Raw genomic sequence first — 118,782 nt, forward strand, 5'->3', positions numbered from 1 at the left:
GTCAAATTAAAGCAATAGATAGCGTTTCCTGTGGGCTTCAGGCTTTTCAGATCAGTCATGTTTTTTAATTTCCATGTGGATTACATATCCCAAAGATGACCATAAATACTCCATTTAATCCACTTTCCATCCAGGTTAGTGTACATGCTGGGTCAGGGTGTAAAAATGTAATCTATCTGGGACAAAGTTTGATAAGACTTGATTAGACCCTTCCTCATTGTCACAGGAAGACCCTAAAGCCCAGCAGTGGCAGTGGAGCTGCTCAGTAGTCTACGAAGGACTGTGGTGACACAGGGCAGCTGTCAGGTGTGAATGCATGACCATGTGAGTGTGAGCAAGAACCAGCATTGCTGGAAAGCTTGCATAGGGGATAGATAAAGAAACTGGAAATAAAAATAGATCTCCATGCCAACCACTTCAACAAATAAATGAGAATGACCAATAAGTTCAGGTTTGTTGCATATGTGCTGGTCTTTCTCATTGTGGCTTCTAGTTTGAAAACACTAATTTAATTGTCTAATTTGCAGCTGTTGCTGTTTTGGTTTCCCCTTTTTTAACCTAATCTCAATTAATTCCCTCCTGCTTTGTTGAACCTCAGCCCATCTGTAGCCCTAATCTCAACTGTTATCCTCAAAGGCTGATCATAACAAAACCCTCAAGACCCACAAAGGACATCACCATGAGGAACACACTGCAACACAAGACCTGCTCTTATGACTGCAAGTCAAGGATTAAACCAATGTGTTAACTGTAGCTACAATATTCGTAATGTCTTATGGAAATTACTATATAATCTTTAAAGATTCCAATTTTCACTTGCTCATTACTTATCATCTGTCCTTTATCGCCACAATATTCCATCAAGGATGGTGGCTTTTATTTTGAAAGGCAAACTTTTGCCGGAAGATATTTGTATTACTTCGGTTTCACGCCCCCCAGCGTCCTCTGTTGGTGCTGCAGGTTAAAGAATCGACTGTAGGCCTACGGTGTCGATGAGGAGCAAAGAGGCTCTGGGGCCTGTGCTCTTTCATGATAAGACACAACCTAGAAGTTTTCAGTTTCGTGTTCTTTGAAACCTGTTTCTTATATTTCTAGAGCAACACACATTTGATCAAAATTAAATGTTGGGTCATCTTTTCTGCTTGAATAAGGGCATTGTGTTTCTGCTCATCCTGTGGTTATATGCATTGAATTTACTATGGATCAAAGCTAACATTGATACTTAGAGTAAAATCTAATTACAAGCTTTGATCTAAATAGAAGGTCTCAGGCTTAATTAGGGTCCATGTCTAAGACCGCCATACATACATCAGATGATAGCCAGCCACCTCAAAGGAATACAGTACAATTTAAAAAATAGACCCTCACGACTAGTTACCAGTTGTGGACATTGTTTTAACAATGTTCTAGATTTAATGGGCTCTTTTGCCTGAACTTCCCAAACATGAGACTGTTTGGACTGAGGCAGGTTGACTGTAATGGCTTCATGTATCGGAACCATCTCCCCTCCCCTTCGAAGATCGGCTCACCAGCCTTTTCTCGTGTTATCAAATTGAGACATCTTTGACGTGGGGAAACTCAGGTGGCATGCTCCCATGATGTTTATTTAATTTTCATATATCACTTTTTCGACGGGAACGATGTTTAGGAGAGACCGATTCTAACACAATTTGCACTTAAACGTTATACGTTAGATGACATAGTAGATCCAAACCGTGTATATTATTGTTGTACGAGACAAATAAATATTTGTATAGTCACTGTAAGCCGTAACGACTGAAAAAGTCATAAAGTTATGTCAAAACACTCGGGAGACGCCGGGTCAGCTACTTCCTACGGTTGTTTTTTTTTCTCTCTCTCTCTCTCTTTTTTTTTTTTTTTTTTTTTTTTGAAAGGACCGGTTAGAGCCTCTCTCTGCTCCCGACCAATCGGAAGTGAGTATTTTTCGCGCTGGTTGGCCGGAGAGTTTGAGTTTCCCGCAAGCTTTTGATTCGTCTTGAATGAAATCCTTCGCTTTACAGGATGAATGCGGGCATTATCTCCCTTTAACCACCGAGAGGAGATTGAACAGGTAACTACAAAGAAATGGTCTTTCATGTTATTGTCAACCCTGAGGATATTTGCCGGCATCAGTTTTTTGCAAGTACACTTGTTCGGGCCGACCATCCATTTTAGCAAGGGAGGACCTGCTAGCTAGTGAGCTAGCTAACTGTGCTAACGTTGAGTGTGCAGATTGACTTGGTTTCAATGGTACGCTGGTTAGCTTTAGCTAGCGCGGTTAGCTTTTTGAAAGGAGCTGTCATGGCGCCTACAAATTGAGTATATTACCGAAACAGAAGCAAAGCATTTTACACACACTGCGGCAATCGTCTAGCCGTGTCACCATACGTTAATTCACGCATTTTAGCTTTAACCCAGTAGGTTAGCTTGTACGTTAATGGCATTTAGCGTTTGGGTGGCGGCTTTGTCTATTTGCTGGAATGCGGCGTAATGGCTGACTGTAGCAATGACAGAGATGCGGTTGTACGGTATGGGAAAGTGCTTGTCCATGGCTGGTATCCATGACATTCCCACATCGTGGCTTCCGCTTCAGATTATAGTCGGTGCCCAGTTTCGTGCATGACATTATAGTGTAACTGCTGGCTAAAGTTTGTACTTTATGTCGGACACTCAGACGTTTTAACGCGAGGTTTGATAGCTTAAGAATGACAGAGCGGTTGTTAAATACGCTTGCGTTAACGTTACTTTAACGTTAACTAGTCGCCTTGCCGTTACATTACAACAAAGCTAACCAACGTTAACGACTGCCTTTTACTTAAACCACAATGTAACAAGTTCGCTTTCAACTGAAGCGTGATGCATTTAAATCCATCAACTATTCGCACTCCATTAACATTACTCGGACTTGTCAGCTGCTTCCATTTCCGCGGCTTTTCTCGCCGGTGATGCGGTGGTTACGCGGCACAGCTAGCCACCCACTCATTGGGCATTCGCTGCATGCGGTGGAGCCTGCCTCCTGCCTTCTTCATACCGCTTTGCCACGGACTGCAGCTAGCCGCTAGCTAAGTTAGTCATTTTCTAGGAGAAAGCCAACTTAAAATTGTCGCGGTAAGAGCTTTTCCGCCCGCCCAGTGGTTTTTTGTTCGTATGCATGGATATAATCGAGAATGGATTTGACTTGCTCTCGTCCACATCACAGTTGTGATTAACGTATGTCTGGAATCCATTGAGGCATTAGTATTCATTTACTATAGTGTGGTGTTGTTGCCTCCGAGTCTTGGTTTGTCGAGACGCTTGACTTTCTTATAAATCATCCAAAAGTACGCGGCAAGGACATTCCGTGACAGGTGCAGTTTTCTCTGTCGCCTCCAAGCTCTCTGTTAATGCTCCGCTGGAGCAAGTGAGTGCCATTTTGTAAAATGTGTAACGTTAAGCTCATAGGATTCATATCCCAGAATGCTGTTTTACAAATTGCATAATCAAGAGCATCAAACATCTACTGCATGATATAGTGAATGTTTTCTGGTGGAACCTGTGGAACAAGAAGTTTCTGTGTGTTCTCTGTCCTGTAGCTCAGTGAGCCTGGAGGGGGTTAGTTGGGATGGACAGCAAAGGTAGCTCCCTGCCTTCGATGCCTGAACCAGCCAACCCGATCAGCATGAAGCAGCCACCAGAGTCCCTGAGCGTACGGAAAGGTGGGGGGGACATGAGCAACGACCCTGCTCTACTAATGAACAAAGCTGCTACCCAGCTGGCTGCCACACTACAAGACGGTGGCCTTCAGAAGATGGCTGACCACAGTCATAACAACCACAGCCATGAGAGGCTCAAAGACCTCACCTCCCGTGTGCTGAATGGGGACCAAGATGCTCTGCCGAAGCTTTGTGTCCCGGAGCCACCTATGCCGAAGGGTGCTGAAGTCCCTGCTACAAATGGCACCCATCAGCACAACTGCACTCCTCATGCTGAACCTGAACTGAAGGTGACGATACCCCAGGTGGTCAAGCAGCCGCTGTTTGAGCCATGCGGTGCCAATGGGACCAGTTTGGCAACAACCACCGAAGAGACTATATCTGCATCAGAGAAGAGACAGGATGCGAAGAAAAGGAGGGGGAGACCTCACAAACCAAAACCTCAACCAAACCTCAGTTCCTCCCCCGTCCCTGTGGAGCCGCTTGACCACACAAATGCTGATGCAGCAGCTGATGAGGTTTTGCATTTATTCACATTTTTAAGTAAAAAGACAGATATTTTTAAAGCTAAAACTTGTGTTGCTCGTGGCAATTTATCCAGGCAGATGGTGTTAGGACAAAAGGACCATACATATGAATGTGAATGAACATTACTTGGCCTCCTGTGGGCAGTTACAGTGAATGTTAACTAACAGATGTATAAAGTTTAATTGGTTTATGACGTTCACATATTTGCTCACTTACCTTGGAAATAAATGCTAAATATAAAGTAAATAAGATTTCTACAAAGGCGTAAAAGTGTGGGAAATTTGCAAGTCTTAAAAGCCGAAATGTGTGGCTGCAGTGTGTTATGTTTGTATAATCATTAGCCAATATGTACAGGTCTAAAAGTCTATAAGTGATGCATATGTGTCTGATATAGTATGTGGGGAAAGTACTTGACTTTGGAAAAGAAAAGGTGTGAGAACCTTGAATAGTTTCTGTTTTTATCTATTGATCAGCTGATTGTTCTTTCTCTTCTCCAGCCTGGTCTCATTCCGGAGTTAACGCAGGAGGCTGTGGAGGAGTCCCCTCTGCCCATCTCTTTTTCTGCTGGTGATGTGGTTTGGACCAAGGTGTCAGGGTACCCCTGGTGGCCTTGCATGGTGACCGCAGACCCTGAATTCAACAGTCACTTCAAACAGAAACAGAAAGGTGAGACACAGTCACTTCCACCTACATCAGCGTTGCTTTGCTTATGTGTATGCCAGGGTATGGGACATGTTTTGATCTTGTTTGTTTGTTTTAGTAACCAACAGCAGGTCGGGCCTCCTTTACCATGTGCAGTATTTTGGAGATGCCCCAGAGAGAGGTTACATCTTTGAGAAGAACATGGTGTCCTTCACAGGGGAGGATCAATACCAGGAGCTCAGCCAGGGCAACAAACAGCCAGCCTCCCGCGTCATCCACAAAAAGGTAAATTAGCTTCTTCTCCAATGTGGTGCTGCTGTGTATTGACCTGTAGAGGATGTGGTGTGTTGTTAAGAAAGGCTTGACTCAGAAACCCATTCAAATATTACACCTCCTTAAAATGTTTTGTACTCTCTTCATTACATTTGGAGAAGTGCGATCTGGATAAACAGTCACACAAATTTTAAAATGTTGGTTTCAAACATAAATAACAGAATGTATTCTGCAACTTTAACTATTGATTATACGCGAAATATTGCCATGTGCCAAATGTTCTACTACAGAACGATGACAAGCTGCTAAACATATATGTAATGTCTTTTTAAGGGTTGCCCACAATTTACAAACAAGTGTTTGTTTAATGCCATGTTCTTGGTTGCGACACATGTTCCCCGGTGCATGTCAAAGATTAAACGCCACCACTGTGTTGTCTTTTGTAACGTGATGTGTAACTGTTGTATTTTTTCCTTGTGCCATGCAGACGGCTCCCTCTGTGCCCCGTAAGCTCAAGGCTCAGTGGAACATGGGTGTCATTCAAGCCAAGGAGGCCGTCAGCATGTCACTGGACGAGCGCATGACCAACTTCGCTTTTCTGTACGATGACAACGGGCCTCATTTGAACCCCCACATTATGGAGAAGTTGAGGCCAGAACAGAGCAACATGATGGACCAGGAAATGGAGTCTAGGCTTAGCCCAAATCTGCCCTCGCTGCTGGCGGACCCTGCCAACGGCCCCACAGCCACCCCTCACTCCCAAGACAGCACTTCAGCAGGGAAAAAGACACAAGCACCCAAAACAAAACTCAAAACGGGAGAATGGCAGAAAAGGGACAAAGCACATCCAAACGATTTCCTATTGAATGACACAGTTTCTTCCAAAGAAATGAGTCACCCGCAGCCGGCCGCACAGGTGAGGATACTCACTAAAACTGATCACCAGGGGAAGGCACGTGTCCTGCGTCAGTTTTAGTTCTTTATGTGCAGACGCTGCGAGGGTTTCGAAAGCAGACAAATGTATGAATGGTATGAGAACAAGTTGTAACTTCTCAAATCAGACTGAAAGTAAAGTGGGGGAAAAGCTTTTCAGCCCAGTGTAACCCAGGCACTAACAGGTGTAGTTTATCTTGTCACCGACCATCTCTGACCTGTGAAGAGAAGGCCTCAGACAGAAGGGCTCAGCATAGCAATCTGTCATATTAACCCACAACTTAATGCATATTTCAACTAAAAGGTGTAAATTCTCGAACACAATGCAGTTTGAAATGAACATTTCTATAACCCCACCCAGCTAAAATGGTAATATTTTGGCAGCCTCAAAGTTTGTTTGCTTCTCTGAATGTTTTTTCCCTCCGTAGGGTCCCACCACTTCTGCACCAGACATACAAGCTGAATCAATCATACCTCAGAAGAGAAAGAGGAGACCCAAGCAGGCTCAGTCTCCCGCGAAGACTGTGAGGAGGAGGAAGAAATCCACAGTCGACAGCACTTCTGACCCTGTGAAGAAAAGGAAATCAAAGCTGGTTTCATCGACAGAAGACATTTCGGAACAAGTCTCACTTCCAGTTTCAGTTCCAGGTCAGTTGAAGGTTGAAACACAGGCAGCATTAGCCATTTCTCTGTGGTTGAATTTACCATATGTGGCTAATAACATAGTGAAGTGGTCAGTTTATTGTGGAGTTTATTGCTTAATGTAACCAGTACATTTAAGAACCTCCCCTCCTGAGTGTAGACAGAAGGTGAGTTTTTGTTGTGAGACTTATAAAACCAAGTAAGCCATTAATCCTTGATAGCTTTGAAGCTTAGAAGCACAGAGAATTGAGCTAAAATGCTGTTTCATTGTTGCGTGTTGCTTTTTAATGTTATCACATAACATCAAAATCCAATTTGTACAGACAGTCGCTCAGAAAATCAGATTTTAATGGCAGCTGGGAGGTTATTTCTTCACTCTTTATGAAGCGTAGATAAAGCTTAAAGTCGTACTGGATAGAAGAACTGGAGATGGAAATTTCCAAAAACTCAACTAAAAGTTGTTCCTCACCTGTAGTTAATCTGCAAAATGGTGTTTTCACACACATTTAGCTTTGTTAACTGATTTAAAAAGAGCCTTTTGTTGCCGTAGATGTCAAAGTGAAGAGAAGGCGAAAGCAAAAGTCTCCTGATGAGCAGAGGGCCGATTCCTCAGGTGAGTCAGCTGGCAGACACACATTAGTTCATTCAAGTGAGCCAAAATTTACGAGAATAAGAAATGATTATTTATTTTGGCCTTTCGCGTGTAGTTCATCCCAGTTCGGTGCTCAGAGCATGATGGGAGAAAGCTTTTAAATGAACCATCAGGCTACTTGAACTCTGTGTTTTCAACATTTCCTGTTCTAACCATTAACAGCAGATTCAAATCAGAAGTCGGACCCAAACTAGAGTGTTTATCCCTCTTTTGTTTTTAGTCAAGGGGGGGTGGAAGAAGACCTCTAAAAGGCCACTAACAGACGCCGCAGCAGAAAAGGGTCAGCAGCCTAAAAAGAGACGTAAAACAAGCAAAGATGCTGAAAAACAGGTGAGTTTTCAGACCCAGGAGTGCACGTCGCTGTGGAGACTATAAATAACATCTTATAAGAAGCAATGTTTTTTAACTAATAAACTCTTTAATACTTTCCTTTTCTTTATTTCTTTATTACGTCTGTAAACTTTCCCAGGCCTCCACCTCAGAGGGAACAGACAAAAAGCAGAGAAGAAGAAAGAAAACCGACAAAGATGTGAAAGAAATCAAGAAGCGGCTAAAAAAGTCACCAGCTGTCCTCGCTGGTAAACCATCTTGTTAATCTGTGTTGAAGAAACCTCTTGCTCGGCTCCGCCGCCTCGCTCTCAGCTCCACGTCCTGCCTGTTTCGCAGTGGCTCCACAGTACCTACCTGTCATTGTTTCTTTTCACAGATGACCAAGATGCAGAGAAGCCAAAGCGTAGGAGGAAAAGAAAGCAGGATGGAGAGAACCAGGCCACCCCCTCCAAGGCAAAGAAGAGTCGGTCCTCCCCGTGTCCTGATCCCGAGGTCAGAGGGAATAACTCATCAGTCTGAGATCTACTAGTAAACCTGAGAACCTTTAACAGATTTAATTACTTTGAAGTTGATGTGGCTAAATAATTACACAAGGCAGTTTCGACTTTGCCTCCTTCATCACTCAGGTGTGTTGGAAGCAAATGGACTTTACTTCAGGTGATTGTAAATCGTGTTGCTGACGGTGTGAATGTGCAGCTGCAGAATAAAGTTCACCGCATGTTGTCTGCTGCAGGGCTCTGGGAGCGAAGGACGTCCTGATTCTCCGAGCGACAGCTTGGACGGGACAAAGAAAGGCGAACGGAAAAAAGAGTTTGTCTGCCAGGTACGTCCGTCCACCTTTACGTCAGTGTGAGACATTTCTTGTGAAAAGGCTCCTTCACACAAGTGGCTTCAGTTAACACACATGTGGAATCACTCACATCTCCATCCCTGTGTAATCACTGTGGGAACTTGTATACGTATTCTCAGTTTTAAATGTTTGTAGTCAACAGCTCCACTTCTGGTTTGCATTTCATTCTTTATTTATTTACACTCTGATGACTGAAATGTCTGCGTCTCTGCGTACGTTTTGACGTGTGTGTTTTCCCTGCAGGCGTGTGAGCAGGCCGGTGAGGACTTGGTGCCCTGTGAAGGCCAGTGTTGTGGGATGTTTCACCTCCACTGTCTCGGCCTGTCATTCAAACCTGACGAGAAGCTGCAGTGTCAGGAGTGCAGGACGGGTGAGGAAGGAAGTGACGCCTTGCTGCACTGCGCTCGCTGCACGGATCTGTTTTTCTTCATCAGTCTATGAATAATTTAGTCCTTTAAATCATGTCTCAGAATCTGAAAAATGACCCCCCTCCCCTTTTGCTCCTCTCAGGAGTTCACTCATGCTTCAACTGTAAGAAGTCGGAGGGCACAGTGCGACGCTGCCACGTCCCACACTGCGGCAAGTTTTACCACGATGCATGCATCCGCCTCAACCCCCTCACCGTGTTCGACAACAAGGGCTTCCGCTGTCCGCTCCACACCTGCCTGGGCTGCCACTACGGCTGCCGCACCAAGCACAAGTCCACCAAGGGTGAGGGTCCGCAGCACCGCACAGGCTGCACTTTCACCGTGGAGATTCCTTTAGATTTCGGTCCACTTTTAGTCAATGACTTATATTCATATTTACGTCATTGTGTAAAGGCAGTTGCACTTCAGTTGATCTCTGGCCCTCTGAACTTCACTGGAATTTTATTTAAGGCCGTGTGGGCAGAACATTTTTGAGTCAGCTCTCCAGTTTGATAACTGTAAGGGAAATTCATCATCGTTGTCAGCCACGAACAGTGACCTTTGGACAGCTTAAAGAAAGAAAGGAAAGGAACAAGTAGAGACGGATGGTGTTCAGTGTCCAGTCATGAAGTTACTGATGTTTAGTTTTCCTTATAAAATTAATTCGAGCCTCACAGTTACAAGCGATAACATTTCTAGAGCCTTGAACTCAACTCACAAATGTTCTCTTTTTCAGTTTCTTTGATTCTGTATTTTGGTTGCTTGTTCTTCGGCATCTGTCTAATCTGGTGTCTCCGTCGCTCTCCGTACTGTAGGTAGGCTGATGCGCTGCCTGCGCTGCCCCGTCGCGTACCACGCCGGTGATCTGTGCGTGGCTGCAGGCAGTGAGATGATCACCAACTCCACCATCATCTGCACCAACCACTTCAACGCCAAGAAGGCCTACAGCCACCACAGCCACGTTAACGTCAGCTGGTGCTTCGTCTGCTCCAAAGGTTTGCCTCTTGGCTTCTCTCACTAACAAGGAGGGCAGTTACCAGTAGCCACGTTTGATCGTTCTTTGTTTACTTTGCCTGCCAGCCGTGTAACCACAATCATTTTAAGATCTTTTGTGCGGGTGAATCATATTTCAGCTGTAGAACGGCACGTTTTATACTAAACCTCATTTAACAACGGTAAACATGAGCGGTTTTCCTCTATGACTGCCTGTTTACATGTTATTTAGTTCATTACTTCAGTTCAGCTGAGGCATTTATCCGAAGCGGCTCACAATAAGTGCATTCAACCATAAGGACACAACCCAAGATTGCAAGAATCATGTAAGCACATGTAAGCTGCGCTGCTTCAGGTCACAGCAGACGTGATAAACCTCCTGCATCCTGACGCACTTTGGCTTGTGATCAGTTTACTTTGTACATGGCAGCAAGAACAACAGCAGCAAATTAAAACAGTACGCTTTGTTAGATTTTCTGTTTCCCTGAATTTCAGTGTTCTGTTTCATAGTTTGTTGTTTTTATCTAAGTGGAAGAGGTGGCCCACCTCTGCCATCCAACACTGCAGGAGATCCTGCTTTCATTTGATGTAATAGCTCCTCAGGGGAAGAATTATGTGAAGTAAAAGGTTGTAGATTTTCCAAATGTTCTTGTAGAGCAGTAACATGTGCTCTCAAATTGATTAATATCTCCTTAATGCCTATAAAGGGTAATAAGGAAATCATTTTGGCATGGCCAGCTGCACTGGGGCTGCAGGGGAGAGGGTGTGTAGCTGTTCATCACACATAATGCCGCAAATCAAATCAGGAAATGCTGAACTACAGCAGTTCCCGAGCATCAGTTTTCAGTTGAAATCACAGCCAGTTTTGCAGATGTGTGGGAGTTATTTTCTGAAGTTGTGTCAGATGATACTGAAACCCAGAAAGCAAGTTAGTCAAAAGTTTGATGCTGAATAATTTTCACTTTTCAGTATCTGAAGTGATTAGCTTTGTGAATAAGAGTTTGGTCTTCAGTGTAAAGTCCTGTGGAAATGCCTCTGAGTCTCTGCACCAGTCCACCTGTATCCACTCAGCTTCACAGCTCAAACACACACAGCAGCAGTGTGTGTGGGGGTCGATGGACGGGTGGGTACGTGGCAGGTTTTCGGGCTGCGATCTGGACTCGTTTCACTGAGCTTGTTTTTCTCACGCTGCACACATGACTCAGCTGTAATTAGTGTAAATTGTTCCACGCTCGTCTAAAAAGCCTTTCAGCTTAATTTAATGTCTGATGTGTTGCAGGAGGGCAGCTGCTGTGCTGTGAATCCTGTCCAGCAGCTTTTCACCCCGACTGTCTGAACATCGCTATGCCTGATGGGAGCTGGTTCTGCAACGACTGCCGGGCCGGGAAGAAGCCTAAATACAGGGACATCATCTGGGTCAAACTGGGAACGTACAGGTGAGACAAACTGTCCTCCACCCCCCCCCCCCCACCCCCGTCTTTTCTAATTCCACCCAAACGTTTGCTTCTCGTTGTTCCACATTGAGCATTGACCCTAAATAAGAAACTCTGACCTGTTCCTGCCTCTTTATTTCCTCAGGTGGTGGCCCGCAGAGATCCACCACCCCAGAAACATCCCCACTAACATCCAGCACCTGCGGCATGAGATCGGAGAGTTTCCGGTCTTTTTCTTTGGCTCCAAGGACTATTTCTGGACTCACCAGGGACGAGTGTTTCCCTACATGGAGGGAGACAGGGGCAGCAAGCACCAGAGGACCGGCATCGGCAAAGTCTTCAAAAATGGTGAAGATTTACCTCCTAGAAACACATTTTATGCACTTTTTATCATCAGGTGAACACAATCATGACCAAAGCTGCATCAAAGCACAACTGTTACACATAATTACAGAAAAAGAGTCTTTGATTTTTACCTTCACAGTTAAAGCTGGGACAGAGGAAAGTTTGTGTCCACTTAATTTTAATATTTAACATAAGGAATCTTAGTATGACATGCAGCACACTGATCTAAACAGATCTATATTAAAACTGAAGTAACGTAATGAGTCCTGACACTGTTTTCCCTCCTCAGCTCTGCTGGAGGCTGAAGCTCGATTCAAGGAGATAAAAATTAAACGAGAGGCCAAGGAGGCGCAAGCGAACAGCCGGAAACCACCCCCATACAAATTTATCAAGGTCTGGAGTCTCATTGTTTGCTTTTGTCTCTCTCACTTATGAAAGAAAGAATAAATGATGAACTGCAGTTAACTTTTCAGACCAAATGTATACCTTTAAAAACATTATCTTTAATTAATGGCGCCATTTCAGGTCAATAAACCCTTCGGGAAGGTTCAGGTCTACACCGCAGACATCTCTGAGATCCCCAAGTGTAACTGCAAGCCGACAGACGAGAGGCCGTGCGGGTTCGAGTCCGAGTGCCTGAACCGCATGCTGCAGTACGAGTGCCACCCTCAGGTGTGTCCCAGCGGGGAGCGCTGCTGTAACCAGGACTTCACCAAACGCCTCTACCCAGAGACCAAGATCATCAAGACGCCCGGCAAGGGCTGGGGCCTGGTCTGCCTGCGGGACATCAAGAAGGTGAGGACACCAGCTCTCCCACTATAAGACAGCTTTTAATGGGACCAGTCGATGTGTCGCTGATGTACACGACACGTTTCACTTTGACCAGTGTCAAAACAGCCTCTATGAATCCCATAAGTACTGTAAAAGTGTGGAGGGAACAGTTTATTGTAGGCGCTGTAGCCAATATTTGTCCGTTTAAAAAGAAAAAGTACTGGACGGTTGGAAATCCTGCCTATCAGCTCGTCACATCTCTAGCATCCAGACGTTTCTGGTCTGATGTGACGTTTCTCACTCAGGGCGAGTTCGTGAACGAGTACATCGGAGAGCTGATAGACGAGGAGGAGTGCAGGGCGAGGATCAAGTACGCCCAGGAAAACAACATCACCGACTTCTACATGCTCACCATCGACAAGGTCAGTGCCGAGCCGCAGGCCGGCAGCACTTTCAGCTCCGCAGTGTGACCGGGCGCTCTGTCCTCAGCGGCAGCGCCTTCGCCTTTTCCGCTGGGAGCGACATAAACACAATGGTACTGCATTGGGAATGTTGCAGTACAGGCAACTGTAACATTACAGTAGTCAGTACTACAAAACACAGCCGCAGACACAGGTCAGCCTGCGGAGTCCTGCAAATGGATCTGATCGAGCTAATGATGTATATGATGATGATGATGATGATGAGAAAGTTACTCTGGAGGAAGATGCAACAAATCGCTCACTTTCTTTGTCTTTTTAAGGACCGGATCATCGACGCCGGTCCGAAGGGAAACTACTCTCGCTTCATGAACCACAGCTGTCAGCCCAACTGTGAGACGCAGAAGTGGACGGTGAACGGCGACACGCGGGTCGGCCTGTTCGCCGTCTGTGACATCCCAGTAGGTGAGGCTGATGGGAGCTTTGTCCGCAGATTCCTCTCACGTGTCTGAAGAGTGATCACATTTATAACCCACGAAGAAGAAGAGATGACAGTTGATCTTTTCATCCAGGTCCCGCCCGCTCATGGAGTTGGTTTTTCCTGTTCTTTAACTTGCAGGGACTGAGCTGACCTTTAATTACAACCTGGATTGCCTCGGGAACGAGAAGACCGTCTGTCGCTGTGGAGCTCCCAACTGCAGTGGTTTTCTGGGTGACCGTCCTAAGGTGAGCGTCACACCTGCAGGGTCGTGTCATGATGGGATAAGTGACCTGAATCACTACAAAAACATCAGTTATGTCGACGGTACTGTTTCTGGAACATTGATGTCTGGGTGCTCTTTGGTGGCTGGATGTTTTTATTTCTGTGGATCGCGTCATGTTCAGGTGCAGTTATTAGCAGGTTATTGAGGGAAAACTCTTAGTCAGTGATCTAATAGTTGAAGGATGTGTGACTCTTACAAATCCCCCCCAGCACTGATCAAACATGTCTCATCACAGAACTCAAACGGCCAGGCAGCCGAGCAAAAAGGGAAAAGGTTGAAGAGGAAGTATAAGAAGAGGAAATCCGAAGGAAAGAAGAAATCTGAGGACGAGTGTTTCCGCTGCGGGGACGGAGGACAGCTGGTGCTCTGTGACAAGAAGACCTGCACCAAAGCTTATCACCTGTCCTGCCTGAACCTCACCAAGAGGCCGTTTGGTAAGACACGCCTGAAGCACACGATCGTTAGCATGAGCATGGAGCGCGCGCACACACACACGCTGACCACTAAATCAAAACCTTTAAAACTGAGCCACGTTTATGTGTGTGTGCTCAAAAATCACCTCAGTTATTCAGTATAATTTCACTCAGTCTTATTTCCAGAATACAATAGTTTTACAATAAAAACACAAAAAAACGTAACATTTTATTTACGTTTTGTAGGATTTTCCTCTTACTCCTGGTATTGATTTATAAACTGTACATCAGCTCTCAGACGGGAGTGGACTCATTAAAATCGACTCGTTGACGAACGGCTCATCACGGCTGGGGGGTGAGGCCAGGGCAGTGTTGTAGGTTTGGGGGTGAGTGGTGCCGTAGACCTCCTCCTCCTCCTCCTCCTCCTCCTCCTCCTCCTCCTCCTCCTCCTCCTCCTCCTCCTTCTCCTTCTCCTTTGATGAGGGGTTTTGACACCGAGCCCCTCGATTCCTCCCTCCTTGGATAAGTGTGACTGGAAGGCTGAGCGTCTCCTCGCAGCTTTGTGTCTCCAGTGTCTGTCTCTGAGATCAGCTGTGTTCTAAACTTTGTGTCCCTGTGGCTCGTCCCCCTGCAGGCCGCTGGGACTGTCCCTGGCACCACTGTGACGTCTGTGGGAAGAACTCGGAGGCCTTCTGTCAGCTCTGCCCCAACTCCTTCTGCAAGGCTCACCAGGAGGGGGCGCTGCGCCCCTGGCCTCCCACGGGGCAGCTGTGCTGTCTGGAGCACGACGAGCTGGAGGGAGCGGAGCACCAGGATCAGAACGTTGACTCCGAGATGAGCGCGACAGCCGCCGCCGTCGGCCGTCCTCCCAAAGGCTCCAGGAAGGCAGACGGAACCGAGGCCAAAACTAAGGGCTCAAAGAGGAAAGCAGCGGAGGCCTAAAGTGACCTTTGACCCCTCAGAGAGCCACAAGACCAAATTAGACCCCCAGACAACGACGTGGTCAGGATCTCCAGAACCAACACACTGTACATCGTCATCATCAGGGAAAGCCGCTGATCCCTCACGCTCCGCTTCTCACCTTCCAGCATTTTCAGGTTCGTTTTCACCTGCCTGCACTGAGGCGACACACCTGTGGCAAAGCACAAAGCAGCAGAGCGAGCGCAGGTCGGGAAACGTCCCTCCACCGACCACACTGCCTTCTTTACCTTTCCTTTCCTCGCTCTCTCCGTTTCCATCGTTTGATTTGATCGAAAGACTGAAACAGCCGCAAGTCGAACTGAGCGCCGCCGTCTGCTAACTTGAATTTCAGCGACCCCCTTCGCTCAGCACGGACGACCTTGAACAGCAGAGTTTTATAGCTATATCTATATATGTGTATATCAAAGACCAAAATTATGATTACTGGAACAGTGCAAGACATGGAACAGGTTGCCAAATGGATTGTTTTTATTTTTATATATAGTGTATATATTCCAGATTTAATATCGACCACCAGGACACTATGGATAGGCCTCACATGACCTCTTTACTTCCATTTGGTAGCCATAGGTTGCATTTAACTGTAGACTGTTGTTGATATTTTCCAGCCTGTTGTTTTGTTTTAGCTCAGTTTAGATTTGATCCTTTCTTTCCGACATGCTGAACGATGGCACCACAAACCGTTTATCTACCTGCCTGTCCAGAGCGCGGCGGAGGGAGCGCACAGAGTATTAAACTGCCGTCTCAGTGAGAACACTATGGAGAGCTTCACAGGTCTTTAACGCTCGACGCCACACCTCAGATGAAGGCGCACATTTGTTTTTCCGAGTCGAGCTTTGAGTCCTGACCTTATGGTGCTGTTTATTTTCCACTGAAGTATCCGGAGTCTGAGGTACACAGGTTTTTATGTATAAATATACACACCGTGCTGATCGAATATTTGATCCTCAGGACGTTTTTAGTCTCAAAACTGCATCCTGCTCGTCGTTTCGTACTCTATACGGGGGCTAACGGCGCGCTGGCTGACACCTTGTAACTGCGATTCTGGTGAATCTTTTGTACTTGTACTCGACGTGAAGCATTACAAGGAAGCTGGAGTACGGTGGCCACTGAAGGACATGTGATGCTCGGCCCGGCGCGCTCAGGTCATGAGCTGCTTCAGCCTCAGCTCGAGTCGACAGCGTGATGCTGATGCTGTCTGAATACCAGAAGTGTCATCAAGTCAAGATCACAGCTGAGAAAACAAAGAAACAAACTGAAAAACACGACATTGATTAGAGATTGAATCAGTTAAATCAATGGTGATCAGTCAAATCACCATTCATGAAAACATGATCGAGAACTGTTTTGATTCAGCAGTTAATGATTGAAGCCAAACGTTTTTCAGTGTAATCTGACATTTAAATACCAAATGAAACACTGAAGATTAACAGCAGATTGAAGTGGTCGTAGATTATGGTGCAGACTTTCAGTATTAACCGTCAAACTCGAGTTGAAGTCCTGACGTTGAAGGAACTTCAGCTGCAGCCGATGCTGAGTTTAACGACACTGAAGGCCGTGGTTTGGATTTTAGAGGAACGTCCCTTTAAAGTCTCCACGCGGACCTTCACGATACGATCAGCCTGAAGTTCAGCTGGTCTGAAAGTGGAGCCGAGGTTTACAAACACTCTGACATGTCCTGCAGTGGCCACCGTAGTTGGAGCTTTGGTTTATACGTTCTTCGCCTCAGCGATCGTTGTCCGCCTCTCGGATGTTGGCGGCTCGTTTCAGACGTTTTATCTTAAAGCTTTTTCAAAAACTTCTCCTAAAAGCAGATTTGAGATGTTCAGACGCGACAGGAGGCCATTTTTAGAACTGCACCTTTTTTTTTTCTTTGTGTTTTCAGTTTTCCCAGGGCGCGTGAATGCGACATGTCCAGAGGTGCAGCGAGTCTCGTGCGAGTATTTTCGACTTTGTGTGTATCCTAACCTTGTGTTTGAGTGAATGTAGTCAGTCGTTTTGTAAGCACTGTAACTCCTGTAGAGCTGAAGCGTAACGTGTGCGTAGGGGTTCGTTCTGTAACTACTGTCCTAGTAAACCAGAGACTAATGTGTACATACTGTATAAGTGCTAATAGTGATGCATCTATTGTAAATATCATACAATTTCTCTGACGTTGTATGTTTTTGGTTTGTTTTTATTTTTTTCTTAATGCAGTGCTGAAACACTTTGTGCAGGATCTCACGTCTGTTGAATCATGCAATAAAAAGTGACCAAACATGCATCAGCTGTCTGCTCCCGTGTTCACCTGTCGGCATGTTCAAACCTTTAATGTCACTTTAAAGGTCCTCTGTGGAGGACAAAAAAAACTGTTTTCACACTTTAGACTGAGCCCTTTAATGTGTACAGAGGGAGGAGTCCGCCATGATTCCAGCCTTGAAGAGGAGGGGGGGTTCAGTTGGTTGCAGTTTGTAAACTTCCCACTAGGTGGCTCCAAATCCAGCACACTGCCCCTTCAAATCAACCTCAACCAAAAAAAAAAAAAACTTGAATTTTAGCCTCAAAATGAACTTTTACAGATTTTTAACAAAGTTGCTCAAAGTATTTTTTTAAAGGCTAAAACTTCTATTTTCACTTTTTGTGGAAATTTTTTAAGGTTTAATCCAACCGAAATGATAAACTGAAAAATAATCAGCAACTATTTCAATAATCGATTGAATCATGTTTTTGATCACACTTCTTATAAAAGTACAAATGCTCACATTAACTGGCTGCTTGTTAGCATACGTTAGTGACACATCGGCTCTTCATTAGTTATTATAAAGCACTTATTGATGTCTTATTCTGGTGATTCAGATTAAGATCGTAATTCATATAAAAAAATATCAATAAGCAGTGATTAGGAGGCTATTGGATGATTGAGGGAAAACCTTTAGCTACGCCTGAGTAGTTGTAGAAAATGGTCGTGCAGAATCATTAAGCATTAACAGCTGCTTCATGGCTAAAAAACTTTAAAGGTCCATTGGTGGCACGGTGGCACAGTGGCAACACTGTCGCCTCACAGCTAGAAGGTCTCAGGTTCGATTCAATCCCGGGTTCCACCGTGCCTTCGGTGCCTGCTGCCCTTATCTCCAGAGGAAAGGGGCCTTTCTGTGTGGAGTCTGCGTGTTCTCCTCCATAAAAATGAAACACCCCTCTTAAAAAATGGTGACAAAAAAGAAACGGTCCCTGGGTGCCAGTCGGATGGCAGCCCACCGCCCCTGGTCTGCTGCAGAGGAAGGACGGACCAGGATGGGTTAAAAGCAGAGAGGAAATTTCACCAAGCATGGCTCGTGTTAGCATGTCCTATGTGGCGTGACAGTAAAGGTTTCTTCTTCTGTGCTGCTAATATTCATGTTAATGAGCAGCTGCTTCAAGGACCATTTTCATTATTGTTTATTTCTTCTATAGTAAAACACGCTGGTTTTCTTACGTGATGCTTCAGTTAAGTTCACTGATTGTTAGTTTGACACAACATCAGATAATCAATGTTTTCTAAAATTTTATTTACTGAACAGCTGCTTGATTGATCGATCGATCAGTAGATAACAAAAAGAACTGTTGCACCTTCGCAGCTCAACATTCTCCACCTGTCCACATTTAAACTAGTTAAGTTTAAAATCAACACTTTTTCCAGGATCGACGCTCTGAAATGGATCTAATCCGACTGTTTGTTCTTTGATGTTCCAGATTTTCACTCGTATTTTAGGAGTTCTTCTGTTCAGACAGTTAATATTTAAGAATTTGGCTTCTGGTCTCAAATGAAAAAAGGAATTTGCAGAGAATCATGTTTATATTCTTCAGTCATTAAAATGCAAAGTTCTTTTCGTTGATTAATCTTCTCAATTCATAGATTTTGTCTATAAAACATTAGAAAATGCTCGTTAGAATTTCAAAGCAGCAAATCCTCACATTTCAGTGATTAATCGATTACGAAAACAGCTGACTGATGGTTTCAGCTCAGAATCGATCAGCCTCTCGCTGGTTTGAATCATCAGCTCGTAAACATCCGTCACACACAGACTTCAGTCCTGCAGAGTTTTTATTCTCTTCGAGACAAAAGACAGAACAAGTTTCATTTTGCATAACAGTAGTACAGCAGCGGCCGAGGGTACAAAACGCCATTTGATAATTCAGTGTAAAAATAACTCTACTCATACCTCACACCTGTGCCGTCCTCTCGTAGTGCAAACGCTTCAAATAAAAGTTAGGCACATGATGGATACGATACGATCGCAGTTCAGTTACACTTAGACGACGAGCAAAACGTCTTTCTGGATTCCTTTTCTGTTCGACGACTCCCAGAACAAAACGTTCAACAATCGCAGACTGAAGACACGATGACAGCAGGAGTTTAGGTGGCGATAAAAGGGCAGTTTGACTTCCTGTTTGCGCAGCGGCGTGAAGGCGTCTCGACCCCTGCGATCAAATCTCTGACTGAACAGTTAGCGAGCAGACGGTGGACTGACCTCCAGACGGCCTGAAGTTTAAGATGACTTTTTTATTTTCAGCAAGAGATTTGAGCTTTTCCCAAAGTCTCAGACCTCCATCAGCTTGTCACTTTGGTTTGTTCACAATCATCACTGGAAAAGGAAACTTTCAAAGTTTCTAAAGACTCTGACTCCTCAAACTGTGTCTCAGCGATCAGCAGCCATCAGCTCGTTGGCTGTGAAGACAGAAAGAAGTGTTCTCAGCTAACAGGAGGTGGAGGTGGAGGTGGAGGTGGAGGTGGAGGTGGAGGTGGAGGTGGAGGTGAAGCTGAGGTCTGAGGGTCACAGAGCTGCTCTGAAGATGTGAGAAAGACAAATCACAGAGGAGAAAGATTGAAAAAAAAGAAATTTGATTAAAGTCTGAAAGAACTGCGTCTTTAGCTTCACGTCATCTGTTCCTCGCTCGACTGTTCAGAGCCAAACTTTGACCGGAGGCCAGACGTCTCCACGCCGCCGTCGCTGTTTCCATCCCATGAAGCTTAAAAAAGGCCGCCGTTCGTTCTTCGTCGCAGATCACACTGCACGCCGGTGGTCCCGATCACGACTCCGCCCTCGCTGCTTTAGCTTGTAAATATCTGAGCGAGCGTTTAAGTGGCAACTTGACATCTTTCTACTTTAAGAGAGAAAAAAATGAGAATAAAAACTAGCTCCAAATAAAGTACAAAGTAAAATATTTCCCAGATTTACATATGTTACAAATAAAAAATAAATATCAGCTCTGTTTTTAATCTAGGCATTTCACCATTCGTCCAGAAAAATAAAGGTACAAAGAGCGACGTCGTTCTTTTCCGACTGACACAGTGCAGCTTATTTTCACCCAGAGGTGCTCGCCATCAGGAAGCCAGCACGCCTCGCCGGATGATGTCGGACCCGTAGCGGCGGCTGAGAGACGCGTCGCCCCTCAGCTGGTGGGAGTGACAGCGTTTCAGGCAGGGCTCCATCTCGCCGTCGGCCGCTTTGGAGTCGGAGGCGTAGCCGTCATTCTCCGTCCCCGTGCGCAGTCTGGTCCTGGGGTACGACGGCTCTGGCGTGTTGGTCAGCGGCCTCAGCAGCGGCTTGCGGCACTCCTCCTCCTCTTCCTCCTCCTTCATCGTGGCCGTCGGAGGCCTCTCGCTCCTCTTCGGGATCCTGAACTTGCCCCAGCCTTTGAGGTGTCCGCTCACGGGTCTGCTGGGCGCGTGCGACCCGTTGGCGTGGGTTTTCCTCAGGCACCCGTTGGCCTTGGCGGCGGCGTCTGAGGCCGCGGCGGCTCTGTTCAGCTTAGTGTTGGTCACGTCCAGAGAGGCGGGGATTCTTTTGGTCATGCGCTCGTCCGTGAAGTAGTCGTCGTTGTCAGAGTTCCTGATGTCGACCAGCCGGACGGACACGGTTCTCTCCAGGTGTTTGGAGCTGAACCTGCTCTTCACCTGGCCGGGGAAGCTTTCCGTCACGTCGCTCCCCCTCTTCCTCCTCTTCTCCTCTTGCTCCTGGTCGCTGTCTCGTTTCCGTCTGGCCAGCGCCTCGTGCTCGGGCCCCGGGGCCTCCCTCCTCGGGCCTTTCCTGCTCTCGGGTTTGTGCAGCCTGACGGTGACGGTTTCCTGAACGAGTTCTGGCCTCGGAGGCTTTGGGGCCGGAGCCTCCTGGCTGATCTCGTGGACCGCGGCGTCGCTCGCGGCCTCGGCGGCTGACGACTCTTTGCCTCGGGGGCCTTTGCCGTCCTTCGTTTCCAGTGGCTTGCTCAGACTGTCCTTCCTGTGGGTGTGCGGGGAGTCGGGGAGGCCTTTCCTCTCGCTGCTTTTCCTTTTTTCCTGCTTCAAAGAGCCTCGTTTGGTTTTCAGTCCAGACTGGCTCCAGGAGGAGCGAGATTGGGAGCCCTGAGACGACAACCAGCCCAGAGAGAAGAGCTTCTCCAAGTCCTTCGCTGAAGGGTCGCCTGCAACAGACAAGAGGACAGGACGGCGTTAGGACAGCAGTGTGACCGACGGAGGAGTCATTTCCACCATGATTTCACCTGGTTATTAAAACTATATGATGACATTTTTTAGAGGTGAGCTTCAAGCTTCTGAAACCAGTTAGAAACAGGAAACATGCTCACTGGACTCGTGTCTTTTGTCTCTTGCTTTTCTTCTTCTTGTTCTGTAAAACCTGTCTGTGGATGCAGACCTGATTCTACACGCAGGCTTCAGTCAAACACCACAATCAACGTGGATTTCTAGATCAAACACGACCTGAATGTTGTCGACTCACCTGTGAGCAGCTCGTGGTCCAGCAGTCGGACCTGCTGCTGGAAGATCTGCTCCTGGACTCTCCACAGCGAGCGCTTCATCTTCTCCCGCCGAGTCACCATGTAGGTCAGGTTACGAACCTGCGGAGGACAAGTGTCTTTGAACGTCTCGCACTTTAGATCCACGTTCTATCACACATTCTACTCTAATACACAGTGTATACTTTCACATTTATCATATATTTCATGTGCAGCTACATGCTTATGCTAGAGTCTTCTTCGTGGGTTTTAACGCGCCTGCTTCCTGTCTCGACTCGTTCGTGCTCCTGTGAGCAGACACTCACCCTCTCCAGGTCCTGCCGGAGGTGCGTGAAGAGCTGCAGGCGTCGCAGCAGCACCTCCTGCTCGCGGCGCGCCAGGCTCTCCTCCTCGTCCTTCTTGGGCGTGAGGAGCGGCTGGTTGAAGTTGGCTTTGCGTTTCAGTTTCCAGTACTGGTAGAGGAAGTCCACCACCTCCGGCGGCAGCTTCAGGCGCCCGGCCACCTCCTCCACCTCCACGAACCGGTAGAAGTCCTCCTCCATGGCCTCCAGCTTCAGCTTGCGGAAGTTGACTCTCTTCTCCTGCTGGCGGCTGCTGAGCTCCTCCAGGTCGCTGCTGAGGAGCTGAGGCGCCGAGGAGGAGCAGGGGACAGCGTCCTCCTCCCCTCTCACCCTGCCTCTCCTCTTGCCCTTCTTGTCTCTGGCGCTCTCCTTCTCCTCCTCGCCTCCCGAGTCTCGGTCCCGGCACTCGGCGCCCTCGAGCCCCGAGTGTTTGGGGCAGTAGGACTTGAACTTGACCTCGTCGTCCTCGGTGAGGATGGTGTTCATCTCCAGGCTGGCGTGGAGGCCGCACGTCACGTGGAAGGCAGTCCGGCAGTTTTTCGCTGAGCACTGCGGCAGCGAACACAACACCGTGAGACTCTGACACGCAGACTAAAGCACTGTTAAAGTTAAACTGAACAAACTTTAAACGTCTCAGTTTGTGCTGCCTGTGACATCACCGAAGTTTAATTTCTCTCGTTCGTTTGGGTGTGAAGAGCAGAAGTAATGCTCTGCAGCGTCTGAGGTGTTTGAACACACTGGGTCACGCTTTGCTTCTCGCGTCTCATTGGACGATGGAATGCGAGCGGCGGCTTACCTGTATGCACGCTCCTGTCTTCTCTTTGCACATGCAGCAGATCAGAGCCCATCTGTTGCTGGGAATCTGGGACACGTTGGTGATCGGCTCCATCTTCTCTGGATTCCCGATGCTCACCTGCACGTCCAACACGCAACAAGTCACATGTTCACAAACGTCCAGTTAGTGTCCACATTCAAATACACACACACAGCTTCCTGTTTGACCAACATGTTGTTTTTGCATGTTTACCACGTTGAGAATGTCTTAAATAAGCTCAGTGTCAGTGACATCAGTCCAGAGATTAAAAACTGTAGTGTTTAAACTGCATAAACACACACACACGTACAAAAACAACAAGAGACAGAAAGGTTTCATCGTCACCTCTGGAATCCACAAGGCACAGCTGACGTGGACCCACTTGGTTCCACTCCGGGTGGGCTTCATGGCCCCGCCCTTCTTGGGACATAACTGGCACTTTGGCAGAATGCCGAGGGCACAGATTCGGCACAGCCAGCTGCCCTTCGGGACCTTCTGGATGCCGTAACACGCCTGGAGACAGACGCAGAGGCAGCAAGCGGAAATCAATACAGCAGCAACAAATGGAGACAGCGTGTGTGTGTGTGTGTGTGCGTGTGCGTGTGTGTGCATGTGCGCGTGTGTCAGACGAAACCACAGCAACAGCTGATCTGAAATATAAGAAGCGTCTTTTTCATTTTGCTTTTCGCCGCAGTGAAACCATCTTCACACGAGGCCAAATGAAGTCTTTCTGTGCTATGAAGTCCTGACAGTTTGGTTAAAAACATCATTTCAGTCATGTGTTCACAAAGTGGTGAACTCTCTCCATCCTCACTGGTGAACGACTGAGCCTTTCCAGGACGCCTTTCATACCCAATCCTGACACTATCACCTGTTACCTGTTGCTGCCATTAAATTCGATGCGCTGATCGACATTAGCCAGCAAGGCATTACACGTTACCCACACGGGATTTGAACCTGTGGTGCTTCTGCAAGATGTGACTGATGTGTTACCATAACAACACAGCTGAGGGATACAGCAGCTTCAACACATCACTCAGTCACTCACATCAGCCTCTGAGCGCAGCTATGAGCTAATGTGTCACAGCCAGTCTGAAAGCTAAGCTAACCAGCTACCTGCAGCGGGCAGACTTTCACCTGAGCAGTCACACCTGACGTCGCTCACACCGAAGCGGTCCAACACTTAACACCACACCATAATACAGACGGATCAGAGGGAACCACGAGAGTGCACGTTGGATTTATTGATTTCACTAATTCCCACTTCATGTCTGTGTGTCTGATGAAGTCGATGGTCTTGTGTCTGAAGTTATCCTGAGCAGCAGCTGCCTGAAGGCTGGTTTTCAATCATCTCTGTCTACAGTGTTTTCACTGGAGGCAGTCAAAGTGGCCTGAACTCATGTAGTAAACCACTAAAAACAGACTTTGAATACTTCACAGTGAAGAGCTGTGAGCGAGCGCAGCCTGCGAGCGTTGACCTCTGACCTGGTGAACGCAGATGTTGCACTTGTCGCAGAACACCATCTCGTTGTTGTCCTCCCCGTCGGGCGACTGGCAGACGTCGCACACCACGTCCTCGTCGTACTCGATGCCCAGCCCCTCCTCTGTCTCCATGGCGTGCGTCATGTTCTCGTGGCAGCAGCGCTCGAACTCCTCCATCGCCCGCTCCATGGCGATCTCGTCCAGCGGCGACACGGCTGTAGAAATGGAAAGCGAACGTTTCCTGACTGAAGTTTGTCTTTGCTTTGTTTGTCACTGTTCATTCAAAGCACTTTATACAGCACTCCGCTTTTAAAAAATGAATGTAACTCAAATATCATGAGGATCAAGTTTTAAAATTTAGATTTTTCTCTGTCTAAACGGCCGACATTACAGTGACAATACGCTTAAATACTGATTCAACTTCTAAGTTTCCTCTGAGTCATCTGACCAGTCAAAGCAACGAGAGCAGCCTAAAATAAATCAGGTCAGTCTGATACACAGAGATGATGAGGAGGAGGTGGAGGAGGTGAAGGAGGAGGAGGTGGAGGAGGTGAAGGAGGAGGAGGTGAAGCTGAGAGGGTGTTTAGGAAAAGATGAGACTCTAAACTCATGAATCATGCTGTCGGCTCCTCTGAGGAAAAGACGTTAGTGTGGCTTTGTTTTCACATTCAGGGATGACACTGAAAGTGAATCTGATACTTTAACCTTTGACAGAAAGAGCTGAGAAAAACACATCAGTGTGAAAGGAAACGTTCAATCGAAGCGTCTTCAAGTGAGTTTGCATGACGCTAAAATTCAGACTTTATAAAAACAACCTGAGCGATGCCTTTAAGGCCTTCGGTTCACGCTCTGAGACAGAAACATGCTGCTCACACCGACATCAAACACCAAATCAGTCCACGTCAGCAGCTTCGCTCTGGCTGAAAGTCAATCACACACACACAATCAATCATTCACACACTTTTCGGTTAACTCTCCTCTCCCACTCACCCATCTCTGCAAATTCCTCGTTGGCGATCTGCAGCCAGGCCACGTCCTCCTCGTTCAGGTCGTAGCGGCACATCCCGTCCGCCAGCGTCCGGATGTCCACGTAGCCCAGCGCCTCGGCGCCCGACGTCCGGATCAGCTTCTTGGGCCTGACGAACATCACCTCCTTTCCTTTCTCTGCCAGCACTCTGCGCAGCACAGACCGGAGTTCAGTTAACTGTCCTGCGTTTACAGTCTGGGACCGAGCGTTGTCTGTCCCCTCCGTCCCCCCTCCCTCAGTGTAAATGGGAAACTGCTCTTAATGTCCTGCCTGGTAAAATAAAGGTTATGCTTTCCTCACAGCAGAAGCTCCTGTTCAAGTCATGAATAACTGAGCATCTTAAGGATTTTAAGGACTTGATATCTTGCAAAAGACGCCACCTGAAAGGAGCCAAACGCCAGTTAAAACCTTCCTTTGGAGGACAAATCTGAGGGCCGCCAGCAGCAGGCAACTTTTCAGACATACGCTTCAATGATTTGTGTCTCTGCAGGTTTTCTTATTCAACCTGTCTCTGACTTTGTCCTTGCTGGGACACAAACTATACTGAAGCCAAACAATGTCTCTGTGAGACGCAGGCTTTTAAATCAGCTGCCTGCCGCACTCAGCTGTCAGACATCGCTCATCACACGGGACTTTCTTGCCCACGGCGGTTCTTCTTTCGCCTACCTGGTGACGGGCTGCGGGATGGACTGCGGGCTGACGGGAACCTGGACGCCCTTCTCCCACTCCTGCCTCCACGGGTCAGCGAGGACGTAGTAGTCCTCAGGGTTGAGCTGGTACGAGTCGTGCACCTTCATGGCGGTGATCAGGTCCGTCCGGAAAACCTGCAGCGGTCGCATGAAAACAACAGTCACACTTTACTGCAAAGCTGATTTACTACAGCGCCGCCGCTCTGCCTGCAGGCAGGGCGTCTCTGGGAAAAGGCTGGTTTATGTTTGACAGTTCAGAGGGAGTTAGCAACAATCAGGTCTCTGAATCTTCTGCACAAATATTCATAATGAGGCCTCAGAAAACGCAGTGAGAAACATTAGAAATGTATGAGACAAATATTCTCTTCAGTAATCACAGTGCTGCAATATCAGTGTTAATGATTTCATCTGGAATACTGCTGATAATCCTAAACATGTAACTCATGTAAGCTCCAAAAATCTAAATATGCATAATAACCATCTTTAAAATGAAATTAATCCTAACATTTTTTGATATTTGTTTTTCCTGTACTGATATTACATATCAGTGTTTGCTCAGGTTAAAAAAAAACTGCCATTTGCGTACAGACTGCCAAACAGGAACCAGCCAATCAGGACCAGGCTCAGGCCAGAGTCATTGTTTTGTTATGATCTGATTGGTTCTCGGTCAGAGGGCGTGTACGGTGGCCTGTAGCGGCCACAGACTGCACATGAGATAACCGCAGGTTTGTTTACTGTACAGTGAGGAGCATTTCAGGACTGAATGTACAAATTATCCCAAAAATCATTAAGACTGTTTATAAAACTCTTCAGTTTTGATAAAAAATAATCACATTTCAGGGTTTTCCCCCCCCAAAGATTGAAAAATAAACAAAAGGTTGAACAGACATGACATCAGTCAACAGTTCATAAACTACGACCATCAGCTCGTAATCCTCCTAAAACCATGATGTCATCATGAGTCCAGGCGGACGTACCTCGGAGGGCTTCTGCCCGGTCCCCCTCCTGGGCTGTGATGAATGCTGGGACCAGCAGGTAGAATTACCTGCAGGGGAAACATCACAGAACGTCAAACATCGCAGCTGTTTCTGCTGTCGCCGCTCTGATGTCTAACTATCATGGATTTTCCCCACGGGGGAAACTGACGCACACTCATTTGAATAGTGAAAATGGTGAAACGGGCGTTTTCTGTTTCAATTTCATTCCTTTACGGCTCACTAACTTGACTCTGGGCTTACAGTAAGGACACAGACTGCAGCAGCAGCAGGCATCTGGTCACCTGTGTGAGGCCACAGCTGCTCACACGAGGACTTCCTTTCATTAATGCATCAAGTGCTCACCAACAAAAACCCTGAATCAGACCTCAGCTAAAAGCAATTTACAGTAAAAGTTCAGGGTTTGTTTCAACACCAGATGGCACCTCAGATAGACCGGACACTGAGTAAATCCAAACAGTGGAAGTGACCTCACATTTATTTGTTTTTCAGCAATTAACAACTTACCCCACATTTCATACGGCGTGGTAAAACACCACCCAGCTGACAAACAATGTTGTGTTCAGATAAAAGTCAGCGTTTCTCTGGACTTCTGACCTTTAAGTGCTGCGTTGCACTTTCACTTGTTAAACTGAGGAAGGTGGCAGAACCGTCCTGACCTCATTCAAGTCTATATTTGACTGTGGTGCAAATGAGTCAGAAGAGACAATAGTTTGCTTACTTCCATTGTCGGAGTCGTCACTGCTGCTCGGGTGCCTGCTTCTCTTCATCGTTGTCGTCTGCGGGGCTCCGGCGTAGAGACACTTCACATACCGGAAGAAACCAGGATCAGTTACAGAGAGGACAGACGACAAGATGTACAGCTGCGATAAAGAAAAGTGTTGAGGAATAACATGAAGTCCAACTCAAACACTGACAGACTTGATGTTAACATATTAGGACTTAAGGTTGAGTCTGATTAATCACCGGAAAACTTGATAAGCAAGTTACACAGCACCAACTTAAGACGACAAGAACATGAAGCCATGACAACGTTAAACATGCAGCCAGTTTCCACCATAAATAAAAGCACACTTATGTGCACGCAGGCATTAAGGACGTGTTGAAGCTCATTAAATAATGCACTCACACCGCTACTGAAAACAGTTAACCTGTTTTGGGATTCAGAGCTGGAAATAATGTTTTCATTCCAGCCAAATAACCAGGATAGCATCCCTGCAGCCTCCTGCCAATCTCCTGGAGGTGCATTTGAATTCAATCATTAAGCAAGCAAACGGATCGCTCCTCTGGAATATCACTTCGCGGACATAAACAGGTAGATAACAGAGCCTAACAGTGGCACACTGGGTAGGGTATTTCCACGCTGATCTGACAGCACACCAACCCTGGATGTGTACACTCCACATTCACAGCTCAGCGATGACAACAAGAAGTAAACCACATGCAACAGACAGGAAACAACGCCCTGCGGTGCTAAGAGTTCAAACTGCGGCGTGCAAAAACACCAGCAAAGGACTCTAAACTCCCTACAGGTGGAAATATCTTGATGTTGCTGCCAGCGTGCTAGAGGTGCTAAGCCTAACTTAGCCGGCTAGGCTATGCTAACAGCAGGCTAGCCACGGTTTGTGTAACGCCCCTTCTTCCACCAGAAAGTACCGGCTAACTAACTAGCGGCTAACTTTAGCTATCAGACTACAACACCCAGTATTTAGTGTTATCCCGGCAACATGGCAGCACGTGTAAGGCAATATTGTGTTTCTACGATGTGATCACATTTTGCTTTAAAGCAGCCCATATTGCGTTTTTTACTGCAAATAGGGTAACGTTAGCCAGATGGCTAATCTCCCAATACCATTACGCAACATGCGGGCCCACCCACACCCGGCGCCTCAGTGGAAATGTTTATGATAAGGATGAGTATTTTCAAAATGTTCCGCTACATCAATTTGCTTAAAACAAGGCAGTCTGCAAAAACGGCCGAGCAGAAACCGGTTCGTATCTCACTGGTTTGCGATATATATATGCATGTTTTTCTACAGACGTAGTAACGTCAGCCTGCATGTTTAAGTTAGCTTATGTTACTGGTTAGCAACATCGGCTAGCTCGTTAGCTGGAGGCTACACCTATATAACCGTTGTCGGCTTCTAGCATTAGCCAACGGTGCTAACATAACGTTGGCTCCTACGGTGTCCCCTTGTTAAACCCTGTGTTCAGCCAGCTATCTGTCAAAGGTTAGGGGTCAATAATTGATCCAAACAAACTACCTGAAACCAACGTGAGCACTAGCATGAAAACTGTTAATAAAGCTGAGACTGTTGTTGCGCTACCAGTGCGGCTAACCAGCAGGGCAGTGTGGTAGATTTACCAGCGATCCACTGGCTGAGGTTAATCTTTGGCGCCATTTTAAATGACGATGTCGCGTTTTCCTAGCGGACTGCTAGTGCGACCACACCAGAAATCTAAACTCGTTCAAATAGCCCGTTAAGAACATTCTGGCACATATGCGCATGAATTAAATACGTGTAGAGTTGAAAGTAAATTGGACAGTACATACAGAGCACGTCAGGCCGATGCAAGCCGGTGTTAGAGTTTGATGTGAAGCGCAGTTTTAGCCGAGAGTTCCGCTTGACCCGCATTCCACATACACAAACACAGAGCGGCGGCGGCGGCCGGGGAGGAGGTTACCCAGCCCGGACTGTAGCTCCGCCTGCGGGCCGCTGGAGGGCAGCAGAAAGCCGGAGCCGGTCCCGGTACCACGAGTCCAGGAAATCCGAGGAGTGATGCGGGAGGAAACTCATCAGTGTGTCTCCGGTGTTACAGATCCACGTTGACCGGCTGCCGGTTTGATTGTCAACAAACATAATGTGAATAAATAACTTCCTGAGTGAGTGACGCGGCTTTCCCATTGGCTGGCAGTCACTCCTTTTTTGGCAAGTCCAGCCGTTTTACGTGTTAAAGGGACAGAACAGCACGAACACTGAAACTGGAGACTGAAAGAGGAAATCCAGTTTAGTTAAGAAAAGATAAACGACAGAAGTGACTCACTGTTAGTCTTACAGCCCATTAAATTCTGCTCCAGCTTCAAGACACGCAGCTTTATTTATAATGTTAATGTTTTCCAAATTCACTGTCAGTGTTATTTTATGTAACAAATAAATAAAACAAAGGAATACTTATTCCATTATTGACTTCAGTGTCCTGATCACTCATTACTACGTGATGAAAAGCACCTGCAAAGGGTTAATTGATGCAGAGGAAAATCCAGATATTTTATTTTATTTTTACACCTCAACATTCACTTTTCTCCTTTTGGTAAGAAAACTCAGCCAGGACTCACCATGACACGACTGCATGGTGATACTGGCCAATCATTACATATGAAACAGTGATACGTGAAAACAAAGCATTACATTTTCTTTTATTCTGATTCATGCAGACAAATACCTCACATAGCATAATGCCATAATGGAAATGTACTTTGTACACTTAAGTTGGATATATTTACTTTTTTAAACTGTCAGCATGAAACACACCTGCACAGGTTAAGTTCAGAGTCAGTGTATGAGGAGGGTTAAGACTGTAAATCACTGTAATGTGAAGGACGCATGCCGCCAACACATAAAATGATTAGAAGAAGCTCATGTTGGTTTAAAAAGGACCGTTTTTATGTTTCTGACAAACATCTGCATATTTCACATTCACACCTCATCTATGACGCACATGCAACAGAAAATAACATACACATCAGCTTAAACAAGAAAGCCTCATCCTGTTACCGACATGTGACATTTTCAGTCCTTATGAGATGATGTGAACCGCTTTCTGTTACGGACACGAGATGTTCTGGAAATACAACAAACGTCTATAAGAAGAGTTTAACACAGTAACTTAGACCAGAAATGGGAAAATGAGAACTTTCTAACACCAGCTGAGCAGTGATGGAGGTAAACGCTAAGTTTGTCCTGCAGGGTCTGATCTACATGCAGTCTGAGAGGGAACCTGAACTCACCACGGTGAACACAGTCACACGAACACATCACAACACACACACACACACACACTCTTTGCTTCTTCGCTGCACGTCAGGCTTTTGGGTTGATTTCTTCTTCTGTGAACGAAAATAAGTGAACACGCTGACACTGAAAAAGCTTCTCTGGGTGTTAAAGACTTGAATATATCGAAGACAGATTTAGGACGGACACGTCTTCAGAACCATGAACATGGTTTGTTTCTCCTGTAAAAGTCATTTCACCCTTTTTTCTTGTGTGTTTCACCATTAATGTACAGTTACACAGATTATGCAGAGCTACATCCGTGACTTGTGTTCTAATGTGTTTGGTTTTGGATGACGCAGTTATTTTTGATATTATTGACTTAAAAAGATTTAAAAATACTCAGTTGATTAAATGGAAAGGATGCAGTTTCTATGTTTACATGACTGTTTTTGGTTTGTTTCCGTGTCTCTAAGAAAATATTAGAAATTGTTGGTAGTTTAAATATTATAAAACAGGTGAAAATAAACTGAAATCAATAACAACAAATCCAGGATAATTAATATAAAATTTCTTGTAAAAATAGTTTTTCAAAATGAGTTACAGACCATCTTCATGCACTACTGGTCCAAAATTTGGGCTGAATATTGATTAAAAAGCTGTTCCAAGTCTGTCATTTATTGGATTCTAATATTTAGAATACACCTCAACGAGGCTCCAGAAATACTGTGACCAATAACAAAACTAAAATCTGCTAAAACGGCTCTATTTAGTGATACTGATTAATAATATAAAGAAGATATGACTGTAGATTTCAGTCCTTTTGTTGTTTCTTCCTCATCTTTTAACACTGTTAAAACTATCAATATGTAAAATATCAGAGCTTTATAAACTGATGAAATATATAAATATATAACTGCTGCTCTATTGGAAACTCTTAAAGGAATAGTTCCACCTTTTGGGAAACGTTCGTTATTCATTTTCTTGTAGAGAATTAGACGACAAGATTAAGCCGACTCTCATGTCCGTCTATTAAATGTAAAGTAAAACTCTCAGCCGCTTAGCTTAGCTTAGCATAAAGACTTGAAATAGCCACATCACCGCAATTTGTTCTTTTCACACTTTTTTGTGCAGATAAAACAAATGAGACATAACGAGCTAATTCATGAGTTTTGTTATTTTTGGTCAGAGTCAGGCTAGCAGTTTCCCGCCTTTTTGCTAAGCTAAACTAAGCTAAGATACACTAAGATAGCTCGCTGCTGGCTGTAGCTTCATATTTAGTGTACAGACATGAGAGTGATGACAATCTTTTCAATTAAGTTTCAGCAAGAAAGCAAACAATCGATTTCCCAAATTGTCAAACTCTGATTTGATTGTCGGTGAGTCTAATCCAACATTTTGATCTGATTCTTCACAAAGATGCAGAAATTTGTTTTCAGCGTTACTTAAAGAGACAAGAACTGATCACACATCTCATCCAGCAGCGACTTCAGTCCACAGACGATTTGTATTTGTACGATTCTTGAAAAACAAAATCTCACTGGGGTTGACCACAACATAAACTGGAGATACGGGTGCACTGGGACGGGCGACCTTATGTGTTTACGTCCACTTCCAAACCTTTTCAAGGCCTTGAAAAGTTCAACTTCCTTCTCTTTCCCAGACTCGAGGGATTCCTTTCCCGGCCTCGGTCTCAGCTCATCTGATGGCCAGGATGGCGTCGTAGGTCTTGCCGGTCCGGCACACCTGAACGTTGCAGAAGCCGGACTTGTTGAGGATGTGGGTGTACTCTGACGGCGGGCGCTCCCGGCCCTCCGCCTGCACCAGCATGTTGAGGGAGAAGAGCTGAGCCATGACGGGTCCTCGTCTGTTCTCGAACAGCATGGTCTCCACCAGGAGGACGCCGCCGCCTGCCCGGAGGACGGACACAAACAAAGATACTGAGTGCTGTGATGAAGTGAGTCAGCATTTAGGAAGGCTGCTACAGGAGGGTGTGCTACTGAGGATTTGAAGAACATGTCTTTAAGTTGACTTTAATAACCTGCGATATGTCTCAGAATCGCCTGCATGTCTGTGTGTGAGGAAGACAGCTGCTGTTCATCGCTGCAAACGTTTTAAATATAAACCTTCAGACTGAAAGAGAGGCTCAAACTGAGGCTTCATACATTAAACACACGATCATGAACCAAACAGGATCCATCGACTTTGAACAGAAGGTGTCACTGCAGTTACTCTTCGTCTTCTTAGGGAACCTGAGTTCGAGCTGCTGCTGACTCCCTTTAACTTGACACGATGAGAACAGCCTCAAAAATAAAAAATAAAAACAGCACCTTAAACGAGCTTGAAATCCCACAAACCAGAAGCTCACCTGGTTTGCAGGCCTCATAGATCTTCTTCAGCAGCGTCAGGCACTTCTCTTCAGGCCAGTCGTGGATGATTCTGGCCAGGACGTACAGGTCAGCAGGAGGAACTTCACCGCTGAAGAAATCTCCTGCACACAGAAGCAGAAAGGATGTGACCAAGAAAGAACAAGTGCACCTTAACATGAAGTGTGATTATCTTCTGATCATCTGCTGACATCATGACTTTTCTACAGAGCTTCTAAATATTCCAACTTAAATATAAACGGGATTACACTCAATGAACAAACATTGTTGGACGAGGCGGGTGAAGCTCACCGGTTTGAAACGTAATCACGTCGTTCTCCTGACAGAAATGTTTCTGAGCCGTCTCTACGACCTGCGGGAGGTCAAACACGGCGACGGAGGAGGACGGATACGCCTTCGCCATCTCACGGGCCAGAGCACCCGTGCATCCTGGGAAATATTCAGACAGAACAACAGGAAGTCAACAAAGAGTTTGGTGTGAAATAACTGATAATAAATTTAACAGCTGACATTCTGTTTTCTTTTGATCTACTTATCCCATTTCACCTTCATTTAGACAAAATCATTCTGACCAAGATGATTTATTTTCTATGTTTTTACCATTTTATTATTTCCACGTGGTCAAATTGAGATATCTACTGAAGTTAGCATGCTAACCAGCTAGCTGCAGCCCACTTTGTCTGTAGTACCACTTCCTACCAGAGGAGGCGACAGCCTGGTAGCACAGCCCACTGCAGTTTCAGCTGGAGGCGCGTGTGAGCTGCCAGTTTGTTTCACCCCTTCTGAATTCAAGTTTTTTCATCTACCAAACTGAGAGTTCAGTCCTGATCCCTGGTGTAAACACCAACAACCCCCCAGTACTCCGAGCTCCCAGTCCAGCCAGACTCCAGTCAGCTAACAGGGCCGCTGAGCTAACTAGATGACAGCAGTTAGCGGTTACTCTGGTGATATGCTGCCCCCTATCTGTTGGAGGAGCCCTCGACAGGTGGCCATATCTGACACACTGCACCTTTAACCTCTTACCTCCGAGGTCCACTATGTTCTGAAAGCAGGAGAGGTTGAACGCTGTCACGATGTCGTGTCCGTCGAGAACCCACGAGGAGTTCATCAGACCCATGAACTTCAGCATCTCCTCCTCCGATCTGGGTGGAATACGATCAAGCACAGAATCGTAAAACACAAACAGAGCCGCGAAGTCACACGACAAGAGTCTGAGGCAGCGCCCACCTGTAAATAGCTTGGAAGATTTCCTCTGGCGGAAGGCCGAAGGTCTTCTCATTCTGGTTCTTTCCCTCCCTGCGTGGTGAAGAATCACAAAGAGCAGATGAGAAACTCGAAGAGGAACAGAAATGCAGCGTTAAGCCTGCGACTGAAAGGTTAACGAGCCTCGTTAAAATCAAAATGTCCGCTCTCTCCTCGGCTCAGTCGCCTGACCTTCTCCCGTCTGAACGCACTGACCTGACGGCGTCCCCCATGTTGTTCCACAGCGGGTAGATGGTCTGTGATTGGTAGACGATCATGTCGTGGAGAGACTTGGCGCTGCCTTTGGCCAGGTAAAGATTTGCCACGTCGGTGCTGCTGTACAAAGCTGTTTGAACAGACGGCGTTCACACTGCTCAGCTTCAAACCAGAGTGACACCAGATCCCGACATCACGTTCAGCTCGAAATCAATTCATCATGTCTGTTTTTCAACATTCTCATTAAAGCTTCTGATATTTAACGCCTCACTTTGTCATAAATTATTATTTTATAAAGCGAAGAAGCTAAATGTGCAGGTGAGATTGAGAAAACCCCGAAAGGTTAAAGGAGGAATCTCACCTCAATACACCTGGTAAGCAAATACAAAAGACATTTAATGGACAAGAATAAGCAAACAAGCAACCATAAGATCAAAAAGCAAACACATTAAAGCAGACAGCATAAAGCATGAAATGAATCTGAGCATGTGATGAGGGACTGAGTGCTTCAGTGCTGACTGTAAACTGAATGTTTTCTGACTCTGATGGTGTTTTTCAGCATTTCCTGCTCATTCTTTGTTGTTTTGATGAGCGAAACGTCTTCTGTTTCACCTCCAGCTGCACACAGTGAAGTCATGCAGGCCACATGTGGTGTACTGGTACGTCTGCTCATCGCCTGCTCCTCCTCCTCCTCCTCACCTGTCCCGTTTGTGGTCTCCACCTCCAGGATCTCGATGCCCACCAGCGCGTCCAGCAGCCTCTCCATCCCGTCCACGCTGGTGCCCAGCTCCCGGGCTACATGCTGGGCGCTGAGCGGCTCCTGGGACTTCAGCAGGAGGTCAAACACTCCCAGCTCACAGGCCGAAAAAATCACCTGGAGGGATGAAGAAAGTGCCTCTTCTCACCTCTCCACAGGTAGACTGACGACTCTCCATCAGCCTCACCTGCCTCAGCACAGCTGTTTTGCTACTGAGCGACTGTTAGCATGCTAATCTAACACTGTCAACCAGGTTAGATTTACATCTACTCACTAATCATTAGCATGTTAGCACGTTACCTCTGTAAGTATGTTAGCATGCTGATGTTAGCATTTAGCTTAGGCTCTGACTGCAAACTGTGCCTGCTGATGAAGATCATGTGACATGACTGAAAGCTCCAGAACACACTGAAAGGATTGATAACTGATTGATCACTTTGATCGTTACAGGCAGACAAACAACGATCTGAGGACTTTGATTCACAGATGCTGAATAATCAGCAGATCAGATCTGAAACAACTGATCAGATTATTGAGTCAAACTAAAGAAAATGGATCTGAAACTCTTCTGATCACATGTTTGTTTCTCTGATTAATCCTTATTGCAAAGATTTGCGGGTTATAACTGAATTTTTGCACAATATGACACTAAATGACTCCTTTTCTTGCTGATTCAGGCCTTTGGAGCTGCTGCACTGCTCTTAAAATTCTGCATTTTACACAATTTTATGCTCTCTGTGTATCCTGTTTTTCACTTTAAGACCATTATTCCGTGATTTTATGAAGCATTCTCTGTATTCTGTTTTTATCTTGTTTTTATTATCATTAAGAGGGTTTTACTCTCCATCTATTTTCTACGTGAAGCTCTGGATGAATGTGATTCTTTGCTGTGAAGCACTCTGAGCTGCATTTCCTCTCTCTCAGATTATTATTGATATTAAATCTCACTAGGCTTGCAGAGGCAATGTGGAAACGCCAGCTTCCGCTTTGGGAACAAAACTAATGGGTGAGCTGAGGAGATGGAGGCTGGTCGCAGCCCTGCAGCAGCGATGAAGACTGCGCGTCAAACTGTGATGAAGTCCTGCAGACTGAAATATAAACTCTGTTACCTTCGACACCCTGAAGCCGTTGAAATACTCCAGAAGTTTAAACGGGTAGTCCAGCTCGCTCTGGGACAGATGCTCTGCCATTGCTGCCCTGCTGGTGGAGACGGAGCGTCAGTCTCTGCAGGAATCCCGAATACTTTATTCCAGATTTAATGTGAATTAGCACAAACCGAAACCGTCTGCAGGGTGGTCGCTCACCTGCTGCTGTTTCCTGGAAAGCTCCCAAAGATGACCCGATCGGCGGGGACAGACTGAGGATTTCCTTTTTTTTGGGTGTGTGTTCAGGGAGTTTTTCAGCCAAAACAGCCAAGATGTCGGTGGTGCGTTGAGGAGCTGCTGTCGGGGTGAACTCGGAGTGAAATGGTCGACGAAGCATCGGCGGGTGAAACTCGTCGCTATAAGGGATCAGAGGACCGAGTCTGAGCTGGTCGATGAGCAGCAACAGCGACGAGTTTCACTGAAACACACACTCACTCACTCACTCACTCACTCACACACGCGCGTGCGGCTCAGCGTCAGGCTGCAGTTCCGGGATCATCCGCAGCAGCAGCGGGGGCGCTGCTGAGCTGCTGTTGACTTCACTCAGGTTTATTTTTAGAGACTCTCAAAACTTTTAACTCCACATGAATGAACATTACTGAGGCTCAGTCAGAGCCGGTGAGTAACGGAGTACTTCTACTCAACTTCTGTACTTCACTTGAGTTCTTCCAGTTTATGCATTTACTCTTTTTCAAAGGAAATCTTTTACTTTTTACTTCACTGCATTAATTTGATAAGCAGCAGTGGAGGAAGTACTCAGATCCTGTACTTCAGGGAAGTACTAATACCACACTGTGATGCTCCACTGCACTCTGAATACTCAAGTAAAAGCATCAGCAACTCAGTATCATCAGCAAGTTTTACTTCAATTATCAGAAGTAGTCATTGTGCAGTTAAATGCTCCTCAGTGTTTTACTGCATCAGAGCTGCAACAATTAATCACCTGTTTTGATAAATTTGAGTCATATTTTTAAGAAAAAAAGTCAAAATTCTCTGATTTCTTCTTAAATGTGGATTTTTTTTCCTCATGTCTCTGTGAGAAACATTTTCTAGACCAAACTAATCAATGAATCGAGAAAATAATTGACAAGGAGAGCATCGTCACCTGCAGCCCTTCGTTAAATATTTACTGCTGTAGATGTTTGAGGTCGAGCTCGTTTGAAGTACTTTATACACCGTTAGCTGTTTCATCAACAGCGACACATCATATCCTATAAGGTCTTCATGTTTGTAGCTTCAGTCAGTGAATCAGCTGCAGGTCGAACATCTGCTTCCTGATTCGAGACCCTGAACTCAACCAGAGATGAGCTTCATGCTTCTCCTCCTCCTCTTCCTCGCTGTCTGTTTGTGTGTTCCTGACAGTTAAACATCTTAACCAACAATAAAACACTTTCCTGGTAGGCGTCCCATCATATCGTCTTTAAAAGCCAATAAAATCCAGACATCTTCAATTATTAACCAAATTGATTTATTATGCATGAACAAATCCCTTCCTGCTTCTGTCACGCAGACACGCACACACACACCCAACATTTAAATACATGACGTGGTGGGAGTTCGGCATAGCTCACTTTGTTGTTGCACATGCTTTAATAAAATGACAGATATATTTACAGGATAAGCAACGTCTCCGAAAACAACTCGCAAGAACAGCTCCCGGTCCCGCCCTGCAGCACTTTGCAACGCTCCTTTTTTTTGTTTGTTTTGTTTTTTGGGAAATTCACCCACGTTTAAAAAGAAGTTCAAAACCGAAAGAAAAAAAACAGACACAAACCATGGGGGTTTTGGCCGATACAACATAGCATTATACATATATGGAGTTCATCAACTACATAAATATGGCAGTAACACTGAGTAATTCTTACGGTCTATTTACAGTGTGTGAAGTGGGGGAATATTACAGTCTGTGCGTGGACGACGGACAGAACGTATGCCTTCTTTAAAGTCTGGGGGACCGAGTCTAAGAAGAACCCACACCTCCACCCCTCCACCCCTCCGCTCGCCTCCCGTTAGAACGATCACGACCGACACGACGAACAAAATAAGGCACAATTAATACTTGGACCATTTTCAGGGGAACCTACAGACTTGCAGCTGGCTCGTGAGGCATGTAAACAATTGAGTCGATTGATTAGGACTGCCTTATCACCTTCCCTTTGTATTCCCGATCAGTGATTCAGTCCGTCTGATGTGATTCAAAACAAGATTCATATGGCAAGGACCTTTGACACCCCCCCCCCCCCCCCCCCCCAAACCCACTGCCCGCCCCGCCGGCCCCCAAAAAACAAAACAAAACAAAACAGAAACCTTCCCGCCTGCTACGCTACTCACAATACAATCACATGGTGACGAACGAAGAAAACTAGTAGTGCGTTCACTACAAACACAACAGGAAGATGCGACGCCCCACCCCCCCACAGCATAGCTCAGGCGCCCTCTCATCGAGGGGGGGGGGTGAACAAAAACAAACAGAAGTGACTGATTGACAAGCTGTCCGAAGCCGAAGCAGTTTCGGTTGCTGTGTGACTGAGCCGAAGATAAAAAAGAGCGATCTGCGTCCCCATCCCGATTGGCCGATCGTCTTTGACCGGCGGGTTTGGACCAACCTCCACCCAGCGTTCAGCGGCGACCACGATGACCACGCGTCCCCCCTCTGGACAATTTACTAACGTATTAATGTGGTTTTGTTTCAAATACACCTAACGGCGCGACCCTCCCCCACCCCCCACACGTGTGTTCTGTGGTGAGAAGCGCCCTCGTCCAAGCTTTTCCTTCTGTTGGCGGAAGTCTTCGCAGGATGAAGAGGGAGGGAGGTCCGGGCGTTGAGACGTGAGTCCTGCCCTTCCAGAACAGCCCTGGACAGATTCAGGGGGCGGAGGGTTCGGGGGGTGGGGGCAGGAGAAAGGAGCGGCGGGTGGATGGAAGGGGCAAGAGGAGGAGGAGGAGGTGGGGGGCGGTCTGTCGCAGCTGTTTGGGGCTCCTGGCTTTGGTCGGCGTGACGGAGCCGCTCAGTCGTGTTTCAGGTGGTCCTTGATGTCCTCCTCGTCCGTGTACTCCGACGGCTCGTCCCCGGGTTTCAGCAACCGCCCGACGTAATCGTATTTTTCTGCAAGACAGCGATGAAACGTGTTCAGAGTGAGGAAGAAAAACAAGGAAGTGATCAAAAAGCATTGGATCAATCACAGAAAATGAACCAGCAGCTGTTTGATGATAAAATCAAAAAGTTTAAAACCAAAAATATTCTGTTTACAGTCCCAAACAAAGAAAAGCAGGAAAGATCAATACTGACAGTTTCTGTCAATCAATCATTGCTCAGCTCTTTGAAAACTGCTGCTATCCATTATTTTCATGACTGATCAATCTTCTAATTTTCTCAATGAATCGATCGTCAGCGATGAAGAGAGAAAAGTCGACGAAGATTCCGTCACAAATACCTCCAATAAAAAAAAGACAGTTTGTTTGAGCTGAGAAATATTTTAAACTGTCAGATACTTCGTCAATAAACGCTCGGTGTTTAAAAAGTGACTGAAGTGATCAGCAGATCATCAGGATCTCCACACTGATCGATCAGTTCAGACATCACAGGAACGTCTTTGGACTCTGTGGTTGAAGATAACGAGCTGTTTGAAAGACGTCGTCTTAATCAAACTGATTTTTTTCACGATTTTCTGATATTTCAGAGAAAACTGGGCCTGCAATGAACGTTTATTCTCATTACTGATTAATCTTCCACTTTTCTCGGTTGAAAGTCAGAAAAAACCCGTTGTGATGACATCATCAGACGACCAGCTGACTGACGATGACGCAGCGTCAACAGCTCACGTTAAAAAATGACTTTATCAAATAAAGCTGCTGATTCCTTCTCTGGTCTGTGTCGTCAAAAACTCTGAGAAAGCGTCTGGATTCAGGCGATTGAAGCTTTTTCCAAACAGCGTCGTGAAGTTCCTCCCTGACGATAGTGCTGTTTTTGGCGGCCTAATTTTAGTCTTAGTCTAGTCTTTGTGTCAAGCTGTCATTTTAGTTTTTATTACGTTCATACTTTTTAGTCAAGATTCAGTCGACTAAAAGTCTGAACATTTTAGTCTTACTTCAGAATTATCAGAATTATTCATGACTGTTTTCGTCTAGTCAATGAAAACTGTGTTTTAGTCTCTTTTTAGTAACGCAGTTCTATTTAACCCAGTCAATATAGTAGAAGTACCTCGTAGTATAGATGAAACCAAAATGTTCTTTTAGTCAAACCCATTTCACAGTTCAAAGGTTGTCTTATTATTATATTATTGTTAGCTTATAGACTCAAGACTCCATCCATTCCAGACACGAAGACGCTCTGATTTGAATTCACAACATATTTATTTTACCGAGCAAAGCCGGCTGGCCGGCCATCGGTCCCGCTCTGTCAGCTGTCTGTCGTGAACGCTAACCTACCGCAGCTGCATCTTCTAAATAATGCCGCGTGCGGGGATTGAGGAAATGACGTCACTGCGACTGCGCAGTGCGACCTGATGCAGCCGCTGAAGTGAGACAGGAAACAGAAATACTGCGAAATAACAAGAACAACACGACTAAACGAGATGAAATAACGTTCGAACATTTCGTCTCGTTTTAGTCAACGAAAATGAAGAGATGTTTTAGCAGAGCTTTTATTTTGTAAACCACGTTTAGTCTCCTTTTTATTTGTCAACAACATTGCATTAAATATTTAATTATAGTTATCGTCACATGACCAGCATTTATGTTGCATCTCGTCTGGTTTTCGTCACGTGATTCGTTGTTTGGTGACACGATATTTCGTCATAATTTTCGTTGATGAAAGCAACAGCACCTGACGACTCAAACCTCCAGCAGCTCAGCTCAGCTCAGCTCAGCTCAGCTCAGCTCAGCTCAGCTCAGCTCAGCTCAGCTCAGTCTGCCTGCATCACTTTGCTCCTGAATCATGAGCTTTTCTCATGTTGGCGTTCGGGCTCGACCTGCAGGTCTGCTGTCGCTGCATGTTTCTGCCTTTAGTTTCAACCTGTTTACGCTGCATCTCTCTCGTCTGAACACAAACAAACATCAGACCGTGAAAGCTGAGCGTCCTCGTCGCTCTTTGCTCGGTGAATCTGCAGATTTCCTGAACGCTAAAGGTCTGAATGAGGTGAGTGAATGTGGTCCACAGCCTGGTTACGGATGCTCCTTTGACTTCTGGCTTTGAATAATTGAAGAGTAAAACACTTTGTTTGAGCTGTGATATGAGACAGAAAGCAGCCAAAGCTCCCAGAGACGCACAGAAGCTCAACAAACTTTGTGTTTGCGTTTCGGAGCCTCGGTTTGACCTGACGACACACGCAGAGACGCCGCGGGACGCCGGCGTCCGTGAAACCTGAGCCAAACGAAAGTCAGAGGAGCGGAAAGGAGCCTACCCATGAACTGCATCTCCCACTCCCTCACGCTCTCCATCTGTACGGCGTTGAGGTCGGACAAGTCGTCGTACTCGTCTCTCAGGGCGTCTTTCTCCAGGCAGAAGGTGGCCAGGCCTCTCGAAGCATCCCGGCCAGCGAAAATGCCGTAAGGACCATCTGAGGGAGGAAAAACACGAGAGTGAGGATGAATGCGAGTCTGAGCAGAGCCGCTTCTCACTCGCAGGTTAAAATCACTCCGGCGTCGCTGTTCTAAAAATGTACCCGTGTGAGCTGATCCAAGCTCGCTGCCGAGTCCTGAGGACACAGTCGGCTTCCTGCTGAGTCTCTGCGGTTTGACGCCGCTTCAAACTCATTTAATGAGACTAAAAACTGCACAAAAACAGCTCCAGTCAAACAACAAGTCAACTCCTGGTAACTAGCTCTGACGCCTGCGTCATGTGACTGCTGCTGCCTCCCATCAACAGCCTTACACAACGAGCAAAGCACTTGAACGCAGCGCAGATACAGAAATCAAACGAGCTTTTCTCTTTCTGAAAGTCTGACGAGGGCGAGCAGGCGGGAATTCTTCGGTGGTGACGCCGTTTTTACAGCCGGAAGGCGAGTTAACATCAAAGTGATGCTGTGACGTGACGGGATGTTTTCTGGGATTCTGGAAATCTCCAGAGCGCCTTTAAACGGACTTAAAGGACCACTGGAGTTTAAATTAAAGCTGCACAGATTAGTCCGTTAATCTATTTGTCAGAAATCAAATTAGAGAGCTGTTTTGATCATGAATCGCTTCCTTCCGCCTCCAGCTGCTCACATTCCCTGTTTGTTTATGTTTTGTTTCCTTTTCATTAATCAAGGAAATAATTGGCAAATTAACCAGTAATAAAAACAGCTTTTAGATGCAGCTCGAAGTTAAACATAACACTGAATGTTTCTACCAAACTGTTGACATCAGCACTGATATCTGAGGACAGTAAATCAGCCATTATAACCCAGAATGACCTCAAACGTACCTTTGACATCTGTGCTCTATAGTTTTGAGTTTGGCTTCTTATTGGCTGACGTAAACATCAATGCAGTGACGGCAGCTACAAGCCAATCAGCTCATCTATCGGCAGTCTGGTTGTTTTGAAGAGATTTTATGCTTCAGCTCAAATATCATCACATTATCAAAGGGGAAGATCTGATCTGATCTGATGGACCAGATTAAATACAGCTTTTAGATCACTTTTCCTGCTGTCACTCACATTTCATTTGTCACAGCTGGACATCGATGCAGATGTCAGCGCCACAGCCATCGACTGCAAATAATTAATTAACGTACAAAGTTTGTGAAAAGAGAGCGACGGGGTCAGAATCAGCAGACCGGCTGAGTTGAGCTGAATCTGTATCAGGAGATAAAGTTTGATCAGTTTATCCCAAATCAGCGACACTGAGGGATCCACTCAGACAGACCGATCACAGCCCAAATGAACGTTTAAAGTGATTTTCAGAGCTGGATTAGAAGAGAACATCACAAAGAACACTGTGTGCAGATGTGTGTTTAATTTCCTGTTATGTGATATCAACGCGCTCTTGGTATTCAGCCTCGATCTGAAATGTGGTGAACGACGCCCCGGGCCTCCCTGAAGTTTTCTGTGGTTTCAAACTTTCGTCATCTTCAGCAGAACATCATCTGACCGGCATGTGAAGGCCCAGCAGGCCCTCACATTTTCTCCTTTTAATTGTGCAACAGAGAGAAAAACAGCCCAGCGTTCAATCCGCCGAGCGCGGAGCAGCGAAGCCTTATCGCCTCCAAGATTAGATGTGCTCCTAACTTGCACAACTACAAGCATTTTTAAGATAAAACCGCTTCACAACAAGCCCGAGCAGCACCACAGCCACATGCTGATATTTTTATTTTACTATTCTTAGACTCATATTGTTTTTTACACCGTCATGAATCGTGACTCACAACAAAAGAAGAAATTACTGAGCCACGTCTGAAACCCGAGCACTGGCTGTAAATGACAGCTGCTGCCGGACCGTCCTGAACCAGCAGAGCAGGGCTGCATCTGAATATGATCCCCTGTCTTACTCATCCTCTGGGTGGATAAAATAAAGGCACACGCTCAGAGATCCAGCTGCTCATCAGTCCCAGCAGAGAAACGCCTCACTGTCCAGAAGCTGAACCCTGAAACGTGTTCAGAGCCAAATTCAATCGATCACCAAACAGTAGTTAAATGACAGTCCTCTCAGCTGACGTGTGGACTGATCAACCGGCTGTCCCGGGAAGAAAGTCCACCGTGATGCAGGCAGCTTCAGACATGGCCCATCCAGCTCCAGTGCGGCTCTTCCGGCTGGGTGTCATGACACGGAGCTGGACGGACTCAGCACCTTGGCTCGGTCCTGTAGGTGTTGGGTAGCAGCCGGGACACGTGACGCCGCTGGGAAGGTGTTTGAATAATTATAGTTTATTACAGAGCTGCTGGGTGAGTCCGCCAGGTCAGAGGAAATGTTGAGCAGCAGGCTGGCCTTGATTTATAGCACTAACAGCAGAAGTCATGTGACGACGGAAGCACTCTTGGTGAAAGTAAAGAAACGTGGGATTTGCTCCTCACGTCAGTTCATACATGTTATTCTCTTTCTGGAGCCACAGTAGCTGGTAAACTTTACACAGCTTTCCGACTGCTTAAAACACATCTTTTCTCCACTAAACTAGGCTTTGTATCAGCAAATACAGCAAGATTAATGTGTTGTAAGATTAAAACCTTGGTGCAACGCTCCAGATGTCCATGCATGGTGAGTCCCATCACTGTAAACAAGCGGCGGCTCCAGACCAGACATCCAGACAGTGCAGTGCGTCTGTGCACGTCAACAAGCTAACAGGCTAACGTTAGCAGGCTAGCGGGTTAGAACCTTACACTTCAGCCTTAAATTAAGAACTTCACCCAAAAAGTTTCACATGTTTACTGCGACTTACATGGATGTAAAGTTTGGAGGTGTTCAAACAGCCTCACAACAGTCACGACCCCAGACGCCGTGCTAGTAAGCTAAGAGCTAGCATCCCATTCAAAAACACAGACAAAGCCACAGAGCTAAGCTAACCTCATCGGTTTGCGCCCAAATTTTTGTTCAGGACAACTCAACACAAGCGGGGACGTGTCAGCTAACTGCCCGGCTGTCAGCTCCTCGTCTACCCACCGCCAGCTCACCTTTCCCGTAAAACTTTTTGCCGCTGGTCACGTCGAAAATTTTCATGTTGACAGCCATCAGGATGCGGGGGTTCTGGAGTCCGTCGTACTCCCGCAACTGCTCCAAAGTGAAGTCCCGTCTCCTCATCTTGGGAAGCGACGAGGCCTCGTCGCCCTGGGCCGCGTCAGCGACGAGCCGCCTGCCCCACCGCCGGTACACCGCCAGACAGACCGCCACCACCAGAACCAAAATACTGATATTCAGCAACATCCCGCCGAGGCCGAGCCCGTCCGACTCATCCGCTGCCCCCTGCCCGCCGCTTGTGTCAACTGGTCCGCTCGAACTGTCTCCATCGTCCGCCATACTGCACGGTTAGCGCCTACCCGCCCCTGGCCGGATGCTGCGTTCAGGTCCTGTCGGGAATGGCGTAACCACTAGTTGAACGAGCGGCCCGTGTGGTCATATCGTGCTCTTTGGTGCAATGAAAAAAAAGTTAATCTTATAGCAAATATGGGGCTGCAACTAAAGATTGCTTACATTATCAGTCATTCTACTGGTTGTCTTTCAATTAATTATTTTGTCTACAGGATGTCAGCAAAGACTGAAAGTGAGTCTCTTTAAGTGTCACGTACCTTTAACTGACATGTTTGATCGCAAGTGATCTTTAGCCAAACGACCTACATTTGAAACGTGTTTTGACCTTAAATTCCACTTTCCCCAACTTTCTTAAGTGTACATTATTACAGCATTTCGAATTTTCGCATTTTAGTTAGTTTATTGCTTAATTTTTAGTGGTTACATAACTATTTCAATGCATTAATAAAATCACATGATTGTTATCCTGTTGTGTCAGAAAAGGAAAGAAAAGATTTATAACTGGACTTTGTTTACAGAGCAGTTTACTGCAGAGCAATTCTGCAGAGAGACAAAGAGGAAAATGACCACACATGGCAAAAGAAATCAGACAATAAAAGAGTAATATTTTAGGTTTGGCTTCGCTGAGACTTTCAACAAAGACGCAATAGACAGACTTATCAGACATAAAGACGCAATAAAGCGCTAACAGCCCGATAAAAGAGCCGCTTATCATTCGGAAATGAGGTTTACGAGGGACACATGAAGGGTGCAAAACACCCGCCCACCACTGTTTTAAGTTGAGCCTGGATTGTTGATGTTTTTTGTCCCTCCACGAGGACCCGTAGCGAAACAAACAGCCACTTAACTTGCCATAAAACCCAAACAACCCAGTAATTTAAATACTTCTCCTCAAACTCCTCCAGATATTTCCTGAACAGTTCGCGTTGTGTTTCTTAATGGTGTGAAAATAAGATCACTTGTTACAAAACTCTGACCTTATCCTGATCACAGCTGTTTTATTGTTTTATTATCATCTTATTATTATATCTTTGGTGTTACCTTACACCTTGTCCATTTCCCCTGTGTTATCCTTTTATTCAGCTGTTATCTGTATGCTGTTTGCCTCCTAGCTGCTTGTTCACTCCGTTAGATGACAACAGGTGAAATGCAGTTACAGGAGCTTCAGATTTACATATATGAGCGTTGCCAGCTGGTGAATTTCACCCTCACCTGCTGTTGGGAACAAAAACCTGCCGATCCGGCTCGATGGCTTTCCCTGAGCAAAACCACGAAACATCAAAAGGCAGGAGAGAAACGTGAGCCATCAGAAAGTAGAACAGATCACACCAACACAAGTTCATACAATCAACTATTTTATATTTTTTTGCATTTTACAATTCAAGACTCAAGGCATTAACATGCATCGCTTTGTCCTAAAACACACTCAGAACCACACTACCAATAAAACAAATCACTTCTTAAAATCAAAAGAATAACTGAATAGCAAATGATTTTTTATAGTATTTACATTTTTTTCTTTAAATTCTCTAAAACCTCTTTTAAGTCCACTGATAAAGGGAAAGAAAGTTAACGATTTAAGTGCTGTAAAGCACTGAGCCTCAAACGTAATACGAAGTAAACTTCAAGCTAAAATATAGTGTAGTTTTAAGATGCTAGCTCACACCCATAATTCCAGCAGAAACATTTCCTTTATTATCATATTCAACAGCGAAAGCCATTAAAAACTGCAATGATTACCTAAGACTACTCCATCAAATCAAGTACATGGAAAAATAAAAACAAAAATAATAAATTATACTACCTCTGGGTGTAAAACAGGACTTAAAGCTTCCCAGATAAATTTGTCGTTATTTCCGCAGGTTTTAATTGAAAACCAGCAGGAGAGTTTAGCCGCGAACTCGTCCGTTAGCAGCTTCGGGGTCAGTCCTTCACGAATTAATGACCGCGGCTGTCAACTCGATTGTCAACTTTGATAAAGAAACGGAAAATATTTTCATGTCAAGAAAAGAAAACCTGCACGCGGTGTCAGTTTTAAACACACTGGAGCTGCGAATGATCAGCGGGGAAGACTTCAGAGAGCGGAGTTTGGATTATTCGTCACCGCTCGCGCTCACGTCTCCCCGCCGAGTCAGATTAAGGCACACGGACGATGTGCGGCGTCTCTTCTCTTGGCAAACTAGAATCACAGTTCAACAGGCCGGGAGCTCTTCGCAGAGCAGCTGTTTACAGGTGATCGACACACCTGTCGACCATTTTGGCATCTGAGAGAATAAAAGGCAAAATGCAGGGAATGCATTTCTGTTTTTGTGGTTTGGTTTTGTAAACGTTCGGAGCTGTCAGGCGCACAGATTCAAGCTCACTGCCTACGCTTGCTTGCTTGCTTGCTTGCTTGCTTGCTTTAAAATGAAATGCACAGATAAAAACAATCAAATTAAGTCAACCACGCTCGGTCGCTCTTCATACCCAAACAGTTTGCAGCTGAGAGAGCGAACGCTGAGCTCAGAGCCGCCGCCGCCGCCTCGCTCTGCATCTCCTCTATCCAAACCCACACCTACAGGAGGGGGCTTCATTTATTTGGTGCGACGCTTTCCTTCTTCCCGGCCGCAGGCTCCGGCCTCTTCACCTGGGCGGCGGCTGCAGCGGCGGCGGTTGCTGTTTTCTGGGCGTTGTCTTTGGGTGCGTTCTGTGCGGCGGCAGCAGCGGCGGAGGATTTGGAGGCCTGCGTGGGCTTTGAGGTAGAGTTGGAAGGATGTCGCCGACGCCTCCCTTCATCCCCGGCCGAGGATGAGTGACGTCTCCTCCTGCCTCCCTCGTCTCCCATCGGGGGCTGCGGACACAGAGGTCAGAGGTCAAACAGGCGATGATGATAGGTTCACGTTAGTACCCTTTGTCTGCAGTTTCCTTCAACCAATCAGAGCTCAAAGGGCTTCCTACATAGCTTCCTCCATTCAGTGGAAAATGGCGACTGGGCTCATCGAATGTAACTAAGTACATTTACTCAAACACTGTACTTTGAAATACTTTATACTTCTACTCCATCACAATTAGGAGGCATATTTTGGACTGTTGTACTTCCTTACATTTCTCTGATAGCTTCAGTGACTCTGCAGATTCAGATTATCAATACAAAACATGATCAAATAAACTCTGATCGGTTAAAATAAAACTTTATCGATCTCTGGGGGGAATTCAGCACTTTTACCAGCTGCAACATTAAAGTGATGAACACATTAATGCATCAGTAGTTACAATCCAATAATATGAAACCATACTTTCACTTTTTGTACTTCATATTTTGATGCTAACACTTGTGGTTCGACGACTTTTACTTGTAACAGAGTATTTCTACACTGTGGGCGGTGAGTACTACTACACCGCCGTCAGTACAAAAAATAAACTTCAGCTGTAACTTCCAACATTCCCTCCTGAATAAACCAACAAGGTTTCAGCTAAAGCAAACACGGTGAGTAAAAATGGAAATTCAGTCTGATTATCTCACTTCAGAATTTCCACCTCCCACATTAAGCCCAGATGGATGTTTGTGTTTGTGTCGTAAATCAGCGAGGACGCTCACCACCACCCTGAAGTCCTCCAGGTTCTTGAACTGGGAGAGGTGTTCCTGCAGCTTCGGGTCGATGGGCTGGTTCTTCATCCTGGAATACTTCAAGAAGGCCCAGAACTTCTCCAGTCCGTACAGCTGACCTGCAGCGGGGACACGGCGCGCGACTCCGTTAGCATCAGTTTAACGTCAAACGCTGTTTTTTAGCATCTTTTCAGAAACTCGGTCCGTCAGCGAATCAGCATTTCCTCTGAATTCTTCACGTTTTCGAACTTTCTGATCTGTTAGCTCGTAGCTCAGCTCTGTCTTTGTGCTTGGCTGAGCACCGTGGAGCTTTTCCCACATGTAGACTTTACCTGGACGAGTCAGCCAGGTAAACAAAGGCCTGCCAAAGTACACTAAGCATCCCGTTTGAACATTTTTTATCCGTCTGAGGGAGCGACACCATCTGCGATCGAGCGGTGAACGACCTCCTCCTCTGAGATCACTCCTTCACTGATACTCAGCAGTTGACTCCAGCGAGCAGTAAGCTGAGATTTCAGCAGTGGAGCCTCATCAGTGTGAATCTTTAAAATGTACCGCACTGCATTGTGGGACTGTTAGCAGAGAGCAGTGTGAACGTCATGGACGAGCTACCTTTGCTGGATCCATCGTTGTAAATATGACACAGTGAATGTGGAGCTCTGAGGTAACAGGAAGTGATTTCAGACCACCACACTTTTCACGTCCTGCTTTAAACGCCTTAAGAAAAGGACTCGAGAAGCCACATGACGGCACCGAGTCAATTAGTGCTTCAATTATCATGTGTGGTGATGACTCAGAGGTAAAGTATCAGGGTGGTGACTGCAGACGTGTGTGTGTGTGTGTGCGTGCGTGCATGTGTGTGTGTTCGGTCCTAAACTGAACACCAGAAATAAGTCAGCTGGAAATAAGTGGCTGCAGGCTTCGCGGGCGTCGCTCCGTTCCGCTCCGCCGCGTCGCTCGCTGTGTTGAGAAATCGACTTTAATCCTTTTCTTTCCTCTTTTCGCACAGCTGCACGTTCAGCTCGTCGGGGGTGAACCTCTGCGAGGCGGACCTTTAAGTCGGGTCAAGCAGGTTTAATACTGGCACCACTTTATATTTAACGTCTTTAAGCTGTGGAGGAACAGCGTGAGGAAACGTGTGTTGACATTCGTGAACAAAGACGTTGTGAATCACACAAACGTCCGGACGTGTTCGCCACCACTTTACAGCGTTATAAATGCTAAATATTATCCTGAAATGAGTAAGAATAGATTACTTATTAATATAGCTGCATCAAAGGGACTTAAAGTTACAGATGAAGGACATTTTTGGAAACATTAACATGAAGCTTTAACGGACTTACAGACAAACACGGTGTGGATTATTTGGATTTTGGATAATCTATCTGTCTATTAGGGGACAGATCTCAATAAAAATACACTGAAATGTGCATTTTCATATAACAGTGGGTCTGATTACAGCCTCCAGGAGTATTTGAGGGATTAATGCAGAGTCCAGACTCTTTCTGGATTCGAGGTTGTACATAATGATCCCGTTCAGATTTCAAGCACAGCCAAACATTTGCTGTGGTTTTATTTTCTCCTTATTTTGGACTGAATCTCTTATATTTTATGTCCACCTCTTGTAAGAGTCTTCTCCTGTAAGCCTGCAATGATGTTGATGATGCAGTTTAACGCTGCTCTGTGGTTTACGATACTTAATAAAAAATGCAGACTTTGTGGGAAAACCCAGTTTGTGTGTGATTCTGTGTCAGTGGGCCAGTTGTGTGATTTTATTCTGAAAGTCTTGGTGGAAGTGGCGGGGGACGCCTGGGACAGCGTTCCTGATGTTAATTACCTTTCTCAAAGTCCCGCAGGGTCTCTTCTTGAAAGTCCTTGAACAGATCTAACCTGAATCTCTTCTCCAAACCGTAGCTGTAGTATCTGAAGAGACACTCCAGTCCGTACCTGCAGGGGAAAACGCATACTTTAGCCTCGGTCTGACCACAAAAACAAGGAAGCAGAAAGATGACTCTGGACCTCACATCTGGCTTCCACACACCAGCGTGTTTACATGAACTGGATGTTACGCAACGTCGCTGCTTCACTGTGAGCTGATCTTTGGAGCACCACATATTTTCCCACATGTGCCTGCAGCGGTTTCCAACAGTAAAACTTTGTCTCGTGGATTATTAATGTCCTCAGCGTCACCTGACTGACCAGTTTGTGATCAAACTGAATCCAGCTGCTGTCTGTAAACCTGATGCGCTGCCTGCCAGCGCACCCTGAAACTACGCTCGCTCCCTCTTCCAGACGCAGGCCCGAGCCGCCTGCTCATTTCCACAAGAATGTGGGTTTGGCAGGTGTATGAAGACACCTCTGGCTGATGCACAACAATGTCAGAGCGAGGACGCCTCCCTTGTTAACCCTCTGCCGTCGAGCAACGGCGGCTGAGAGGTGCCGCTGCCTGCAGGCGACGCTGAGGGATCAGGAAGCCATCAATTAGTAAGTTCACGTTAACTTGCAGCAGTCTGCAAACCAAACGTCAAAGCTCGACTTTATCCTCCATCAGAAGCCCACCGAGGAAGATGGAGTGACAGAAAACGTACTGATGGAGGTAAAATCACAGCTCCTCTTCTTCAAAGTTCATGACAACAAATGACAACAATCTGCTTCTTGATATCTGACTTTTCATCAGACAAAACAAACAATTTCAAGATGTCAGCTCGCAGCATGAAGGCACCAAAGAAGAAGCGTGAGGCCTCCTCTCATAGTCATGATTTCTGACATCCGGATCTCCTAAGACCATAATCACTACCACAGAAGAAGACAGACAACACCAACACCTATTCCAAATCCCTCTCATGTCCTCCTGTGTTTGACGCTTTGGACGATACTGATGTTATTAAATTCATTAAAAAAAGAAGTGAAGAGCTTCAGTTACTGTGTGGATTTGCTTACATTTGTTAGCATGCTGGTTATTTTAACATGTGGTCTATCTGACAGGTCTGTTAACATTTCCATAACTTCTGGTGGTGCAGCTTTACTGCATCGGGTGGGAGATGTGAGCACATCTCTGCTGAGGTCGACCACATCAGGAGCTCTCTAAACTTTTATCTTGACCGGGATCTGGTCTGAACTGTGAGGGGAAATTCTTAGAAAACGTCATCAGTCTCAGGATTTTCTTTGAAATTTGACAAAGCGACTCTTTGCACGAGGAAGCTTTGAGAATACGTCCTCTGGTCTTATGACTATCTGTTGAGTGTGATAAAAGACAGAACTAAAGGAAGACGTCTCTCCTTTCAGCAGCTCACTGCACATTTATTACACCCAGCATCAAGACGTAGCATTAGCATGTAGCTAACATGAGCTACAGACACTTGGGCTACACAGTATTATGAGATTTTTCTTGCTGCTATGAAACAGAAAGTCAGAATTACGAGAAAACAGTGGAAGCAATTCACGATTTTCAATTCAATTTGGTTTGTTTGCGTTTCTTAGTCAATATTTACTTCCTCGTTTTCCACCTCAGGCGCAGAAATATGTCCGCGCCGAGCTTAACGCCACCTGAGGTCCTGCTCACCTGTGGTTTTCTTTGGCGTCTTCCACCGCGCACTGTTTGAACTCCTCGTACATCTTCCTGTTGAAGTTGTCCCTCAGGAAGAAGGACCAGAACCTGAACAGAGTGTTCATCTCCTGAGACTGGCCGATCCCCAACCGTTTCCTCTCTGAAACACATCGAATCGGTCAGCAGAGAGCACAACACCGGCTTTGACACGCAGGTGACTAACAGGAGCGCGCGATGGCGTTCCTTCTGTCTCCGTACCGTTAAGGCACCGTCGGCGGTACTTGTGGTATCCCTGCTGAGTGAAGCCGTTGTCCCTCAGCAGCTCGTGGGATGGATGCCAGAATTTGGGCAGAGACTGGGGGGTGCAGCCGTAACTTCCTGACAGCGGGGCTCCTTCTGATGGGGAGGCGTTGGAGCTGCTGCAGGAGGACGGAGGAGGCCAGAGGACGTTTGAGTGACGAGGCAGCAAACTCAGTTTCTAACACTTAGTACTGATCATGTCTACAATAAGTCAGCTGGCTTGTCTTTGCTGAGGCACCAGTAACAGCTACAGTTCATGTTGGTATTTATTGAAGGAAACAGGAGAACTGTGTCATGGACGTCTCCAGTTCTTGTAAAATCTGCTTTCACTAACATGTGAGCTGTGTTATGAGGGGAAATATAGTGCACATCAGATTAAGTGCACTCGCAGAGCTCCATATTAAATGACTCGGGGTGGAAATAACTTGATCAGGGGATCTGTGCTTAATGCCATTTGTGGCTACGTGAAGCACTTCAGCTTCAGTGTGTAGAGATACAGGGAAGTGAATAAAGGTCAGAAGAATCAAGCAGAACAATCACAACAAAGAGGCGACGGGTGGAGAAGGGCTGACAGTGAAAGCAGGAAGTGACCAGCCTGTCTTCCTCTTTCGGTCGATTACTGAAACAGCTGGACCTGTACGAGCGGTCGGACCTGATGGACGCCGAGCGCGGCCGGTGCTCACGGGAGTCCATCACCCAGCCGATGTGGGCTTCCTGAGGGGGGTTCGAACTGTGGCTGGTTTTCTTCTTCCTCGGCGTCTGGAAATCACAACAGCAGAGTCATGACTTTCACACGTGACAACGAGCCATCCGGACCAGACTCAGGTCCGTCACCTACAGGACGTCCTGGTAACTGGGATCAGAGCTTTGCACTCCTGATGGTTAGAGATGGATGTAATGACACAGACATGAAAACATAGAGGTTTGCAAATGCCGTTTGTCTCTCTGCACCAGTGCAAACATGCAAAGCAGGTGAGCAGGTGAGGTACCATCTGCTTGTAGTTCAAGCTCACCACTACTTGATGCACAACAAGCACAGCCTTAAACAGGGAATCAAGTGAATTTTTCATCGGCTTTATGCTCTGATTGGCCCTTATTATGGAGCAAATTTCACAGATAGGGATCAACAATAGTCCAAACAAGGAGTTTACAGTCGCTCTGAGGCCTGAAGACCTTTGAGTAAGCAACAAAAAGGAAGGGAGAGCGAATGTGAAACACCTTGATGGAGGCGTGCTGGTTGTTTTCTGGATTTCTCCACCTTTTCGGCCTGTCGTCTCTTTAAAAAAAGCCTGTTACGTGTTAAACGGTCCACTCATTCGCTGCTAAAGCAGCAACGATTGGAGGAAAGTTTGAAAGAACAGAGTTTTAGATAGAAATACCACAAATGTACTTTCTCTGATTCCTCCTGTTAATCAGCTTGTGTTTTTTTTAACTTCAGTATCACCCAAAATCTGGCTTTTTTTCACTTTTGTCCACCTGAGAGACGTTCAGGACGTCCTCATCCTCTGTACTGAGCTGGACAGACGACAGGATGCAGACCCCGGCCCGTCAGGCGCCAACAGAACGGGAACTCACCTGTCCGTCGATGGTGCCGCTCTCCTTCATGACGGGGTAGAAGCGTGGCGTCTTGTTGGGGTCCTGGCGTCCGGGGGTGCGAGGCGTTCTGGGGGTTCGGGGGTGGCGAGCGCAGGGCGACTCGGGGACCGTCGTAGGCAGAGAGCGGGCCAATTCTGCTCCGCTGTCCACTGAAAACACACAAAAAGATCATTAACACACACACGACTAGACTGTTTGGCCATAGCTCTGATTCGTGATGCTGAGGTCCAGAAAAGCTCACGTGGATTCAGAAGTCTGACTGAAAAGGTCGGCTCAGACGAACCGGATCTGGACTGAAATCTGGACACTTGCTCAACAGATGCAGCTTGTAGAAGCTTTTTGCAGTCTGATTAAAGTCTTTCAGTTCCTGTTTGGGGGATTTTGGTTCTGTGCCACGGAAAAACCTTCAGCCTGGTCCTCTGGAGCGTGCCTCCACTGTGGACTTTAAGGTGTGTTCAGGATTATTTTCATCTTCAGCTTTGTTACAGACGATGTGATGCTCGGTTGAATTTGTTGGTATTTAATTGAACCCATTCTTCCCTCTAGCAGTGAAACACTTCACCGCCGTGCTCAACAGTCTTTTCATGAAATCCTGCAAACAAAACTTTCTCATCGTAGCTTAAAAGTTCTATTTTAACTTCATGGGTTCACGGGACTTGTTCCCAAAATGCATCAGGCTTGTTTCCAGGGTCCTTTGCAAACTACTTTGAAATGTTCCTCTTCGAATGATGATTGTGAACAAACCACAGCAACAACAAGCTGATTGATTGACTGAGACTTTGGGAAAAGAGCTTAAATCTGTTGGGGAAGCCAAACTTTAGTGGGGTGCTCTTTCCCGTTTCTCACTCTAAGAAATGCACAAAACAGAAATGATGCACTGATGTTGCTAAAATACTGGAGAGACTGACTTTCATTTCGCTGATGAGTTAAAGAAAACGTTTTAACGTTTTTCACAAAGGCCGTCAGAATCGTGTCGTGCAAAAAACGTGAAGAGCAGATTTTACAAATGCGCTTAAAATGCAGAAAGCAGCAAACAGGATGCTGCTCAGCTTCACAAACCCACCTGGCATGGGAGGAGGTGGGACTTCCTGGTTTGGGTCGACGGGCACTTTCGGGGTGAGGCTGTCAAACTCATCTTGACTGATGACGCTCAGCTTCTTGAAGTTCTCCACTTCCTGCTGGGGAACACAGCAAGACGTGAACAGTTAAAAAGGGGAAATGCACCAACTTATTGTATGTAAAACTCAGCCAGGAAGTGAGTTAAGTTCTTAATCTGCAGTATTACAGGAACCAGCAGCGTGAAGTCACCAAAAAACAGCCAAATACATTTCTGTTTGCATCATTTCAGCCTTGTTCTGCGTCTGTGTGCAGAAAAAGATCATCTGTAAAATGATGAACATAAATAATCATGGCGTTCCTGCGCCGCGCTCAGGTGTGACCATGTAATACTCCTCCCTCTGCGGGCTGTTTTAACTGACAACAGCGCGACATGGTGGCGAAAATACTCGACAGGCCGGCGGCCGCGTCAGCTCGTGTGACACACAGCAGATGTGAAGCGCACTTCGAACTTTACACGTCGGCGTCAAAAGAAAATCCAGCTGACCTTGGTGCTTTTGTGTGTATGTGTGTGTGTTCAGGCGTGACATTTCCCACATGTGGCGACGTAACCGACAACCTTTGGACGGAGAATGAGCTGAACACGCCGAAAAGAGCGAAGGAACAGAGGAATCTTTCGCTCGGCCTTCAGACTGTTTGCGTGAGCACGGTGTTTGTCGTGTTAGTGTGACCGGTGTTCACTCGTCCCGCTCTGAATCACCTCATTTGAATATCTGTCTTCATTTCTGACACGTCTCAGAGGGACACGTTGTGCTTTTTACATATTCAAGAGTCATTTCTCTGAAGACTGTCGTTAATATTTACATTTCAGGGGAGATACTGCACATAAAACACACAACAAGCTGCTAAAACATCAGGCTTAAAGACATTTTAGACCTTTACTGTGATTTAAATCCCATTTTAACATCATTTTATTGCACTCACTTGCTATTTTAATCTTTTACAGTCTTGTGTTTTCTTAACTTAATCCTCTAAAGCACCTTTGGAGCACAGGAGTCGTTCCTTCAGTACTCTGCATGTCACATTGCTCCTTCTGCCGTCGTAAATCACTTTGAAAACCTTCTTTAATCACTCCAATCAAATCTCTGCTGATAACCTAACGCTGCAGCGTGGGTGTTTGATCGCAGCTCTTTTACTGTCCTGACTTTAGGACCTCTGCGAGGCCGACAGGGTTGAGGCGGCAGAGCGTCGACCTGCTGCTCGGTGACTGTGGCCGCCGTCTATCAAAGGTCACGAACACATGGCTGCTTCTTCCCTGCAGACCTCTGACCCGACGCTCTGCCTGCATGGCCATCAAACACCTCATCGCGCCGCAGAGCGTCTGCACTCCACCTGCCTATCAAACATTATACGAGGGGCGGTGGCGGCGTCTTCTTCACCGGTCCGTCTTCATCGGTCACAGCTACCTCTGTGCGTGCTACTCATTTCTAAACTACTCATTTCTTCCTCTGCAGTGTTTGAGAACGGTCAGTCAGATCCTACTTTTAGCCTAGTTTTCACAATTTTCTGCCATGTTATGCACTGAATGATTAACAGAGAACATAACTGGCAGATTCATGAATCAAGAAAATCATTAGTTGAGGGCCTAATTCTTAAAAACAAAAATACAGAAGCTTAAATCACACCTGTCAGGCAGAGACGATTTATTAGCTGCTGAAAATGTAAAATGGTTCGTTCACATTAAATAAATGTCTTCACAGGTTTTAGAGTCCATGTTTCAGGCCGTGTGCGTTTCGAGCCACAGACAGGAAAGCTTTCATCAGCTGGATATAGATAGACTCACGGTTACACGATACGAGTCAGCGATAAGGGACGGCAGAAATAATCAGGTTTATATAGAAATGTAAAAATGTTCTGGATCAGGGCTTCAGCACACACGGAAACATGGCCGCAGGCTTCGACCTCAGCCTCAATCTCAAAGCTGAAATCGCCTTGAACTTTAAATGTTTGTACAGTTACTTGTCCTCAAAAGTCAAGAAGGACCGTCTACTTCCTGAATTGAGGCTGCACTCTCATTGGACCGTGTTTTGCTGCTGATGAGGGAGATCCGAGCGGTTCAAGCAGCTGATTTCGTTTATCGTCTAATCACTGAAGCACTAATGAAGGATAAGCGTCTGCCATTAAGACTTAATCATAAACAATGACTATACGACACCATAAAATCCTGTGACTGTTGTTAAACTAGATAATTAGATATAGATAATTCTATAATACAGTAGCGCTGCGTCACCGGCAGACTCGGCTTCTGTCCGCAGGCTTTCTGCAGACGAGGCCATTTGTCCAAAAAGCAGGTCACTCAGTTCTGGCAGCAGCTGCACGACACCCCCGTCAGTCTGCAGGCTCGTGCAGTGGGCGATAAATAGTGCTTTATTTTTGTCCCCCTCCACAGTGTGAGACTTAACAGCTCTGTCACAAAGTCTTTATGTCACAGCAGAGGAAGCCCCTTCCCAGGACCCTTCAGGGAAAACGCTCTCATTGGTTTTATTGGCTGCGATGCAAAGATTCTGCGCTCACAGAGTTCAAGTCCAGAAACTGTCTGACCCACTTTCAGGCCCAGGATCAAATGTCAGGACCAGCAGAGTCTGCTGCCTGACTGAAGACCCTGCGATCAGGGGCTAAATGATCCCACATCAGCTCTTGAAGATCCATCTCTGCCTTTCCTGAGTGGATAAAGCATGTGCACGTTCACGCTAAACGTTATGTGTAGATGTGGTTTCTTTGTATAAATGGTACGTATGTGCGCTCTCCATGTGAAATTTAGGCTCCCGGGATGAATTCTGAGAAATCTTTGATAACTGAGGCTTCATGAATCACATCAAATCAAGACTTTCAGAGCAGAGACTCAGCGCCGTCTTTACTCCACTGAGGTCCAGGGTGAGACTTTGAATGGGAGGGGGTCACCAATAAAACAAACATACATGAGAAACAGCTGGTGTCAGCTTCAAAACTATTCCTGGAAGCCCTGCACTGCCACAAATGTAAGGTTAAAGAGAGATGCTTCAACCATTGTTCAGGCTGTGATCGACAGCGAGAGCGAAGTTCAGCGTTTTTGTGTCCGTAAAAGCTGAATCATGACTTTACTGAAGCAAACCCCTCATTAAATGATGTGTTCTTCACTTTTCTGGAATTTCTTTTGTGTAAAACTGGTTCTGACTTGTTTTTGTTTGTGGAAAATGAAATGACTAAAGCACCAGAGCTCAGCGTGCAGCAGCGTTTCTGCCTTTTCTGCTTTGACCCGCTGGATGAAAAAAATCCAGCGGTTTACAGCAGGGCAGCTAATTCAATAACAGGAAGTGAATCAGGCTCGGCCAAGGCCGAACACCCAGTACAATCTGGTTTACTGACCGTTGAACGGCTGGACGTGAAGTTAGCCCTCAGCTCTGCTGTTTAAGTAGTACAAGTTTATCATTTTGCTCTTGATGACCAATAAATTCTTAATATATGCAATTATATGAAATTTAAGGCCTAATACTTCAGTGTCTTATAATATTAGCCAATGCAGAAGTTAACAGGGTGAGTACATTTATGGTGCTGATTGTGGAAATCTGTGAATTATTGAGGATTAGGGTGGATGGTGGCAGCTGGATGGACACTAGGTTGTATTTTATGCCGTCACTGTTGTGTACTTTGTGCCTCATGTGAACAAACCCAGTCTGAGGGCTGTGTTCTTTACCCTTTTCTGTCTCTGGTTCCTTAATGTAAAGAACTGCCTGTTCAGACGAGACTCGATGCTCGAGGTCTTTTCTTCACCTCTCTGTGACAGACCTGCTCCAACATGTCTGACTCCTTAAAGCAACATATCTCTATACTCTCAGTTCTGTCTCACTTCATGAGGCTCATTCAACCAGTGAAAAGCTGAATCATCCTGGGTTCAGGTGTTTTTAAAGTTTTTTAAAGTATGTCAGGTGCAAAGCGTCTGTCCAGCTTCCACACCTGAAACACTCTCCTCCATGTTTGGCTCACCTTGCTGCACTCGACCTGCTCCTCGCCCTTCCACAGGTCCTGCTCGTAGTAGTACAGCCCGTCGTTGATGGCCTTGGCCAGGTCGCCGGTGATCTTGGCTCGGGACTCGTGGTTGCCCGTCCGGTCGCCGCCGGGGTGCTTGCGCAGATAGGGAGGGGTCTGCGTGACGATCAGGATCTTGTTGACGTCTTGGTCGTCCAGCTCGTAGTCTGAGTCGTCCTCGTCCGACCAGTCGGTGAACTTGTTCTTCCTGGGCGCCATCTGCTCCATCTCCTCGTCGAACAGGAAGTCCAGCTCCTCCTGGTCGGGCTCGGCCTGCAGAGGAGCGTGGAGGCTGCGAGGAGGCGCCTCGCTGTGCTCCTGGAGGACACAGCGAAGACGAGCGATTAACGAAAGGAAGCGACGAGAGGAGACTTTCAGTAGTTTGACATCAAAATAAAACTGAACCTGAACTGTTTGTTTCTGTTTTATGATTCACGTTTTCTTTCTGATGTGTGTGTCATGTTTTAATTAGCCCTTAACAATATAGAGCAACGATGTCAAATACAGAGCATTTTCATTATTGTTTTGCATGTTACACAGACTTTTACTTAACTCTGGCACATTCATGGCAAAGTTTATTGATGTGTACTGTTTGTGTTATAAATAAAGCTAATAAATAAATATAGAAATATGATAAAAATCAAGTAATTGCAATCAAACTAGGAGGAATTATCTGTTCTGTTTCCAGGAGGGGACATTAAAAATTAATAATCATAAACTGCATATCAGATAATATAAATCTGCTCGTGTCAATTAATCGACATCCTTTGTAGAACGTTAGTCCTCAAACTGATTAATTTACGTGACATTAACATGATTTTCCATGAATGGATGGTCGGGAAAGTTGCAGAAAGTTAAGATAAAGTTAAGATAAAGTGTGAAAAACAAATACAGAGCATAAGAAAAGTCTGAAGTGCGACAGCGACTACGAAAGGAAAAGGAGGTGGCGAGCAGGAAGTACTCAACTGCAGAGGGGAGGAGGTCAGGGTGGAGCGCTGAGGGAGGAGGAGAGCTGACAGCACACACATCAGCACTGACATGCTGGACAGACGAGCAGGAGGACAGGACGGGACAGAGAGAAGGGACGATGAAAGGATGAAAAAGGCAAATATGATACTTTAAAGATAAATGAGCTGATCTGGATTCCTCCGCCCATTGCTCCGTACCTTCGCCTTTCCAGAGGGCTGTCGGTGGCGTTTCTCCACCTGGATCCAGGCGTCGGGGTCGGGCTTCGGGGCGGGGGCGTCTTTGGAGGCGTCCGGGAGCGACTCCTGGCTGGAGGAGCTGGGTTCAGCCGAGTCCTGAGGCTCGGCCGACTCGGGAGGAGTCTTCTTCACGGGCGACGAAGCTGAAAGGCCAAAACGTCGCGCTCAGACAACCTTCAGCACGGCTTTAACGTCCCAAATGACACCGACAGAGGAGCTAAAGACTGAAGCCTCAGCGCTGCTCGAGAGTCTGTCGCTGAACTTAATCAATAATCAATGAGATTCGAGGGAAAGATGGAATCTGCGGATCGTTAAATGGATGTTTTCAGAAGGCCCAGCAGGCCTCAGAGGCAAAATCTTCATCATTACGTTCACACTGGAAACAATTCTGATAATCGATTAATCGTTTCAATCACTCGAAGATTTGCAGCTTTTCATCGTCTTCTGAATCTCTTCAGGATTTAGACTGACAGCACCGAGAGATGTGAAGAGGCTGAAGTGCATTCTGGGAAATTGTGATGGACATTTTTTCATTATTTTCAGGCTTTTCAAAGAGCGAACAAAAGAAAATAATCTGCATATTAATCAATGAAAGCACGATTGTTATGTTTATCTTACTCACAGCACGTTTGTGGGGGACTACTTCCAGCGGCGGATTAATCCACCTTTGGTGCTGCAGCAGGACAGTGTGTGTGTGTGTGTGTGTGTGTGTGTGTGTGTGTGTGTGTGTGTGTGTGTGTGTGTGTGTGTGTGTGTGTGTGTGTGTGTGTGTGTGTGTGTGTGTGTGTGTGTGTGAGAGTCAGGATAAACAACAGTGTGTGTGTTCATGGTGCTGAAGAAACAGCAGCGTGACACACTGATGTGTCTTCAGTGGTTTTTGGAGGCTCAGAGGAAGATCCATCAGGATCTGACCTCACTTCCTGTTACGTGTGCCGGTTTTAACCTGAATGTGAGATGTTCTGACGCAGAATACGACCTGAGCGTGACCTTTAATCTTTGGTGCGTGCAGAGCAGAGGACGGGAGTGAACACTGACCGGAGCTCGTGGAGCTGAGCGTCTGTCGAGGGACGAACTCGGGACAGTTGATGAGCTGGGAGAAGTCAGTCCGGGGGGAGCCCACGATGGGAGGGGTGGGGATGGGCCAGCGCTCCGGGTCGGTCTTACAGCGCACCTTGTCCTCCACCAGCTCCACCTCTTTGCTGCTCTTCAGAGCCTGGAGGCAGGAGCCAATAAGACAAGGACAAACTTATTTTCCTTTTTCCAAATCCCACATCTGAAGGTCCTTAAATGTCACGTCCTAATGTCTCGTGGCGAGCAAATATTATTCTTCTCAAACACACGAATGAAGGTGCCAGTTAGCCACAGGTCTTTGTTTGCCAACGATAACTGAAACACAACCTGGAACCAAACATGTGACATCGTGAGAGGCGGCACGGCGTGACGGTGTGACGTTACCTCCATGATGAGGCTGATGTCCATGGTGAGGGCCTGCACCCTGTGGAAGCTGGCGATGAGGGAGATGGGGAGGAAGCCCTGAGCGTCCATCTTCCTCCTCAGGAAGAAGTCTCGCTCCAGGTTGTGGAGGCTGAAGTAGTACTCGCTGGGGGAGGACAGCAGGAGCGTTGTTAATCGGGAGCAACGTCTTACTTACAGACTGAGCTAAGAGGAAACAGCCGATTATCGAGCGAAAGAAATCAAATTTAAAGACGCACTCGAGTCAGTTTAGCCAAGGTGGTGAGGACTAAGTTGAGAAAACGACCCTGATGATGTCACAGTGATGTCATCATGGACATCAAACTGCAGTGTGCAGTTTGAATTTATGGGTGTTTAACAGAGAGGTGGCTCTGATGGAGGACGCTATAGAGCTGCATAAAGGGAAGTGCAGGATCTGACATCCTTCCTGACTCCACTGATCAGTCATTGACGACTGGCTGATCAGTTCATGAGTGAGGTTCAATAATCAGCCCCGAGTAACAATAATAAACCTTTTCACACTGAGCTGTCACGTCTTAACGCTTCCACACAAATGTAGAATATTCTGCCTGGAAAACCAAATCTGTGGTTGGAAAAACTCTCTGCCTATTACCTGTCACTCCACTTTAAGTCACCACACACGCACGCACGCACGCACGCACGCACGCACACACACACACACACACACACACACACACAGAGCTCGGCCTGCAGGCAGTGGGTCGTCTCTTCATGTGGAGTAACGCTGGCTGAGCGAGCAGCATGAATAACGCTGAGGGAGACAAGAGAGGAGACGACAAGAATGTCCCGTCTTCCTCCTCCTCCTCCTCCTCCTCCTCCTCCTCCTCCTTTTTTTTTTTTTTACATATAATTCATGGCCTGTCCCCGCTGAGGCACTCAGACTATATTTAGGAGTCCAGCTCACCCTCCACTATTCTGAGTCTGCTGCTGAAACGAGGCCAAAGCTGTCAGTCAGACACAGAGCGAACGCTGCCCCCTGCAGGACACACCGAGCCGGAGGGGCTTCACTGCACCTGCTCTGCTTGCTGCTTATCAGTCCTTCTGCTTCACACACTCACACACACACACCTGCTCTGTCCAGACAGTCTTCACCTGTTTGACTCAGCAGGAGCTGCTGTTGAAACTTTGGCCTTATCATCACATCAATGTCATTTCCTGCTTCAGCAAAGAGCGAATTGAGAGCGAACAGAGAGCGCAGATTAAAGCTTTTAAAAGGAAGTGTCTTCAGGATGTTTGATGCAGTGAAAACATGCTTTTTAATGGTTATCCTGCAGTTCCAGAGGCGGCTCTTTAACAGCTAATATCAGACAGCAATTTATGCAATTAAAGCTCCGAAAACATGAGTTTTTCAGAGAGGTGGATGTCTGTGATGGCGTTGTTATTGCAACGAGGTTTGTTAGCTCTTTTTCTGATGAGACGCACAAAGTATGTTCAAACTTCCTCTAATCTCACGGAGTGTGACCAGGCTCTTTGAATGTTCAGTGTATTTATTACTGAATAAATCATCTCGGGCTGCGACGAGCAATTGTTTTGATCACTGATTAATCTGTTGATTATTCCCCTGATTAATCGTCTAATCGTATCAAGTAAACAAAACGAAAAAAAACAGAGAAAATGAGAGACGGCGAATTAAATTAATTGCTTGTTCTGTCCAAAACCCAAAGATGTTCAATTTAATATCACATAAAACAAAGAGGAGCAGTAAATGATGTGAGAAGCCAGAAGCCCTTAATTAAAGTGACTCAACTTCCTGACAATCGGCCAATCATAAATCAACTAATTGTTTCAGCCCTGAGGTCATCATTTAGCTGAAAGTGGATGAGGAAAAAATCCTGATGTTAAAATGTTGTATTGCATAAGAATGTGAGATTGAAGTGAAAAAGTAATAAATTAGCTTAAAACAGATTGTTCTTTGACCAAAGGCTGAAAATCTACGTACTGCCATTTTCATATGCTATAATTCATTATTCCATCTTTTTTTAGCCAGTTAAAAGTGCAAAAGCATCCAGGTAGAAGGTGGAAATAAAATATATAAAAGCCTAATTGCAAAGTACATAACAATAAACCTTATGTAAATAATAGCTTTCATACAAGGCGTGAAGTTCAAAGAGAGTAAACGAAACCAGGCAAATTAAAACAAGTGCAAACAGAGTGAAAAACCAACAATCAGGTAAATGTTAAAGAACGGAGGCAGCGACAGGAAGAAGAAGAAGAAGAAGAAGAAGAAGAAGAAGAAGAAGAAGAAGAAGAAGAAGACGTGCTGTTAGAGGTCAGTCCAGTGCGGAGGTTTTGGTCTGAGTGGGTGTTTTCTGAGCTGCTCGTGATATTTCAGTCGCCTCTGGATTAATGAAAAGCAGAAGGCCGTCAGATACTCACATTTGCCGTTTGATGTACTCTTTGAGAAGCTTTTCATCCACGGTGTACATCTGGACCTTGCTGCCGTCGTCGTAGTAGTAAACCATGTTGGTGCCGAACTCCGAGGGGACCTGGACCGAGCCATCGGACGACTGAGCGTCCCGGAAGCTCTGCGAGTACTCGTAACGTCCTGAGCGAGCAGGAAAAACAGAAACGAGGGAAGCCGTCACTGAACCAGAGGTGAACGCTGAGATGTCGACTTCCAGCAGGGGAGGAAGATATTTTTACAAAGTTCAGACTGCACACCAGATTTTCTCTCATGTTTTTACAAAGGCCGCCAAAATAAAAGCCTGACTCAAAGCTTTGCTGCCAATTAAAAACAGACAGATTACACAAACAGAGGCGAGAGACGAAGGTGAATTCAAGACGGGAAACAACACCAGGCGTTAAAAAAAAAGATCTGCTGAAACTGAAACCGCACCTCGCCCACGACCTCTCCCGCGCCCGCGACCTTTCCCTCGGCCTCGTATCCCTCCGCGGACGCTCCCACCATCGCTTCGGACGCTGGCGGCATCGTCCCCGAAGTCCCGCTGCTCTCTCCTCCAACCTGTGGACAGGAAACATGAAAGGTAACGTCTCAGACGCTGTTCACGAAGAGGTCTCTGACCCAGAGGTCCGACGCGACCCCGAGTCCAGGTCTCATCGGATCTGAGGACGGATCGGCTCAGAGGCAAGGACGTTATGAGCAAACTACAGCTGAGAAAACAGCATAAAAGAGGATTCACTTGTTTCTTAAAAAACATGTCTGACGATCACACGGGCCCAGAGTTTAGTCACATGGCACAAACCCCTTTGTGGAAGCGAGGATTATTATCTCTACTATACATATCATATCATATACATATATCAAATGTTTGAGCTATAACTGGTTGGACTACAGTGAATAAAGTCCATCAACATTCACAAAAATCACTTGAGGGTGAGGACAAACTCTCACATTTTAAATGAAGGATCCATTAAACGTTGGCGGATCGTTTGACTGAAAAATTGGTTTATCAGCAAAGTGTAAGATTCAGGTTTTCCCTCATTTTTATCACTATTTTCAATCTATATTTTGGGGGGGTTGAGGTGTCAGAGAAAGGTGAGAGATGGGAATGACATGCAGCGAGGGTCCCGGATCAGACTCGAACCAGGATGGTCCATGGTCGCCATGCTGGTAAGACCCACCAGCTCTTAATTTATGTGTCTTTTCTCCCAAAGTTAATCAAATTGGGGTTTTCTTTACAACCCGTGTGACCTTCTGACTCATCCTCCTTCCTGAGACTCCTGGAAAAGACGCCAGCGAGTCAAATGTCCTCATAGCTGACAGAAGTGATGGACAAAGCAACCAAAATAAGACCCGGGAGAGCAAACTAGTGAAGTGACTGAAGACCTCAAAGAGCATCAAAGGTCATCAGTAAACGTGAACACAGATGGACATTCACGCCATGCTTTCACTCAGACACTGAAATGAAGCTTCCGGAGGGGAAGACAGCAGCTGGGAAAGATGACGAGCAAACAGGAAGCGGAGGGCGAATAGCGAAGCCGCACCAGCGAGCGAAGAAGCAACAACACAGACTGAAGGCGTGAACAGCACTTACTCCTGCTATCATGCGCCCTGCTATTATGGAGTGTGTGACCGGGCGACGTGGGGTCAGGGGAGTCGCCGGTCGGCTCAGAGTCCAAACAGGCCGGACCGCCACCGCCGGGCGTCTTGTCGCCGTCGTCCCGGGACGCTTCCTCCAGCGGCAGAGACACCCACTTACGCTTGTTACCTAGCGATGATTGCACACCGAAAACACAGCTTGAAGAGATTTGTTCCAGAACGGCGGAGATGCAGTTTGGAGGAAATCAAACGGACTGAGCTTCAATGTTTGTCAGCTTCAAAACACTCAATTATGATTTCCAACGAGCTGAGCACTAAACTTACAGTACAGAGCCTGTTAGCTTAGCTTAGCACACACTGTTTTAAGGTCTTTTTTGACGCTTACGAACTTGATTTTTACAAAAAGCTCGAGTGGACGATCTCCACTCGTTTTGGAACAGAACTCTTCGTTCACCTCCGGTTTGTTGAAGGTGGATCAATCAGGGTGAGTGCAACACATGTGATCATCACAGCAGAACATGCACCGATCAGTGAAACATCCCTCTGCTAATCTGGTTAAAGTGGACGACGCTGCTCGACATGCTTCAGCGAGTGAGAAGAACTCCTCACCCTCACCTCCTCGCTTCTTCAGGGCGGCGCTTCTGGCGTCCTGCCCCGCCTTGGACTCTCCGTCTTTGGGCAGCTCTCCCAGCGGGTGAGCCTCCTGGTTCTCTTTGCTCTCTCCACCATCATGGCTGCTCTCGGACTTCCTGTCCGGTCGCTCCCTCCTCTTCTCCTTCTCCCTGCGTGAGGAAGGAGGCTTCTTTCCGTTGTTGTTGAGGACATTTTGTTGTTGCTGAAGACGGAGAGAACAGCTTTTAATTATACTTTCAGAGGATGACGAAACCCTATTTATTCTCATTTTTTGCCACCTCTCTTCAATCAACCTGTGAAGTGGAGATTTAACTCCTCACAGCTCCTCATGAGGGAGCTCCTTTATTTCATTTTAGGGGTCTAAAGCCAAAAAGCAGAATGAGGTTTTTGGGAACCATCTTTGTTTTGACGTTGACCCATTTTTTGTTTTTCTAGCTCATTTTAAAACAATAAAAACTACAAAAGACATATTTTTTACTGGTGTTTCACACTTTAAAAAGTGAATGTTCCTGGATTTTTAAAATCTTTTATAGGAAATAAAATATTCTCCTACAAACAGACAGCAGGACAGCAGGACAGCAGCCGTCAGGTGGAACAGTTCTACAGCTCGACTGAACTAAATTTTTACTTTTCCTTTTGCTTTGCCTGACTGTGCCTGAAGATCCAGCTCCGAACATGTGTCAACCTCTGTGACGTCGTCTGGGAAACCCTTGACGTGACGCAAGCGCCACTCCCGGTGTTTTCCCCACATTCGTTCTGCAGCGGCACGAGCGTCTCTGCTAATATTTCAGACCACCGTTAAAATCCTCGTCTGCTCTAGCGTTTCACCGGAGGCGGGATTTGCGCCTCCACGCACAGCAGAGGACAGACAGGGGAAGGACAGACAGGGGAAGGACGGACAGGTGACGTGACGGTGACGTCATCAGTGCCGGTTAAAAACAGGCTCGGTGGTGAACGACATGCTAACGAGCTGACATATTCAGTGTGTGTGGTTTTTAGCTGAGGTAGACCAGAGTGAGCACTGTGCCAGACTCCATTTCAAAAAAGTGATCAAACGCCACATCATTTACCAGCAACCAATCATATGACAACTTAGGAGGTAGTTAGGCCTTGTGTGATCTGACAAATCTGGCATGCGGTTATCACACCAGTCATAAGTTTGTCATCATGAATACTCAGATCCTCGCATTTGCTCCTGTATTCCTCACCACTGCTTTAAAAGGAGTAAGGAAGGAAGTAGAAGGCAAACCAGCCTTAAACATGGCGTATTTCTTAAATAAGTGCTGTCTGGTGGATCTAATTTGTACCGATGTGAAGAGTGGTTTGTGTGCATTTCAATAAAAGTGATAAATAGAACCGATAAATATTTGAAAACCCAATAAATATTAAAGAAACTTTAAATTGTTAACTTTGCGAATGGAATTTGGTGCTGTAGTGGTAAGCGGTACCTGTGGGCACCCCAAAGCAGTAATCCTCAGGGAAACACTGATATTTATTTGATTGATCTAACATCATACAGACACACACACACACACACACACACACACACACACAAAAACTTGTCATACCTCTTTGGCCAGTTCACCAGGTGTGGGCCAGTTTGTGATATCACTGAAGTCACCTGACTGTGAAATTCAGAAAGAAAGACAATAATTAACGACAACCAATCATCAATTCAACATGCAGAAGTGGCCCCCCTGCCACCTGCACTCATCAGATTCTGTTAGCAGTGTGGGGGGGTCAGGTGGAGTCTGGTAGAAACCAGCTGGGGAGAGAAAGGAGGTCAGTGCTCCGTCCGAAGGGAAACTGCAAACAAGGCCGATAAACAGGCCGAGTCACTTTCCACCGCTGTGAACGCTGTAAATTTGGACAGCCTGATATGAGATCAAGGTTAGACAGACGAGGGTCACAGTCACACTCAGACCTGCACGGTGCAAACTGCAGCACTGACGCTCAAACGCAGTCATTCTTCCACAGGTGTGTTACACAAAAAGGCGTTCCTCACGGCGGCTCCGGATACAAGAGCGATGGACAAACCCAAGTTCATCCTTCAGGGTTTCTGGCTTTTAAACTACAGTTAAAGGACCAGAAAAATGGAAGTTCTGGTTTTAAAGTTGACAAATCTGCCATCACAAACCTGTTATTTATCCTAACACACGCTCACATCATTACATCTTGTATTTTCTTTGACCTGTGAAATAGTACAAACACTGTTTTTATTATCCACACTGACTCAAGCAATTCAATGCTCTTTTTTATTAATGCAACAGTATTTTCTCAAGTGCAACTGAATATAAGGCATCGGTAGATTTTCATAAAACAGTATTTTTATAATCACTTTCTGTCCACTATTTTTGCCTCTGTTAATACTTTGATGGCTTAATTTCTGCAGCGAGGGATCAATATCAGTGCACAAAGCAGCATCAGGAAACATTAATACCACTGATTTATTGTTTTCAGTTGGGGGTTTTGTTTACACCTGGAGAATTAAAGGTGCCTCGTGGAGATTTCTTGTAAACGAAGCTTGTGTTTACATTCAGCGTCACTCACTGTGTTCATCCTCGAGCTCTGACAAACGTGTTCAGCACGTTTCTTTCTAAAATGAGCTTTGTCTCTGCATCAGTCGATTAATCAGTCTATCAATAGTTTAAATATTACTTTTATTATTGTGATAAAATGTGCTAGAATGTGATTCATATCTACACTGAAAAACACAAACATTAATATGCTGATAGTGTGTTTATATTGTGACAGTGGTTATAAACATCAGCCAGGCTGAACACTTGAGCCGCGTCACCTCCGACACGTGAATTTGACCATGAAAATGTCAACAAGTTGCATTCTGGGTGATCCGGGTACAATTCAAGCAAAAGTGCACTGTGTGTCCCACTGTGGAAAACCACTAAAGTGACATTAAAGAGCATAAAAACAACACATGAGAATAATGTACCGATCAGTCTGTTAACTGCGGCGTTAAAGAGCCACAGAGCCCTTCATCCTCTTCGTTTTGAAGATGTTGATTTTATTTTATTCTTATTCGTTTCCCTTCCGACTCTTAATTTTAATAACCGCTGTGGAAAAACTGGTTGGAAAAAAAACAAACATAACAGCCAGTCAGCAGCTTAAACCAGCTCACGTTTGAGCCGTGGCAGATGTTAATTTCCCATCCTGAGCGTCAGCACCTGGCAGAAGCTGAAATATGAGCACGTTATCCCCAAAAGGGCTCAATTCAAGCACAGTTTCATCGGCGGAGACGTGAAACAGCGTCGGCCTGTGTCTGTGTCTGCATTTGGATGTTTTTAGGGTTTGATTGAGAAACTGTGGAAGCTTTTTAAATAAAAGGGAAAAAGCAGAGAGCATACCTTGCTGGATTTTCTCGTCCTGGGCTTGCTGGCACGGACGACTTTCAGAGCGTTTTGCTGATCTGCAGACACAGAATCAATAATTGAAAGAGACATCATCAGATTTGACAGGACGGGCCTGAAAGCAGCTGAGTTTTATCCTTCCAACAGCCACAGGTGGAGTCATCTACTCCTGCATATTCTGCTGTGCGGCATTAGGAATTTCTGTCAGCGCAGAATGAGTAAATACCTCCCCCCCCCCCACACCAGAGACTGAGTGACTGAACTAGTTGAGGGTGTTTTGCGGACAGCCAGTGGCAGTATGCGGCTGCGTCTGTGCAGGCAGCTGCAGGCTGGGAGTGGCCCGCCGCAGCCTGACAATCCCTATCGCTCGGCAGAGGATGGTCGGATTGATAAGAGCCGCGGAGCCGAGGCTTCCACATGAATGGGTGTATGCCATCCTGACCGAGCCTGCACACGTCCACCCACAGCGCCGGTCGTACAGTTACACTGTAAAATGATGCCTGTGCTCTCGTCAGAGTCCAGCTCTTCAAATATAGCTCCCCCCGGTCGGTGACACACATTCACGACTCATTCGAGAGTCTGAATTTAACAAAGCGACCGTTGTGTTTCAGAACGAGCTCTCACGTGTGTGAATAAATAAATGTGACCACAACAATGACCCAACAGTCTTATCAATAAATTCTCACACGTGAGCTGAGAAGTTCTGCTCGTGTCAGCTGGCAGTGAAAAGATCAGCTGATTAATCAGTTTGCTAATCACGCAGACAGAAAGTCAATCAATCCAATTCTGAAATCCAATCAATTATTAAATGGGTACTACGATAATTTAGAGTCAAGCATCCATAAAGCTGGAGGAGCTTGTAAAAAAGATATTTCCAAAAGAAAAGCTCAAACTGAAGCAGAAGTTCAGAGAAGCTGACTTTTAGTTTTTAGGGGCAAAAACACACTACATTTCCCAGAATGCAGTAGTGTCCTCAAAGCTCCACACCCAGAGTTTGTAACTTTTGTTACAAATTCAAACTAAAGTCACCAATTGAAACCAAGATAACCCTTATGACATCACGGTGACATCACCAGGGTTATCATGGCTCCCTCCAGAGCCACAGGATGTGTAATACAGCTGTTTAATACAGCTGTATTGATCAAGAGAGCTGGAAGGGATATTTGTTAACAATTCTGATAATCAATCAATCGTTGATGTCACTTATTAAGTAGGCGGACAAAAATAAAAAAAATCAAACCATTGGGCTCTGGGAGTTTGTGATGAGCATTTTTCATCATTTTACATCATTTTACAAATGTAACCAGAGAAATAATTGCTATATTGTTTATTTGGATTAATCAAATTGCTACATAACTGCGCAAATTAACTACAGAAAAGTTTATTATCATTAAGTGCTGTACCAGTAAAATAGCCAGTTGCCAGTCACTTTCACACGTTATTCTGATCTTAAAAATGTGGTTGTCGCTGTGTTTTTTGGGCTGTGGCGCTTCTGAGGGACATTTCTTCATCGCCAACACATGAAGAGCAATTACCTTCATCCACAGTAAACACAGCCACTCATTTAATCCAGCCTGCTTTACCTTTTCCACCTGCCCAGCCACCTTGTTCACACATTTGACTTGTGACAGGGGTAACAGGCTGGTGGGAGGACCTGCAGGCAGACAGGCCATTGGACATGCAAAACGTGTCTTTACAGCAGCAGCTAGCCTGGCTGTCTTAGCCGTTTTTACTCTGACACAGCACCGACTTCAGGCTCATTATGGCTCACACTGTAGGTCCCCATGTGGTGTATTTAACCAACGTTAGCCGCGGCCCTCTGTCACTGGCATTTCCAGGAGAGCAGAGCAGAGGGGGAGCTAGCTGGTAGCAGCTAAGTTACAGGCGAAAGGAGCAGCAGTTGTCAGTAATCAACACGTGGTGCTCCGGAGCAATACGAGCGCAGAGGGGGATGGGGCAAATATGCGACCACCAGCACCTCTCGACTTCGCTGACAGCCAAGTTTAAGCACTTCATTCAGCTCTCAATAAGCCCAAAGTCGGTATGACAGAGATTACGGCTGGTTTCCCTGCAGTCAGGCTGTCAAAATGCTGCAACAACGTGTTCAGCCGCTGCTACCGCTGCTGGGGGGTGGGGTGGGGGGTGATCTGTGCTGAGCTGTAACTTTATTGAACACTTTAGTCACGACAATCTGTTGCCATGAGTATGAATTTTAAAGTCCATCTCACCTTTCTCCTGGGAGCTGGAGTTGATAGTGTTGATCGGGACCCTGCCGGTGGTCCTCTTAGTCCACGCGTTGACTTTCGGCGGAGGAGCTTCAACAACTTTCCTCTTCACCGCCTCGACAGCCGAGTCAGCGCTGCTGCTTTGGTCGTTTTCTTTATCGTTTTCTTTGCATTTCTTGTGCGTGTCCGTCGGGCTCTTGGTTGCCTCGGAGTTGTGGCCATCTGCTAGTTGTTTTTCCGAGCCTTTCTGGCCCTGTTGCTCTGGTTCTTTCTGCAGGTGAGTCCCCTCGGACTTGTTTTGGCTCTTCTCCTCCGCTCCGCTGGAGCTGGCCGCTGTCAAACCTGAGTCAACCTGACTACTCTCAACCTCTGCGGACATCCTGCTAGTTCCCTAACAGCGCACTGTATTAAATCCAGTGTGATTTTTTGGTCCTTGCTCTCTTATCCCACAGAAAAGTCGCGAAAAGCTCAGGGGGTGACCACATCCACAACTTGAGGTAAACAACTTTTGGGCTGGACCTCGCTAGCCAGCTAGCCAAGTAGCTCCTTCAGCTAACTGTTAGCTAGCTAGCGACCATGCAGAAGTCAGCGAGCCCGAGCGAAATGTTGCCGTTTTCCGCCCTGAACGACTGTTTCATATCATCAAGTAGTTACCTCTGAGTCTGTAGTCGGTCACCATGTAAACGACACACGCTGAATTGGTTCACCTAAGACTTTCTGTAACTTTTTAAAAGCAACTCCTACAGCGACCTCCTCTCTGTCTGCCTCTGAACTCCACGCTACCAGCTAAGAGCTCGTGCAGCCAGCTGCTCTCTGCCTGTAAACAGTGACTCTGCTGCCCCCGGCGGTCGGACGCCGGTACTGCAACACACATATTCAACTCGGTGTTAAAGTGGTGGAAGAAGTAGAGATCTAGTACTTGAGTGAAAGTACCAATACCACAGCATAAAAAAGCTGTACTACAAGTAAAAGTAATGTCTATAATATCACTGGATTATAATTAGTGATGCGTTAATGAGTAAGCATCACTATTGTTGCCTTTGGTAAAGATGGAGCTAATCTCAACTACATTATGTACTGCTGGGAAACTTAATCCATAATAAAACTGAATATTATTTGATTCATATTCTGTGTTAATGACCTGAATCTGCAAAGTACCTAGTAACTAATGGTGTCAGATAAATGTAATGGAGTAAAAAGTACAATATTGGCTTCCAATATGTAGTGGAGCAGAAGTATTAAGCGGCATAAAATGGTAATGACTAAGTAAAGTATGGGTACCTCAAAATTGTACTTTAGTGTAGTGCTTGAGTAAATGTATTCAGTTACATTCCACCCATGGGAATACATATATAGAAAACATTTCTACAGTGGTGGAAGATGTATTCAAATTATTTACTTACAGATAAACGTCCAGCTGGAGACGATTTAAACAAATGGACACGAGATGTTTTCAGAATAAAAAGGTCAGAGACGATAAGTTTATGTGTTTATCTGCAGTACGTTCAGGTTCAAGGGTTTATGTGCAGGTACATGTACAGCATACAGTATAGTACATGAGCGTACAGTACGTGTGTAGTGAATAGATCCATTAAATCTGTTGTTGTTTGCGCATCTGTCAACATAATGACAGATATGACTTACATGATTAATTATCAAAATTATTTATTATGGGAGTTTATTTAAGGCCGTGTGCATCAGTTCAGATCAGCTTTGTATTAATTGATCAAATGTATTTATGTTTTTGACTGCTATTAATTGATCTCTGATATATAGATAAAGCATGATGGCATGGTGCAAAGCATGGTGATTTTATTCTACTCGTACAAAAGCGTACGACATAGTTTTTGAAAGTCACTGCAGAGTTTTAGGGAATGAGGCCTCACAACATTTAGCAGAGTTAGAGCTGCAGCATGGATGTTAAATTTTGTTGTAATGTTTGATTGTCTGTCATTAGTGAGTAAAGTTAATGATAATAAAACTCATTTCACTAAGCGATCAACAGCTGCATGTCCCTTCAAGTTTATCCGTCAGAGCATCTGCCAATCAAATGACAGAATGTTCAAATCACAAGTTCATCACAGCAGCGTCAGACGTGAGACGTAAGGGGACAAAATCTTCAGACACAGTCAAGACAATCTATTCTGAAGACATTATAAACAACAAGTAATGATCCAGTTTTTAGTTTATTTTCTTGGCTGACACATTCAGCTCAGGCCGGAGAGACAACACTAATAAACACAACACGGTGTTTTATGCATTGATTACATTTTAATGAATAAATACATTTCTTTGGTGGTTGAACATGTGATCTTTTCAGAAGCAGAGCGTCACAAACGGCTCTGCTGACTGATCACATCATCAGCTGATCAATCGATCTGCATACAGTGGGGGTGGAGCTTCAGGTGCGGCGGCTCCAGAGGGATCAGACCCTCAGTCGGTGTCGCTCTGCCTGTCCAGCTACAGACAGTTCAGCACAGACAGCAGAGAAAGCAGCATCACCGTGTCCACGGAGAGCTGTTTGGGCATCGCCGCAGACGCTCGGGGTCTGGTGTAGATGTAGGGATGCTCCTGGAGAAACGCCAGAAAATAGATGTGGTTAAAGGAGTTTTATTCTCCACATTCACAAACGTGAAACTCCGTTGGCTGTGTTTTACCTTCGGTGGGCAGATGGGTTTTATTGGCTCAGACAATATCTCTATCATCTCTTTCTTTCCCTCAGGCTGGAACTGAGGAAGCATTTGAGGGTCAGTATCAGAGAAACTTGATGTGATGTGACCTTTCAGCCATTTTATCTGGAAGATGTTGCATGATTTCTTGTTTTTAATGCATGCAATTAAACCCAATTAAGGCACTTTGTGCAAAAACTTCTGATTCAAATATCATTATTTTATGAACTTCTCTCCACCAAACCTCCAGCTAGCTGACACCATATTCAACAGCTGTGCAGACATTAAAAACGTGAGTTCACCATGTTGTTCCACAGCCCCTTCGCCAGCTCCTCGTGTCCTTTCAGAGTGAAGTGGAAACAATCAGCTGCGAAGAAGCTCAAGTCGAGCGTCCCGTCCTGAAGTCACATCCAGAAGGAGAACACGGAGCAGAAACAGTGACTGACAAACAATGACGACATGAATAATGTGAGCGTGAGACTTACGGGGAGTCTCGCAGGTTGTGCTTTCTCTAAATAAGGCTGCAGAACGACAGCGAAGTCCTTCTTGAGGAATCGGTCGCTGTGCAGGAGCTCCTTCAGTCGCCTCTATGCAAAGTTAAGATCATCATCACGACGGGTTCAACAGTAAAAAAATAAATTCTTTCCAAAGACAAAAAGCAGAGTTTCATCTGTTTTCTTCTTGTTCAGGTGTTTTAACATGGATGGAGAAGTGACGTTGTGACGAGTCGTCTTGACTCACCTGGAATTCATAGTTCACTTCGACCACCTCGTTCAGCTCGGGGGAGTCTTCTTTAGGCTGGACGAGGCAGGAGCAGAATCTCCTGTGAGCAGATTATCAGATTATCACACTGTGGGATCATCAAGTTGTCAAATTAACAGACTGATCAGATCAGTTATCAGATGTATGAAACATGAAACCCCTGTTCAGGCGCTGCACGGCGTCATTTACACGTCACATACTGCAGCACATCGTTTGGATTATTAGTGCTGAGATTGGGGGATTTTAGAAAACGAGCAGATTATCTGACTCTAAAACTGTCTCCTTAAAAAGGATTTCCTGATATTTCAGGTTATTCTGAACAATTCAAAGTGTTTAACAGTTCATTCTGGACACTAAGTGGAACAAAAGTTTGGTATAAACCTGATTTTCATGTTTTATTGATGAGGTTTTGATCACCTCATTAGGAATCTGCTCTACGTCTTTTGATATAATCTGGTGTTAATCCTGCAGTTTGACTCGAGATCAACAGGCGAAAGAAGAAAAAGCTCTTGCGGACTTTTGCAGCTGGCAGGCGAGAGTCGGACGGCGAACCTCTCTGAGAGGCTTCATGGGGAGAATCTGCACCACGTTGACGATAGTCCTGGGGATCTGAAACCAGACGACAAATCACGAGCCAAGTCATTTCTGAAGGCTGAGCGGTGCGGCTTTAAAGGTCCACACATCCTCCCTCACACCTGGTGGTTTCAGCCGTGATAGCGAAGGTGAGAACAAACTGTTCCCAAGCAAGCGAAAGGGAAGGGGAGCATGAGGAAACACAGATGTAAGAGCACACAAAGGGACAGTCAGTGAAAGGCTTAACAATACATCCACAGCTTAGGCAACTCAGCTCAGAGCCAAAGACCTTCACACGTGCTTTATCACTGAATCTGGCTGCAGGAACAGTTTCTCCGTTGTGTAAGAAGACTTAAACCTCCCTGCATTTCTTCTGTTTTACATTAGCAGCAGGCCTGCAGAGATGACGGGCTGCGGTCGAAGACTCAGAGAAATTAAAAAACACTTGGCGTAAACACCTCAGGACGATTTCCATCGAGGTCGAGTGAAGGTGAAGGACTGAGGCGCTCAGACAATCACTACGCTACGCAATCATGTGACGTCAGATTTACTGACATGAGTCTGCTTTAAATGTTGCTGCTGCAAGGAATTGTGGGTCGACATGATCTCCTTTCCTTCCATAAAGCATGGTCCAGTGTATCCTACGCTAAAGGAGACAAGAAAGGAAGCAGTGAAGCACACTTCTTTAGCATTTAGCGAACTGGAGCAGCTCTTGTCATGGCTGCCACTTGGATACTTCTGGGTCATTTCAACCAGTTTCTGAGCAAGAAAAGCTGTTCGACTGCGGCCCAATTCTTATATATTATATAGTCATTCGACAGCTGAAGGTAGAGAGATGACAGGAAACTGTATCATGCTAATGTTAACACGTCAATAAGCCTCTGATTAGCATATCTGCACACAAACAGCAGCCTCATGGTCATGTTAGCATTGAGCTGATGGCTAAGCTAAAGCTACAGGCTGACAGGGTACAGGTGAGCTAGCTCGTTTGATGTGTCGACCCCGTCTGATGACAAAAGTGTTTGAAGCCACACGCCAACAACTAGCTGCTGCCACAGAGATATGCCTGACATTCAGCTGGTTCACGTCCACACCTGTGCACACCTGAGTAATCGCTGCTTAAAGTGGGCGTGATATTCAGATTTTCTGTCTTGAAGAGCTGCAGAAATCATCAAACTGTCTCGTCTCCGGCCTTCTGAGACATAAACTCTCACCTCGCTCATCATCAGGTCCAGAGCTTGTGTCATGTGGTCAATGAAGTTGTCGGGGGAGAACATCACCTGTGGAGAGTTCGACAGGATCAGATTTAACATTGTGACATCATTCTTCTTCTCTTCTTCTTATTTTTGTGCTCTTACTTCATTCATCAAACATGTCCATTTAAATATTTCACATTTCTAGATCCAATTTATCCCATATACCCTCCACTGCTTCACAGTAATCAGTAGAAAACAGGTGCTTTCTGTCTCCCACGACAATCGTATATTTTCTGTCCTGACCAGGATACTGCGTTAAAAAACAGGATTTTTCACCAGTAAGAAACACAGTAAACTCTCACTTTGTTCTTGCAGTAGTCGCAGACGTCGTTCATGCCGATCAGCATCGTCACCACCTTCCAGTCCTCCTGGAAGTTCAGACCCTAGAAAAGAAGCTTTGGCTCAGTTTGGCGGTCGAGCGTCACACAAAGAGGAAAATTAAGATTACTGATCATCTGAGACTCACCGGATAAGACTTGAACGTGTCTATCATGTGTCGTATCTGATCGGAGACGTTTCTGTGGAGGAGCACAGCGTTGACTCACCGCTGAGATGAAACATCTTCATCTGATTATTAAAGCATTTGCAGCTGCAGTGATGCTGATCTTTGAACTGATGGGGAAACACTCCATGATCAAACTCTGTCGCACATCTTAAAGCTGCACTCCACTTTTTTTATATCACCACAAACGTCCCCCAGCGATCTGAAACTTAACAGAGCTCATCGCTGACTTTAAATATCTCTGCAGGGAGGGAAGAAGTGGAAATGAACCAAAGAGAAAGAACAAACCGAGTCTCACAGGGTGTTGTGGCCGGTGACGGCGAAGTTGAAGCCGGTGTCGTTGATGGTCGCTGGCAGGCCGCTGAGCATCATCTTGGGCGCCGGGCCGAGCAGTTTGGGATTGAAGAGTTTGAAAATATCTGGAGAATGAGACGATCAAACAGGAGCTCATAAAGATCCTCCAGCAGAGTTCATTCATTAGCTCAGGCTGGCTAATCTAACCTGCTAACTCAGGTAGCTTTTAGCTTTACAAACTGAAAATGGACTTTTTTCTTCTTCTGTGGTGCGTCTGTGGTCTTTAAACTACGATCTTTTCCCTGTAAACTAACTTACTTGCCAGTGTGATGACGTTTTGATAAGTTCCGTATCCTCCGATGCTGCAGAAGAAAGGAAAAGGACGCAGGAGTCAGGACAGCCTTTGATTGGACGATGATGACAGGTGAGAGCTGGAGTTCTCCATTGGTTAAAAAAAAACAAGATCCACAGACCGCTTTACCTCCAAGACACCTGGCGGAATTCAAAAGGTATGGCTGCAATCGTGGAACCGTTGGCGCCAATCGCCGTCTGCAAAGAAACACCTTGTATTGATTTGTGATGGTTTCCACTACGAGCTGTACTGGTTTGAATGGAAGCAGATTTTTGTGCACACCGCCTCACGCACAGTTAGAGAGTCTCCGAGCGCCGCGATGACCTTCACGTCTGCAGGTCGGACGAATTCAACTGGAACAGAAGACGAGCGAGGAAACGGTCAGAGTCAGTTCAGACACCTGACGCACGGCTCTGCAGGTGAGCTTCACACCTGATCACCTTTCAACTCAACACCTCTGAGAACGCCGTCAGCTGAAGTGACACTCACATATTAAGCAAAAGTAGCAGTACCACCGCGTAGAAATACTCTGCTAGTACAAGTAACAAGTACAAGTGATGCAGTTTCACTTTTAAAAAAGTACAAACTTAATGACATCGATTTAGAAGTACACATTTTAGAAGTATACTTCAAACATACTTTAAATTAAGCAGTGTGTACTTGTAATGAAGTAAACTACTGTTTGGCCTGGACAGCAGTAAAAAGTACAGTATTTGCCTCTGAACTGCAGTGGAGTAGAAGTATAAAGTAGCACAAAATGGAAATACTACCACTTCAAAGCAGTACTTGCTTACAGTACTCAAGTGAATGTACTCAGTTAGTTTGCGTGGCTGTGTGTCGGTCAGGTGACACTCACCTGAGGTGGGGACGGTGGGAGACGGACTCATGTCAGGACAGCTGAACGGAGGATGCAGAGCTCGCTGGAGGAAATCCGGTCCTCGGACGTCCTGCAGGAGAAGCACACAGAGACACTGTCCTGCTCAGAGTCCTCGTCTCTTCACACGCCCTGTCCAATGTGAGCGACACTCCTCTGATCTGGTCTTTCAGAAGCTTCTCGTGGACTCTGACGGTCAGAGTCTAACGAGTGTTTGTCCACAGCAGTCCAGCGTGAGCCACGTCCTCTTCAGGCTGTTGGTGTTTCTTGTGTATTTCCATCATCTTGATGTGTTATTGTTGTGTTTCTGTTTCGCATTAGTCTGGATTTTTGGTTTTGAGCAGCTCTCGGGTTGTTTTAAGATTAAATTTCAGCTGTTTTTGGATGAAGTGTGATTGTATTAGAAATGTTATTAGTGTTTTTATTAGTTGTTTTTTACCTGTCCTGTGTGGCTTAAGATAAGATAAGATAAAGGTGAAACAAAGATCCAACACTGGCCCAGCACTCCTCAGTTTATTCTACTTAAAATACGCTTTCTGAAGGATGTACTCAGTACACTTCGTGCTGTTTTTGTTGCCTTCGAGTGTCCTTAAGTGTACTCAAGTTGTCCTCGAGTATCACTTGAGTACACCTGTGAAAATCAAGATTGAAAAGCATTTAAAACACACCAAAGTGTTGGAAATATACTTAATTAAACTTCACATGAAGTGAAATTAAAGTACACGTTACTGAAGTTTGCTATTAGTGTTTTACAAAGGACTTGAATATAAAAATACTTTTCATAAGTGTACTTTATTACTATTAAAAGTATTTGTAATTTAGTACACCTTTTAAAAGTACACTTAAGCACAATTTACAATACACGTACAACAAAGTACTTTGAAATACCACTTTAAGTATTGCAGAATTAGTATATTCATTTTGAATACGTTTAAGTAGAACTTTATGACGTGTATTCAGAAGTACACTTTTTTAAAGTCAAACGTACTTTCAATGAAGCACAAAAAGTATAAAGTGTACTTGGAATGACTTTTCTGTACTTCAATCATATTTCTAATAATAAAAACTGAAGTAACGTACGCGGCTGTTTGACGTGGGACTACGTCACAGAGGAAGATTCCCTGAAATATTCAGAAGAACAATAAATAAATAAACGAGAGTCTTAATGGAAAATCAAGCTGCTGCTTCCGCTCATGAGAAAAATCTGCAGGATGATTTCTGGATTCAGGTGCATGAAGTTTTTTAATGAACCTGTTTAAGGTGACAGCTGCTCAGAGATGAGCCGTTACACCTGACCGCTGTTAATAATTACAGGGTTTTCTGCACCGTCAACACGATATTATCTATCGATCTATAGAAAACTACCGAACGCAGCAGACCGGACATTTTACATAAATCAGTCTGAAAACTCTCAGAAGGTTTTTAAATGATTTCATTCACAGAACATATTCAAACATTTAACCTGATAAATACATGAAGTATGAAAAGAAATCTTCTAAAAATCCTTTTCTGACACTTTTTCTGTGTCTGAGCTCAATGAACAAGTTGCAGTATTGAGTTTACAGTTGATTTTATATTATTTTAATATATTTCTGTCACTTATTCAGAGTGGAGGAGGTGTAATGGAGAGAATACCTGGCCGAAATCTGCTTTTTCCTGTAGCGTGTAGCCTGCAAGAGAGAAGAAGTTAAGTTAAAGTTAAGTAGATCTTAAAGTTTGTTCCAGATTCTGTGGACAGACTAATAATAATAATAATTTAAATAATTGTTTTGAGCAAAGAAAATGAACACAGGGCAAGAAAATGCAAACAGACTGCTCACATCCCTCCACGATGATAGATTTCAGCTCTTACCGTCCACATGACAGGAGGCCAATACACAGAGAGCAAACAGCACGCAGGACGACATGTCGTCGCCCCTCAGACGAAACCAAGAAATAAAATAAAGAGTTCTGAGGCTCTGAGCTTTGTTAGCCTCACCTAACCTCCGTAAAGGACGCTGATTAACCTTATCTCTGACCTTTGCAGTCATTAATGCATGCAGAACCTGCCGGGCAGTAATGTGATCGTCAATTGTAAACAAGCATGTAAAGTCCAAATTAAAGTGTCTTAAACGACAAATGGCAGAAAACAAACAGGCGTCTTCCTGAACGTTCAGCTGCGTCTCTCCGTCCACTGACGAAGGCCGCACACGTTCAAAGATAACGAGGATCCTAAATCAAGATTTCTCAAAAAGTTTTCATTTGTTTTTTTCTCTGAGCCAGAAAGAATCAAATATCCCTGCAGTCACCTGAAAACACCTGAGCAGCTCAAAGTGTAAGAAAGGTTTCTACACATTTTCACTAATTTGCAAGCGTGTGTGTGTGTGTGCGTGTGTGTCTTTACTACTTGTAAGTCTGTATTTTTATAGAGCTTTGTACTGTTGAATCTCCTCCATTGTTATGAAGTTATGACTGTCATTGAGTGCTTGTATATCTCTGTTCTTATTACGTTTCTTATCAATTACTTTGCTATTTTATGCACTTTAATGCAGGATTTTTTCTGCCTTTTTTCTTTTCTTTTTTAAAAATTTCTGGCCCAGTGGCTGCAGATACGTCACATTCACGTCATGTGTTTGCTGCTCTCTAACTGTCAGCAATAAAATCTTTATCTGTGATCTGCAGTGTATCACCATGACTAATAAACATGTTTTCATGTGTGAAAGTAAACTACTGTGTTGTATTTGTGTGAAAGAAAAATGAAAAATTGGCCCAAAAGTGAGAGATACTCATCCTCAGATGACCAGAAAAAGTATATTTGATCTGTTTCTCCAAACTGAGCTTCACATCATATGACTGAGTTTATATTGTTGGAAAGTTTTATACGAATTTATTTCATTTGTAGGGAAAACCAGCTCTGTGATGTGGAGGCCACGTGTCCATTTCCCCCATTTCTATAAAATCTTGATTTTTTTGGAGGAATTACTTTATATTTTTATATATCATGTTTCGTGTTTCCACCGTTTTTTTGTACTTAATTAATCTAATTTGAGCAAATAATTAAAAATCTAACTGTTTAATTCAAGGGTGATTGTATTAAATGTAAAAATAACCTGCCATTTGCCCTTTTAAAATGATTTATTAGGCTAATATTTATTAGCTAGCTATGAAAAAAAAAAAAAGCTAGCGTCGTGACGTCATCACGGGGGTCACGGCGGTGACCTCAGGTGTGTGTGTGTGTGTGTTTTTTTTTTTTTTTTTTTTTCACCAACAGTTTTTCAGATTTATTCCTCCTGAAGATAAACAAATGGAGCTGGCGGCGGTTTGCGCTGGAAACATGAAAAATGTGATCGAACCGCGCGGGTTAAAGCGAGCAAAATGCCCGGACAGAAGAGAAGATACAACGTACGTTTCCCTCCGGTGAGTTTAAAGTTTGTTCAGCCGCGTTAAAGATGCGTAAAGCGCTGTTAAAACAAGCTAACAGTTAGCTGCCTCCATGTAGCATGGAGTGCTGGGAGCCCGTGCTGCTTTCAGGGGCTGTCAGGAATTCTGCTACTCACCGTCCTGATAAAGTGGTCATACATTACGACTGTCAAGCGTCAGATCCTTCAGGAGCGATATGCAGGACTGGCTACAGTCAAGATACAGTCAAGTTTGGTGTTTTCAACTTACTGACTACATTCTCAACATATCGGCGTTACTTGGGAAGATCTGCAGTTATAAATGTGTATGTTTTAAGATTAAATCCTGTTAGAACCAATGGAGGAAGAAGTTAAAACTCTTGAACGAATCACTAAAACTTGTAAATAACAAAAAAAAGCCCCTAAATTAGCTAATCAGACATAGCTTTCTTTTCTTTTCTTTTCTTTTCTTTTCTTATTAGTTTTGTATTTTAAGCTAACTGCTCTGTCCTTTGCCCTTTGAGGTTATCATTGTTCAACCGGAGGCAGATGATTTGTGATGATTATGATGTGAAATATACCTTGTTAAAAAAAAAGTACACACACATTTTAACAACTTGTGGTAAATGCGAAGCTGTTCACACCAACATCAGATGATAAAAGTACTCGGCAGACAAGATTTACATCCTTACATGTTGTAGAAGCAGTGGTTTACGATGAGAGCCTGAATGCAGCAGCTAAACTTTCCTCACGTTTTTCTCTGAAAACGGTGAAATCTTTGTTTTTGCCGCCAGAGTCGCATCAAAAAGATCATGCAGAAGGACGCAGAGGTGGGGAGGATCGCGATGGCGGTGCCTGTGATCATCTGTATCCTTTCACACCTACAGATGAGCTGGACGTGTTCTGTCATCCCCGTTTCTGCAGCAGCCCTCTGCTAAGCATGCTGGGAGTTGTAGTCCTTCCAATAGACACACTCTTAACATCTGACATGCAACACCTTCTGACAGGTAATTCTAAACTGCATTTTTTCTTCAGCAAAGGATGTTTTATGTTTAAGAGTTCAGAAATCTAAAGTCCTGAACTGCAGCCGTCAGCTCGAGCGCTGGAAATGTTCCTGAAGTGTCTGCTGACCAAAACCTGTCTGATAACTCAGTCCAAGCTCAGCACCGTCGTGTCCGTCGCCCACATGTGAGTAAGCGATGCTCCACCTTCAGCTGGACAGAAAGGAAGAAGCTGGTGTCTTTTTAGTTTATACACTCTATACAATAAACGTGTCAGTAAATGTATCGTGAGGAGGAAATCCAGGTGTGATGCATTCACTGCCTGCCTCCTCTTGCTCTGTAGGAAGCAGTGCATCGAGTCAGAGAAGCTCTTCGACTTCCTCAAAGACCTGGTGGAGCGAGCCACATCTACGGCAGCCCAGAAGGACAACAGAGGCATGAGTATGTGGCCGTTATACAGGTAGAGTCTGAAGGATTTCTCATCGCTGCTTCTGACTTCAGAGGTTACGAGCATTTTTAGAAGCGTTAAAGGAAGGAAGTGAGGTTTCATGTCGCGTATTTAAACGATTTGCAGCTTGTTCTAAATGACACAAGTTCACTTAAATCAACACTGAAAAGGATGTTTGTGTTATGTACAGTATTTCCATATTAGGGCTGTGATGTTTATCATATATGACAAAGAAAAGCAGCAGATCCTCACATCTGACAGGCCGAACGGGAGTTTGACATTGTTGCTTAAACATTTACTGAAACAATGAATCAGTCATCAAAATTAAATAAAAATATAAATTAAATATTTTACATGATCTTCTCCCCAGGACCAGACGGCATGACATTTCTGTTAAAAAACCGGCTGAAGTGGTAGAAATGGCGCCACGAGCGAGCCTCGACTCCCTGGACAACGACTCCACCTCCAGCGTACGTATTCTGCGACTGCAGACGCTTGAACGCACCGCAGCGAGACGTGCTTTTTGTCTTCTTACATACAAGAAGCAGATTAGGAGGAGCTCCTTTATCTGGATTATTTATTATATTTAAAAGGGTCAGATGCTGCTGTGGGATTGTGTTGATGTTTGAGCGCTCAGCTAACAAGGAGTTGCAACAGCACCCCCGTGAGGCTGTAATGTGTATCACACCCCAGGAAACAAGCCTTCATTGACTCCTCTGAGGTGAATCCCTCGCTGTGTTTCTTGCAGGAGTCGGAGCTTTTCATCTGCTTCTGACGGTGAGCATTCGACCGGAGGAAAGATCGTTTCCATCGCTTCACTTTGGTTTAAAAGTTTGTCTTTATTTGAGCTTTGCTGGTCCGGGTCAACACTTTGGAGGGGAAATTTACTGTGGGAAAAAAGTTGTTTTGGGGAAAAAAAAAGATATTTAAGTTCTAAAATGTTTTAGACCTTTGCCTGCAAATATATACTTTATTTAGTTTTTGGAAAAAAGGGCGTTTTGTGAGGAAGTCCTTTCACTTTTCATTTGTAACCAATGTGTTCAGATGACAAGAACCTGAATTCTGTGTGTAACAAACTGAAATGATCACATATGAAATGCTTCAGACTTTTAAATTCTAAAGCTTTTTGTTTGCTTTAATCTTTTGTTTTGTAACTAAGTACAAAATAAATGTTGCGCAGTGTTAAATTGTAAGACATGATGTCTTTGTGGTTAAAACCCCAGTTTTTTTAAAACCTTTTCGACGACAAACCAACCTTTAAAACCACAGCCAGTGCTTATTCTGTGGCTTCACCTTTGCATGTGAAATGTCATCAGACTGAATAAATACGTTCATTTCAGCTTCTCAGATCGACAGATTTAATATGAAGATGTTGAAAGATGTGCTCACATAAAAAAAAAAAACAAATCAAGAGCAGACAGGATTTGGTTTATTCCAACCAACTCATCTTTTTACAGTGTGAAGGGATGAAATGATGAATAAATAGATGCTTTTTGTTCTGAACTTTTTACTGGAAATTTACACTTTGAAGCCAAATGTTGCAGAACGTCTCTCTAAAGTTGCTACGCTAGCTACCTGCATGAGGGACCCAAACACTTCTCACATTCCGCTGCCGAGCGGCTGAGCCGACCGCCGCAGACGGACGCCGGGCTGGAAATGAGCGTGAAATCAGGCCGAGGCGAAACAACTGAAAGAACAACACTGCTGAGCTCTAAGTGACAGACTCCAGGAGCAAAGTTCAGATCTTCAGTCGCAGTTTGAAATGAAACATGCATCTTGGCTGAAAGCATCTTCACTACAGTTACACTTGAAAAGAGTAAAGTAAAAAAAAAACAAAAAAAATCCTTCTCAAAGCAACATTTTTTTTTCTCTGAACAAAAAAAAAACATTTATTTTATCTCTTGCAGTAATTCTGTATTCATAGACGTGGAGGCCAATTTGCATTAGTGGTTCAATCGATTCTTTGCTTTAATGCATTTTCCACCCAGAGTCCCACAGGCACAGTCCATTCAGGCTCCGCTCAATCACTGACCCCAATACTTACGGCGAGAAGTCTAGATTTAAATATGTTCAAAAATTAAAACATTTACAAATACACACGGCGACAGATCGGCCTTCAGCTCTCGTCTCTTTCCTGAACCCTTGAGTTGACAGTGGGACGCCTTGTGGCAGACAGATCGAAGGACAAGTTTAAAAATCGAGAACGGAAACGGAAACAGGACTATGGCACGCAGTCTTCAGAAGAGTCGCGCTCCGTAGCCAAAAGTCTGTCTAATAGCCTCGAAGTAGTATCTCTTCCAGCCCTCTTTTGTCCGCTCCTCCTCGCTGTCCGGGACGCCTCGACACTCCACCTTCAGCTCCGTCTCGCTGCTCCGGTCCAAGAACGTCATCGTGATGGTCGCATAATGCTCTGCGGAGCAGGAACGACGGCACGTTAGCGCCAAGAGTCTTTATCTCTGAGCAACTCACTCTTCATCATTTCTGATCTGATGACCTGCAGTTTCTGTGTTTGTCTTATTTTTCTGATCAATTATTCACTAAACTATAAAATGTCAGCATCATGGAAATGCACCTCACATTACCAGAACATAAAGATCTTTAAATTGGATTCTTTTTTTTAGCATTCAACAACCAAAAATTGCCACAGATTCTCAGTTTCAGTAGTTTGAAATGATGCAAAGCAATAAAATCAGCCATTTTTTACTAAATAATACTCTGTTTCAGCAAATATTATACTGTTTTATATTAAAAGAGATTGAGTTTGAATGAACATACCAGAGGGCCAGTTGTTATACCTCCACTTCATAACTATCTTCTCATCAGGAACCTGTGCAGAGGACGAGTCCACGTCATATGAAGGACAACTCTATACACACATGACATAATCCAGATTATTTGACGGTGTAAAAGGCTGAACGTCAGTCTCACCAGCTCTGTGAATTCACCAAAAACGTTTCCTTCTAGCAGCCGAAACTTTCCGCCTCTCTCTCCGTCCACTGTCGCTGGAGCATGTGTGAACGCCTGGACCATCTGCAGACGGACAGCAGACACTTTAATCAGAGGGGAAACGGATGAAGAGCTGAGTGAAGCAAGCAGACGAGCAGCTGACCCTCACCTCCTGGTGGAGGAAGACCCTGTAGAGGTCAGCCGGCGAGGTGAGGAAGGTTTCTTTCATGCTGAATTTACAGGTGGGGATCTTGACGCCGGTGTTGATCGGAGCAGCTGTGCTGCTCGAGGAGGAAATCTGCTCCACACAAGGAGAAGAAAAGTGTGGTGAGTCTGCCTCGAGGAAAACACTGAAGAACTCAGAACGAGAACGAGACACCCACCTGAGTTTTATCCAGCTTGGCTTTGGACTGTGATGTGGACGGAGGCTTGGCCACACCATTGGCTGTGGGCAGGATCATCCCCTGTGTGAACTCTGAATCACACACACACAAGAAAAAGTATCTTAAAACCCATTTTTTTCTTCATCGCAACTGATTTCAAAGTACTTCTTTAACAGCCACGTGCAAATAAAAAACTGAGTCCACCTGAATAACTGCTGAGGATGTTTACAACTTTGTTAGCAAAGATCCACAGTGACGCTCATTTAACAGCACATTTATTTTTCTCAGTTTGTGTTGGTTTTTATTTGGTGCAGAAATATTAAAGGCTCATGGCTGTGATTTAAATCAGCTTTCATTAAAGGGTTGGGGTAAACAGGTAAACTGATGAAGGATCCTGTGGTCTGAGTTCTGGAGGTCAGACGACGCGTTTCACGTCACTTCAGATCGTTTCACTCGCCTGTTTTTAAGAACTCCACGTAGCTTCCCAGAGCTTCGCGGATTTTCTCGGCTCCTTTTGTCCTCATCAGGCTGGTCAGCGGCGTTTCAGGCTCATCTTTATTCAACGATACACAAATCTGGACAAAGATGAGAGGGCGGGGGTCACCACAGTGTTCGTGCAGCAGTCAGAGTCAAACACGTGAGCTCTTCAGCGAAACTTACATCGAGGTCCTCCATGTCGTTCTCATCAGACAGGTTTGGAACCTCGATCGTCCCTTTGTATTTCACTCCAGCTTTTGACTTTCCTGGTAAAATGAAGAGAGTGCAGGCGTCAGCTCGGCTGCTTGGCCAATGAAACCGATTCTGATTATAGAATGTCAAAATGAGAAAGCGGTGATGACATTTCAGGAAACAGACGCTGCAGGAGGGAGGTGATTAAGCCAGCTTCCTGTTTGTTTCCTCTGTATTCACCCAGTGATGGCAGCTAAGGCAGTCATCACCACTGCTGGCAGACGTGTGACCAGTACTGAACATATATTTAACCAAATCCCCCCCGACTAAACAAAGAGCAGCCTCAGTCTTGTGCTTACCGGTCCAGGTAGCTTTCAGGTTCCATTCATAGAAGAAAATAAGTTTCCCTTTGCGGTTGTTAATCGAGGCCTCTCCTTCCAGCTTGCTGACTTCCGTCACCTCGCAGCTCCCCTCTTCGTTCTCCACGGTCAACCCCATGAGGAGGGATTTTAACTTGTCTGACGACCAGTTTGTTGCATCTCGTTCAGTCCTGAAAAATCCAGCAGAGACCACAGCGATGAGACAGGGCATCCAAACAGGTAAACAATACATTTACAGCGTTACGTGTTCTTCACTTCCATCCTGTTCAATGTTTTGTATACTAATGCAACACATAAGATGCAAAGCTGCCAACAGATATCAGTGTGTTTACGACCAGTGCATCCTGATCTAAAAGTCTCCATTGACTCCCATCAGAGGACATGAGGAGCCAGTGGATCAACTTGATGGAAACTTCCCAACAACAACAACAACAACAACAACAACAACAACAACAACAACAACTCTGAGGCTAACAGTTCTAACTTTATGTGTGTGCAAACCATTTTACTTCGGACAGCTTCGGGGCAATACAAAGCAGGATTCACTTAAAAACTGACGCTCAAGGAAGGATCAATACCGGCTTCAAGCTCAGAATCTGAGTTTTGGCATTTTTATGTTGCATTACTGTTAATTTAGTTGGTTAGCCGATTTGATTTGCTGTTAGCATGTTCTGCAGCTAGTAGCATCTATTGTAAAACCACACACTGGAGCGACGTTGGAGTATTTCAAGCTGACGGAAAGTCAAGAGAAGCTCCAAACTTCCCTCTTTGCCTTCACTGCCAGCCAGCATCAGTGTCTGAAGTCACCAAAGCTGCATTTTAAGAAATCTAAAGGCTTTTTTGGAAGTTTTAACTGTGAACTCCCTTAATATGAAGAGAAAGGAGGGACCATGGTGTAACAACTCAAAATCATCTAAAGTCCATCTTCATCCTGAAACAACTCTTTAAATATTTAAAATGAAGAAATGCATTTCTGACCTGAATCATATCACCATAGAGGTGAATTCACTTACAATGAGGAAACCCTTAAAGCAGCACAGAGTTATGGATGCCAATTCAATATGTAGGATATTTGTGCAATCCTTTACTTACGGACACTTTAACATTACTGCTTAGCTCTCACTGAAAGACACACACAACAGAAAGGACACTAAAATCTGGATCTATTGGACACGTTGTCTTTCTTTAGCTTGTAGCTACGAACTGTAAGATAACCTTTACAGTGTGTGAGTGGGGCTAAGTCACTTCAGGTGTTCTACACAGGTGTAATATCAGAAGCTGAAAACTTTCTCACCATTTAATTACACTTTAAATGACGTTATTACACCGTAACACGTGTGCTGAAACAGACAGCGTTAACAACTACCGACCGCTACCCACGTCAAAGCCAGCATCTGAAGCTACAGCAGCTAGCTACAGGCGAAGCTAACTAAAGAAAACCATCATACGGTTAGCTCGAGCCCTCGAATATGACTCTTTGTTTTAATAATACTCTATATTTGGCGCTCAGAGCTGCCTATGAACCTAAAACCGATCTGCATAGGGGACATAGTCCAAAAGCGACAGCTGTAGCTCGTTGGTACGAGCTGAATGTGAGATGTTAGCATTAGCAGGATAAGTAACGTTAGCAATCGGTGTCCTTTCATTACATCTCACCAGTGCCAGTTGTTGACATTAGTCGCATCGGCTCTCTCCTCCACGATCCATCGAGGGTCTCCTTCTCCCCACTTAGCCATTTGGCCAGCTGGACGTTTTTCTGAAGTTATGAGGAGCGTCGGAAGCAGAGCAGAGCGGCCGGTTTGCCGGTGACTGTCCGATGCACGTTGTTTCTAGAAGCCTCTCGCCGCTGCTGCCTGGCTCTCGAGCGGTGCTCCTGCGTTTATCCGCCGTGCACAGAAATTGCTGGAAACAGAACTTTGTGGAACGCGGTGAAAATGTCCGCCCTACCGGAAGTAGTCTTCTGAAGAATGGTTCCGCGTCTTACAGGAAGGCCTCTGGAAAGAAAGAAAACCATGAAAACGAAGGACATGAGCATTATTTTGTGACAGTCATCAGTAAACTGTTTTCTCAAAGACGCGTTTGTTTTATTTTAGCAACACATTAACAAATAAAGCGGTTTATTCAATGATAAAATAGATTTAGTGGCTGATCCAAAGGGCTTCTTTATGAAAATGACATGTACAGCTAAAACAATCAAACTACAAATCAATTAGTTGACTGACACAAAAACAATCTCCATCTGTCACATACTGAATATCATTGATTTTTGGATTACTGGACAAAACGAGACATCTGAAGACCTCACCTTGAGCATTTCAAAGGCAAAATGATTGATCGATAATGTTAATAACTGCCTTACTGACATGCCCTGAGCATTTACATGGCTCACATTGAACACATTCCTCCCACAAGCAGAATTTACATATTGGACAGTAAGCAAGAAAATAAAGGATTGCTGTTTCAGTCCGTCCAGCTTCAAACAGCCCGTTCCTTTATGCTGCAGTGTGTATCACTGCACAGTCCACTGCTGACATGGGGATTAAACATGGTACCATCTTTATTTTATGGATCGTGTTCACAGGTGGGATGTCATGTTGCTGCATTACCTCCCTCTTTATCCTGCATCTTTTTCTATATTCTGTATCTTTTTCATGGCAGATATTTGGACATGTCATAGCAAGACAAACAAAAGTCAAAATAAATTTTGCAAAAATTTGCTCAGAAGCCACGACAGCAAGCCAGCATGCACAATACTGGGACCCTGGAAGCTGCTCAGCTAAATAAAGTGCAGTGGTTTTTAATGTTATCAATTATACCTGAGCCTGTCTTTTGATTGGTCAGCGTTCCTGTGTGGTGGGATCTTGGGGATAGCATGTTTGCATAAGCTCCCCCTGCAGAAGCTCTGTGCTGTGAGGTGAAGAGTCAGCTGGTGACGGTATGAGACAGAAAATGCTTGTTTTACATCATAAGTTAAACCGTCACACCGTGAGCAACATCCTCTCCAGGTTTGGTATGAAGGATAATTACTGTACCTGTGAGATCCCAGATCAGTGAAGGAGTCTAACCGGCTGGTTTTCGGCTCAAACCCAATCTTCCCAAAATGTTTTAAATCTGTTTTTAGGTTTCTGAAATATATAATTTAATAGGAAGGCAGATTAAACTAATTACCAAGAAGGAAAAACAAAAAAAAACTCCATGGAAGAGGTAATAAGCACCACCAGCACCAATAATTACTGATAATTACACCAGTGTGACTCACAGGTGCCACGTGTGGTCGTCTTAGCTTCGAGAGAGAGAGAAAAAACACTTCTGCAAAGACTGACAGTGGATGCTAAATACGCTGACGTGATGTTTAAAGGGAAAACTCAGGAAGAGATAAACACATTTGATTTTGAGATTTAATTCAACTTGCAATTTATCAGCACTCAAACTTTAAAGGTGGATACACACAAATGTAAGAAGTTGTTAACATTTGGCATCAAAACCAAACAGCCAACAAAATGCCATCCAGACGCCTTTAAACTTTTCTTTTTTCTTTTTATCTGCAATTTGTAATCAGCAATTGCATTCAGCGTGTACAGAGAGTCCATAAGTCAGTGAAAAATCTCCACCTGTCTCCATCTGTTATTGACTGCTTAAAACAGCATTAAAATATGGCAGTTTGGTGAGATTATTCACCCTGCAGTCAACACAAATCATGACCAACCACTTTCCTGTCACTATGAACAGGACAGAATATGGCAGAAATAAGATCACTAAATACTAAAATCACTAATTTACCTGAAGAGGTTTTACAGTGTGTGCAGCACACAACAGCCTCCATCCTTGAACCTTCGCTTTGGATGAGGAAAAACTCCCCCAAACAAACTCTAACAGGGAAAAAGAGGGACCTCTCTTCCAGGACGGACCAATGCTGTGTGACCAAAATAGCAAAATTATAATATGGAAAATCAGGATGACTAATGTGTTTGAGAAGCACTGAAACTAGCTGCTTCACAGAAGCACAGCGGTTAGCTCTGTCACCTCACAGGATCACGGTCCTGGGTTCAAAGCTGCCACGACTCCAAACCAATAAACAAACTCCTGAGGACAACGTGGACCAAAAACAAGCTTCCACAGACCAAAACCAGGCAGTTTAGGTTTGCTGGTGGCTCTAAATTGCCTGCATGTGAACGTGAGTGAGACTGGTTGTGTGTCAGACCTGTGATCGACTGGGAAGAGTTGTTTTTTGACTGTTATGGGAGAATAAAATTTTAACAACGCAATAATGAGCAAAAGCACACAGTGAGATAAAAGGACTTGTTAAGATGGAGATTGCGGCTGTTCTAAGACTTCTGACTGGGCTGAGATGATCCTTACAATGTTTAACACTACTGTAAAATAATCCAGGTGGAGATATTTTGAGAAAATATGAACTTCAAGCATTCAGGAGGAAGAGGATTATTATTCATTCAAAGGAGAATATGCCGTGTTAATGATGTCTGGTCCAACCATGAGAGACAGACGAAACGCCTCTGAGGACATCAGGAGACATGCAGAGTGGACTCATTATAACGGATGTTATTCCGACATGAAACACTTCCTGGACAGTCCGAGCAGAGACTGAGCGGTCTCTGCTAACTGAGGCCCTGTGGATGGACATTTTGTTCATTCTGCACACGCGTCCATTCACGAGAACCCCTGAAATAAACTAAGAGAGGACAAATATCCCGTCCTCTCTTCTCCGCTGCAGTAAAACCTGTCTTTTTAAGACGTTCTGTCTTTTTCATGCAATGAGCCAACTGCCAAAGGAGGAAGGTTACTCTGAGTGCTTGGAGTTATTATTATTATTATTTATTTTTAGAAATGTGTGTTTGTAAATAAAGATGAGAAAGAAAGATCAGAGATCCGTGGTGGAAATCTGTTGGAATAATCAATAATGCCATTTAGAGTCTCACCTGATGCAGCTTTAAGGTGGCAAGGTTGGTTGTGGACATTTAGACTATCTTAAAGATGCACTGTAACGACTGCATGAAATGAATATGGCTTTTTAGTGGTAAAAACACCTTCAGTGTGTTAGAGTTAATCCTGATTTATTTGTTGATGGAGGATTTATTTTGTGTATTAAGACGCACTGTGATGTTCAGCTGACATCTGTCTGTACTCAGATCCTTGACCCAAGGACAAACACGATCATCTAAATATACTCCATTACATGTAAATGTCCTTCAAAAGCACCAATAGCAGAATACACTTGAAGTACTAAAGTAAGTGCTTGCTGTGCAGAGAGATGAGTGATGACTGCTAAATTATTATATGTCATTAGACCGTTGCTGACGTGCTGATGTGTAAGTAGCACGTCATTGTTGTTGCTGCTCGAGGCCCCTCCAAGGGTCACAGGATAAATCTGAGGGGTCGTGAGATGATTAATGGGAGAGAAAAGATGAAAAAACAAAGCCCCGCTCAACACATTTGTATGAATTTTGTGTTTTTCCTTCATTGGGCCTCAAATGATTATTTAATGAAACCACTTCAGGAGCTTAAAGAAGATTTTTTTTTTCTTTGGTAGAACAACAAACAACTGGACATCTGAAACTTGACATGGGGCCCCAGCTACTTTTGTTAGGGGCCACAAGCCTTCTCCTCAACAATGCGCTGAATTGTATAGTCTATTACATGTCTGGTGTTTTTCAGGGAAAAAACTGAATCTGAAGCAATAAACGGAAAAGACACATCAGTCAGATAAATAAAGAGGAGTAAAAAGTACAATATGCCAGTGCTGTATAAAGTAGCATAAAATGGAAATTCTTGAGTAAAATGCTAAATTATGCAGTAACAGGACAGTACTTCAGTAAATGTTTCCACCACTGAGTTCTGCTATTTGTATTTAGGAGAATACTTGAAATTATTCCTCCACCGCTAACTGTTTAGCAAGTAAACGTAATGGAGGCGCAAACATCCAAAGTCTCTTCTGATCTTTCATTTCGTGCTCTTCGTGCCCACCACAGGCTTTCGCTTGTTTTGTCGACGGAGAGCAGTGAGACATCATTAGAGAGGAATCCCAGGCATATGGCTGGCCTTTGTCGGCTCCCCTCCCCCTCCCTTCCTTCCCTCCTGCCGTCCGCTCCGCAGCAGCAGCAGGACAGAGGTACTTCAGTTTTTGAAGCCGTGGCATGAATGATCTCATCTGAACCTGATCTCCGCTTTCCCTGCCGTCGATCCTATGACCGAGACGGGAATAAAATAACACAAACACGAGGTGAGTGCGGCTGCCCAGCCACCCGTCGATAGCCGTTTGAAGCAGGTACCCGTTTGTTGTTTTTAGGAACTTAACAGCCCAGCCGCGGCGAAAACTCTTGTTTTTGGCAAGAAAGGAGGAAGGACCGCGGAGGATGTGTGGGTGGGCGCTTTCGGCTAATTAGCTTTACGCTTGCTAGCATTCGTTTTTTGGGGGAGTTAAAGGAAATGGCCAAAGAAGGCCAAACGCAGACGAATGCCAGGCGCTTTGTACCCCCGCCGAGACGCCGTTTTTCCGTTTCACCGAGCACCTCAGCCCAGTTAGCTAGCGGCACCTCAGAAGCGGAAAGTCGGACTCGTAGCATAGCTAGCCGGCTAACTGTTAGCTACTAGCGCAAAATGGCCTCATTGTCGCTCTCTGATGCTGAAAAGACAAAGCATGCGGCAGTCACGGCCAGCGGCTCCGGAGCGCTCTCTCCAGCCGCTGGTACGGCTTTAATTCAGCGGCTGATAGTGATTACGTTAGGTTTTTGGTGGGGAAATGGGACAGTTACTGCCGCCGTGTTGTAAGTTTATTTATTCATTTAGGACGGCGTGCTGTGAAAGTGGTGGTTTTCACTGTGCAGTGGGGGATGGGTCATGCTAGGAGCCATTGACGTAAAGCGAGGCTGCATTTTGTTTGGCTTCTGGCTCCTAGCATAACACAACAGCCTCGTTTAGCAGCCAAATTCTGCCTAAATTATGTGTAATATCTCCCGTATTTCTAATTATATTGGCCTAATACTTGTACCTTTAATCTCATACTACCTGCGTTATTTCACTGAGGTGATTTTTTTTTTTCTCACTTGATTTTTCATTTCCTGATTTCTGCCAGACAAGTTCGTGAACATGTGTCAGCATTTTCCTATTAAATATTGTTAAAACCGTGTTTACTGTCCTGTCAAGGACATTGTAGGAGAAGTTTACATGCATGTGAATGTGGTTTGAATGACAGCAAAGTTAATGATTTTTTATTGGATATTAGTTCCAGTTAGATCTCAATCACTACAACAAAGCACCTTTAGCAGACAAAATGTTAGAAAATCAATATATATAATATTAAAAAGTTACGCACCGTAGCGCCATAAGCATGCACAGTGAAGTTTGTAATGTGTAAAAAATGACAGCATGTCAGGCGTTAACTCACTTTCAGGCTGTTTGGTTATTTTTGTGGAAATGTGTTGATTTTTGTGTCATTGTTAGGTGATTTATTAGTTTGTTCAGAAAGGTGTTCAAGCATTTGTGTTCATCTAATTCTAATTGATTAGGAAATGAACAGAAGTATTGGTCAGATTTTGGTAATCAATACATATCCCTGTTAACGGAGCTACAGATCGTGAAAAACGCAGCACACAGTGTTCATTTCACTGTGTTTTGTCTGCTACAGGTGCAAGATCAGATCGATTCAGGTAAAAGATATTTCCAGTCTGATGTGAGTCTGTTTTTTTTGTTGTTTTTTTTTACAGTAAAAAATATATGAAACAAATATTAACTTCAGATTTTTTGGCATCTAATCTCCAAGTAGAATTCTTGCCATTTAACCCCAACATGCTAATTTAAAGGGTATTCAAAAACCACATTTATCAATTCACCTGTGTCCAACAGTGTTCTTTAATCCTCTGTTTAGTGTGCTTTCCCTCAGGTTGTATTTGATTTTTTTACACATGTTGTTGTCTTTCCTTCAGGCAGATAGTCCTCTCTAGTATCTCTTGTTTAACAGGGACCAGCACAAACGCTTTACACGAGAAGACAACACATGTCCATGATTGTGTTCTCACCCTTTGTATTTTAGATCTCCGGGTACCTTCATAAATGACCTTTTTCCTATTCTGTCCACTGTCAGGAAATGTTATTCTGTACGCAAGCGAGGACTGAAAGACCTCCAGGCTCCCAAAGCCGCTGTACATTAGATCCACTTTTTTTATTTTAATTGGTATTAATTATGACTTTTTAAAACATGGTGCTGATTCCAGATTCCATGTGATCAATCAGGTGAAGACGGTAGCTGTAATTTAATCTTTCTTTCTCGTTTTATGTCAGGTATTCATGTGCGTCTAGAGGCGCGGTACTTCCCTCTATTGATGGGTGACGTAAAGGAGGGTTTACAATCAATTCCTAATTAGAAATCACTTCATTTGATTTGATGTTTGATCATATGTTGATTAAATGCAAAATGTTGAATGATGTGGTGTTTTTTGTTGTCCCCGTTTTGGTTGTAAAACACCCCTGAGTGCTGCAATGTGTTAATTGTAAGATGGTATGTATTTTCCACAGATTATATGACCTCAGTTTTGCCTGGCATCGTAAAATGGAAAAAAACAAAAAAAAACCCCTTCTTTGTTGGTAGCTGGTAGAAGTGGGCAGTTTTTGTAAAATTGTTAACAAATCTTTGATTTCTCCTCTGTAAACCCTAATGCTGTGCCTTTACAGTCCAACGTGTATCAGTACTATTCTCACTGTACCCCTGGTTTTACTTTTTGTCATTATTTTGCTTAAAAGATAGAAATTTGGAGCAAGTGGAATCACTCACCCAAATGCCCTGCCCACAGGTTTTCACACAGAGGAGACTCAGCCAGACACTCTATTTTTCTGTCTGATGGAAAATGAGACGCCACGGGCTGCTGTGCAGAGCTCAGTCTCCTATTTACTCGCATCCCGTTTATTCTGGGGAGTCAGAGGGCCTTTAATGCTGGCAGGAGTGTTGTGTTGTTCCTCTAAGACATCTGTGTGCTCCAAACGGTGTGTAATAAGGAAGTTGACTCTGCTTTTCTTCCCCTCCCTCAGTGAAGAGAAAGTGAAAATCTTGCTCTACTAGTTTTTTAAGCGCGTCGTGAGTAGACCTGGAAACCTGATATCACTTGTAAATATTAGTGGGTCATGGTGGTATATTGTACTGTGAATATTGTAAATGCTGTTGTTTTCCTTATTATCACTTTTACTCATTAAAAGCACCTTATTGATTAGGATATTTTCTTGATCACAGGTGGCAGTGGGACAGAATTTAAGTGCACTGATCATGTAACTTGAGTGCTGTTTTTGTTTTCTGACAAAGGTCTCTCTAGTCTGTGCTTACTTTGATGCAGCGTCGGCATTTAGTTGGTAACCATGCTATTTTCGGTGGCTCAGTGGTCTGTTAAAAGTGTGGTTGTTCCGCCCAGCAGGAGTCTTGCCTCAGACTGGCCTAAAATGGGCAGAAATGGTGCTGAACAAAAGCTGCTTGTCGCTCGTACAAAAGTACTTGAAGCGTTGCAGCCGGGACCAAGCTGCATTGCTATTGCCTGTGCCTCTCAACAGGAAAGGTATAGCAAACTTTAAGAAAAAAACTACAACAAACAATTTACTGTTTACTGTAGTTCATAAAGCTGTAGTTTATTGATAAAGTCACAGCTGCTGTTGAGCAGATTGTAGCCCTAGCTCCCTCATGTCCATACACAAGTACCACACCACATAGCCTCATGACATCACACATTTACATAATTAATTACATGGCACTTATCCTTCTCACTATGATCTTAGCTAGAGAGATTCAGTACAGTAGGCATGTTTGTCAGAGTGATAAATGAGTTGATGCTCAGATAAGTGTTTCTGTTGGATGTCTGACTGTGTTTCTGTCTCCTCGCCGTCACCACAGAGAGACAACATGTTCCCGAAGGGCACCAAGCGCAAGTTCTCAGACTCCGGGGAGGAGCCGGTCTCCAGCGGTGACCAGGGCCTGCCGGCAGCCTCATCTGCGGCAGCGGCTCGGACGCTGTCGTCCTCTTACAGCCTGCAGCGGCAGTCGCTGCTCGACATGTCGCTGATCAAACTGCAGCTGTGTCACATGCTGGTGGAGCCGAACCTGTGCCGCTCGGTGCTCATCGCCAACACGGTGCGGCAGATCCAGGAGGAGATGACCCAGGACGGCACCTGGCAGATCATGACCCAGGCCCTGGCAGCCGCGCAGTGTCCCGCCGACCGCCTGGTGGCCACCGAGGTGCTGTGCCGGCAGACGGATGCGGCGGCTCAGGCCGGGCAGAGCCCGAAGCCCTTCTCTGTGGTTGGTTTGGAGGAAGGCTACCACTCCGAGGAGGTGGTGATGGAGGGAGACGTGGAGACAGAGGTCACCATGTCCACTTTGTCGCCCGTCTCCCCCCAGCTGTCCTCTGCCTCTTACCTGGCAGGTCCCTTTGGCATGGGACCCTGCTGGGAGGAGGAAGAGGAAGACGGCGAGTGCGAGGAGGATGAAGAGGAGGACAGTGAGGAGTGTGTGTCGGAGGGAGAGGAGGGAGACCGGGACCACCTGAGCGCAGACTCCAGGACAGGGGAGCAGGTTTTTGGGACTTTTGAGATCAAGCACCCGGCGCCGCCCCCTGACCCTGCGCTCGAGGAACTGTTTTCAGACGTGGACCCGTCCTACTATGACCTTGACACAGTGCTGACGGGCATGCAGAGCGCCCCGAAGATGGGGCCTTACGATCTGCTGGAGAGCCTTTCCTCTCACGGGCCCACGACCCTGAGCTCCAGCTCGAGCTGCCGGTCAGACCTGAACGAACTGGACCACATCATGGAGATCATTGTGGGATCCTGAAACTCAGAACATTCCTTTGGCCTGTACCGATCCCTCAGACTCGTTCCAGACTATGCACAGTACACATGTGCATCTTCTGTTTGTGGTATTGTTACACATGGAGGCTGTTGGAGGTTTTGGGACAAGGTGGGAAATTAACAGCAAGCCAAGTAGATTTTGGGACGGGCTGTTAGAGGCGTAGTTAGTCTGCTCTAAGGCCACTTAGGCAAGTCGGCAGCTGCTGTTGGGACCTTCATTTATTCCAAAAAATAGTAATAATAATAATTGGCAACAAGTGGTGACGGTGAAGTAAATGGGCAACGCAGTTAGTTTCCTACTTTGTCGATGAAACCCAAAACAAGACAATATCTGTGAGAGGGCAAAGATAATTACCTATACCATGATGCATTCTTATTTACGTACTTTCCATGTTTACGTCTGTCATACATTCTGTCATACTAGCTCCTTCCGGTCGTACTCTCTGCCATTTTGTCCATTTCTATTTATTGTTACGTGGACTGAGGAACAACTCATCACACTACATGCATCAGAAACCAGAACAAATTGTAAATCCAAATCTATGAATCAATGCATATTTTCCTAAAGATTTGAGCAATTATGAATGGAATATATGTAAATGTACGTATGTGTATATAGAAATATATTTTTTGCATTATACAGCTGGGGGATTTTGCAAGTATCATTTGATATTATTATTTTTCCCTCCCAAGCGGTTTTTAAGATTTTAATGTAGCCAGACTCGAGACAGCGTCTTCCCATGGTTTGGTATAACACGTTGACTGTAACAGGTGTCAGGGCTGGCATTGTCACTCTTTTTAGGCGCTGTTCTTTCATTTTCTCAAAGCTTTATGCAGGGCAGGGAAATTACTGCCGCCACCAACCAAATGCTGGTTAAGATTTGACTGTTTCTGGTCAGGCTAACGGTGTCCAGCCCTGCTTTACATATAATAATGACAATAATAATAACAGCATTTGGAGAATCCACGGGGTGATAACTGCATCAAGAAGCCATATTTCTTTCTCTCATTTGTTAGTACGACAAATGAAGAGTTCTGTGTGTTAACCCAATCTAATTTATTGTTTTATTTATTGTATTTATTATATCTAGGTACAGACATGCCACATTGACTTCAAATCAACCACGAGGCCCAATGAAATTATATTTATCCAAATTTCGCCCTCTGTTTTGAATGCAGTACCTATTTATTCCTCACATTTTTTTGTTATTATTAGTAATAATAATAACCGGGTTACTATTCAAGTCACTATGCAGCTCTGTCATACGTGTTTCAAAATGATTGTATACGACTCAAATGTCCTTTAATTCCTTTATGCAAACAGTTGCCTTTCTCCTAAAGATGTGGAAAATCAAACGCGTTTTTTCAAAATTGTTCCTTATCGTGATGAAGAGATTAACTCAGGCAAACAAAATGTATTGACGAAAATACAGTATTACGACACGCTTAATACCTTACCACAACACTCCTGAAGGATGTCACTCTGGTCTGAATGGGAGCTAGAACTTCAAAGACTAATTACCGTTGTAAAATGTATGCATTTTTTTACATTAAGGAAAAAACATTGTAGCATCTTTGTAAATATTTTTTATAATAAAAGGTGCAACTATTGATCGTGTGCTGAGTGGATGACTTATTTTAGCTTGTAGCATAAAGTTTCCTTTATTGTGTCCTTTTTTTTTTTTACTGCTTTTAACAGATGTGTATTAATCTTTGGATTTGGGTGAATTTAAAGGACAAGGCTGCTAATGTACAGTATATATTTCTTATTGCCAATATGCCTATCAATATGTTTAGATTTCCCTCTCCTGTCAAAGGCATTCATGTCCATTAATGTTAGCAGGCATGTCCAGAGCTGGTCACCGTAGGTTTGAGGGAATTTTACTCAGACAGGAGTAAATATTACATTTGTTTGGGACTGTTTCAGCTACAGGTTTGATGCCTCTCAAGGATTCCAGTTTCAGGTAAAGCAGTCACTTTAAGGAACATGTGTCCCAGTGCAGAGGTGTGATGTGTAGGATCCAGCTGCTGGATTTGGTCTTTTCGTGGGATTTTTTTCACATTAAGAATATAAATAAAACTAGTTTCTGGTGGCGACTGTGCAGATGCAAGCATGATTGTGCAGCAGCTGAGCTTAAATCTGGCACTGTGTCCTCACCATGCGTCTCCACTTGCGAGCTGCTCAGATCAGGTCAGTCCTGAAGGTTAAACGAGTTGCTCAATGACACTACAGTAACAGCTGAGTCTACTTGTGAGCAGATTTTCATTTGTAATAACATCAAAGTGCTGGAAGTGAATTAGATTTGGCTGCAGTCGGACCTTTGTCCTCACATGCTCTCATGTGATGATGCTGGACCCTGAGATTCAGTTTTAGATATGCAGAGTTATAATGGATTCAGTAGAACAGGACTATTGTCTGTTTGCTGCTCAGGACGTGGCACACAGCCGAACCTACTCACAGTGGAATTAGGGATTTTCTATTAATAATGAATGCTGCTTTTGAGTCCACCAAAGAGATGGTTTTCATATTAAACATGCAGCACTTTAATCAAATTGCCAAAACGTATTTGTTCATAAAATTCTGGCTTGCTCTGTGTGTTGGCCTGCCCGCTCTTGGTTTGCCTATAGTTAAAGATTAATGGCCTCTCGGTGACTCAGCAAAAAGGCAGCCCGAGGAAAAAGCGAGTCATCAGAGAAAGGGACTATTGTGTCTGAAAAGGCAGCGACAGAGAGACAGTAAAGGAGATGCATTAGAAATCCAAAGTTTACAACATGTGATGTTCAGCAGGCATGTTTGTTCGCTGCTCGTGTCTGCAGGGAGTCGCTCTGACCTTCAAAACCATATATCACTGATTGTACTCCACTGTATAATACATGCCTTGTGTGCTGTGTCAGGGCCGCGCCGCCTTTAAAAATGGGAGCGGGTTAGTAAGTGCGAACAGGCCACAGGTCTCATGCTGCCTTCAGGTGCTTCTCATAAACTTGAGATCTGACTGAAGTCAAACCATTTCTCACAAATTCAAGGGATTTGGTTGGACCCCATTTACATAGAGATGAACTACTTTAAAAAAAACTACCATATAACCAACTTACAACCCAAAGTGTCTGTTATTTTACATCCCCTGCATGCATAAAGGTTAGAGTTTACTCACTAGATCCGGTAGGTCATCTGTGTTTTGGATCTTTTGGCATTAATGTGTAATTGAAAGGGCTCAGAGGCACTTCAGCAGCTTGGGTTTGAAGGTGGATTTTAACGGACATGTTGTTGTCTCAAACTGTACTTCAACAAACAATGAATGCCATGACTTGTTGACTTTCTGTTCAAGAGGAGAAGACGCAGAAAGAAGAAGTAGAAATGCAGCTGTGACAGCTTCAGGAGGAAGAGGCTGAAAAACGTGAGTTTCCTTATTTGGTGTTTGCCGTCTTTCCGGTCACTTCCCCTCTTCGCCTCTGAGTCATCTAGCCCTTTAAAATGTGGCGTTCACGTGCTCACTGCAGCTCTCCAGGCCTACTGGATATTTCCAACACTGATCCATTAATATTCATTCAATGAAATTTTACTACATATATTTATTTCGTTGTGTGTTAAATGTTAGAGGACAACAGTGGAAATAAGCTGTCGGCTTTATTGTGGTTTCATCCTCTGTGATTTTTAATATATGTCATGGCTGCAGGGCAGTGTTATATGTGCTTTTAATCATCAAATCAATTAATTAATCCATTCACATACATATATTGTATTTGTCACCCTGTTATATTCAAACTCACATACAACTTTTTAAATCAGTGGGTCTGGAGATTTTGGGCATCTAAAACAGGTTTATAAGGAAATGTAGAAACCCACTATTATTCTATTATTGAAAAGGAACGTGGCGAAAGTTGAAAAGTAAAAGTGTTAAAAATAACAATACGTTGTTAATTTCTTGTCTCTTTATGGTCAAAAGTCACAGAGCTGGTCCTCAAAGGGCTCTTAACTGTACCTGTTAGTTTAAGTACTGTCATCTTTTCTGGGACAAGCCTTGGAAATGAGACATTTTAATTCTGAAAGACTTTTCTATCCTGCATACACAAAATATTTCCCCCTACGGAGAACGAAATCTGACCTGTTACGTGATTGACTCAAACAAAGATGGCAACACAGCAAGTAAGCAACATCAACATCAAGCATAAAAAATCATTTTAGGGAGTTTTCATATCATTAACCACCAGCAGTGGAACATAAAGTACTTTAAGAGCATTTATGAGGGGCTTGTACTTTACACGACTACAGGATTCTATACTGTACTCCTACTACACAGTAGTTCACAATATGTACTTCGCTACATTTATTTGATAACTATAAATACTTCTTACAACATCAGTTAAGACGTTACATATTAAACATATGGCCATTTATGAACGACATGGACGTTTAAATGCTTCTTACATGTTAGCATATTAAGCATCGACAAGGGCCATTTTACTGTACAGTGAGTACTTTTGACACTTTAAGTATATTTTGCTGATACCACCGGAGTTTTTTGAGTGCAGGATTTTAAGTAATGGAGTATTTTTACACTGTTATTATCATTCAAGTAAAGAATGTAAGTGTGTCTTCCTCCATAACATCAGTTTTAGTGTCTGGCGATCGTGTTGATCACTTTCGTCGCTTACGTGTGCGCCGTGTCGTTTCTGATTTTTCCGCGCCTCACCTGAACGCAGCGGCAGCTCGCAGTCGGAACAAACGGCCGCACATTCGCTGCCCCGTGAGTGGCGGAGGCGGAGGCTTGATCAGTGGATGAGCTGACCAATCGCATCCGCTGGTCGGCTCCTGTGCGCGCTTCCCCCTCCTCTGTGCTCCGCCGTTCCGCTGCTCCGCCTCCTCCCCCCGCTGTGGACGGACTCGTCGTTTCTCATATTCCTGCTGTCGAAAGCGGCGAAACGCGGCGACGGAACGGACCGAGCCGAAGACACGACGGATTCAAACAGCTCATGACACTTTCGAAGGGCACGTAAGGTTGTTTTCTAATCTATTTCTGTTATTCGCTTAAAATGTCCTCAAGTTTTCTCCTTTAACTTGGTTTAAACGGAGCTAGTCCCCCCCCCAACCCCCCCGGTTAAGTCCTGGGGCCGGGCAGGGGTTAGGGGTGTTCCTCGGGGGTCCTGAGCAAAATAAGTAGGATGGAGGGAAAAAATAGCCTTATTTTACGACAATAAAGAGAGGAAATTGAATAGGAAGAAGTGCTTTTATCTCACATTTGATGTGTTCAGGTGTTCATGTTTCTGTAAATCAGACGCCTTTAACCTCCTCGGATGGGGGTCGGAGGGTCGAACAGGGTTTCATGTGTACCCGCTTGTTTTTTGGGACTCATCTGAGCTGTAGGTAACGAAGCCATGTCTGTGTGGATGAGTAAAGTCTATCAGCCTGCAGGGGTGTCTACAGTGAGTCACTACAGTCATAATGTTCACTCCAAATGTCTTCAATGGAAGCACTCCAACGTCCTCCCTGCTGTAACTTCCAGTTTGTCCATTTCCGGTGATCAGAAATCGATTCTGGAGCCGATCAGGTGAAAGTGAAGGGGGACCAGCTCCGTGTGCCAGCATGCTGCTGTTACATAAACTGGATGCAGGTTTATTGCATGGCAGCCTGATGAGATCCTCGATGAGCTCCCAAAAATAATCTGCTGCTGTCGACAAACTTGGTTTTCTATCTGCCGACAGAAAGTTTCCATCGGTGACAGATTATAGGCGCTCAAGTGAAAGGATCAATCAATTAATCGATCTACAATCACCAGCCAGTTTGATTATTGGTTCATCGTCCTCTTTGGTTGTTTGGATCCCATTTAAGAGTCCATGTTAAAACCATAATAAAACTTCAGAAGTACTACCTACAAAATACACGTGATTAGAAATACCTGCACGCACACGGTCAGTGAAAATGCTTGTTTGTCGAATGCGTTGAAGTGTAACTGGTCGTCTGCTCTCTGTGAATCCAGGTCGATGTTGGGTCGTGGTGTGAAGCGGAAGTGGAGCTGCTTGGCGGAGCTGGAGATGGAGAGCCTCCCCGCTGCTCCAGAAAAGGAGAAAAATGGGGAGGAAGACTTGGAAGAGGAGGGCGGCTTCCTCGTGGGTCCGTCCAAGTCCGACATGAGCCACCTGCAGCAGCGTCAGCTGGTGCTCGGCCTCTGCCTGGAGAAGCTGCAGCACTACCAGGCCGGGGTGGAGCTCAGCCTGCGGCGCTCCGTGTTGCTCATCAACACGCTCAGGCAGATCCAGGAGGACATGCAGAGCGACGGGGTGGGCGCCTGCACGTCGGAAGTGCTCCTCGACGGCGTCCACGCTGACTCCTGCCTTCTCAGGGACGATGTCAGGGAGGACATGCCGGTTACGTGCCCCGGGTGTGCAGAGGGCGATGGGGACAGCCTGTCTCTGTCTCCGCCGCCGTCCCCAGAATTCCCCTCTCAGGAGGCAAACGGCTCCCCTGACCAGCAGAAGTCACTTCCCGCTGCGACGATCAACGCTTTCAGTGATGCAGTAAACGCCATGGGCTACCTCAGCGACCTCGCCCTGGACGACATCTTCGAGGACATTGACACGTCGATGTACGAGACGTCGGATCTGCCTTCTGCCTGGGCGGCGGGCTCCCTGTGGCCTGTCAGTGTGTCGCTTTGGACGGACGAGGACGTTAAAATGCGTCCTTCAAGCCACGCCTCAGCGGGGAGTCTCCAGTCCTGTCTGATGGACCTGAATGAGCTGGACCACATCATGGAGATTCTGGTAAAGTCCTGATGTCCAAGACAAACTCTGAACATTTACTGCACTTGGTTGATCATGAATCCGGCGTCGGATCAGCAGCTGGAGCTCAAAGCGGAGATGGGGAACAAGGACTGAGTTGAGGGTCGCTGGACTCTAACGTGACCTTTTGGACTTTTAAGGCTCCATCAGAATAAAACACTAAGTCTTCTGCACGCAACTCATTTATAAGGAACCATCCAACATCCTGAGTTATGTGCATGAGCTCGTGCCTCAAATTAGACATGAAATATTTATTTAAGCAGAAGAAAATTGTGATGAGGAAACACAAAAGGAACATCCACTCTTAAACACTTTCATACTGTTTTTGGTCATTATAACTCAGGTGGATAACGGGTCAAGCGCGCTCTCAGCGATGTCAAGGCACATAGAGATATTTGTAGACGTCCCAGTGGAAAAATAATCAGTTTGAACCTACAGAGAGACCAGTTTCTGCACCCAGCAGAGCAGGAAACAGATCGGATAGCTCTGCAGTTTCAGGGCGAGTTGTGTTTTGAGCTGTGGGTGAATAATCTGTAGTAAAAGTAGACGAGGCATGTTGGTGCGTGTCACAACAGACAGGATTAGACGACACAAATTAATGCCGTGTAACAGCGTGAGAGTATCTAAGGTGGATTTTCCTTCATTTGGTGAAACACTCATCACGGATGGAACCTTAAATTTCAGATCTCACAGCGTTTTTGCCTCCTTTCTCTCCTGTTTTAGTGAGTTTTAGCAGCAGCAGAGAGGACCCGGTGGACACGAAGAAGGAACCCGAGCTGCCGTTAGATCAGACTTGGGTTGATTATTAATTGAAATCCCTTCAATTACTTAGGAGGTTGTGCTTCAGCCAGCCAGGAGGGCAAAGGCCTGGGATGCCTTTCAGCGCTCGGACTGAATGCTTTTTATCGTCCAGGCAGGATCTTTAAATGAGAAACCCGACATCAGCCAGACGTCTTTGTGGCTGATGGTCGAGGGTGGACGCTCTTTATATTTATTTGGCTTGTGAGAAGAGGAACGTGGCCACTGAATTCGGGGATTTACCAGCCAAAGACGTTAGCTTCCAGCCCCTGGAGACGAACGCCATGTCCACGCCGCAGCGTGAAGAATGGATGACATCTGGTTGGGAGAGGGTAAAAGGTTTAACTTTTTGAACGCCTTTATCTAACATTATTCTTATTTATGAATGAAAAATCAACCACAAACTGCAGCAGATATTATCTGTTCTTTGTATGTAAAGTCTATTGTTTTGGTGTGAGTGTAACTTATAATTCAGATTCTTGATGACCTTGGACTGTCCGTCTCCTGGCCGCCATGTCCACTGCTTTGCCGTCACTCTTGGACAAACTCAGAGCCTGTGTAAGAAATATTCTCATCCTTTGACCATAAGGTTGACGTAAACAGTTTTCCTTCTCGGCAGCTTGTATTTACGGTAAATGCGACGTGTCATGAACGCAGCATAAGACGTGTATTTTAAATAGTGATTTTAATCCCGGTCTGGTTCTGACTGAGGAGCCGATCGCCTCAAGTCAACAATCAGGACTCTGCCATGTCTCAGAATTGTAAATGACAACAGAAGCCTATGTATTTTTATGGCCATGATGGTATGAATTTCTATTGCGATGTTGGGAGTTTTTTTAAGCAGTTTTGTATGTTTGTACCTGAAGCTCGATCACCTGTCCTGTAGAGGAGAGGCAGCGAGTGAAGGGCTGCGATGAAGCAGATGTTCGACCTTCACTCTCTGTGGTTTATTCCCGTTCTACCTCCTGATGTCTGTTTGTCGTTGGTTTACCTGGACACTCCTGTTTTACGCCGTGAGCCATGGACCGTCGGTCCCTGATAGAAATCGTTAGCATGTTTTATTTCATACTTTTAACTCAACTGAAAATCCGTTTCCTGTCAGACCAAAGTAATCCGTCCTCATCTGCATCTCCATGTGGAAAACGTGCCTTACTACTGAACCCAGTTTTTATCCGTGTTGACGGTTTTGTGGTTGTCTGAGCTTGAGCCTCATTGATAAAAACCTAAGAACCGTGGCGAGGTGTTATGTAAAGCGCTGAAAGCCAGAGCCGCCATCGTTCCTTCCTTCTTCTTGGCCTTTTTCTGTGCTCAGTGAACACTAGTGGCATATGAGCTTAATGTATCCTGACAGGCTGACAGTGAACTCGCTGAGGGAGGAGGTGGTAGCGAGGGCCAGGAGGGAAAAATAAGAGGAGGACATGGAGGAGGAGGAGGAGGAGGAGGGGTGGGAGGAAGCAGCTTGCGTCACTCGTTCAGTAGGAGGGGTTTAGAGCTTGTTTTGCCCGGACTCAGAGGACAGACCAATCACGTGAGATGTACGAGGAGCAAGGCTGATGTGGAGCGAGCAAACCGCTGCTCCAACAACAACAACTTGTTTTTGCTCCCGATGGCTCGGCGCAGACATGCAGTGTGAATCTGTCGGTTTCAGCATGTGAAATAAACCCACTGTCTTTTTTTTTTCTTTGTTCATTTCTATAATCTGACAGGAGTGAGTAGAGGAGGCAGGAAGCTGCAGTGTTATTTATAATTGTATGAAAGTACAGAGTGTCAGTCGGGTCTGTAAAGCACAAGCTGTATGTCGTTGATGCTGATTATGACATAAATGTACCTGAAGGATGACTTTGTTAGGTGATAAGATGATAATTAATAATGTATTGTATTTTTTGTGGAATATTTTATAGATTTTATTCAATAATACAGTAAAAATACCCTAACTGCTGAGTGTGTGTGTGTCTTCATTCCTCTCACAGGCTTCATTACGCAACATCTTACAGGCCTGTGTGCTGACGAAAACATGACATCCACATTATAAAAAAGTGATCGTGAACCAAGTTATTACTACCAGCCTCTGAGAAAACGTGCCTTGCTGCACGCCAGCCATGCATACACAATGAGGTATTAGTCAATACAATACTGACTGGCTGCATGTGGTTTTTAGCACCTGTGGACTTTTTTACCCTGAGTGTGGCCTTCCAGGCAAACCTTTTGCTCTGACCATAATCCTGCTTTCCTCATGGTGGTGGCTCAAAACAAATGTGGAAACATCTCCCACCGGCTTCACTGAAATGAGGAGCTTTTTAGTCGCGGTGCACAGCCTGAAAAGCCCAGCTCAGGGCAAAATGTGCCCTGTTTTCCACATGGCAGCAGAGTCAAATGGAAGCAAAGACTGCCCTCTGGTGGGCATTCAGGTGAAAAGCAGATGTGTGCTGATGTGAGAGTATGACACTGCAAATTAAAACAGCATGTTCAGTGGTGTTAGCTGATGCTGTCATCTGTTTTTTGCAGCCTCATCATAAAAAAAGTTCCTTGCACTAACTTCATGCTCCTCAGTAAAGTCATTTCTTACAGTGGGGTAACGAGGCCCCCGCCTGACTTTCCAGTCATGGAAAGTATTGGTTGACAAGCATCCTCTCATGTATGGATCTGTCGGATCTGTGCACTGACATGAACGGGCCTCACTAATGTGAGCAGACTCTGGGCGTCCAGAGGTAAAGATGTCGACCTTGTTGATGTTCCCAACCCCCCCGATGATGGAAAGGACTTAAGGGAAGTTGAGACACATCCACAGTACGACAGCGCAGTACTAAGCATCCTTAGTTAGCTCCTATGTCTGTCAGCTCTACTTAAACAAAAAGCTGCCCACATGGGATTAAATCTACTTAAAAAAGGCACCGTGGAGTCTAAACTGTGTCTGCAGATAAACTGCCACATGAGAGCAGAAACAAAACAGATATCAAGCACAGCGTTCAGGGCACGAAGCTGAAGCTCATCTGCAGCCCCTCTCCCCGAATATCAAACTCAAGCAGCTCAACAAACCCATAAAACATGACATCAACCTGTGTTTTGCGGCGTACAGTAAACTGCTGCCTTACCGCAGTGTGATTTTTCACTGCGCCTCATTCTGCTTTCAGCACATTAGTGGGTCAGATTTCACTCCAGAGAGTAAGACAGAAGCAGAGGTTCAGCAGAGGTCGATGGTGAGAGCGCTCCTGTGCTGGAATTCAGGGAGTGGTCACGCATGAGGAGGAGCAACACGTGCGACTACTGCACACAAGCACCGCCAACGCTACCGTCAAACACGTGAAGACAGCGTATTCAGACACTCCGTCTATCTATCTATCTATCTATCTATCTATCTATCTATCTATCTATCTATCTATCTATCTATCTATCTATCTATCTATCTGTGCATCTGCCTGTCTCTGTCTGTCTGTCTGTCTGTCTGTCTGTCTGTCTGTCTGTGGCTCTGGTGAGGCTGCACATCGGTGTGCTGTGGATGTACGAATGTCTGCTGGGTTTCGTGTTTCTCTGCAGGCAGACATCAGTCTGCTGCGGTGGGGTAACGCTGGGCTTTGGCTCGTCCATCAGGCTGACTCAGCACTCGCTCACAGAACAAACAACCTCTGCTGCTGCTGCAAAACAATGGCGTGGAGCGGCTGGACCGACGGATGCAGCAGCACTTAGCGAGCTGTTAAAGTCAAAGCTTCACATGTCTTTGAGTCCGTCTTAAAACGGTGGACATAATCATTCCTCCTCTCCGTAAAGGCCGTTTACATGCAGGAAATCTGAGTTTGTTTCGTGTCAAACAGCCTCAGTTGTTTCCGGATATCTTCCAAACATAACGAGGAGAACGTGAAGAACAGACTCACATTTGTTTCACTGGCTTTTTTCATTACTGCTCACAATCATGTGTCATAACTTATTAGTCACATGGTTTCCTGTTCGGGCTGCGACAAGTCTGACGTCTCCAAATCGCTTGTTTTTCCAATTAACAGCCCAAACACCCCAAATTATCGATGTATTATCACATTTAAGTCGAAGACGAACAGCAAATCGTCAACATTAAGAAGCTGGAATCGGGGACTTGTTGGTATTTTTGCTCTAAAAATGACAGAAACAGTTAACCAATTAACTTCATGTCGATCGATTGATCAATGAATTGACTTTATTCTCTTCTGTGTCTCCTTTTTACATTCCTGCTGCTTCCTGTAAGACCCTGATGTCCCTCCAGGGGATTCATAAACTCTCATCTGTGTTTGACTGCTGACTGAAGCCTGCTCTGCTCACTGAGACATGTTTCAAAAGTAATAGATTACTAAAGCGACCCCTGTAACTATCAGCTGATCACACCTGATCAGGGATCAGTGTGAGAATGAACCGTGTCTCCGTGTGTGACACAGAATAAAAAATGAATTCCTGAACTTTGACCTCTCTCCCGATGAGGTCAGATGTGGGAACGACCTCGACCCCGAGGGACAAACTCCTTTTTGTCTGATTATCTGCGAGGGATTCACGGGTCCTCCAGACACCGTGGAGATGGAGTACGGGTCCGAGCCGTGACCTGAACGCCGCGCCCATGCGGAAACGGATTTGAAGTGGCATCTTCCGACGAATAGGCTCCCATTCATTTTTCACAGGGAAACAAATTATCTGCTGGTATGTTGTTTTTCTCACTGTAAGACAGACGCAGTACAGGCTGCGGTAATCTGCAGCGCCCGGGAATGTCGTGACCCCGGACCATGTGGACGCGCTAACTGAGGGGGGACGTCAGGGGAAGCTGGTGACCGGGTCGTTTCCAACAGCCGGCGCCAAAACTTCTTTAACATCCTCTCAGAGCACAGTGAATATCAGTTCTTCATCCTTTGGACTGAAAGTACACTGAACTATGAGGTACTTTGAGCGACATTACACTACACTTCAGAGAAATACTGCACTTTTTACTCCACAGCTCTGTCGGTCACTTTACAGACGAGGACTCTACAAACTAAATGACTAATTTTTCCCTAAAATGAGCTTTAATTTTACGAGCTACACCTGAAATGCTGTGTGTAGATCTACAGTAACATCCAGTACCACACTCACAGGGCTCATTCTGCTGCAGTACTTTTACTTTTCATGCTTCAAGTACATTTTCCTGCTAATGCTCACATATTTTTACTTGATTAAAACTTTGAATGAAGGACGTTTACTTGCAATTCAGTAATTTTACCTTCAGTTATTGTTACTTTTTCTTGAGTATAAGCACTGAAAACCTTCAGTTATTGTTACTTTGTACTCAGTAACAATTGCTGAAGCTATTGTTACTTTTTCTTGAGTATAAGCACTGAAATCCTTTTCTAACACTGATGTGAAGTACAAGTGAGTATAAATCACACAAAGTGTAAACTACTACAAATCCTGATTAATATCATGTTGTTTGGTGAAAACAGTCTCCATCATGCTTCCAAAACACTTCAGGAGCTGAGTTCAATAAACAGCTCTGATAAGTTTAAGACTTTTTTCATTATTGATTAATCTGTCATTTACTTTTTCAAGTACTAATCGAATCACTGCTTGTTTCGTCCGACCAAGAGTCCAAGAGATCAAGAGATTCACTTCAATTAGAGAAAAGCAGGAAATATTCTATTAAATAGTATTTAATTTTCTGTCATCATCTAATCAATCATTAATCAATGATACATTGTTTCAGCTCAGTTTAGATTTTTCATTTCACTTCGTTGTGAAACGTTAATCAGCCTGAAGTTCGTCAGATTTCTCCAACGTGAAACATGACTTGTATGGTTTCCACACGACGACACTGCTGATGATTTTAACAATAACGATAACGATGACGATGATGATGATGATGATGATGATGATGCGTGGAAACATACTCAAGTTCTCAAACAAAGGTGGCACTGTCTCGTACGCTGCACTGTCTGCCCCGCTCGATCTAATTTTCTCCCAATTAATCATAAATGAGGGTAATTAAAGGCAGAGGAGAAGCTATTAGTCACGTCTGCCTCTGGTTGCATGTAGATCAGACACATGCAGCAGAGGCAGATGTGCTCCCACCAACATGCACTGATGGCCATCATGTGGTGACCACATGACGGAGGAGCAGAGCTTCGAGCCGTATGCTTTAATTACGTCCATTACAGACTTTAGTCAGACCTTTAAGTTAATAATGTCACTTCACAGATCGTGTTTGTCTTTGGATTAAATTCAGTTTCATCAACAGTAAAGTTTCATCTTATTTCAGTTTCGTCCCTATAGTCTGTGCAGCTGTTCACCATCTCAGTTTAAGTTTTTAATTCGCACCAATACGTTTTCTCTCTGGACAGAAGAGGTGAGAAGACTGATCGACCGACCGAGTGGATGGCAGACTTGAATTGACTCCGGCTGTTTGAAAGCATTTCTGTGTAAATGCTGATCTAAAATCAGATATCAGCGAACATCAAAAAGGCTCACTGTGGTCTTTGTACAAATCACAGCATCAGCCAATCAGCTGGAGAACGAAAGTGGATAACGGAGTAAATCCGAGTCGTTTGAAGTTTCAAGATTTTCTCCAGAATTTTCCGGTTATTGAAAATGAAATCTATTTAAATAGATTTCATTTTCAATAACCGGCTGCACCGATTCCCCCGCTCTCTGTGAGCAGAACTCAGTTTGAGCATTTCTGGAAAGCTCTTGTGTTATGAGGAGATTAAAACTGTTCAGGGAATCATCTAAAGTCCAGAGCGAGTACATAACATGTGAAGGAAAGGCTCCACTCATCACTCAGCATCGGGTTTGGAAACAGTCTGTAAGTCTGTACACGAGAAGCTCTGATGCAACACGAGCATCAAGCCTTATCCTCTGGATACCAAACAGACTGTCGTAATCTGCGTCACCGCTGACAGAAGACTGAATAATGAAGACGGGGCTCGAACCTCAACTATGAAAACATTTCTAGGTATTTTATTCATGGAGGGGGGAAACCCTTTGAGGGTTTTTTGCCCCAGAGACGCCCAGTTTCACAACCACACCCGTCCACGCTGCTTTGCTCAACAACAACTGAAACAACGGCTGCTGACAAGCAGAGCAACTGAGGCAGCAGCAGGGATTTGAACCAGCAACCTTCCAGTCAACCTCTCATACATGACAAACACTGACAGCTGAGAAAATATGCAGTCAGCACAGGTTTTTAGACCAAATATGAGCCATGATTCAAATATGGGCGTCAATCTAATCCTGTCATGACTGATTTCTCACTGTCCACCTTCTGATCATGTTCTACTCTCAATCCATCTGTGGTGCAACAATACGAGGAGTCCACGAGATAAACTGTTCGACAGAGTGAATAATAAACCCATCGACCATAAATAAATGCATTTCAAATGCAGTAGAGTCAAAGCATGTCTGCAGCATTTCCAACATGCCTGTTCTGTTCATCGTTTCATGTGCGTGGAGAACGAAATCACGCTGACTGCATGAGGACGAAATTCATTTCCAACGCTGCCGAGCGGAAAGCATGACGCTGATCAATGCAAACAGCTGAATCCCTCTTACACAACCAGCCGCTTCTGTCATTTCAGCGATGAACTCACACCACACAAGAAACCTCAGAGTACGACCACAATCAACACATCTGTGTTAGCGATGATGCCCAGGCGCGCCGTAAACAAATACCTGCTGCACCATGAAAGATGGAGACCTTTGGTACAGTATTTCACACTGCTGCTTTCCCATAAAACCAGTTGCAAAGAGAAACTTTTTTTCCTGTCACAGCTCCACTGTCAACTAATCTAAACGGACCCCAAGATGACCTAATCAACGCTGTATTGATCATTGACTCTGACTGCTTTACAGATGAGGCTCTGCAGATGGAGGGTCCATTGAATCCTCCAAAATTCAAGAAGTAAAATGTCCTTTTGTTGCATCTGTTGTATAACGCTGCTCATTTGTGTCGGTCAAAGTTTAAATATTAGCAAACAAGACAAAGAGTCTGTAGCCACGTCAGCATCTCTGTGAAGCTTCACTTTGGCACATCAGCGCTAACATTCACAATATTAACATGCTTTGTTTAGCATGTTCACCTTATTAGATAGAATGTTAGCATGCTAACATTTGCTAACTGCCACTAACCACAAGTTTTGGAGACATGTGACCACCAGGCTGACATCTCGCTCCCTAAAAGAAGACGAGCAAGATGGCTTTCAACTTCCAAACTTATGTTTTGTGATAAAACGTTAGCAGGCTGCTGAGTAGCCAGAATTAAAGTGCACAAGCATGCAGACTGCCTTGAGGTCCAGCCTCAGTGGACCTGTATATCTGCGCTCTCCGCTAATGAACATGAAGTGCTTGAATTTCTCAGAATAAACATGAGCGTGACTCCAGCGGATCCTTCACGGCCTCGTCCACGCTCATTCCAGCAGAACAGCATGTGGAAAGTGTCTGCATGCCTGTTTCTATGTGTGCATGTGAACTCTAAGGCTGCGTGGCCATGTGACGCTGGCTCGCGTCCATCATGTCCTTTTCTCAGCGCGCTGTGTGGGACTGAGCGCTCGTCGTCTGGGAAATGGAAGAGCTGAACACCTTTCTCGACATTTTTACGGCAGGTTGACTGCAACAAATCCATCAGCACTGCTTCAACACAAGCTGCTGTTCGGTTGTTACGACACAAACAGGAAATGCTCACACTGCTTTCTACTTTACGATGCTGAAGTCAGCTTGATGCTGGTGCAGCGCAGAACAGCACTTTAAACTCGACGTGTACATAAACAGCTGTTTGCTAAGGAGCTCCTGTATTTCCATACAGGCAGAAATCATGAACCTTCAAATGTCTATGAGGTTAAAGAGTCACACCTGTACTGGTGGATCATTGGATGAGGATGTAAATACTGACTAAAGTTAAGTGAAATGCAAACAGGATGCATCTAATCAATGAGCCCGAGTTCAATGTCACAGATATTTCTGCACATGCCGGGCAGCACAGAGGAGAGCTGCTCTAGATATTTAAGGACGCTAAGGGAACCTTCATTATACTTTCATATTTGGTGTTTTTGCGTGGTGCACAGCTGGTGCGTTTTCTGCTCGTGATTGCTCCGTTCACCACTAATAAAGATCTGATCGTTAAGAGGAACACCATCAGTCTGTCTGCGGGGACGTAAGGATGAAACAAGGTCCCTTCATAATCGGTTAAGGCACTCAAAGCTCCGACTTTCACGGCTGTGAGGACGGTTTCATGTGATGGAAAGACCTAGATAACATTCCTGGAAAATGCTGTGAGGGACACAGTGTGACAGTCTGTGACTTCCTCTGCAGCCGCGCTTCAGCCTTCATGCAACATCTCCTTCAGTAGAAGAACTACTGATCAGCGTCTGCTGGACAGTTATGAGAAGCTCGTATGTTAGCTTTCTCCAAACAAACAGGAAGGACACTGAGACACGTCACCTGAGAACAAACCAAAAACAAGAGAACAGCATGATCTGCCTTTTCTGTCTCTGCCTCTGATGTCCACACTGCTCTGACTCATGTCTTTTTGTCACCTAATCCTCTCATTCGTGCTTTTCGATAAACCCGTCAAAAATCTAAATCACCTGATGAGAAAATGAACAAAAAGCCTGCATGTGGTGGCCCGCCGTCTCGTTGTTCCTTTTTCTCTGAAGCCAGAAACTGATTTAGGTTTGGAAATGTTTTCTGAACGTGTGCCAGAGCTAAACGCTGTGTCATTTTGTCTGCTCATAGCCAAGACGAGGAAAAAAAGGAAAAGATGTAAAGACATGATCTCATTTGTCTGGACCTGCTCTGACTTGAATGCAGATTCAGAGAAAGAACGTCCATAAAATCACAAATCTGGAGATGTTCTAAGCAGAAAAGGGAGCAGGGATGGAAATGTTAGCGTTAAATTGGTTTAACTGATGTGTGATTCAATGTTTAATGGAATAAATGAATGGTAATTGGTCCCTCACATTTGAATAATTATTCATTTTGTTTTATCAGATTGAACTGCTGCATCAGTGACTGCCTGCTGCAGTGAACAGAGGCTGAGGATGTGCCTAAAATATCAGCCTGATACTTGATCGTATTATTTTTGTCCTCATCCGGAGCGCTGCTGGAAACATGACTCGGAAATGTTGCCGCGCTCCTGTTTTCATACTTGCTTTGCTATTCCTTTTTAGATATTTAGCACACGGATGTAAAACATCATCGAGGTGGAAACACGTTTTAGAGACCAGACAAACACAAGCCACCTGATACCTGCGCCGCCTGTCACCATAATGCTGCCTTGCATTTCTGCAGTATTGATCCGAGCGCTCGTCCCAACGTGGCTAATGCACTGCTAGCTTCGCTCTCAGGTCCCAGCATCACTCAACGCAGGAGAGCCGGCAGAGGGGATGAGTGCTGTAATGATCGCTTCAGATCTGCGGGACGTCGGCCAGCAGGAAGATAAAATGCTCTCATAGATTTTCTCATAAAGGCTGATGCTGACAGAAGGGATGTGTGCAAAGTTTTGAGGGACATCATCCTGCAAACCACCACCTGGGTGACTACACAGTCAACATCAGCAGCCTCCTCCTCGGGGAGTTACAGCCTCCTCTCGGACAGCAGCCATGTCCTAATTGCTCGGTTTTAAAAAAGCTCTCAAACTGTGTCTTCTGTGATGAGACCTGATGTGAGAGTTCAGCCACAAAGGGATCTTCAGACCGTTTCAGGGAAAGACCAGGTCCTCCTCACGAGAGCAGAACCTGGAGTACGACTTTAAAAACTACCACTGCTGAAGCTGCTTTTCTCACCTCGGGCTGGTTCTTATTGATTTGTTGCACCTGTGGACAACAAGACTGAAACTAACAACTATGATCATTTTCCCAAAAAAACGATTAACTGAGCCAAAAACCAAACGAGATTCAGTTTGTTATGTTAGTCAACCGTGAAATCCTCATAACTGAGAGTCTGGAATGAGGTTTTTATCATTTTTGCCTGAAAAACTGCTTAAAAGATTAATCAG

At 45.0% G+C, this 118,782-nt stretch overlaps 10 protein-coding genes across 21 annotated transcripts; 4 read left to right on the forward strand and 6 right to left on the reverse strand.

Moving 5' to 3' along the window:
• Nucleotides 1–1,952: 1,952 nt before the first annotated feature.
• Nucleotides 1,953–17,336, forward strand: nsd2 (nuclear receptor binding SET domain protein 2). 4 transcript variants are annotated; one of them, XM_070979733.1, is made up of 23 exons: nt 1,953–2,071; nt 3,573–4,210; nt 4,718–4,886; nt 4,981–5,147; nt 5,623–6,051; nt 6,497–6,716; nt 7,261–7,323; nt 7,583–7,692; nt 7,832–7,940; nt 8,069–8,184; nt 8,426–8,515; nt 8,786–8,912; nt 9,053–9,253; nt 9,765–9,944; nt 11,222–11,378; nt 11,521–11,723; nt 12,010–12,113; nt 12,246–12,515; nt 12,797–12,913; nt 13,234–13,375; nt 13,530–13,636; nt 13,910–14,108; nt 14,722–17,336. In XM_070979733.1, the coding sequence occupies exons 2-23, from the start codon at nt 3,602–3,604 to the stop codon at nt 15,027–15,029; spliced, it is 4,197 nt and encodes a 1,398-aa protein (XP_070835834.1). In that variant the 5' UTR covers nt 1,953–2,071; nt 3,573–3,601; the 3' UTR covers nt 15,030–17,336. The 4 variants fall into 4 exon arrangements, with proteins under 4 accessions (XP_070835834.1, XP_070835838.1, XP_070835835.1 ...); XM_070979734.1 differs by lacking the exon at nt 1,953–2,071 and adding an exon at nt 2,985–3,347; XM_070979735.1 differs by lacking the exon at nt 1,953–2,071 and adding an exon at nt 3,323–3,400.
• A 3,010-nt stretch (nt 17,337–20,346) lies between these two features.
• jade1 (jade family PHD finger 1) lies at nt 20,347–29,827 on the reverse strand. Its single transcript, XM_070979655.1, has 11 exons — nt 29,721–29,827; nt 27,888–27,969; nt 27,149–27,216; nt 26,149–26,306; nt 25,446–25,630; nt 24,459–24,670; nt 23,319–23,486; nt 22,956–23,072; nt 22,124–22,708; nt 21,803–21,920; nt 20,347–21,488 (listed from the first exon to the last, which is right to left on the reverse strand). Exons 2-11 carry the CDS (start codon nt 27,934–27,936, stop codon nt 20,410–20,412), a joined length of 2,739 nt encoding a protein of 912 aa, XP_070835756.1. The 5' UTR covers nt 27,937–27,969; nt 29,721–29,827; the 3' UTR covers nt 20,347–20,409.
• A 982-nt stretch (nt 29,828–30,809) lies between these two features.
• Nucleotides 30,810–37,405, reverse strand: asmt2 (acetylserotonin O-methyltransferase 2). 2 transcript variants are annotated; one of them, XM_070979196.1, is made up of 9 exons: nt 37,065–37,405; nt 36,870–36,960; nt 35,703–35,877; nt 35,004–35,133; nt 34,773–34,841; nt 34,569–34,687; nt 33,837–33,974; nt 33,527–33,649; nt 30,810–33,068 (listed from the first exon to the last, which is right to left on the reverse strand). In XM_070979196.1, exons 2-9 carry the CDS (start codon nt 36,948–36,950, stop codon nt 32,857–32,859), a joined length of 1,047 nt encoding a protein of 348 aa, XP_070835297.1. In that variant the 5' UTR covers nt 36,951–36,960; nt 37,065–37,405; the 3' UTR covers nt 30,810–32,856. The 2 variants fall into 2 exon arrangements, with proteins under 2 accessions (XP_070835297.1, XP_070835298.1); XM_070979197.1 differs by having other exon boundaries at nt 36,870–36,957; nt 37,065–37,402.
• Nucleotides 37,406–38,353: 948 nt separating this feature from the next.
• Nucleotides 38,354–45,860, reverse strand: pgrmc2 (progesterone receptor membrane component 2). The gene is made up of 3 exons (XM_070979029.1): nt 45,490–45,860; nt 42,308–42,463; nt 38,354–40,011 (listed from the first exon to the last, which is right to left on the reverse strand). Exons 1-3 carry the CDS (start codon nt 45,830–45,832, stop codon nt 39,914–39,916), a joined length of 597 nt encoding a protein of 198 aa, XP_070835130.1. The 5' UTR covers nt 45,833–45,860; the 3' UTR covers nt 38,354–39,913.
• Nucleotides 45,861–48,142: 2,282 nt separating this feature from the next.
• On the reverse strand, nt 48,143–73,712 carry larp1b (La ribonucleoprotein 1B). 5 transcript variants are annotated; one of them, XM_070979032.1, is made up of 19 exons: nt 72,920–73,706; nt 70,689–70,750; nt 68,895–68,951; nt 67,309–67,528; nt 66,689–66,862; nt 65,530–65,655; nt 65,070–65,238; nt 62,655–62,799; nt 62,235–62,412; nt 61,161–61,342; nt 59,953–60,312; nt 55,937–56,051; nt 54,853–55,022; nt 53,930–54,036; nt 53,236–53,396; nt 52,993–53,137; nt 51,268–51,377; nt 49,422–49,549; nt 48,143–48,674 (listed from the first exon to the last, which is right to left on the reverse strand). In XM_070979032.1, the coding sequence occupies exons 1-19, from the start codon at nt 73,293–73,295 to the stop codon at nt 48,414–48,416; spliced, it is 3,246 nt and encodes a 1,081-aa protein (XP_070835133.1). In that variant the 5' UTR covers nt 73,296–73,706; the 3' UTR covers nt 48,143–48,413. The 5 variants fall into 5 exon arrangements, with proteins under 5 accessions (XP_070835133.1, XP_070835132.1, XP_070835131.1 ...); XM_070979031.1 differs by having other exon boundaries at nt 55,937–56,048; nt 67,303–67,528; XM_070979030.1 differs by having other exon boundaries at nt 67,303–67,528.
• A 1,459-nt stretch (nt 73,713–75,171) lies between these two features.
• On the reverse strand, nt 75,172–84,508 carry LOC139341927 (phospholipase B1, membrane-associated). The gene is made up of 12 exons (XM_070978663.1): nt 84,268–84,508; nt 81,834–81,868; nt 80,181–80,271; nt 79,619–79,677; nt 79,454–79,521; nt 79,291–79,334; nt 78,977–79,097; nt 78,643–78,694; nt 78,479–78,559; nt 78,135–78,200; nt 76,327–76,956; nt 75,172–76,172 (listed from the first exon to the last, which is right to left on the reverse strand). Exons 3-11 carry the CDS (start codon nt 80,209–80,211, stop codon nt 76,831–76,833), a joined length of 648 nt encoding a protein of 215 aa, XP_070834764.1. The 5' UTR covers nt 80,212–80,271; nt 81,834–81,868; nt 84,268–84,508; the 3' UTR covers nt 75,172–76,172; nt 76,327–76,830.
• On the forward strand, nt 83,455–86,362 carry LOC139341928 (dr1-associated corepressor). Its single transcript, XM_070978664.1, has 6 exons — nt 83,455–83,594; nt 84,370–84,442; nt 84,670–84,763; nt 84,920–85,036; nt 85,395–85,494; nt 85,773–86,362. Exons 1-6 carry the CDS (start codon nt 83,553–83,555, stop codon nt 85,797–85,799), a joined length of 453 nt encoding a protein of 150 aa, XP_070834765.1. The 5' UTR covers nt 83,455–83,552; the 3' UTR covers nt 85,800–86,362.
• Nucleotides 86,363–86,435: 73 nt separating this feature from the next.
• On the reverse strand, nt 86,436–91,396 carry ahsa1b (AHA1, activator of heat shock protein ATPase homolog 1b). The gene is made up of 9 exons (XM_070978662.1): nt 91,059–91,396; nt 89,382–89,572; nt 89,014–89,096; nt 88,811–88,928; nt 88,354–88,445; nt 88,140–88,268; nt 87,953–88,054; nt 87,800–87,851; nt 86,436–87,434 (listed from the first exon to the last, which is right to left on the reverse strand). The coding sequence occupies exons 1-9, from the start codon at nt 91,136–91,138 to the stop codon at nt 87,262–87,264; spliced, it is 1,020 nt and encodes a 339-aa protein (XP_070834763.1). The 5' UTR covers nt 91,139–91,396; the 3' UTR covers nt 86,436–87,261.
• A 4,024-nt stretch (nt 91,397–95,420) lies between these two features.
• Nucleotides 95,421–101,852, forward strand: cdca4 (cell division cycle associated 4). 3 transcript variants are annotated; one of them, XM_070979028.1, is made up of 3 exons: nt 95,534–95,640; nt 98,819–98,956; nt 99,289–101,852. In XM_070979028.1, the coding sequence occupies exon 3, from the start codon at nt 99,298–99,300 to the stop codon at nt 100,222–100,224; it is 927 nt and encodes a 308-aa protein (XP_070835129.1). In that variant the 5' UTR covers nt 95,534–95,640; nt 98,819–98,956; nt 99,289–99,297; the 3' UTR covers nt 100,225–101,852. The 3 variants fall into 3 exon arrangements, with proteins under 3 accessions (XP_070835128.1, XP_070835129.1, XP_070835127.1); XM_070979027.1 differs by lacking the exon at nt 98,819–98,956 and having other exon boundaries at nt 95,421–95,640; XM_070979026.1 differs by having other exon boundaries at nt 95,537–98,956.
• A 3,262-nt stretch (nt 101,853–105,114) lies between these two features.
• LOC139341931 (cell division cycle-associated protein 4) lies at nt 105,115–109,752 on the forward strand. 2 transcript variants are annotated; one of them, XM_070978666.1, is made up of 2 exons: nt 105,115–105,232; nt 106,217–109,752. In XM_070978666.1, the coding sequence occupies exons 1-2, from the start codon at nt 105,213–105,215 to the stop codon at nt 107,007–107,009; spliced, it is 813 nt and encodes a 270-aa protein (XP_070834767.1). In that variant the 5' UTR covers nt 105,115–105,212; the 3' UTR covers nt 107,010–109,752. The 2 variants fall into 2 exon arrangements, with proteins under 2 accessions (XP_070834767.1, XP_070834768.1); XM_070978667.1 differs by having other exon boundaries at nt 105,115–105,237; nt 106,217–109,751.
• The last annotated feature ends 9,030 nt before the right edge of the window (nt 109,753–118,782 follow it).

This window comes from Chaetodon trifascialis, chromosome 14 (genome assembly GCF_039877785.1).
Source record: "Chaetodon trifascialis isolate fChaTrf1 chromosome 14, fChaTrf1.hap1, whole genome shotgun sequence".
Taxonomy (NCBI): Eukaryota; Metazoa; Chordata; class Actinopteri; order Chaetodontiformes; family Chaetodontidae; genus Chaetodon; species Chaetodon trifascialis.

What these genes read in the sequence shown, in the direction of transcription:
- asmt2 (XM_070979196.1), bottom strand. Translation starts at nt 36,950, where the DNA reads ATGGCAGAGCATCTGTCCCAGAGCGAGCTGGACTACCCGTTTAAACTT. An exon ending in ACGGCTTCAGGGTGTCGAAG is followed by an intron (nt 35,878 to 36,869) that starts GTAACAGAGTTT and finishes TCATCCCTCCAG; the next exon opens with GTGATTTTTTCGGCCTGTGA. An exon ending in ATCTTCCAAGCTATTTACAG is followed by an intron (nt 34,688 to 34,772) that starts GTGGGCGCTGCC and finishes TATTCCACCCAG; the next exon opens with ATCGGAGGAGGAGATGCTGA.
- cdca4 (XM_070979027.1), top strand. Translation starts at nt 99,298, where the DNA reads ATGTTCCCGAAGGGCACCAAGCGCAAGTTCTCAGACTCCGGGGAGGAG.
- LOC139341928 (XM_070978664.1), top strand. Translation starts at nt 83,553, where the DNA reads ATGCCCGGACAGAAGAGAAGATACAACGTACGTTTCCCTCCG. An exon ending in GGCGGTGCCTGTGATCATCT is followed by an intron (nt 84,443 to 84,669) that starts GTATCCTTTCAC and finishes TGCAGCCGTCAG; the next exon opens with CTCGAGCGCTGGAAATGTTC. An exon ending in AGTATGTGGCCGTTATACAG is followed by an intron (nt 85,037 to 85,394) that starts GTAGAGTCTGAA and finishes TCTTCTCCCCAG; the next exon opens with GACCAGACGGCATGACATTT.
- LOC139341927 (XM_070978663.1), bottom strand. Translation starts at nt 80,211, where the DNA reads ATGAGTCCGTCTCCCACCGTCCCCACCTCAG. An exon ending in AAACGTCATCACACTGGCAA is followed by an intron (nt 79,098 to 79,290) that starts GTAAGTTAGTTT and finishes CTCATTCTCCAG; the next exon opens with ATATTTTCAAACTCTTCAAT. An exon ending in TGGACCTGATGATGAGCGAG is followed by an intron (nt 76,957 to 78,134) that starts GTGAGAGTTTAT and finishes GTCTGGTTTCAG; the next exon opens with ATCCCCAGGACTATCGTCAA.
- nsd2 (XM_070979733.1), top strand. Translation starts at nt 3,602, where the DNA reads ATGGACAGCAAAGGTAGCTCCCTGCCTTCGATGCCTGAACCAGCCAAC. An exon ending in GCCTGCGGGACATCAAGAAG is followed by an intron (nt 12,516 to 12,796) that starts GTGAGGACACCA and finishes TTTCTCACTCAG; the next exon opens with GGCGAGTTCGTGAACGAGTA. An exon ending in CGTCTGTGACATCCCAGTAG is followed by an intron (nt 13,376 to 13,529) that starts GTGAGGCTGATG and finishes TTTAACTTGCAG; the next exon opens with GGACTGAGCTGACCTTTAAT.
- pgrmc2 (XM_070979029.1), bottom strand. Translation starts at nt 45,832, where the DNA reads ATGGCGGACGATGGAGACAGTTCGAGCGGACCAGTTGACACAAGCGGC. An exon ending in CAAAAAGTTTTACGGGAAAG is followed by an intron (nt 42,464 to 45,489) that starts GTGAGCTGGCGG and finishes TTCCTCCCTCAG; the next exon opens with ATGGTCCTTACGGCATTTTC. An exon ending in GTGGGAGATGCAGTTCATGG is followed by an intron (nt 40,012 to 42,307) that starts GTAGGCTCCTTT and finishes GCTGTCTTGCAG; the next exon opens with AAAAATACGATTACGTCGGG.
- ahsa1b (XM_070978662.1), bottom strand. Translation starts at nt 91,138, where the DNA reads ATGGCTAAGTGGGGAGAAGGAGACCCTCGATGGATCGTGGAGGAGAGA. An exon ending in AATGTCAACAACTGGCACTG is followed by an intron (nt 89,573 to 91,058) that starts GTGAGATGTAAT and finishes TGGATTTTTCAG; the next exon opens with GACTGAACGAGATGCAACAA. An exon ending in GGGTCTTCCTCCACCAGGAG is followed by an intron (nt 88,055 to 88,139) that starts GTGAGGGTCAGC and finishes GTCCGTCTGCAG; the next exon opens with ATGGTCCAGGCGTTCACACA.
- larp1b (XM_070979030.1), bottom strand. Translation starts at nt 73,295, where the DNA reads ATGTCCGCAGAGGTTGAGAGTAGTCAGGTTGACTCAGGTTTGACAGCG. An exon ending in AGCCCTCTGGAAAGGCGAAG is followed by an intron (nt 60,313 to 61,160) that starts GTACGGAGCAAT and finishes TGTGTCCTCCAG; the next exon opens with GAGCACAGCGAGGCGCCTCC. An exon ending in CCGCGCTCGGCGTCCATCAG is followed by an intron (nt 53,397 to 53,929) that starts GTCCGACCGCTC and finishes GTCCTCCTGCAG; the next exon opens with CAGCTCCAACGCCTCCCCAT.
- jade1 (XM_070979655.1), bottom strand. Translation starts at nt 27,936, where the DNA reads ATGAAGAGAAGCAGGCACCCGAGCAGCAGTGACGACTCCGACAATGGA. An exon ending in CGAGGAATTTGCAGAGATGG is followed by an intron (nt 24,671 to 25,445) that starts GTGAGTGGGAGA and finishes CCATTTCTACAG; the next exon opens with CCGTGTCGCCGCTGGACGAG. An exon ending in AGACAGGAGCGTGCATACAG is followed by an intron (nt 22,709 to 22,955) that starts GTAAGCCGCCGC and finishes TCGCTGCCGCAG; the next exon opens with TGCTCAGCGAAAAACTGCCG.
- LOC139341931 (XM_070978666.1), top strand. Translation starts at nt 105,213, where the DNA reads ATGACACTTTCGAAGGGCAC. An exon ending in ATGACACTTTCGAAGGGCAC is followed by an intron (nt 105,233 to 106,216) that starts GTAAGGTTGTTT and finishes CTGTGAATCCAG; the next exon opens with GTCGATGTTGGGTCGTGGTG.